General features: G+C 31.6%; 17 protein-coding genes and 1 long non-coding RNA gene across 22 annotated transcripts; 7 read left to right on the top strand and 11 right to left on the bottom strand.

Moving 5' to 3' along the window:
- The first annotated feature begins 1,406 nt into the window (after nt 1–1,406).
- LOC105642001 (uncharacterized) lies at nt 1,407–7,994 on the top strand. The gene is made up of 13 exons (XM_012226667.4): nt 1,407–1,512; nt 2,275–2,682; nt 3,292–3,538; nt 3,849–3,961; nt 4,162–4,241; nt 4,382–4,523; nt 4,614–4,694; nt 5,233–5,337; nt 5,880–6,062; nt 6,535–6,627; nt 7,168–7,307; nt 7,425–7,491; nt 7,649–7,994. The coding sequence occupies exons 2-13, from the start codon at nt 2,290–2,292 to the stop codon at nt 7,766–7,768; spliced, it is 1,764 nt and encodes a 587-aa protein (XP_012082057.1). The 5' UTR covers nt 1,407–1,512; nt 2,275–2,289; the 3' UTR covers nt 7,769–7,994.
- Nucleotides 7,995–9,520: 1,526 nt separating this feature from the next.
- Nucleotides 9,521–10,959, bottom strand: LOC105642000 (alpha/beta-Hydrolases superfamily protein). Its single transcript, XM_012226666.4, has one exon. The coding sequence runs from the start codon at nt 10,841–10,843 to the stop codon at nt 9,815–9,817; it is 1,029 nt and encodes a 342-aa protein (XP_012082056.1). The 5' UTR covers nt 10,844–10,959; the 3' UTR covers nt 9,521–9,814.
- A 3,596-nt stretch (nt 10,960–14,555) lies between these two features.
- On the bottom strand, nt 14,556–16,023 carry LOC105642075 (protein PLANT CADMIUM RESISTANCE 2). The gene is made up of 4 exons (XM_012226765.4): nt 15,503–16,023; nt 15,352–15,423; nt 15,040–15,252; nt 14,556–14,891 (listed from the first exon to the last, which is right to left on the bottom strand). The coding sequence occupies exons 1-4, from the start codon at nt 15,747–15,749 to the stop codon at nt 14,815–14,817; spliced, it is 609 nt and encodes a 202-aa protein (XP_012082155.3). The 5' UTR covers nt 15,750–16,023; the 3' UTR covers nt 14,556–14,814.
- Nucleotides 16,024–29,767: 13,744 nt separating this feature from the next.
- On the top strand, nt 29,768–31,655 carry LOC105642073 (uncharacterized). The gene is made up of 2 exons (XM_020682459.3): nt 29,768–30,903; nt 31,294–31,655. The coding sequence occupies exons 1-2, from the start codon at nt 30,513–30,515 to the stop codon at nt 31,344–31,346; spliced, it is 444 nt and encodes a 147-aa protein (XP_020538118.2). The 5' UTR covers nt 29,768–30,512; the 3' UTR covers nt 31,347–31,655.
- A 347-nt stretch (nt 31,656–32,002) lies between these two features.
- PAN (bZIP transcription factor family protein) lies at nt 32,003–36,642 on the bottom strand. Of its 4 annotated transcripts, none has more exons than XR_016318462.1 (12): nt 36,323–36,642; nt 36,050–36,153; nt 35,840–35,916; nt 35,535–35,732; nt 35,070–35,147; nt 34,923–34,982; nt 34,359–34,436; nt 34,204–34,252; nt 33,789–34,060; nt 33,437–33,682; nt 33,138–33,359; nt 32,003–32,493 (listed from the first exon to the last, which is right to left on the bottom strand). XR_016318462.1 is itself a non-coding variant. In XM_012226664.2 (11 exons), the coding sequence occupies exons 1-11, from the start codon at nt 36,406–36,408 to the stop codon at nt 33,213–33,215; spliced, it is 1,395 nt and encodes a 464-aa protein (XP_012082054.1). In that variant the 5' UTR covers nt 36,409–36,642; the 3' UTR covers nt 32,867–33,212. The 4 variants fall into 4 exon arrangements, 2 of the variants coding, with proteins under 2 accessions (XP_012082054.1, XP_012082055.1); XR_016318463.1 differs by having other exon boundaries at nt 32,003–32,468; XM_012226664.2 differs by lacking the exon at nt 32,003–32,493 and having other exon boundaries at nt 32,867–33,359.
- Nucleotides 32,269–32,802, top strand: LOC149493026 (uncharacterized). Its single transcript, XR_016318464.1, has 2 exons — nt 32,269–32,403; nt 32,563–32,802. It is a non-coding gene; the product is annotated as an uncharacterized LOC149493026 (long non-coding RNA).
- Nucleotides 36,643–41,208: 4,566 nt separating the features above from the next.
- LOC105641997 (Plasma-membrane choline transporter family protein) lies at nt 41,209–47,303 on the bottom strand. Its single transcript, XM_089715619.1, has 7 exons — nt 46,908–47,303; nt 46,032–46,492; nt 44,601–44,784; nt 44,258–44,482; nt 44,037–44,153; nt 41,838–42,071; nt 41,209–41,656 (listed from the first exon to the last, which is right to left on the bottom strand). Exons 1-7 carry the CDS (start codon nt 46,968–46,970, stop codon nt 41,441–41,443), a joined length of 1,500 nt encoding a protein of 499 aa, XP_089571745.1. The 5' UTR covers nt 46,971–47,303; the 3' UTR covers nt 41,209–41,440.
- Nucleotides 47,304–53,722: 6,419 nt separating this feature from the next.
- Nucleotides 53,723–55,619, bottom strand: LOC105641996 (Eukaryotic aspartyl protease family protein). The gene has a single exon (XM_012226661.4). It carries the CDS (start codon nt 55,463–55,465, stop codon nt 54,011–54,013), a length of 1,455 nt encoding a protein of 484 aa, XP_012082051.1. The 5' UTR covers nt 55,466–55,619; the 3' UTR covers nt 53,723–54,010.
- A 10,397-nt stretch (nt 55,620–66,016) lies between these two features.
- LOC105641995 (GDT1-like protein 4) lies at nt 66,017–70,805 on the top strand. Of its 2 annotated transcripts, XM_012226660.3 has the most exons (13): nt 66,019–66,258; nt 66,386–66,454; nt 68,340–68,399; nt 68,492–68,539; nt 69,194–69,282; nt 69,378–69,414; nt 69,489–69,536; nt 69,684–69,752; nt 69,825–69,869; nt 69,961–70,022; nt 70,102–70,174; nt 70,315–70,405; nt 70,629–70,805. In XM_012226660.3, exons 1-12 carry the CDS (start codon nt 66,241–66,243, stop codon nt 70,384–70,386), a joined length of 690 nt encoding a protein of 229 aa, XP_012082050.1. In that variant the 5' UTR covers nt 66,019–66,240; the 3' UTR covers nt 70,387–70,405; nt 70,629–70,805. The 2 variants fall into 2 exon arrangements, with proteins under 2 accessions (XP_037492888.1, XP_012082050.1); XM_037636960.2 differs by lacking the exon at nt 70,102–70,174 and having other exon boundaries at nt 66,017–66,258.
- A 952-nt stretch (nt 70,806–71,757) lies between these two features.
- LOC105641994 (Ribosomal protein L12/ ATP-dependent Clp protease adaptor protein ClpS family protein) lies at nt 71,758–73,979 on the bottom strand. Its single transcript, XM_012226659.4, has 3 exons — nt 73,822–73,979; nt 72,839–72,989; nt 71,758–72,211 (listed from the first exon to the last, which is right to left on the bottom strand). The coding sequence occupies exons 1-3, from the start codon at nt 73,883–73,885 to the stop codon at nt 71,950–71,952; spliced, it is 477 nt and encodes a 158-aa protein (XP_012082049.1). The 5' UTR covers nt 73,886–73,979; the 3' UTR covers nt 71,758–71,949.
- An 873-nt stretch (nt 73,980–74,852) lies between these two features.
- LOC105641993 (Transmembrane amino acid transporter family protein) lies at nt 74,853–78,326 on the bottom strand. The gene is made up of 8 exons (XM_012226656.3): nt 77,946–78,326; nt 77,574–77,713; nt 77,079–77,462; nt 76,091–76,484; nt 75,571–75,676; nt 75,320–75,411; nt 75,156–75,224; nt 74,853–75,051 (listed from the first exon to the last, which is right to left on the bottom strand). Exons 1-8 carry the CDS (start codon nt 77,973–77,975, stop codon nt 74,953–74,955), a joined length of 1,314 nt encoding a protein of 437 aa, XP_012082046.1. The 5' UTR covers nt 77,976–78,326; the 3' UTR covers nt 74,853–74,952.
- Nucleotides 78,327–80,424: 2,098 nt separating this feature from the next.
- LOC110008597 (mediator of RNA polymerase II transcription subunit 25) lies at nt 80,425–87,090 on the bottom strand. The gene is made up of 8 exons (XM_012226652.4): nt 86,851–87,090; nt 86,353–86,462; nt 85,484–85,537; nt 85,298–85,326; nt 83,694–83,762; nt 83,495–83,579; nt 80,899–80,985; nt 80,425–80,729 (listed from the first exon to the last, which is right to left on the bottom strand). The coding sequence occupies exons 2-8, from the start codon at nt 86,419–86,421 to the stop codon at nt 80,712–80,714; spliced, it is 411 nt and encodes a 136-aa protein (XP_012082042.1). The 5' UTR covers nt 86,422–86,462; nt 86,851–87,090; the 3' UTR covers nt 80,425–80,711.
- Nucleotides 87,091–89,519: 2,429 nt separating this feature from the next.
- On the bottom strand, nt 89,520–103,765 carry LOC105641990 (mediator of RNA polymerase II transcription subunit 25). Its single transcript, XM_089715762.1, has 15 exons — nt 103,436–103,765; nt 102,575–102,605; nt 100,502–100,565; nt 99,705–99,835; nt 97,917–98,126; nt 97,723–97,788; nt 97,105–97,315; nt 96,861–96,928; nt 95,910–96,755; nt 95,048–95,101; nt 94,869–94,897; nt 93,266–93,334; nt 93,067–93,151; nt 90,472–90,558; nt 89,520–90,300 (listed from the first exon to the last, which is right to left on the bottom strand). The coding sequence occupies exons 1-15, from the start codon at nt 103,531–103,533 to the stop codon at nt 89,821–89,823; spliced, it is 2,529 nt and encodes an 842-aa protein (XP_089571888.1). The 5' UTR covers nt 103,534–103,765; the 3' UTR covers nt 89,520–89,820.
- A 2,060-nt stretch (nt 103,766–105,825) lies between these two features.
- LOC105641989 (Endosomal targeting BRO1-like domain-containing protein) lies at nt 105,826–109,298 on the top strand. Its single transcript, XM_012226649.4, has 7 exons — nt 105,826–105,966; nt 106,111–106,176; nt 106,398–106,565; nt 107,023–107,284; nt 107,374–107,540; nt 107,683–107,835; nt 108,731–109,298. Exons 2-7 carry the CDS (start codon nt 106,132–106,134, stop codon nt 109,076–109,078), a joined length of 1,143 nt encoding a protein of 380 aa, XP_012082039.1. The 5' UTR covers nt 105,826–105,966; nt 106,111–106,131; the 3' UTR covers nt 109,079–109,298.
- A 512-nt stretch (nt 109,299–109,810) lies between these two features.
- LOC105641988 (Metallo-hydrolase/oxidoreductase superfamily protein) lies at nt 109,811–113,707 on the top strand. Its single transcript, XM_012226647.4, has 8 exons — nt 109,811–110,253; nt 110,341–110,434; nt 110,542–110,667; nt 110,916–111,074; nt 112,349–112,467; nt 112,736–112,927; nt 113,068–113,158; nt 113,408–113,707. The coding sequence occupies exons 1-8, from the start codon at nt 110,096–110,098 to the stop codon at nt 113,486–113,488; spliced, it is 1,020 nt and encodes a 339-aa protein (XP_012082037.1). The 5' UTR covers nt 109,811–110,095; the 3' UTR covers nt 113,489–113,707.
- A 5,041-nt stretch (nt 113,708–118,748) lies between these two features.
- LOC105641987 (hypothetical protein) lies at nt 118,749–121,189 on the bottom strand. The gene is made up of 5 exons (XM_012226646.4): nt 120,563–121,189; nt 120,103–120,461; nt 119,697–120,009; nt 119,542–119,618; nt 118,749–119,353 (listed from the first exon to the last, which is right to left on the bottom strand). Exons 1-5 carry the CDS (start codon nt 120,681–120,683, stop codon nt 118,991–118,993), a joined length of 1,233 nt encoding a protein of 410 aa, XP_012082036.1. The 5' UTR covers nt 120,684–121,189; the 3' UTR covers nt 118,749–118,990.
- Nucleotides 121,190–134,432: 13,243 nt separating this feature from the next.
- On the top strand, nt 134,433–135,791 carry DOT5 (C2H2-like zinc finger protein). The gene is made up of 2 exons (XM_012226645.4): nt 134,433–134,965; nt 135,117–135,791. Exons 1-2 carry the CDS (start codon nt 134,585–134,587, stop codon nt 135,582–135,584), a joined length of 849 nt encoding a protein of 282 aa, XP_012082035.1. The 5' UTR covers nt 134,433–134,584; the 3' UTR covers nt 135,585–135,791.
- Nucleotides 135,792–140,254: 4,463 nt separating this feature from the next.
- AOC4 (allene oxide cyclase 4) lies at nt 140,255–141,105 on the bottom strand. The gene is given in 2 exon segments (NM_001307961.1): nt 140,255–140,778; nt 140,853–141,105. Coding segments are annotated over 2 exon segments (777 nt in total).
- Between the last annotated feature and the right edge of the window lie 1,173 nt (nt 141,106–142,278).

The raw sequence follows: 142,278 nt of genomic DNA, 5'->3' as shown, positions 1-142,278 counted from the left end.
AATAGATGCCCAAAAAGAAAATAAAGTTATCACTCAATCTCCAAATTAATATCTATATACAACTATAATGAAAAATAATAATAAATCATTTTTTACGAAGAAGATGACCTGAATTGATAATGGAAATTACTTTGGTTACAACGATAGTATTACTCACCTAGTGTATCAAATAAAGGAAAATATGCACATGTACACAAATTCTTGAAACCCCAGAAAGTGACGCAAATAGAAATATATATTTCTATTTTTTTTCCAGTTTCCTAAATACTATTTCCTTTTAAATTAAACAGATTTATAATATAAGAGAAAAAAAAAACCATCTATTTTTTGTAAGGGAGATATAAATCTCTTACTAAAATAAATTAATAGTTACAAATTATTCAGTAATGAAAAAAAAAATTATCATTAAGAATAAAACTCTTTCAAAACCCACCTAATAAAAAAAAGTTTCAATGTATATAGATGTATAAATATATCAGTAAAATATTATATATATATTTATAAATTAAAATTTTCAACTCTTTATCCTCCCATGTTTAATTATGTAAATTAAATTTGAAAATTTACTTTTTAAAAAATATATCCAATCAAATCTTATAAATATAAAGAAAAAAATATTAATAAAAATAATATACTTTTTTCTTCTTTTTTTTATCTCTCTCCTAAATAAAATATTATATATATTATATTTAAAAATTTATTTTTTAAATATATATCCAATGAAATCATACAAACATAAAGGAAAAAGAATATTAATAAAAAGAATATACTTCTATATCCTAAAAGAATTAAATATTTAGTAAAAAAAATAAAAAAAATTCAAATGTCTCATTATCATATATATTTATTAAAAAATAAATTTAGTAAATATAAAAATTAAAATTTTGAAATGCTTAATTATCTATATGTATTTATTAAAAAAATAATTTTTTTTGGTTTGTTAGGAAGCCTGATGGGCCAAAATAACAATATGGACTATACAATAAAAAATAACCCTCCATTCACTAAATTGATGAAAATACTTATGGTTGAGGGGATTCGAACTCGAGACCTCTCACTCGTCACATAAATAAAAAGACAATCAGACCACATATGATTAATTTTAAAAATAATTTTTATAAATATATCCAATCAACTAATAAAATATAATTTTTTTAATTGATTATAATTATGGTCATTTTAGAATATCTTAAATTTTATCGAAGTGCTATTTAAAATCTCATTATTCTCCCTATTCTCATATTTATACACAGCATAGGTAAATAAATCATCATCGTGCAATATAAAAAAAGGTTACAAGACAGATTTGATGTACGAGAAACCCATGGGCTTCCAGGCCAGCTCTGATTGGGCCTGATTAAACTGGACCTCCTTCAAATCAATTTCAAATTTGAAGCTTTATTAGTTACCATCGCAACAATTACAACAAACCAAAATTAAAAAAAGAAAATTAAACAAGTTCTCTCTCCCAGAGCTTCGTCAGAGGAAGCCGGCGGGAACATATTCAGATCGGTAAAAGCACTTTAATACTTCTCAATGTTTTATCTAATGATTTCTACTTTTATTTCCTCATCCAAATTTCTTAAGCAATCGGATTTATGTTCGAATCCATTGTCTTCTTTTTGGTTGCCGAGAAAAAGAGAGAAAATAATAGGAAAATCAATTTCTTACAATTTATGATATCGCACATCTTTCATTTTCATTGCTTATACGAAGTTGAAAATGAAAGTGGCCTCATCAGTGGTTAGGAGCTGTATCTGGCGCACTCGATTGGCTTTTTTTTTTTTTTATTTGGTTAAATTTTATTTTGGATTAATTATGTATGCAATCTTTTAATGTCTTTCCTATTTTCCTACATTTTCTCAGTATCCAGACAGGGAGTTATGCTTTAGGATTTAAAATTTCGTTTATTGCCTTTTTTTTATAATGCTCTTCTCGTTGTGCCACTGGATATAAATTCTAGGGTTTGGTTTAGATCTCAGTTTTAATTTTAGTTGCTTTGGAATATGAATTATGGGTCCTTGAGATGAAATGGATGATAGCTTTGTTGAGGTTATTGTTGGATCCAACTTTTAAGCAGCAGTTACATTTACTGCTTTGCAATTCAAAAAGTTGCTTATTGTTGTTAATTATGTATATCAATTTAATCGTGTTAGAATGTTGTAATGAGATGCTTATATTATTTGCACATTGTTTGTGGTGTGTTTGATCATTACTGCATAGGATTTTCCACCCTGGTTTCTGAATTCTGTTGGTCATGGTGTTATATTGCAGTAATTTTGAGATAAAATGTCAATGGTTGACGAGCCTCTATATCCAATAGCTGTTCTAATAGATGAGCTAAAAAATGATGACATCCAACTCCGGCTGAACTCCATCCGTAGACTATCAACCATTGCACGTGCTCTTGGGGAGGACCGAACCCGGAAAGAATTAATTCCATTTCTTAGTGAGAACAATGATGACGATGATGAGGTTCTCCTTGCAATGGCAGAGGAGCTGGGAGTCTTCATTCCTTATGTTGGAGGAGTGGAGCATGCCCACGTGTTGCTCCCACCTTTGGAAACGCTTTGCACTGTTGAGGAAACATGTGTCAGAGACAAAGCTGTGGAATCCTTGTGTAGAATTGGATCCCAGATGAGGGAGAGTGACTTGGTTGACTGGTTCATTCCTCTGGTCAAGGTGAGGAAATTGTGTTTTGCTCAGTTAATTGATTACGCTTTTTCTTTGAATAGAGATTTACCAAGTGGTGAATTTTCATCCCTGGCTCCTCACTGGGACACTCCATGCTCTTGGATATCTAGAAAAGTTTCCTATATCACTAGATTGTTAAATTCTGTGGTCTGGTGAATTGATTACCCTGTGTTATTTATCACATATTGCTTGTCAACATCTTTATATCAATTTCTTATTCTGAGTTTTCTCTAAATTTATTTCATGAATATATTTATACCCTGTGTTATTTTATCAGTAATAGGTCTGTAATATTATTGGGCATTATTTTACTCTGTTGGACCATTATGGTCTCCTTTAGTATTATATATGAGTGTGGTTTGTAGTATCCAATATGCTATGCTAGTGTCACCTATTTATGCATCTTTATATGTATATGTAAGCGAGAGAGAGAGATTTTGCATATATTATTTATTTATAGGTCAGCACATTCCACCTTTTTGTGTATACTATTTGAGTTCTGATTATTAGGCTAACATTTGTTATTGTTCTGAGTTGCTTTTGCTACCATCTGGACCAATTCTTAGATTACTGCATGATTTAATTTCTTGTTGTCAGAGACTAGCTGCTGGAGAATGGTTTACTGCACGTGTTTCTGCATGTGGGCTGTTCCATATTGCTTATCCTAGTGCTCCTGATATGTTAAAGACAGAACTGCGTTCAATATACAGTCAGCTTTGTCAAGATGACATGCCCATGGTTAGGAGGTCTGCTGCTTCAAATCTGGGGAAATTTGCAGCAACTGTTGAACCTGCTCATTTAAAAACCGACATCATGTCTATATTTGAGGATCTTACTCAGGATGGTAATTGTGCTTTTAATATGTTCCTATTCTTCCATCACTTTAACACATGATAATGTTAAGCCGAGTACTATGACATGCCAGGTAATGGGAATAGGAATTGGTAATTGAGTTGTTAAGAACTTATAACAGAGTTCCTGCTTATATGATCAATTAACTAAGAATGCACAACAACTGAAATTGATTCCATAATTCATAAATTATAAGTTAAATTAGTACATTTGTCAGTTGATGCTTTACATTTTTTTTTAGTTTTATTGTGGTGGGTGTTATGAATTTAGCAATAAAGTTTTTGCAATTGTTTTCATCTCAGATCAGGATTCTGTACGTTTATTGGCTGTTGAGGGTTGTGCTGCTCTTGGAAAATTGTTGGAGCCCCAAGATTGTGTTGCACATATTCTTCCTGTTATTGTCAACTTTTCTCAGGTATCATTATAGATTTTAGATCTCAAGAAAGAGAGAAGAAAAACAAATTGGCTTAGTCTGTAGATTCTTGGCATTCTGCGTATCTTGGTACTAATGCTTTGCATTTGCATTGTTATTTGATATCTATATGGTTTAGACAAGTAATTTCTTGACCATGTACTTGTTGATAAGTTACTTTTATCTGTGTCGTCATTGCACAGGACAAGTCTTGGCGTGTACGCTACATGGTTGCAAATCAATTATATGAACTTTGTGAAGCTGTGGGGCCTGAGCCTACTAGGTACACATCCGATTTGAACCACTGTTTAAATGCATATATTCTATATGCTTTATTCTCCTTGAGACCCGCTTCTTTGATTGATTCTATACTGTTGGTTTAGGTGATACAAAATTATTGATTTGTTGTGATTCTTTTTTAAGGACGGACTTGGTTCCTGCTTATGTACGCTTGCTTCGTGATAATGAGGCTGAAGTACGTATAGCAGCTGCTGGAAAAGTAACCAAGTTCTGCCGCATTTTAAATCCAGAACTTGCCATTCAGCATATTCTCCCTTGTGTGAAGGTATATATCTGCACATAATATGATTTTGTTTGTTCAATCGAACATTGTGTTACCGATTAAAATCTCAATGCCTTGTATTTTCCTCCTTAGGAATTGTCATCAGATTCTTCCCAGCATGTGCGGTCCGCTTTGGCTTCAGTTATTATGGGAATGGCTCCTGTCCTGGGGAAGGTAAGAATGCTTCGTAAAAGTTACTAAGAACTTAGCCAATGTCATATCAAAGAAAAAACTACTATGAGTAGTGTTGTAATATTGTTATCAATTTTGACTCCATCGTACAAGAAATTATTAACAGAAGATAGAATTCTCTTAATATTTTTGGGAATATTGTTTTGTACTAGTTGGTGCTCTAACTATTACATTTATTGTTACTCGATGTGTTTAGGAACTAGCATCCTGTTGTGAAGAATTCTGCTTCTTGTGAGAATCGCAACTTAAGAAACCAGTAGATGGGCAATTGAGCATTAGAACCTATTACAAGTGGACTAAATTTGGATGTTTTATCTTGTTAATTTTCTTTTCATGGATGGCTTTTTTGGATAACACATCAGACCTATTCTAGTTGTTATGGCTCATTAGCTATCTAGCTTCTGTTTGTTTAAAAAACCATCTCACATGATATTGTCAAATCTTTTTCTTAGACCTGTTGATCGTTCTTCCAATTTCAGTCAGAACAGGACTTTTGAAATTCATTGGGTTGTTACTGCAGGATGCTACAATTGAGCAGCTTCTTCCAATATTTCTTTCACTGTTGAAGGATGAATTTCCTGATGTCCGCCTCAACATCATCAGCAAGCTTGATCAAGTGAATCAGGTTTGTGATTCCTTAGGACAGCTTAGGATTTTCTTTTGAATCTTATATAGAATTGAATAATTCAAATATTGCTAGAAACTATCCAATGACAATGTGATTAAATCTTTCAAGGTTCTCATGTCCTGAAAGGATAATGGGAAGTTGAGAAATCATATACTCAATGTAAGAAAACAAGACAAATTATTGCAATGAATGCTCCTTGCTTTTTGCTTCCCTCTGTTTTCTCACTCTAACTGGATGTGTTTTCTGGCTTAAATTTATTCTGGCTTTTTTCTGATCCATTTTTGCTCTTGATGACTTGTTGCCTTCTTTTTATGTCTATGAGGATTTAGTGATTGAAATTTCTTGGACACACTACTCTATATAAATAGCCTATGGTAGTAATTGCTGCTTCACCACATGCTACGTCTGCTTTTTCTTTGGATTCAATAGGTTCTTTCAAATGATAGTGCATATTCTGTTTGCACATTATATGCCTGTCAAAAAGTGTTTGTCTCCTTTTTTCCACTTAAGTGACGCTGGAATAAGAGCTTTACTTGCAGGTTATTGGAATTGATCTACTGTCTCAATCATTATTGCCAGCTATTGTTGAGCTTGCAGAGGATAGGCATTGGAGGGTTCGGCTTGCAATTATAGAGTATATACCTTTATTGGCAAGTCAGTTGGGTGTTGGGTTCTTTGACGATAAACTTGGGGCTCTGTGCATGCAGTGGTTACAGGATAAGGTTTGTTTTCTTCTAATCTCGTATAACTGCAGTTATAGAATATAAGTCTCTTCTTACTTCTACAATATGTCACACTGGACCTTATTGTTCAATGATTCTGTTTTTTAAGAGAGATTCTACAACTAGAAGTTTGCTTTTAAATGCTGAAGGCCTTTAGTTGTCCTTAGTAAGCATGATCTGCGGCTTCAGGGACCCCGTGTAGGGATCATGTCATGTATTAGATACAGCTGAAAGTTAGGCGCAAAAACTTGATTTTATTGAGATTGGATTCCTGCTCTCAGTGCATAAGTTTGTTACTATCTCAAGATTAATTTCATTTATGTATGTTGGATAGAGTATTTATTTTGATTAGTAAAATATGTTTGAATGATGCTCTTGTTACATATGTAAATTAATTATTTCTATCAACTTCGTTATGGGCAAGTGATTTATACACATTATTGATACTATCTTGCCTATGTATTTATTGTAGGTTTACTCAATTCGTGATGCTGCAGCAAATAATTTAAAGCGGCTTGCTGAAGAATTTGGTCCAGAGTGGGCAATGCAACACATAGTGCCACAGGTTTGTTTTTCTTAATCCTCTGGCTGGGAATTCTACTGCTCTTATAATGACTGACAACTCATTGCTTTTTGTTTCCCTATGCGTAAGTGCATGCTTGGCTAATATTAAAATCTGATTAAAAAGGTATGATATGCTTAGTGCTAACATTTGTTCCTATGTGTCCAATGCCTTTGCCAGTGGATAAGGCTTCAGGTGTAACACTATTTAAATATTTGTTGTAGTTAATTCTGCTAGGTCTCTGTGAATAACAGGCTAGGGATGTCTGAGAAATGTTAATGGGCTGTTTTTGTGGCAAATGTACTTTTCTGTTGTTTGTCCTCTCTCTGTTTGGATGTTTAGAAACTCAGTTCAGTTTATATCGTTTGAGACTGTTTTGGAGTGCTAGAAATAGAAAGGTTTCTTCAATATGCTTCAGGTTGACAAGCTTACAAAGTTCCATCTTGTCATTTATTGTATTTTTTTTTATTTTCCCATTTGTTTGGTATGTCTACCTACATGCTTTCTACCAAAGGAGTGAAAATTGGCGTTTAAACCTTGTAGGCTCTGGAGATGATTAATAATCCTCATTACTTGTATCGGATGACCATCTTACGTGCTATCTCACTACTAGCTCCTGTTATGGGATCAGAAATTACATGTTCTAAACTGCTTCCTGTGGTCATCAATGCATCAAAAGACAGGTATATGGGTTCATGGCACTTCCTGTGTGATAAAAATTTAAACTAATTGCAATTGGTAGTCTTTGAATTGGAATGCAATTTTTGTGGTCTTTGGATTGAACTCAATTCTTTCTGCAGGGTACCTAACATCAAGTTCAATGTGGCAAAGGTGCTGCAGTCCCTCATTCCCATAGTTGATCAGTCTGTAAGTCCTTCATGAATTTTTCTTCTTTTTTTATTCTTTGTTTTTTTTTTTAGTATGTTTATGGTGCTCAATTGGCTTAATTTCATTGGATACTGATCTATGCTTTTACCTTGATTATTCAACTCTCAATTTCCTTGTTTGCATATTAACCCAATAGGTTGTGGAGAAAACCATCCGTCCCGCCTTGGTAGAGCTAAGTGAGGATCCTGATGTTGATGTCCGCTTTTTTGCCAACCAAGCACTTCAGGCAATCGATAATGTGATGATGTCTAGCTAAACCCGACTCCTACAGACCTCATGGAACCTACAGTTCTATTGAACCTAAAGTTCTATTCATCTAATTAGTTCCCTCTTTCTTGATGTCGAGTGTTAGTGCAATTTTATGCCCCTTGTGAGTTGTTACTAACGTGGAACTGCTATTTTTGGCTTTTAATTTATGTAGTGTGTTTCATAAACTTGTTCTATATTCCTCTTATTATATATTATTTCTATTTTTCTTTTTATCCTTTTGCCATTTTGGAACTCCAAAATGGTTTTTCTTGTTGCATAATGCATATGCTCTAATAACTCTATTTAAATTTGATGATATGACGGTTGGTCAGAAGGGCAAATGAACAATTGAATTCAAAATTCCAAATATCTCGTTTAAATTTCATGCTATGCGAGGAGCAGTTACCAAGTAATAGAGGCATTTCTTTGTGATTCATTTTAAGAAAATCAATTTAAATATAAAAACTAAAGAGTAGTATTTATTAAATTATTTGTGCATAGCATAAACATATATCCACTGTTAAAATATATTTGTCTAAATCATTCATGGGGTCGGAGTGAATATTGGATTGAAAAATGTCAAACAAGAAACAGTCGACCCACTATTCTTTTCACATATTGAAACCCGCGTTCCGCCCCATAGGCTTGAAATTCGTAGGTTTTAGTTTCTTTGAATTGAAGATGCGTTTAAAATTCACACATCAAAGTCCATTGTCTAAAATTAGTTAGAGAAATATTTTATTTGTCTAAAATTAGCTTCCATCCCTAATGACGTGTTAAGCAAATATTGGACCTTGATCAATATAACAAGAAGCAAACTCACTAAGCAAGCAATAGTGTTCGAAATAATTTTGAGTTTTGATTTATTGTTTGCAGAATGATAATTTCAACTCAAAACATTGCAATCTACACTTTTAAAATGCAAAAACAATTTGTTACTCGTCAAGTAAGAATGGAGAGGTGAATTTCTTGGATCTCTCCTTTATCGAATATGGTTAAATTGAAAAAACAATTTGCTATTCATAACGAGTTATCTCCTCCTCCATCGGTTTTTAATTTACTAGAGATTAAATAAATCAAAATAATATTATTGATGACATAGTAGGAGTTGTCTAACATTATTATAATAGGAGTAATTTTTCTATTGTAAATAATAGTTACTGAATCAAGCTTGTTTTAAAAAAGCTGAAAAGAATTTTACCAAAAAAAGAAGGCTGAAAAGTTAATCCCATCAAATAAAAGATGTCCATCACCTGATAATTTTCAATAATATTATTGCCCTTAGAATTATAAATTTTAGTAATTTTACATATCTTTTTACACTAACAATAATAATTCTTAGAGTTTTTAGATTTTATACATAAAATATTGATTTGATGAGCGTTTAGCATAGCTTTTAGAGCAATAATTTCACATTTTTCAATCATCTACAAGTATTTAATTGATATTATTTTGTAAGTTGAAGTGTTCAATCAAATGATTTTGTAAATTGAAATATTTAAATTTTATAAGTTAAAGTGTTTAATAAGTCAAAGTAAATTTAAGAGGTCACAAAGTTAAAATACTAAAATTTAATGGTGAAATTATATATCATGCCGTATGAGTTATAACAACATGCATATATATACCTTGGATTTTGATGGATGTCAAGTTAGAAATTTTAATTGTCATTTCTCAACCAAATAGAAATGAAAGTAAAAATTCTATTCTTAATATCAACTTCCTAACCCATCCAACATAATAAATAGAATAATCAAGCTTTGGAATAAAATTTTTTTTATACATATATACAAAAATCATAAGCTACTTTAACATTTACAACCTCTAGACAAACACAATGGCCTGCAATGTGTACTTGAGGAATCTACAAGTCCTGTCTTTTAACCTATATAGCTAATTTCTTTCTAACAATAAGTAAAAATGAAACATAAAATAATTCTCTGGACATGCTTCATAGTCACCGCTGTTGATTGAGTTTTACCTGAATATATCATTCTAATTTGAATGTTGCAGATAATTTTTTTTTTTTTTTTTTTAAGAAAAGAGGTAATCTCTAGTTGATAAAGGACTTGATTTGGGAGATCATCTCAATTGCTCTAGTTTGTGATATTTGAGACTTACTTAAAACTTGAAAGGCATGTCCTACACCTTTATGCACCACATGCTCCACTTTCTTCCCTGCTTTACACAAACCATTTACAAACTCCAAATTCCTATCTTTCAATATATCCATTTCAGATATAAACACCATTATTTCCAAATCCATCAATTTCTCCATTTTCACTCCCACCTGAGGATTACACCATGGATGGTTGCGATTAGCGTCACGTGGCAATGCTAGTCTCCAATAGGTATCAGAGCTTGCCAAAGTCAACGCTGACCGAGTTGACTGTACTAAATATTTTTCTGAGTTAGTTCTTACCTCTCCTCCAAAAAATGGCTGGATTAGAATCAAACCCTTTATAGTTAATGGCTTCATATCCAACACTCCATTAGATGAGCTAAGCCTTGTAATAATATTATAAGCTATATTAGCACCAGCACTATCACCAGCTACAAATATTTTAGAAAAATTGCATTTTTTGGACCACCAGTAATACTCTTCACTTAAACCTTGTTTTCTTAACCACATTAAAGCTTTAATCCCATCTTCAAAAGCTGCAGGCAGAGGATTTTCTGGGGCTAATCGATAATTAACAGACATAATTAAGCAATTTGCTTTGGAAGCTAATCTTGCTAAAAATTCATGATAACAAATCCAAGAAGCAGAGCCAACACAAAACCCACCTCCATGAAAATATATCATCAAAGGGAGGTTATTAGGGTTATTATTACCATGACAGGAACTTGGAACGTAAAATCTTGCCCAAACGTTTGTGAACTTGTCAATGACTACATCCTGTGACATAACACCTAGCTCTGAAGCCAATTTTGGAGCGACAGAAGCAACAATGTGAGATCTTTCTACGTACCCATCTTTGTATACTTTAATTAGCCCTTCAATTTCTTCTGTAATTACCCGGTGACAAGTTCTGCCAATCTGTAGGCTTAAGCTTGAATCTACTGAAATGGCAGCGACCATTTTTTTCTTCTTCTAATATATATTATATGTGTAGATAACTTAATGGAAATGAAATATCAGAATTATTTCAAGTGTATGGTTTTGGATTTCTGTCGAAGGACTAATTAACTTGCGTGTGTATATCTAAATATATAGTAGCAGCAGAGTAAGAGATAAGACTCAGCTATCCTATGAATTGTTGCCAAGTGTCCAATTGGGAACCGGCCACATGTCTTCACGTGATGCAGGTGTGGAGATGGTGGTGTTGGTGGTGGTGGCGGCGGCTGGCTTTCTTTATGTTATAGTAGTTGATAAAATGCCTAATTGGAAATTAGGGTTGCATTACAATAATTTTTCCATTTTGTTTTATCCTGCGGCTACCGACGGAACTTTTCATATTGGTATCCAACAAATGTGAAAGAGCATTTCCCCATGCAATATAGTTTAACATTTATCTTATCTCTTTTAGTTAAATTAAAAAATTTTTAAAAGTCTAGAAACTTTATTTTTGTTGAATTTTTCATTAGATTTATCATTTTGTTGATATACCCCATGAGTTGTGATTGAGAATTTTTTTTTGTTCCCATACTAAGTGTGGTATTTAGGCAAATTGATGTCCTAACAGTTTTAACTCCAAGTAAGTTTAAATTCCTGACTTTATAAGTAAAATTCGCTTAAAAATGTAATTCACTAATGCAACCAGCTATTTAATGATTAATAAATTAATGAAGGCAAAAAAATACGCATTTATTGTTTTTGAACGTCAATGAAGAAATAATTATTTATAGTAACTCTTAGTCTAGATGGCTAAGGTGAGCAACTATGATAAAAGATCATGGGTTCAAACTCTCCCTCATTGGGTAATTTTACCCAAACTATTGCTTTTAGAGGTGCAAGTGGCAAACCAAGGTGGGCAATAAAATGATTATAGGCCAAAGTAAGCAAATTTAAGAGACGAAATTAGTGATTGATGCCCATTTTATTTAATTGCACACCACCGCATAATCACCTAATTGCCCGTCTCTGCCTCCTCCATCATTACTACACTCCCAAGTTAACCTATAAATCATAGTTGACCTTAATTATTAAAAAAAAATAAAATAAAAAACACTCTCAACCCATTATTTAGGTCAAACTCAATCCACTTATCAAGTAATTTAATTTTCATCATAGTTATCAAAATTTAAATTTAAAATTTAAATAAATCTAAATATATATCCCAACTCATATATATATATCTATGCCAAGGAATGTTTAATCTCCTCCAACTATAAAACATAAAAGATTTTAGCCCTCTCATCAAAATTTTATTCTTCTGACTCATAAAGAATTCAATAGGTCAGAATAACACTACGAATTATACAATAGATGTAACTCTCTGTTTACCTTATCAAATTAATGAAAATTATTGTGCACGAGAAAACTTATATCCAATCTTCCTCCTACTTACATAAGTAAAAAAATTAGTCAAACCACACATGATCAATTAATTTTAATATAAATATTTTTACTTTTAAATAAATTATTAAATTTAATGCAATACTAAAAAATTATTCAAAGTTGAAAAAAAAAAAAAAGAGTGCTTCGACTTAGTGATATTTTAATACTTTTTGAATATCAGGGAAGTCTAATGAATTAAAAAAAAAAAAAAAACTATATTGAGAGTCAAAAATGGTATGATAGAAGTTGTGGTGTGACATTGTTGACATTTGGAGGAACAAAGGCACTAGTAGTGGGGACAAACCGAGTGTGCACCACCTAACTTTAGGTTGCCCCCCAATACCATCTTTTCAAATCAACTATTTGGAGAACAATTTATCAAAGAAGTTGAAGTGGAGCATTCTCATTCTGCCTTTTCTTTTTTCACATTGCACGCACTAAAGGGAGGTTAAAGCTAGAACTAGAAGGGAAGGGATAAGTGATGTTCATCTCATGCATTGTGTGGAGTTGGATAGCTTCCATGTTTTGAGGACTGCCATTGAACTTGCTAGAGCTTCAATATTCCTTAATGCCATACGACAAAATCTCACATCAAACCCATAAAAAGTACTTCTATTAAACTTGTTGGTCAAAGGGTTTGGCATTTTCAAACTTTTTGATCATTTACATTCATGCATATGTACTATATAGTTTCAAACAAATAGAATAGCTAGCTAGGTTACAGGTATTGTTTCTCGAACCTAACAAATTATATATGCGTATATAATAAAGAAAGGCAGCTTTCTTTTTATCCCAGCACTCAAAAGAATTCAGAGATTAACTTATATAAACTCGGTGTATATATCTACTTATAGACTAAATTTATGAAAAATAATTTTTTATTGAAATGATAATATTTCTAAACATACACAGAAAAACATGATGAAATCGGATTAATTCTAAAAAAATTTTAATTTATTAATTTGGTCTTAGATGAATCCATAGGCCTGATCTAAACAAGTAAAATCCAAGAATTTAAAGAAATGCTAAAATTCAACATATATCTTTATAAAATTTTGATTTTATATTCAAATAGAGTGTGGAAGTATTCATTGATATTCTTTTGGAATGATGCTTTTTTTTTTTTTTTTTTTTGAAGTTAAAATGTGAAATATTTATTATGAAATCAAGAAATCTAATAGAACAGGGGTGGTACAGAATCCCAAACCCCCAAGCCTACTTCGGAATGTGTTTCAACTGCTAACGTATGTGCAGCCACATTCGCAGACCTAGAAACAAAATTACATTTAGCGATTAGTATCTCAGACAAAAGAGATCTGCAGTCCTGAATTATCAAACCAAAAGCAGATGAATCATTTGTAGAAACATTGTTGATGGCATTGGCAACTGACTGAGAGTCAGTTTCCAACAAAATATAATTCTATCCGTGATCCTTGATCCAGCTCAAAACTTCTCGTACGGCTATGACCTCCACCACCGTAGCACTGAAAAACCCCGAAAATCTCCACGTTTTGCTAGCAATAAATTCAGAGGCTGAATTCCTAACTATTTTGTCAATACCCACATAACCAGCAGCCACTCCAATTGAGGCATCTATGTTCACTTTTAACCAATTAAACGGAGGTGGACTCCATGTACGATCAAAGGTGACTGGAAAAGGAACTACCAAACACCCGTAGCTAGTAGAATTACCGCCCCTGGATTCCTGTTTCTTTTTTGGAATGATGCTAATTCATTAAAGAACATTCACATTATATAGGATTTAAGAAACACAATGAAAACAAGGGAAGAAAGGGTATGAACATTGTCAGGAATCTTGCTAGTACATGTAAATGGGAAAGTGGAAACTATGTCTTTCTTAATTTATTCTGTCAAATGTAATGTCCTTTTTTTTCCAAAATTCCAAATGATATCTAATAGCATTGTCCTTGAGAAAATTCAAATATTTTAAAGTCTTAAAATGTAGTTTATAAGTGTAGTGTTGAATAAATATAATTTTATTAAATCGAATTGCTGCTCTAGATGGTATAAGACCTGAAGATTAGAAAACTTGAAGCATTTGATTTATTTCTTATTTTTACTTATATGTTTCTAAATATATAATTAAATATTTCCTTTTAGTTTTTATCTCAGTTTTAGAAAATTGTAATGGGATGCAGTTATGCATATGAAGTAGTTATTGGCTTCATGTAAACTGATTTATTTATTTGAAAGGAGAGTATGAAATGATAAGGTATCGAAGGGTTCTCTCTAATGAGCATTTAAACCAACAATAATAGGTGAAAAAGGAAGAAACACTCAAAAATTCAGATTTGTATTGATACAAGTATTAATTTACCTGTTGATTAACGCCAAACCAAATCACTGAAGAAAAATACACATATATGTATATTTGCTATGGTAAAATAAAAATAAAAAATAAACTAATTAAGCTAAAAGAAATAGGAAGACAAATAAATAAAATTGATACCCTCATCTCCTAATAAGGCTAAAACAACTATTTTTTTTTTTTTTTTTCAAAAGTGACAAAATTAGGAAGGAAGGCAACAGCTCTATCTAGTCATGCCTCCCTCAACTATTGGGGCCATTGCAAGTAATCTTCTCTGCCTTTCCATGTTCCCATGCCACCCTATTCAATTAAAAAATAAAAACAAAAAAAAAAAAAAAAAAAAAACCCCAAATATAAAAACTTGCAAATTAGTTAACAAATATGTAAAAACCTAAAATTATCCATTAAAATACAAAAAGAAAAGAAAATGAGAAATCAAGAAACTAACCTATAGACATGTCAAAGCCACGGTTGGTGAGCTCTCTATACTCTTGACACAAAGCACATCCTTCACAACAATAATGAACACAACAATCTGGGCATGGCTTTTCTTCCAAGAAATATTGCCCCCTCAATTTTGCTCGATAGAAACATGAGTATATACATGAGCAACCCGTCAACCACATTATCAATATATACATTGCTCCACTTACTCCACACGCTGCACACGAACACAATTTATTTTTCTAATTAATTAATCTATAACCATATATATATTTTTTAAAGAATTTAATTTTTTTTTTTCAAAATTAGAACTTACAGGTTGATCCTCTATCAACTATTTCTGCAATTCTTCCAAATGTGATGCAAGGGCACCACCATGTCAAACAACCTACAAGATAAAAATTAACTACTGTTATTATGATAACGTAGATTAAATTTGCTAGAAAAATAATTAAGTATATACTTACAACTGTTAATATCGTTGAAACAATCCCAAAGACCGGTGGACCAAGCCACCGGAGTGCGGGGAACGTTAGGAGTAGCGGAGGTTGGAGGGAAATTGGAGGCGATGCCGGTGTCTATGATGGGTTCTCCCATATTTGAACATTGTGATGGTGGTGGTGGATATGGCGGTGCAGATGGTGCTGCAAATGATAACTCCCTTTGAACGTCTTTTCCAGAAACTGTTGGGGGATACATGGGTTTGTCGTACATGTTGGTTCTTGCTTGAGGAGAATAATGTAGATTTTTGAATAAAAAGATTGCAAAATGACGTGTCTCAATTATCAGATTAACCGTTTTGCAACTGTTGATGCAACTTTTTTTTTTCTTTCTTCTTTTTATCAAAATTACTTAATTATCTAAAATTCTTTTTTTTTTTTTAAAGGAATCTAAAATTCTTCTTTTCTTTTCAAGTTTCATGCAATTGCATTTTCATTATAAAACTCTATCAGAAAGAAAGAAGCTTTTGCTTGAAGAGTGGGTGGTGTCAGGGTGAAAGAAACAGAAAGAAAATTAGTGAGACGTAGCTAATGGTATAAGGGTATTGTAAGTTTGGAACACGTTTCTCTGTGTGTGTGTGGTATCCCTCGAGTTGAGAACAACCGATGGATTAATTGGTTATGGACTAACTATATTATTTTTGTGTTAGAATCTATAAAATCTCCAAACCCTGCGGATGGAGTGGATGAGATAGATTATCTACGATAATTATATATGTTAATTATAATCATTTTTAGTGTTTATATATAAGATCCTATATTAAGTTATATGCAACTTTTGAATGATGTTTTTGGTAGAATAATATTAGCAAATCGAATAAATTTCTGAGTTCATTTAAAATCGAAGAAATTTAATATATAATTTTTTTTTTCAAGAAAAAAATCATATTTTTTAGTCTCTACTTTTGAATCAATTCATAATTATTTAGGAAATGAAAACAACAAATTTAATTTGTTGGAAACGAAGTTTGAAAGGTCAAATCCATAAGTCTAAGTTCAAAATGAAATTAAGTGTACTAAACAAAATATTAACAAATCAAAAAGCTGTGACGACTACAATAAAAATCAAGCAAATGAATATTTTATAAACTGTCTTGAAAATACCCTAACAAAAAAAAAAAAAGAAATGTTACCAAAGAGCTGGATCTATCCTGCCGTTCTTGAGTCCGGATATTCTTTGAGAAAGAGGACAATGTTCAAACATTGAGTGAACAAATCAATCCGGAGCTGGTGCCTCTATCAAGCCGAACCGATGCCTCATCTTTCTCCGGTAAGGCCGTGACATCAAACAAGGCGCTGCATGCGGCGTACATGATTCCACTGGTGGCACAAGCTGCATATCAGCATTAATCATATTAATGGTTAAAGACAAAGCTAATTAATTGAATTTAGTTTAGCGATGGATGTTCGATATGCTTACTGGTGTAAGCGTTGTCCATAACATCTGCTATTTGTCCGAAGGAAAAAAACGCTGTCGTAAGAGCTGTAACAATAATTTTACAAGCAGACGTTATTGTTCGACCTAATTATTAAGCGAATTAAAAAGATATATAAGAGTTGGAGGAAGTAAGTTACCGTCTAGTTGCACGGACACCTTAAAAGACTAGCATACCACTGTATTACCCGTGTTGGATACCAACGCTCTTCGAACATTTTGAATATACATGTCAAACGCTTTAAAAAACGTGTTCAATTTTTTTTTTAATTTATTAATTTCGGACATTTCTTGAACACTTCAAAAACACTTCAAGGACACTTTAAAGTTAATTTAGTATAAGTTTACCATGAAAGTAAGGTGTTGATAGATAATTCATGGTGCGAATGCACCTCTACTTTAAAAACATAGCTTCCAAATTGCTTGGACAACCATCTTCTTCATCATACTGTGAAAAGAATTAGGATATATATTCATTTATTAATTCCGTGAGAATGAATAAATTAACTCCAAAACGTGCTGAAATTTAGTTTTTGTTCATGGTAATCAGCTACTTATATCAAGAAGAAGCCCACAATATTACATTGAACAAACAAAAATATGCAATGTTGCAGAGGATCGATATTAAATTTGTAGTATACATATTAGAGATGTTAGATGAGAATGTTAAGAATTAATCTCAAATAATTCCACAATAACCTAGATCGTGCAAATCACTAGATTCAACAAAATAGATTGAATAAGAAAAGGTTGCGTACCTGACATCGTTGTTCGTCGATCTTGATGTATAAAATTAGGTTTGCAGCCTTCCAGAGAATTGAAGAATCGATTTAGCGGAAGCAATACGAAAGGAACGTAAAACTGAATCGTATTCAACTCCTCTGGGGACCACGACCTTTATATACCTGTAGGGTTAGTACAATTCCTATTTCGGTCCTTTAACGAAATAGGAATTATATAATGGTCTCTACACTTAATATCTATAATTAGTTGATACCTCAATAGTCAATTATTCACAATCAAGACCACATTTGAAATTGACTTTACAATCGGACTGCTGTACATATTTAATTTTACATATTAAGCCCACAATAGAAAATTAAATCCAACAATCTCCCACTTGGGCAAACATATGTTAAATAAAATACATACACCAAAATGAGCTCAACAAACGCAGTCATACAAGGTATCCAAAAACAATCTCGTCCATTAGTTATATTGATAAAGAGCTGAAGAAACATTCGCCATAGATCTCATGACTAAGTTCATCATCAACTACATTACCAATACCCCTAAATGACATAGATTCATTATAGAAGTGTAGCATGAAAACTACATGTAATGTGATCATCATGTCTGTTTCCAACTGGTCACCAACAAAAGTGAGATCAAGCAAAACAATAATAATAATACAGAGTGTAACCATCAACCAAAATGAGTACTCAACAAAATTTCATAATAAAACATATCCAAAATAAAATAGAGCATTCAAAAACATAATGTATGCATAAAGAGCAAACTCCCACTAAAACTAGACAGTCTCAAACAAAACGATACCCATATGAGCGGTGTGCTCATGGAAAACTTTCGGTATCACTGCCTTTGTAAGCGGATCCGCAATCATAGAGTTTGTTCCAATATGCTCTAAGGATATCTGTCCACTCTGTACCCTCTCCTTCACAGCCAAGAACTTAATCTCAATGTGTTTTGATCGAGAAGAGCTCCTGTTGTTGTTGGAGAATAAAACGGCTGACTTGCTGTCACAATACAACTTCAGTGGTCTTTCTATTCCACCTACTACACGCAGCCCAGTGACAAGGTTTCTCAGCCAAATAGCTTGATTGGATGCCTCATAAGATGCTACAAATTCAGCTTCCATGGTGGAGGTTGCCACTAGAGTTTGTTTCACACTCTTCCAAGAAATAGCACCGCCAGCCAATAGAAAAACGTAGCCAGATGTGGATTTTCTACTATCTTGGCATCCAGCGAAATCAGAATCAGTATACCCAATGATCTCAAGCTGATCTGATCTCCTATATGTGAGCATATGTCCCTTAGTCCTCTGAAGATATCTCATGACTCTTTTGGCTGCTTTCCAATGATCCATTCCTGGATTGCTGAGATATCTACCTAACATGCCAACTATAAAAGAAATGTCTGGACGAGTACAAACTTGAACATACATAAGACTTCCTACAGCTGACGCATAAGGAACCTTTTGCATTTCCTGAATTTCAAGTTCACTCTTTGGACATTGTTGATTACTAAATTTATCACCTTTTGCAATAGGGGTATCCAATGGTCTAGAATTCTGCATACTAAATCTCTTGAGCACTTTATCAATATAGCTCTTTTGTGATAATCCAAGAATACCTCGAGAACGGTCTCGATGTATCTGAATCCCTAAAACAAAAGAAGCTTCACCTAAATCTTTCATCTCAAAATGCTTTGAAAGAAAAACTTTGGTTTCATGTAGCAAGACTTTACAATTAGTAGCAAGAAGTATGTCATCCACATATAAGACCAAAAAGATAAACCTACTCCCACTGAACTTATGGTACACACAATTTTCAACAGTATTTGCCTCAAAGCCAAACGAGACAATTACTTGGTTGAATTTAAAGTACCATTGATGAGAAGCTTGCTTGAGTCCATAAATGGATTTCTTTAATTTGCATACCAGATGTTTTGGATCTCCAATTATAAAACTTTCTGGTTGCACCATATATATTGTTTCATCAATGTCGCCATTGAGAAACGCAGTCTTAACATCCATTTGATGAAGCTCAAGATCAAGATTTGCAACTAAGGCCATGATTGTCCTAAAAGAATCCTTCGAAGAAACTGGAGAGAAGGTTTCTTTATAGTCAATCCCTTCCTTTTGAGTAAAGCCTTTTGCTACAAGACGTGCTTTATATCTCTCCACATTACCTTGAGAATCCCTTTTGGTTTTAAATATCCATTTGCAACCAATGGGTTTCTTTCCTTCAGGTAATTGAACAAGATCCCAAACTTGATTGTCTTGCATAGACTTATACTCTTTGTCATTCTTGACATAAGCCCTCTCCAGCTCGGCAAGATAGTTTTGAGCATTGTTCTTTTCAGCTGAGACAGAGTCTCTAACATGTTCTGGGACTCCTTTCTGCATGATCATCAGACCTAAGCGATTAGAACGCTCCCACTTCTCATACTGAACCCTTTGAACATCAGTGCTCGTATCAGTAAGAGGAGCAGGTTCGTCCATCCTGAATGCAAGATCCAAATCCATACAGCCCAGAAAGATCATAATGTCTGATTTCCAAGACTCAAAATTTGATCCCTCAAGTTTAGGGACACAATCAGGATTAAATGACATGTTAGCTGACATCGGAGAAAATAAACAAATAGATAAGTATAAGCTCACAATCCACAAATGAAACAATTCACATAAGTAGAGATCAAAAAATGGAAATAAGATACAGACACAACATTAATATTCTCATCTTTGGATGTAAAACATTAACTTGTAATTAGTATCTCAACGCAGCAATCAAATATTGATAACATAGTCCTGACAAATAATAAATCTTCCTTTGGGCCGATATATCATTGTCATGAAAATAATCAAACAATTATCACATACTTATTGCCAACATGTATTCAAAACTCAGCCAGATAGCAACCTTCCTTTGGGCCGATTAACTATCCGCAACGAATTCTAATACACCTGTCTAATATTCTAAAATAAATCAATTCAAGCAATAGAGGTCACTTTGGTGACTTATTGATCAAATCAATTTATTTTAATAAATATCAAACAGAATAGGGACTTAATCACTCCAAATTTTAATCTCAAGTCGACAAATTAATTCATTTAATTGTAATTAAAACAAAACAATTGCAATTAAATGAATTGATTGTCTAAATATTTAATAATCTAAAATTATTTAGCCTAAAAAAAAAATTATAATCTAGTCTTTAAGTCACTAAATTAGAGACTAAGCTATAAAATTGGACTAAATAAATTTGAATAAATAAAGTTCGGGGATCTAATTTAATTAAGTATATATCCATGGGTCTAGACGAAAGAAAACAGGAAATTAGGGGCCTAATCTGAAGTTACAGAAAATTAGGGGCCTAATCTGAAGTTACAGAAACTTAGGGGCCTAATCCGAAATTACAGAAACTTAAAGGCCTAAACCGAAAGTTTCCAGGGACCTAACTGTAATTTGCCATCCCTAACCCTAAAAACAAAAACGAACAGGTCCGCCGCCAACCAAAAACGATCTGAATTTTTTTTTTTTTTTTTTTAAACAAAATCCGGCCAAAAAATAAATAAATAAATAAATATATAAAATATCACACGAACGATTAATCGTCAATGGCGTTACACTCAAGCCAAAATTTCGATCAAAATTCACAAACCTATACTGTTTTTTTTTTTTTTTTTAATTTATTAAACAAAACCCTCAATCCGTAAACAGTAGGGTAAACAAAAAAAAACATACGAAAATCAATCTAAAATCTAGCAATTATGCACAAGGCTCTGATACCACTTGTTAAGAATTAATCTCAAATAATTCCACAATAACCTAGATCGTGCAAATCACTAGATTCAACAAAATAGATTGAATAAGAAAAGGTTGCGTACCTGACATCGTTGTTCGTCGATCTTGATGTATAAAATTAGGTTTGCAGCCTTCCAGAGAATTGAAGAATCGATTTAGCGGAAGCAATACGAAAGGAACGTAAAACTGAATCGTATTCAACTCCTCTGGGGACCACGACCTTTATATACCTGTAGGGTTAGTACAATTCCTATTTCGGTCCTTTAACGAAATAGGAATTATATAATGGTCTCTACACTTAATATCTATAATTAGTTGATACCTCAATAGTCAATTATTCACAATCAAGACCACATTTGAAATTGACTTTACAATTGGACTGCTGTACATATTTAATTTTACATATTAAGCCCACAATAGAAAATTAAATCCAACAGAGAAATGTATTTTAACTCATTAAGATAAAGTACAGATGTATTTTAACTCATTAAGATAAAGTCGGTGGTGAATCTTAATGAAATATAATTAAATGTGTGTCGTACACATTACACACATCATATTAGAAATGTTTTGAACCCATGAATATAAAGTCGTATGATATAGAATTACTTGAAATTGAGTCAATTAATGCTAAAAAATTAATATTAATTAATTAGCTAGCTATTTTTCTATGCTTGAATACCATTAATGGATATAGTATTTGTTCAATGTGAATTTTAATAATAGTATCTTAGTTAGGGATGAAAGTGGGGTAAATGCCAACAAAATTTGCGCCGCCAATATTTAAATTCACTTAAAATTTCAATATCGTACTCACTCAATCCGTTTAAAATTTTAACACTCACACCTATTCCACACTTGTGTAACTAATATCCAAATTCACTTTAAATGGTTTGGGGCGATTATCCATTAAAAATTCATTTTATTTATATGTACAATATCTCATCAAGTCCACTGTGTATACAATAAAATAGTCAAAATCATTAAAAAATTAAAATAATTTCAAATTTACAAATATGAAATTTATAAATAAATAAGTTATAGCATATAGGTTACCTGTAAAAACTCGCCATGCTTCCATCTCTAAACTTAACATGTACTTAAGTTTTTTATTTGAATATTTTATTTTATTTTATAAATATTTTAAATTATATAATAGATTTTGATGGATAGGAGATATTCACAGCTTCAAAACTCACACCTAACTCAAATCCGCTATAAATAATTAACTTAATATCTATTGGCTATTGCCATCCAACCATTTAATTAATACTCAAATATACTTTAAATGAGCTTTTACAAATTGATTACCCCACGAAAACTTCCTGTTGGGCATCAGCTTTGATACCAGTTTTTGGGCATCAGCTCTAATACCACTTGTTGGGCCTCGCAAAAAATCAAGAGAAAATTGACGCAGCGGAAAAATAGAAATGGAACACACAGAAATTTACGTGGTTCACCCTCAACTGTTTAGGGCTACGTCCACGGGACAAACTCCGAATAATTCTTCCACTATTAAAAATAGTAGGTACACAAAGAGAGTAATACAAAAATAGTGGCACACAAAGTGTTTCCCAAAAACACTCCAAAATAATTTCCTCACTATTTTTCTCTCCCCTAGTTTTACGAAATCCTTCCTAAAACTAAATAACTCTCGCTATATTTTCTTTTCTTCTTCTTCTGCTGTGTGTTGCTTGAGGCTTCACAACCTCTATTTATAGGAGAGGTTATGAGAGAGCCGTGTATAACTCATTCACGGCTCTCCATTTTGTCAAAAGAATTGCATGCCTTGTTAGACTTTTCCTTTTCTTTTTTTTTTTTTCTTTCTTCAAAGAACAAGTTTTCCTTCTTTTTTTTCTTTTTCAAAGCATGTGGGTCCCACATGTCGGAGGGACCCACAACAATTCTCCCCCTCCCGACGACATGGTGAGACTCTCCATTCCTGCTGCTTTGACACACAACTTGAACTTCTCCTTTTGCCTCAATTGTTGACAAAGCAACACACTTCTGTAATCTTTACTGCCACGACATGGCTCCCCCTGCAAATGTGATTGGATATCCTGAAAATCCATTTCACTGCAGTCCGATATTCCTTTCTTGGATTTGAAAGAAACCGACTCACTACTCCAACTGAGTGAGCAGTATCTGGCCGTGTACAAACCATGACATACATCAAGCTTCCAACTGCTTAAGCATATGGAATCTTTTCCATTTCTTCCTTCTCTCCATCCGTAGAAGGGCACTATAAAGTGATTAGTAAGAGGACAACTAACCGCTTTAGCATTTTCCATTCTAAACCTTTGAAGTACTTTCTCAATGTACTTCTCCTGTGACAACCATAATTTCTTGGATCTTCGATCTTCATGCCAAGAATTTGCTTTGCTGGTCCCAAGTCTTTCAAAGCAAAAGACTTACATAGCTGTTTCTTCAAGCTAGAATTTTGACCAACAATCAACATATCAACCACATGGAGCAAAAACAATGTAGTCATCATTAGAGAATAGAAACATGCATAGTGATCTAAAGTAGTCTTTTTGTAGCCATGCTCCCCCATAACAGACTCAAACTTCTTGTACCACTGTCTCAATGCTTGCTTTAAGCCATATAAGCTCTTCTTCAGTTTGCAAACACAATCCTCTTTTTCTACGAAACCCTCTGACTGCTCCATGTATATTTCTTCGTCCAAATCTCCATGTAGGAAGGTAGTCTTTCCATCCATTTGCTCGATTTCCATATCAAAACTGGCGACCATTCCGAGCACTGTCCGAATGGATGTCATTTTCACAACTGGTGAAAAGATCAAAATCAATACCCTTTCTTTGATTGAATCCTTTCACAACCAGTCTAGCTTTGAATCGTGGTTGGGAGCTGTGTTCTTCCTGCTTGAACCTGAACACCCATTTGTTCTTCAAAGCTTTCTTGCCTTTGGGCAACTTCACCAGCCCAAATGTTTCATCCTCATGCAAGGACTTCATTTCATCTTGCATGGCTTCAATCCAGTTCCCCTTGTGTTCATTTCCATAGCTTCTTCAAAGCTTTCAAGTTCTCCCCCGTCAATCGTTAGTACATACTCATTGATTGGATATCTAGTAGATGCTTGTCAGACTCTATTAGATCTTCTTAATGTTTGAAAACCTTCCGGTGTTGGTGGTTAACATGAACACCATAATCTTCATCTGGTTCATTCTGATTAGGAACTTCTGGATTTTCTAACTCTGGCACTTGTTCTTGTGGAACATTTTCTTCATCTCCAATTTGTCTGCGTTCTATTGGAGGGACTCTCTGTATATCTATTAAGTCTTCATCAGATCTATTGGCACTCTACTTCAATATCTTCAATAGTCTAATCTTCAACAAATACAGCATCACAATTTCTTATAATCATCTTCTGGATTGGGTCATAAAACCCATAGCCACATTGGTCTTGGCCATAGCCAATGAATACACACCGTCTAGTCTTGACATCAAGCTTCGACCGTGTAACATCCCTTCCCGGTCCACCCGTTAACCCGAATGAACCGAGCCGAGACGCTACAATCTGGTTAAACTTATATCATGTCATGCTGATATCATCCTGTATGCTAAATATGAATATAAAACACTCCCAATTAAACTTCAAACTTTCAATATCTCCAACTAATCATCATAACACAACAACACTTTATATATATAGTCATAACTGTATAAATCCTCAATAGCATTTAATATCCAGCAATTAAGTGCATTCATGATCTATATCAAGTCTTCATGACCTAATCATACCAACTATAGTAACATATTTCATATTCAATCATTTCCTCCAAATACTTACACCACAATAATTACATGCTTCCATTATATTTCCAATCACATAAGCTCTAACAAATGTAATAATTATACATGCCATAAATCTTAATACATGCCAAAATTCTTAATTATACAACTCTCAATCTACTATGACCAAATTAGTCACTTCTGCTTGAAAGTACTCCTCAAGTCTTCAAGTAGTAACCACGATCTTCAACCTACGCGTGATAAAAATCGACGCGCTGAGTATAAAACTCAGTGGTGCTCATAATTCACATACTTAATAAAGTGCGATGGCAACTAACTTAAAATACAAATTTCATAAAAGCATTGAAAATCTTAGAATCATTGAATTTCAACATAAATGTATCTTTATAGTGAAGAATAAACTTCTAATTCTAACATAATAATTGAGTTCTAATTATCTCATAACTCCTTTACATGAACCTTTGATCACACATATCATGATACTATCATGATCTTACCTGCTATTCATTATGCTGTATGAATGAAATCAATAAACATGTAAGAATACATAACAGTATATGTTCATTGTCTTACTTGCTATTCATTATGCTGTATGACTTATGCACTTTTAGTTACATCATATAAGTTATGATTAATAACATCTCATGACTGTATGGCTCCTTAAAGATTCAATAAATAAACTTGTAAGCATATATCGCATTATACTTTCATGATCTTACCTGATGTTCTTTATGCTGTATGAATTCTGCAACTTTGATTAAAACTCAGTGAATATCATAATGAATAAAGAAACATATAAGCACATACATATGTAGAAATAAACATGTACTCACAGATGGAATGTAAGCACACATATCATGATACTTCCAGTTTACCTTGATGATCTTTCTTGCTGTTTAGTATACTGTATGATTCATGCAATGTTATGTCAAGATATCTGTATGGCTCCATAAGGTTATAGTGAAACCGAAGTGATAAGAAAAACTGTATGAAACTGGATGAAACTGTATGCTTGGCTGCTATGGCCTATATAATCATATCCACTCAACGGCCTGTAGCCGGAGTACCAAACTGTATGGGGCGCAGATCTGCTATTCTATGTCGCGACATAGCCTTATCTACATGGTTTCTACTTAACCTCAATGGAGCATAATGTTGGTATGTCAATAGATAAAACAAATGCATAGTAACTGTGTCATAATTTGCATGCTTGTGTCATGTTATTTTCACTTGCTTGTGTCATAAAATTAACTGCTTCATCATTTCATAAAATTTACTGCTTACCTGTATGCTGATAGCCTCGCCAAGCGGGCAACTTGTGTCATGTTAGTTTCACACCATTTGCATGCTTGCATTTTGTGTTTATACATGTGTTCATGTTGTCTTTTTGCTTTAAAATGATTGAAGACATACAAGTTGAGAAAAGGAATACAATTGCATAGAATTCATAACTTCACACACCATTTCACATCATTTCACAATTTCATAGAATACAATTACAAGTTGTGTTTACCTCATTTCACATCATTTGCATGCTTGCATGTTGTTTTGATGCATGTTCTAATGTTGTCTTTTTGTTTTAAAATGATTGGAGGCATACAAGTTGAGCAAAGGAATACAATTGCATTGAAAATGAAGTCCAAAAGAGCATCAGAACACAATTCGCGAGCGCGTCATGCAAAGTCGCGAGCACGAGAAGTGCAAATGAGAGTCAGAGAGTTTCCAGACACAATTCGCGAGCGCGCAAATGAAATTCGCGAGCGCGCGACGTGTTTTCCAGCCTGCGCAGTCTGTACTCTTTTGGTCATATCTCTCAATATAAAACTCCGATTTGGGTGATTCAAAAACCCATGTAAAGCTAACACATAGAGGAACAAATAACTCTTCTATGACACTTCCTAATTCCATCGTTAAATAGGGTAAAAATCAAGGTGAAATTACTGGTAACTTTTCCAGCAAAACTTGTTTCAGCATGAACTCAATATCTACTTCATTTATTCATTTCATCTCATGCTTTTTCACCATTTTCAGTCTTCTTACTCAATATTAAGCAACATATCTCCTCATTTCAACACATCACACAAATTATCATGCAAGGAAATGAATTAAACTAAAGGAGATAGCACACCTTCACTCAACAAGCTTGGAATCTTCTTCTTAGCTTCCTTCTACCTTGAGATCACCTCTCCTATACATAAGAATTCTTATGAATACTCTAAAAATATCACCAAATGATTCAAGTATGAAATTCAAGAAGGTTTACTTACTTGGATAGAATAGGAGTTGAATTAATGCTTGAATCCCATTAAAATCTTCACTACCATTAAAAGTGATGGAGAAAGGAAAGCATGAGAGGAAAAGTAGAGGAAGAAGATGAAGATAAGGATGAAGAAATGAAAATGAAATGGAACTCACGAGTAGTCTCTAGAATATCATTGATTTTTATGTGAAAATTATCAAATGGTACCTCAAGTGTCAAAATGGTACAACTCAATACCTCAACTTTATCTTTTTGTGCAAGTAAGTCCTAATCCTTATACTTTGATCTTTTTGTTTCCTTCAAGTAAGTCCACTTCTTCTCCTTATTTCATTCTAGCCCACTCTAGACTCTAATGGCTCGAACCGGGTTTTAGATCAGCCCGACTCGACTCTAAGCATCAACTCGATTCAATAGAAAATGGGACGTTACAGACCGTTCATCCTTCGAGACATGTACGAAGGCTTTGCAACCAAACACCGCAAATGATCATAGGAAACATCATTTCCTAACCATACTCTCTCTGGAGTATCATATTGTAGAGGGAAATAGAGTGAACGACGAACTGCTGTGAGTAACGCTTCACCCCAAATCTTTTAGACAACTTTGCATGTGAGAGTGAACATCTGACTCTCTCCATCAAAGTTCTGTTCATCCTCTCAACCAAACTGTTCAGTTGCGGCGTCTTGGCAGGTGTCGTTTGATGTCGAATGCCATGCTCTTTGCAGAAAGCATCAAATGGCCCATTGTATTCTCCACCATTATCTCTCCTGATACACTTCAGCTTCTTGCATGTCTATCTCTCAACCAGGTTTGGAAGACTTCAATGTGTATACCCAGATCTTCCTAGAATGGTCATCGATAAATATCATAAAATATCGATTTCCACCATATGACATCGTTAATGGTCCACACAAATCTGAATGAATCAGATTTAATACATTCTTCATTCTAGAAGGAGGGATAATCTTGAAAGCTATTCTGTTTTGCTTTCCCGCCATACAATCAGGACACTTGTCTAGGTAAACTTCATCCAATCCAGGTAGTACGTTCTTTCTTGCTAGAGTTTTCTTACTCACGTGGCGTGTCGTTTATGCCACAATTCAACTGTACTATCATTCTCTGCTACACTCAAACTGCTACACTCAAAGTGTCTTGGGAGAGTTTCGCATGCATCACGTACAGCCTTCGGTCTTTAGCTACCACAAATGAACCTTTTGTGAGCTTCCACTGACCATTTCTGAAGGTGTTACAGAAACCTTCATCATCAAATCTACCAACCGAGATTTAGATGCATGCTGGAAAGCTCATGCTGGAAAGCTCATTCCTCATCAGTCTTGTCTTCCGGTTTAGTTCAACTAAACACAGGCAAATGCATTTTGATTACCATAACGAGATCTCTCATTTCTCCATATATGGTAATTCCCACCATTTAGACTGATCATTTTGCTTATCCATTTTGACTTGCGCAAAAAATCATCACCAACATAAACCATATACGTGAACAATAGTATATGTGAATAGTGACCATAAATAGTAACAATCTACTCGAATAGTAACTGTATGCGTGAATAGTAACAGTATGTGTGAATAGTACTATGCGTGAATAGTGCTGGGCTTATTTGAAACGGTAACGCCAATAGTACTGGTCACCATCAACTTTGAGTTACTATTTTACTATTCATACTAAGTCGATTCTGCAACGTCTTTTCGAGTAGACAGCACCAATGGACTCGTCGTAATTTTCTCTTCATCGTGATATATTTATTTTTAAAATATATCCACGGATCCAGTACCGCTATCTAACCGGCTGGACCTGCCGAAACTTTCGGCTCTGATACCAATTGTTGGGCATCAGCTCTGATACCAGTTTTTAAGCATCAGCTCTGATACCACTTGTTGGGTTTCAGGTACCACTTACCTCAACTCTGATACCACTTGTTTGGCCCTTTTAATCAATTAAGAGAAAATTAACACAGCGGAAAAATATAAATAGGACACGCAGAAATTTACGTGGTTCACCCTCAACTGTTTAAGGCTACATCCACGGGACAAACTTCGAATAATTCTTCCACTATTAAAAATAGTATGTACACAAAAAGAGTAATACAAAAATAGTGGCACACAAAGTGTTTCCCAAAAACACCCAAAATAATTTCTTAACTATTTTTCTCTCCCGTAGTTTTAGAAAACCTTTCCTAAAACTAGATAACTCTCTCTACATTTTTTTTTTCTTCTTCTACTGTGTGTTGCTTGAGGCTTCACTACCTCTATTTATAGGAGAGGTTACGAGAGAGCCATGTATAACTCATTCACGACTCTCCATTTTGTCAAAAGAATTGCATGCCTTGGTAAACTTTTCCTTTTCTTTTTTTTTTTTTTCTTTCTTCAAAGAACATGTTTTCCTTCTTTTTTTCTTTTTCAAAGCATGTGGGTCTCACATGTCGGAGAACCCACAACACTTCCATCCCTAACCTTAATCATCAAGCAAATAATGAACTTACTAATTAAAATTTGATCAGTTTCTATATATGTGTAAATGAAGAAATCCAAAATGAATATGAATTAGGTGTTGCTGGATGGTCTATAATTTTGACCAATCCAAATATTGGCATAATTTTATAATTTCAAGGTCCAACTACTAATTACAAGTTAGTCCATCAGCTATTGATTCTTTCACTTGGTGTTTACCAATTTTCACATCCGTTCGATCAACTGAAAGCAACATATGTGCATGTACTTATCATCAAAACTCATACTTCAGCTTCAAACTAAACTACTTAATTACATGAACTAACGTACAAAAATTTCAAAATATTCTATGGACTTGGACTCATAATCAAGAAACACTCACCAAATCAACATTTCTGTATCTAAAGTAGCTTTGACCCAAACAATGGAGCTTTCCCATTTTTGATAGTCCTCCTACATATATATATATAACTGTAAAATCCCATTTTTATCATGAAATTAAAACAAACAGATCAAGATTCTGTAATGGAATTCAAGAATCAAAATCAACAATTCCATGGTAAGAGTGATGGGGATGATAATGATCCGATTTACATGGAAATCGAAAGACAGATTTTGCTTTTAACAGCAGATGATAATGGAGATGATGAAGATTTTCTTTCCCAGAGAAAACTTTCATCCAACTCAAGAAGATTAACGAGTAGTTGTTGTTCTTGCACATTACAGCATGGAAGTAATCATTTCCCTTGGTGGGAAGGAGAGAAAAGTGATTATGATAATTCAACACCTACTTGGCTTTTGAATTTGTGGAGCAGAACTGGGAGCGGAACTGGAGTTTTCATCCCTCATATTGTCAAATCTAGACGAAGATACAGACCTGGAGGTACGTTTCATTTGCTCTTTTATTAGGTTTGGAATCCTTTTTCGTTTTTTTGGTATTTCTACTAATATCTTCATACTCTTTGGATATATAACTCCTCAGAACATTAGAATAATCTCTTTCCAGAATTCATAGCTACCCTCCATACTATTACAGCCATCTCCAAAATGGAAACATTATTTAGAGCCCCATTAATAAAAAAGTTTAGGCATTTAAGTGTTTTATTTTTCAATTATAAAGCAATAACACTTCAATTAGTCTCAAGGGATCCATTATGTCAGAGTTCGAACCCAACTTAAGAGATCCAATGTCTCATCCCACTAGACCAACTGATAATTGGTGACTACTGACTAATTTAAATTATTAGTTAATGTTAATATTGCTGATTTGCAGAGAGGATGAACAATGAGAAGGGTAGTATATACAGAGCAAAAAAGCAATTATGAAATTTGTGAACGGCTCAAGGGAAGAAATATAGGGTGGATAGCATAGAGCACAAAGCAAATTCTTCAATGTTTGTATTGTATGTTTCTAGCATACATAATTCCTGTTGTACAACAATATAAATTTCTATCTTGAATGATTAGCACAATTCTAATTCAGAAAAATATAAAAATCAAGATTCAAACCACTTATCTCCGACATTTTTTCTTAAAGTGGAAAAAAATAATTTCTAATCATATTATAAAAACAATGAATAATATTAAGAGCAGCTTATTTGCTGAATTGCATTAATAGTTTATATCTATTAATCTATAATCATTCTCTTTATTTATAAAATTCCAACCATAGCAGATTAATGATAAAGTGAAACAGAGAATGAGAATTCTTGTACATGACACGTGGAACAATTAAAAATCATCCCATAGGGGTGTTGTTGATCTCTAATTTTGTGCACCCAAACGATGACATGTGTCTAATTCTTAGTGCCTAAATAATCATATGATTGATTAGTTTTTTTAATCAGGGCATACGACTGAGACTAAATCTTCCTAGTGCCAGATCCATTAACTTACAAAAACAGAGACATTCCTCTAAATTCATATTCCATTTGGAGACATTTCACTTAACCAGAATTTATGGACCTTTAATTATCTTCTGCTTCAAACAAAGAAGTTTCCGTGCATATATTTAATCCTACAAATTTCTCAACTTGAAGCAAACCATAAGTTTTCATTTTCCACTCCTAATCTCTATAAGCCAACAATCAAATCATCAGAGACCATTTTCTGGATTTTGAAGGTGTTTTTTATGTAGAGCTTAAAAGACAGGTTTTGCTTCTGACTGCCGAGGTCGATGATTTCTTCAAAATCAAACCAGAACCTGGTCCTAACAGATTAACCGGATGTTTTCTTGCAAAGCTACAACCTGGAAGTTATTTCAACTGGAGAGAAACACGTAATACAGAAATAGTACCAGCTTGGCTTGTGAACTTGTGGAGCAGCAGCAATGGAACAGGAGTGTTCATCCCTCGAACTGTCAAATCTAGGAGATATGTGCATGGTACGTGCTTTAACATGCTAAAAGCGAAGGCCGATATCTCGTTGCGAAGAGTTTTAGCCTTAGTACTGGAATTGTATTCCGGATCGTGAGCTTGTGAATATATACACATAGCTAAATAAGTTTTGCACATTTGCTAAAATTTCTTTGTATAATTTGCAGGTAGTATGAATAACAGAAGCAGACGAGTATACGAGCGAGTGAAGCAGAATTAATCATCAAATAAACTGTAATCACATTGAAAATAAATTGTACTCTAGCTCAAAAACCTTTAGGTAGAACATTTGATGATGAATTGGACTTTAGACTTCTAAAGTCGAATAATTATGAGAAAAATGTAGTTTGAGTGTTTGACAGCATATATATATATATATATATATATATATATATATATATATATATGCACATTGGTAGAAATATTTTTAATAATAAGGCCTTTTACAATACATAGAATGATACCCCAGACTTTGAGAACAGCCAAAAAGATTGATTTAGGTGCCTTTTAGTAAACTGTAAAACGAACTCATTAGATTCAGCATATTTTGTCCATCTGTAACTAAGTGGACATGCCTTCATTACATATGTAAGACAACTATCCCCAGCAACCCTCGAGATACTAATCGATGTAAAATATACTATCTGTCATTTCTATAAAATGCAGAACTTCATCTTTGACAATAGGCAAACTAGAAGAAAATTTTGGCCGTCAAAAAACAATACTAATGATGCTTACTCACCTTCACTGTCTCAACAATGTTAAATAGCATAATCATTCATGGAAATCCACGTGAGGATTTGCTCGGAGGGAATTGTCAATCTCTAGGGCGTGCAAGCCATAAAGAGCTGAGTGCTCGGAGACGAGAAGTGTAATCACTGATAACAAGAAGAGCTCGAGCAGCTTGCCGTGTCGTCAAAATCCTATGCATTTGTTGCAGGGTTTGCTGCCTTAAAAGATCAGCCTAGCAAGAGAAACAATAAGTAGCTTAAAACTTTAGTAAATTCAGTGCAAATTAGATTAGACTAAAAGATATATTACTTGGTGAAGGAAGTTTTCTAATGTTGCAAGCTTGCCCATGGCAATTGCCATTTGACCCATGTAGTCAGCAACATTTCCAGAACCAGCAGGACCTAGAGATGTAGAGGAAAGCGTGTCGACAAGCGTTTGTTGTAAAGCCTCCATTCCTTGGGACAAGGCATCTTCAGCCTGTTGAGAGGATTGCTGCAGATTGCATATGCCCATTAACTGTTGATCGGTCAATGGTTCAAGGTGGTTCCCAAGTATCTAAAGTATAAAACCAAAAAAACTTCGAAGCTAAGTCAACCAGAATAGTTCAGACAGAAAAACCAAGAACTATAGACTGAAAAAAGAAATTTATGTGCTTAATTACCTTCAGAAGCTCAGAAGATCTAAAACCACCCAACCACATGAAACATCTCTCTGCAGGTGTCTTCCACATGCCTGAGAGCATATGAAACACATCAGCCTTTGTGCCAATGCTCTTTAGCTGGAATATCTCATCGTAATGTGCCATTACAGCATCAACAACAAGGCGTAATTCATTATCGGCCATATGAGAATTGACGGCCGATCTTAGGTCATTGATCAACCGGTGATGCTCATCAAGCCAACGCGCATATTCCATGTCAAATGCAACAGCTCCTGCAAGTATGATCAATCAGAAAAACCAAAATGATCAGGATATTATCTTTTGGATCATGAAGTTTTCTCAGGTACTCATCTAAAAATGTCCATAAAATAACTATCTCATTTCAAAAATTAACTTTTACACCAAAATTCCTTACCATTTCCGGCTCCATGATCCCCTGAAAATCCAGCTGGAATAAAAATTCCCTGCAGCAGATTGCCAAAGCAAAGGAAAAAGCAAATTTAGTGTTACAATTAAGGATTAAAAATAAAATAATAATAATTCAAATAAAAAAAATGTGACTTCTTACACCTGCTGCCGAGCTCGTTGAAGTTCTTGCTCTAGCTGTGCAAGCCTTAGTCGACTGTTCTCGAGCTGCTGGACATAAGCCTATCCAAAACCAAAACCTATAAATGATCCAAATATGCTTAATTCATTAACTTAAGACATCAAAATGGAATGGGGTAGAAAATGATGCCAATTAATTTAGGCGCAATAAATTTAATTAGCATCACATGAGACAATACATGAATCTGAAGTTTAAAATGTAACAATGGGAAAAGAAGAAAAACTGAACAAAAAACTTTCTTTTACTTCATGATTAAAAGAAAGCAACCACCCAAATATCAACTTCCCAAATGGCAAGAACAACCATTTGTGTAAGATACTAAGGCTAATCAAATGAATTTTTAGTTTTGTTACATACATTACCTCAAATAACAGAAAACCAACATAGGCTATATCATCTATTAGCCACCAAAAAAGAATTGCAAAACCAACTTTTTTTAAAAAAATTACCGGAAAAAGAGAATTCAATAACAAAAATAGTTAATTAACTTGAAAGTAACTAAGGCATAGCAGGCAGAAACACGTTACTTTCTTTCTCAGTCGACTTTTCCTAGCAGCCTCACGATTCTGAGCCAACCTTCGAAGAGTCTACAAAAAGTAAGCATAAATCACCTTAATTTAAGTTTCCAAAAAACCAATAACTACTTAAAACAGAGCATAGCATATCTCAATGACCTTTTGATCGCCAGTCCTTCTCTTGGATTGATCAATGGAATCCACTCCCACGATTGTACCATGCTGCAATCCATGGAACTACATCATCAATCAAAGAAGCCTCAATCACAATTTTTTATCCAAATAGCTTCAGAACTTTTGGTATTAGTGAGAAACCGAACTTTTGGAATTAGCTAAATGGAACAGTTATAATTTCAGTTAAAGTCAGAGCAGCCATTATCCAGCAGATTATTCTTTTAAAACAAGACAAGATATGATGCTAATAAAATGCAAATTAAAAATTACAGTGAGTTCTCAATTCCAAAGGCGACCCGCCATTAGACCAAAAAAAAATTTTTTTCTTAAAAGATTCCCATTAAACAGACAACTTATAACAGAGCATAGCATAGAATATGTAAAAAAATAATAAAAAACAGAGCATATCGCGGAGAAAGAAAGAGAAACCAAAAAAATAAATAGAGCAACCTGGTTTCTGTCATCAGTATCAACATCTGTAGAAGTGTCAGTCTGTTGGCTATTATCTGCCACAGCTGAATCCCCCCAGTTCTCAATACTATGTCCGTTTCCCAATGAGGAGCCGATCGTTGTCCCTTTTTGGTACATGTATTGCCCTGTGTCCAAACACCCTGTTCCTGTCGTCGCTATCTCTGCAGACCCAATACTCTAAACAAACAAGTAAACGATACCCATAAAGCAGAGTCTTATACGTGTAAAAAACAGAGGTTTTGTTTTAAAGAAAGAAAGAAAAAGAAAAATGGATAAACAGGTACCGTATTAAGAGCAGAATCGTAGTGCAAGTTGTTTGACAAAACAGCGACATTGCCCGATTTCAAACTAAACATGGAGCCTACAGAACCCATCAGTAGTTAGAGAAACTTAACTTTCCAATCGCTTAAAAAGAAATAAAATGCTTATACTTCATTTTAAAAAATTATTTTATATTTATATATATGTAGAGAGAGAGCAAGAAAGAAAGATACTTCGGCTTAAATCAACAGCATCGTCATGAGTAAAAGCAGGAGCGGATTGATCAAGCTCTCCAAGATCCGCAAAACGCGTCTGGTTACGGCTATTATCTTCTGCTCTGTTTTAAAGAAAGCAAGAAAGATAGAGCAAGAAAATGAATTAAGAAAATTTCCTTTGCATACACACTTTATAACCAGTAACAGCCACCATTACCAACTACAAAGATTTAAAAAATAAAATAAAATAAAAAAAGCTCAAAAACCAAAGAATAGAGAAATAGAGATTACCGGAGAAAGAAGGATGAGTGGCAGTACATTTCAGGGTTAGAAATGGTGTGAGAAGCGGCTGCTGCTGCTGCTTTGAAGCTTTGCATCTGTATGTTCAAAGTTTCTTCTTTCTTTCTTTCTTTCTTTCTTTCTTTAAGTTTCTCCCTGCAAGCAAGCAGAGGTATAAGGAGAGGGGACTAAAATGGTAGCTGCTACGTTCGAGAAGAAAAGAAAAAGGAAGGAGAGGAGAAAATATAGAGATTAGAGAGAGAAAATCTTGTTGTGATCTTAATGAAGAGGATAGCGTATCAGTACGGCTAGCTTTTAATTTCATTTTCATAGTTATAAAGAACAAAATGGCTATCAGACTTTTTATTATTGCGTTCTGACTTGGGATTTTAGTTTCCCAATATCCCCACACATTTCTATATTTGTCTTCAATTTCCTGTCTAAGTGCGTTTCTTGCACTCTCTATGTCTTATCCTCTCTCTTCTTAATCATGTCTTAACTTCAATAATTTCTTCTTTATAACGATTTGTAATGAGCTATATCCATAAATTTACCTGTATATTTACGTAAAAAATTTGATACTATGACCAGTGAGTGTGAAAAATTTTTTAACTCCTTAAATAAGAGTATCAAATTTTTTAAACCCTTAAATAAGAAGTCATAGCGTTTGATTTCAATAATTGTAGAAATTTTCTTTGAAAGCACTTTTCTTTAAGAATGTGATACAACGAAATAAAATTAAACTTTTCTCACTAGAAGCGCTTTTCCTTTTGAACTTGATGCAGCACGAGGTGATTAGATTTAATCCAATAAGCTAAAAACACCTTAGATCAATTAAATACTCGTAAATAGATTAGAATTAGGCTTTAACTCATCGAATTTAAAAAAACATATATATATATATATATATATATATATATATAATTTTAGGGTAGATCGGCTTACGTTAACAATGGAGAGGCGTGTGGGAGTATTTAAAGTGCGGTCCCCAAGACATGTATAGTATTTGGATTAGCCATTAGGGCCTCTCTCTCTCCTTGTTTCTGAATAGGGTATACCTCAGAGCTGTTTGATGAAATGATTCTTTGTTTGTTTCTTTCACACTATCACATCATACACAGCAGCGATAGATAATAGAGGTGCATTCTCTAATCTCTATGCCTATGGAATGGATATATAGTCTCTGTTCTAAAGCTAACCCAAAAGTCTTTCTTGATGCCTTGCTCTCTCTACAATTGTTGCCTTTCTCTCTCTAGAATTGTGTACTATGCACGTAGAATCATTAATATAAAACTATATATAAAGCTTGGGAAACTGCGTCCTGTGCCTTAGCTACATGATGTGATGGTGATGAGATATGATGAAATGAGATCTTTAAGAAAAAACAGATTAGAGGAATCCAACAAAAGAAATCTATTACTTTTATTCAATAAATAAATGAAAAGTTTCGTGCATTTTGTTTTTTCCTTTTGTTTTAATTAATGGAATTCCACATAAAATCATATTGTTTTGTTTTTTATTTATATATATTTTCACGCTTCGAAACAAAGTAAAATAATATATCGAGTAATAATATTAGTTATTATTAATTATTCTATTAGTTATCAATTTTTAATTTATGGTTATTTTTTATATAACAATTTAAATTAAAAGTGTTTGATAAAAATAGTTATTTAATTATTATTTAATTTAAAATGATATTAATTATTTAACAAGCTAAATTTAGAGAAAAAAAACAATTCGTATGATTATCAAAAAAATTCAATTAAACACTAAATGCGGAAAGTTAAAAACTAAACATAAGAGTATTTAACGTTTCATAAAAAGTTCCGTTAAGTTTTAAAAATTGATAACTAGAATGTTTGTTTTTCACAAAAATTAAGAAAATAATTAGAATAAATTAATTTTCTAAAACATACATGGTAGAATGTTTGTTTAATTGCCCTTTTTTAAAATTAAAAACTTCCAGTTAACTTTGTTATAAAACACCTAATAAATATGGGTAAAATTGAAAAGAAATAATTGATATACTCTCAAAATTCTAAATGAATACTTAAATGGAAGTGCTCCTTTCTTGCAATTAAAATGAAAATGGAACAAAAAGAACATTATAAAAAATATATTACCGAATACTAAAATTAGTAGAAACATAGTTTTAATTTAATAAAAAATATTAAGATTTAACTCACAAGGTATTACCGAACATTGCCATTATTTAATAATTTCACGAGGCATATTAAACAAAAACAATGCAATCCAAAAAATAATATAAACTCTCGTGTTCATGAGACCCAAAGCTTTATTTAAAAACAAAAATCTATGTAGTCTCAATGAAAGAATATAGGATATTTCGGAAAGAGTGCGAATTTGGTTTTGATACCGTAGACAAAATTAATACACACTTGTAAATTAGTATTCTCATGGAAAAAGACATATTTATACTATTTAATTTGTTAATATCCTAATCTATATTCTTGAATCCATTTACCAAATTAGTTATGAGTTGGAAAAAAGAAAGCATATCTGCCTGCTTTTTATAAATGAGCACTGAAAATTAAAAAAATAATTGAAATTTTGAGCTGAAAAAATAATTAATCGAAGGAATCAATTTGAAAGTTTTCAATATATAATTTTCTTATATAAAATCAATAATTAATTAAGTGATCATTAATTTATTTTTCATAAAAAAAAATTGGAATAAAAAATATAAATATATTATTTTGAATACAATAGTCTTATCTTTTAAATATTAACTTTGAAAAATCAAAAGAGATAACTTTATTTGGAAAAATGGAAACGTATTTTTCTTTTACTTTAATACGTATGTTTAGATTTAGGTATTAAGAATGACATTAAAGTAATTTCTTTTCAATAACATCGGTTTTGATTTTAAATTTGCCAACTAAGTGCGTTATTTTATACTTATTTAAGGAATGAGAGATTTTAAATTTAAGATATTTTGATTTGTAAAAATTTTCACCAATTTAATAAAAAAATAAAATAATTACTCTGTTTTATAGCCCACAATATTTTTTTTTCATTGAACTTCCTAATGCATAAAAAAATAGCAGTATTTAATTTTAAACTCTCAAATTTATAATGAAATTTATTTAGAAATACTATTTATTTTAGCTAGTTCAGCTGTAAATTGTTGGTGAAATAAAAAAAGATGTATCTTCAATTTTAACTACCTAGTTGTCGTTTTACACTTGCATAAGTGAAAAGAGTAAGTCTTTAAATAATTGTTTATTAAAATTTCCACTTTAGGGGCCTAAATGAAAAGTTGATAACAAATAAGGCATTGCTTGAAAGGAACAACTTGGGATTTTGTGAGAAGCTAAGCTGCCAAAGGAAATTTATTTGCTTTTCTATTTGGATTTTGGCCAGCGTGTAGAGCCAGGTCTATACTTATTTATTCATTATAAATTATTTGTTTGACACATCTTATACGGCAACCGTACCATACAGTTGATGACGTGTCACTTTCTATCTGGTCCCTGTCTGGGGTTTATGCTATGTGGGTTTTGGGTTTCGTTTGTTTCTTGGTTTTCTTTTTTTTTTTTTAAAAAAAAAAGGATTTTTATTTCTTCACCGTCTCTGCCTTGTTTCCATTCTTGTGATATATACAGAAAAGAATTTGAAAAGGAAAGGAGAGACAGTAAACCATTTCTTTTATTTTTAAATTTCATTATTTCCTTCCTTTATTGGCTGAGCACAGTGGGTAAGTATAGGTCCGGTTTGAATCAGAACTTTTAATAAACTGATGAAAAACCTCAAAACGAATCAGTTCAGCAATATCGGTCCCGAACTAAACCGATCCCTTGTCCAATTTTTTTGCCACCAGAATTCATCCTAAAATTACTTATTCATGCGGAAAAAAAAAAAAAAAAAAGACAGAAAGAAAAGCAATTGAGCCCAATGTTTTTCATTTTCTTTATAAAGGATCAAACCAAACTTGATCCTGAACCGAGACTAGAATTGAAATCAAAAAGTCTGTTTAATAAAATTAGTTGTTTTTTTGGTAGGATTTAATTAAAAGCTACTAATTATAGCATTTACCTTACCGAACAGTATAAAAAATATAGCTACTTACAAAGATGATGCCCAAAATCTCAAAATTCCATATTTCAGTCCTGAATTTTAATGAATCGGCCCCTCTTATGGCTTGTCTCTGTTTTTATTCAACGATTAATATTATTAAGCAGTTTTTAATTAAAACGCTAGACGTTATTTTTCATAGTATTTATTAACATAACATTTGAACGAGATTAAAATAATATTTTATAAAAGATATAAAAAATAATTTTACCGAACATGGCTTTAATTAGAGGTTAATCAATGAACTTCAAGAATTTCATACAATGGTGAAATTTATTGTTTAAGTTTAATTGATTATTGTATAACAAATAATTGTTTTTAATATATATTAATGAGATACATAATTCTCCATTAACATTCTACCGCAATTCTAGAATTTTACGTAATGATATCTTTCAAAACCATGAATCATGTTTCTCAACCAAACAATAGAAACATGAAATTCTATTGATTTAATAATTCATAGTTTCTATTTGAAATCTGTATACATTTCATTCAATTCTTATTCCATCCATCCAAGCAATCATTTAGAGACAGTTAATCATGAAATTAAAATTCCAACATGAGTCTTCTTAATGGAAATTTCAAATCTTGATAACTGTGATATTCCTTTTAAAAATACTTAAATATGACTTTTTAAATAAAAATAAAATTTACAACACTGAGGTAATCCGTCATCAACTGCAGAAACATCCACTACCATATAACAGCACCTGAAAGCTTGCAATAGCCTATAGGTTCGCCGTCTAGCGAAATTAGACAATAGTCACCGAGAAAGAACTACTGGACAACATCCAGAAAACCAAAAAATAACACGAATATCATATGGATCCTAAAGTTTGGTAATCAAGACAGCTCAACCAACAACACTATTGCAATCCTCCTTCTGTGATCTAACTTTTTTTCATTTATGTATAAGAGAGTCCCAACATTGTATCCAAAATAAACACAGCATTTAATGTACTTGGATTAATAAATTATGGTTCAGTAAATTGCAGTCATGTGTTTTTGTAAATCAAGATGAGTGTTTTTTCAGACAGGGATAGTTTCTTGAGTGTTAATATCAAAACGATTGTGGGTCAATACTTCCCTTGCTCGAGCACTTCTATGTTGTAGACGCTGGTGCAGCATTTCCGATAATTGGTTGAAGAATTCAGCATCCCATCTGTGAATCAACAAAGGGTCTTCTGCATAGCATATATATATAGATGTAACAGCACTCTCAACCACAACCATGGCTAGTCCAACCTGGGGTAAATATATGCTTTACGGTTAGAATGTCATTCACAACCATACACACAAGATATGGTTTTGGCAGCAGCGGTTGGGTTGTGATTCAGACTAATATCTATTCATTTGATTTCTGGTTATCTAATTCTATGAGTGATTAGTGAAAAGATGAACATTATGAGAAAGAGCAAAAACTTACCAACACCATTCCCATCAACATTGCAGTGGGTCCTACCATAGTTACTCTATCATTCCATTTGAGATGGGCCCAAACACCTGAACAAGTTCCTGTGATTAGCCCACATAAAAGTGTTCCCATCAACAGAACAGCACCTGAACAATCATAAGCCACAAGTGCTTCAACTCCAGTTGATTGGAATAATTCCCAAGCATCCCTTGCTGAATGGTTAAAACTTTTGCCGTAAACAGCTATCTGAAAGGAAAGAGCAAACCATAGTATTGTTAATAATCTGCAGTCAGTTATGGCAATTCAACTATGTCTCAGAAGACCAAAATACTGAACTCCTACAATACTAGCTGGGGAAATATACTCCACCTTGAATATTTCATCTTAAGAGGGTAACTTTATGAAAATCTTGATAAAATAGTTGAGATTCAGATAATTATATATGACTGTTGAGACAAGAAGCTTCCAATGGACAGCAGATCTCAAGAACAAGGTAAAAGGATGTAGACTTTTAATTAGTAAATCACCCTCCTCCAAGGAAATGGTGGAGGAAAAAAATTAGAATGTATCTGCAGCTCATCAAATGCTCCCAAAAGCTTACGGGTCCAAATGTAAAATGGAGAAATATATCATGAAATTAATGCATCAGAACCTCAGAAAAGTAGGAGGTAAGTCTTCTGAATGTTTTGTTACATCATATTGAAATCGCATTAAGCAAAATTCACAATTTCATGATGAATCTTGACAACTAACCAAGTTTTCTCAGTTTCATATTCATCTACATCCAAACATAATGCATTCCCACAAAGCATATTACCAATTCTGAAATTAAGGCAGCCATCGGTAGTGCTACTCAAACGTTTTAATTATATCCCATGAAGCTGTTTGGGATCACATTTTTTACATTAACAAATTTGGTTTGTCCTCTGGCCTTCCATATCAACTGAATAAACCTTTTTGTGCCATAAAATTCATCTTCTTTTCATCATAGCTAACCAAGAATAAATTGCACATCAGACATCAGATTTCTATATTTCAATTTCTTAGTCCACACATTCAAAGACTTTGAAAACCCCATTCCACTCGCTAGACCAATACCATTAAACCTGTTACAAAGTTGCTTAATATTCTGCTCCAAAATCCATTTATGTTCTCAATGTTTCTACAAATAATTTTCTTCCTGTTCTCAGTATTTCCATATAAAAATTCTTTCCCTTAATTGAGGTCAATAAGCTGATAAGGCAATGCCCTGGTACCAAAACATAAACCTAACTAGTCAAAATTAAATTAAACACAGTCCTAGATTATAATTGTCAAAGACATAATGTCAAAAATGTCATTGGGACAAAATATATCTATCAGGTATATTACCTTAACGGTCACCAAACTTTTCATTAAGGTCATATCACTTCAATTTGTTATTCCCTAGTCACTAAACTCTGATTTTTGTTTCAATACAGGGGTCATCCACAAAAATCCAATGACAAGAAGGACCAGCATAGTACAAAAAATAGAACATTTCATTTACAAAATCATAATAAACTAATTTGGGACCTCCTTATTAATCTAGTTAGCAAATGATGTCACCTAAATGAAAAAAGTTAAAAACAGAAAAAGAAAAAGAATTTTCCACTATACTATTTGTATTTTATAACCTTCCTTTTCCTCTCTCCTATATTCTTCTGCAATCAAGGTTTTTTTTTCTTTTTTTTGTGAAATATGTGATTTTTAGTGCATGTTACTATTTCGATTACCAGGATTTCGATGGATGATATTCTTTTGAAGCAAAAAACAAAGTTCAGTAATTAAAAACAACAATTGAAGATATATGATTTTAGTGAAACAATGTGAAAAGTTGGATGATCGTCAATATAATTTACTCGAAATCCATCCCTGAAGAGGAAAGGGGAAATCCTCAAATGGTGTATGTGATTTTTAGTTTGTGTTACCATTCCGATTACCATATTCTGATGGGTGACCTCCTTTTGAAACAAAAATCAAGTTTAGTAACTAAAAACAATGAATTGTAGTTATGGGACTTTAATAAAACTAAATGAAAAGTTGGGGGTGACTATCAGTACAATTTTTGTTCGAAATCTATCCCTGGAGAGTAATAGGGCATTTCTCAAGTCAAAAACCACCATGACATTTTAAGAACCTCTAAGATGCAAGCATTAGATTTAGAAGAAAAGGAATGTTGACAGAAATTACCAGAACATAGGCATACTTGTTAAAGAACCGGACAAGAGTCTCCACGAGATGAAACATAAAATCAACACAGCAAAGCAAGCACTCGTTCTTGCCTATCTTTGACCTCAATCCCCTGATCTAAAATATACTCACAAGTTAAACTAGATGGAGAAAACAGAGAAAAAAAATACAAAAAGAAGGTAGTGAACTGGTTCAGAGAAGAAAATTTTGAATAAGCCTACCTCCCACCGCAATGTCCTAATTGCAGCTGTGAAGAGTGATCCGTAGCAAATGCTGCCAAAAGATGTTGTAACAGCATACCTTATTGACTTCATCACTGGGTTAGGAGGCATTGATGTTGCTTCTCGACCACCATGAATAAGAACGAGGAACACCATCCCAGACACTATAACATGCACAGTGTTACAGAGGACTGCGCCCGTCCAAAACAAGCTTACTGAGAGAATCTGGGGTATGCAATTAACAGCATTAGAAGTGTTCTACAATTTAGACTAAGATAGAACTTTCTCGGTGTTCTCATCCCATAGATAGAAATGGAATAAAGAGCAAAACTTGCCAGCTCACCACAAGAAGCCACCAGCGTCCACCATCCTCCATGCTTGAAGCCACAACACCAGCTACTCCAAAGGACCATATCCCCATCCATAAAAGCATAACTAGCATGAATGCATATGCAACTCTTGTAACTTCAGGAAGACTCCATACCATCTTCACAGCTTTTTGCAGCACCAACATGGTAAATGGAAGTCTATGGAAGAACAGCAACTGTCAGACATAATCTTACTAATCCAAATTTCCAATTCGTCAATCTACAACAGTTGCATGTATGAGAATGAGTGAAAGAGTGGCAAGCAAGAGGCATAGAGAGAGAGAGAGAGAGAGAGAGAGAGAGATTTAGATACAATAGGTAAACTGTTGAACAAACAATCTGGACAAGAAAGTATAAAATTCATTCCAATTATGTTATTAAAAAAAAAAACACTTCACTCCCAAACATTTAAGAACAGCAACTGCCATTGGTTTGTTGCTGATGCATAAAAAATAATTTTTGAAACTACATTATGTTATGAAATGTCACCTTCTCTATCAGATTTAAGTATAAAATTGACGTTAGGCTTGCAGATTAGCATATTGCACAAACTCCATTAAGAGGAAAAAAATATATTAGCTTGTCCATTAAGAGGATAGAGTTCAATTATAATTATAACCTTCAAGCCTAGTTTATTTGAAAACAGGGGGTCACATCAGATGCTACAATTTCCTTTCAACATTTATGTTTAGAAATTTGATTGCAAATCAAAAAATACTAGAGCAGTAAAACTGATGCCATAGACATGTAACACAATTGGACTCATGATATTTATGGAATTATTTTGAAACATACAGGGAGGCATTTTGCCCATTAATTAGTTGCCCCAACTTCAAATTTTGGATAGCAAGACCAAGAGCATCATGTTAATAATCGATACGACTTATAAAAGTAATTATGCTAAATAGATTCCAATGAATTATTTTTGACATCAACGTTAACTCTTCAGATCCTTATAAACATTTTTTGAAGATAAAATAAAAACAGACAAAAAATATCAGAAGTATAAAAACTATTCAAAATATTAATTTTATATTAAGATCAATACCTTCTTAAGTCTTAATATTTAGCATAGACAATACAAAAGAAGTCAAGAACTTTTGGTTTGAGAAGACTTCTATATATGTCAATTCTTTGCTCTTTTTTATTCCCCCTTTTCCTTTAGAACCAATATAATGTTGGACTGAAGAATGAGTATACAGTCCCATGTAAAACTCATGTAATAAAGAAGCTAATCTAACAACACTTGCCCCCAATCATTAATGAGGAAAAAGCATGAAAGAGCTCAAAGGAACACCTAAACATTCTGTGACCTTGTGCATATATGAGTTGCATGTTAGACGACAACATCCATAGTGATGCCAAACCAGTTATATTTCAAAACCACAGTGTTGCAAAGTTCGTACCTGTCTATGACACATATGACATACAAAAACTGCAACGCAGCACCAATTGCAAATGCAACCCCCCAGAAAAACTGCTCACACCAGAAACACAGGACACTGATCACAGCAAGATAAGTAGTCAAAATATGAACCGCTATCTTCATCATCTGATTTGCTCGAGAACCAAGCAACAACAACCAAGTCCACCCAAGTACAGTTCCAACTCCACCAGCAAGAGCATACATTGGCCAATAATCCTCAGTCAATCCCTGGTTATTCCCCTTGGAGCCAGTTGTGAATCTATCAATATTAAACCTATCTGATTTCTTAAACCTATTAAGTCCAAGAACTGCAAGAGCAAGTCCTAATCCGATCAAATGAAATAAGAAGATTCCTAACCAGAAAACATCATGCCATAGCCGTGGTAAGTCAGGAACCAGGATTTGACCACCGCTTCCACTTCTTTGACTCCTCCTTACATTCTAAGACCAACAAGGAAGAACAAAATCAGATAAATAAAACTAATTCAGGAAATTTGACAATTTAAAATACTGTCAAAAACATATAGTCTCCAATACTGACAATTTAGCATTAATGAAGATCATGAAACGTATTTACATTAGACTACAATGAACAAAAAAAATCATAAATTCGATTAAAAGAGAAGTTTAATAGCCTTGTTTAATCATAGAACTCGACAGAATATTTAACTGTTAATTTCAGCATACATAGGCAGAAAGAAGGGAAAAAGAAAACGAAAACAGTAATTATGAAGTGTTTACACTTTATAAGCTATCAAAATTAACTAGCAGAACAGAAAAAAAAAAAAAAAAAAAAAAAAAAAAGGACCAGTGACTGCTTGAATTATTAGATAGAATAGAAAAGAGAAGGACGGACCTGATCGATGGCGCCGACAGAGGTGGAGTCGGAATCGGAGGAGGAGCTCTGAGAATCACTCATAACGGTGGACAGAGATAAAGATTGAAGGATTGGCGTATTGATTGATCAAAGCATTGTTGTTTAGAGTAAATTGAGTGAGAAATGAAGAAAAGCAGAAGAAGAAGGAGGAGGGAGATTTGTCAAAGTAAACAGAGAGAAAGCGTGCGGAAACGTGAACAGAGCGACCAAAAAGGAAATGGTCAATGGACGTTGTTAATAGAATAATGAGGAACGTTGTGAGAAATGGAGGGGAAAGGGAAACTGAAACTCAACGGCTAGAGCCAGAGACTAATACGGTTGTGCGTGTTGATTCGCTAATACGGTTGCTTCTTTGGGCTGTCAAAGGGAAAGGAAAGAAAGAGAATGGCGTACTATTGCATTGACACGCGCAATATTTCTTTTTTTTTTGTTTTCTTTTCGTTTTTCGTGTTTTTTTTTTAGCATAAAATTTGGCTTTTGGAACGTCGTAATGATTTTGTTTTAATGTATGTTTTCAAAAGTATACTGGATGTAATTATGTTTGAATTCAAAGTATACTGGATGTAATTATGTTTGAATTCTATAAGAAAGAGCCATTTGCCAAATACATGGAATCATCCTTCCATTTTTTCAAAAAAAAAAAATATTGCATTTCAAAATTTACTCGAAATTTATTATATCTTTAAAGTTAGTGTAATTTTAATAAATGTATATTTTATTTTTATTTTAATAATATCATAATGTGGTTACTAGTTAGGATAATTTTTTAAAACTATAATTTTTATATTTTTAATAATTTTACAAAATATTTAATTGAGCTGATTTTATGAATTAAAAGTGTTAATAGGATGGCTTGAGTTGAAATATTGAATAGTTGTATAATTTTATAAATTAATAATGTTTAATAAGTAAAAGAAAACTTTAAAATGATATACGTTTTTTTCTAAGTAGGACAGGCAATTATTTATTATCATAACATGCGGTTCAAGTATTAAAATATATTTCAGCTTAACAGATTTTTTTTTTATTTAAATAGAATAAATTATAAAGAGAAAGATAATAAGAATCCCAAAATGAAATTTATTGTGTATTAAACAGATTAAATCCAACAAGGTCCAACTTGTAACACGATGACCATATGAATTTACAAATTTTTGATAAAAAAAAACATTTTATTTTCAAATAAAGCCGGCTAATGAAAACCCCATAATAGATTTGGTTGTAGTTATTAACATTTTGTTAATAAAATTTTATCCTTATCCACAATGATTGTCTGTATCAACCCCACCAAGCAAAAAGGTCAATTGTTCAAAAGAGATGGTCACATTACAATATTTAATTTCATGGAACCACATGTAAAGCATTCAGAATTATTTCATTTTTCTTAGCTGAGCTGTCACTGAAAATCTAAAATCAATGGAGTTTATGCAATCTGCACAGTATTTCCTTGCCTTGAGTCATGAGATGGTTGATAATGGCTTCATTTTTCTTTTTTCATATCATATATTTTTTTTATTTTTTTGATAAAGATTTAATGTTTGGGCCAGCTATTTAGTACTTAGCTTCTAATAGGTAATTTAGTATATTTAATTAGGATGATAAATTATGCAGTTTTACAATTCAATGGTGGATAGTTTATAAAATTATATACAAGTGCATAAGTTAAGATTTATTTAATTTAATTTATAAAAAATATATACTCATTTCATCTATATAATATTAAAGGGCCAAAAATATAATTTGGACCATGTACGTTATCAAAAAAAATCTCATGGCCCCTTAGAGACCTATTAGGTTCTTTTATTCACCTTTTTTGTATTTAATAAATACCTCGTCACGCAAAAAGTGGTGCGTTAATATCCAAACAAGTGTGAAGAGAGTGAAAACATGCAATCCATCTGCACTATCCATGACATCAATATTTATAATTATATTTGATCTAGTATCTAGTTTTTCTTGCTCACAAGAAGGGAGCTCAAGATCTATATCCATGAAAAAATCCATCCAAAGGAGAAAATCATATTACTATATACCTAAAACTTGAAAGAAAGTTGGGATAGTAATTACTAAGTCTACAAATGCACTACATTGAAAAGCAAATTTAAGTAGCCACTCAACTATAATAAGGATGCTTGATATAGCCACATATATTGTGTGCTTAGATTAGTTTATAATTTCATGAAGGCTAAGCTCAAAGAGAGGCCCTTGTATGTGTGTCAAATCTATAACGGAGAATTTCTGATATGGACATTGAATTCTTTCTCAGTCATTTTTAAAGATGGCCTCTAAATGCATTTAGCCTTTCATAAAAATAATTCTTATTGACACAATGCTAAAAATGAATTTTGAAAAATAGAGTCCACCGTATAAAGGAAAGAAGATAACTCTAACCAACAAAAAGAAACAAAATTGAATTTGCTTGTAAAACAGAGTCCATGATATGAAGGGAACAAAATAACTCCAACAGACAAAAAGAAATAAAATTGAATTTGAAAGGCAGAAAGAAAAAAAAGGATGTACATAAACAGAGTCCACAGACAGTAACATATATGAAAATAAATCCTGATTTATGATAGGATTAAGGAAGGCGAAACTATCGCGAGTTGTGAGATAGTAAGAGGGAAGAGTAGAAGAGGGAACAGAAGATGTCGATGTGGCCTGTACTGCACTAGACACTTATGACATGTCATTAGCTTTTTTTCCAAGTCATTCTGTTTGCATTGCACGTGCTTAGTTTACCCCAGCGAGGTACTTATTAGATGCAAAAAAAGTAAATAGAGATACCTAATAGATATCCCGCAAAGTATAAGGGGCCACAATGTTTTTTTGAAAAAGTACAAGATTCAAAATATGCATTTGACCAATATTAAAGTATAAGTTTTATTTAGATTAAAATAAGGGATTAATTTGTATTACACTTTGTGTACAACCTACTTGCGATACTACTGCTTATGCACTAGTTCTATGTTTATATAATAAAGTGATATCAGAATAAAGTTCAACCCAATCCCTAGACATAATCATTTAATCCCTAATTTAAAAACGCAAATTTTTAAAATCCTAATAGGTGCCCAAAAAGAAAATCAAGCCATCACTTAATCTTTAATCCTTTGTTTTTAATCCAAATCAATATCTATATACAACTATAATGAAAAATAATAATAAATTATTTTCTATGCTAGGTAAAAGAAATTAAATAAGAAGATAATTTAAATTGATAATGTAAATCACTTTAGCTACAGTGGCAATATTACTACATACCCACAACTTCTTGAAGTCCAAAAGTGACCTAAACAGAAATATATAGTTCTAGTTTTTTCTAGTTTTCTAAACATTATTTTCTTTTAAATCAAACATATTTAGAATATAAGAGAAAAAAGTATCAAGAAAATTAAAAAATGCTTAATCATTAATAAGCCATCTATTTATTGCAAAGGAAATATAAATCTTTTACTAAAAATAACAATAGTTGCATAATAATCAGTAACGAAAAAAAAAATATTATTAAGAATAAAACTCTTTCAAAATTCATGTAATAAAAAAACGTTTCACTGATATAGATATATAAATATATCAATAAAATATTATATATATTTTTTTAAATTAAAATTTTCAAGTGTTTACCATCTCATATTTAATTATATAAATTTTATTTGAAATTTTATTTTTTAAAAAATATATCCAATCAAATCTTATGAACATAAAGAAAAAAAATATTAATAAAATAACAAACTTTTTTCTTCTTTTTTTATCTCTCTCCTAAATAAAATATTATATATATTCTATTTGAAAATTTATTTTTGAAAAAATATATCCAATCAAAGTATACAAATATAAAGAAAAAATAATATTAATAAAAATAATATATTTTATTTTTATCTATATCCTAAAAGAATTAAATATTTAATAAATAAAATATAAAAAAATTTTTAAATGTCTCATTATCGTATATATTTATTAAAAAATAATTTTAGTAAAAATAAAAATAAAAATTTTGAAAAGCTTAATAATATATATATATATATATATATAACAATATTTTTTTTATTCGTTAGGAGTCCTGATAAGCCAAAATAACACTGTGGCTAAATAACAAAGAATAATCATTCACTCACCAAATTGGTGAAAACACTTATGGTCAAGAAACCTTGAACTCGAGACCTCTCACTCCTCATATAAGTGAGAAAACAATCAGACCAAACATGATTAGCTTAAAAATAATTTTTATAAATATATTCAATCAACTAATAAAATGTAATTTTCCAAATGGCTATAACTAAGGTAATTTTAAGATATCTTAAATTTCATCAAAGACGCTATCGGAAATAGCATTATTCTCCTCCATATTCCTACATTTATATATATTATAGATAAGGGGTTGAATACATATTTTAATCCATAAATTTTGATAAAAAAATCTTGTGATATCCTGAATTCCATTTTCTGACACGAAAAACTAAGGCTGAGCAAACGGTCAGTTCAAACCGATCCGAACTGAGGTCATCAAATACAAATTGAATTTTTTAACAACAAACTGAATTGGCATCTGAATCAAACCGACACAAACTGAACCAATTAGTTCGATCTATTATGGTGATTTTTGCCATTTCAATTCGATTTTAAACCCAATCGATTCAAACCAAAATAATAAATTCGATTCGAACCAAATAAAATAATTAATCAAATCTCTCTTAAACACTTGATCGAACCAAATCGTAATAATCTGTTTGATTTTCATGTTAGTTCCATCGGTAGTTAGCTACAATAGATTTGGAAGTCTAACTAGCTGTTACTGAACTGAATATAACTCAATAATAACAAACAATAAACCCAGATGTCTTCATGTCTTTGAGTTTTTTAACATTTTTCTTTGCCAAATACATAAATTCATAAAAATTTCTGTGAAACCAAAATATATAAGGACCTATCGTACTTCTTAATTTAAGGATTTTAACCATATACTTATAATAAAAACTCGCAGATACAAATCTCTCCTTTTTTTGCCCTTTTCCTACAAACTCTCATAATAATAAAAGAAAAGGTGAAATTTTGGATTGCTGTAATTTTATATTTTTTAATAATACGCTAAAAGCTGACAGTCTTTTGAGTAATTAAGCTTACAATTTTAAAACATTCAACGGATTCGGCTATTAGCAAATTTTAATTATATCTAATGTTTATCGCAATTTGAATAGCTTGCTTTTTAGTTTTTGAACCGTTTATTTTATTAGGAATAAAATTAAATAATTGATTTTTTTATTTTATATTTAAAAAAAATAGAGATTTGCATATATACGTATTGTTAGACTGTATATTCATTTATTATCGTGCTATTCTGGTGGGCCAAAGTATAGACTGGTTCTGGTGGGCAAAAGTCAAAAGACGAGTGGCATTGAAGATTGGGTTTGGGTGAAAAGGGTAATGGACCACATGAACTACCTACAAATAGGCCTGGCCTAGCTTAGCCCAATTAACAAACCCCAGCATTGTGCACGCGACAGCACAAATGTATCGAGTCCATAAGAAATCAATGACCCAATAAGTTTGTTGAGTAAGGGAAAAGAATATACTTTTGGCTTAAACACGAGTCTTCAGGCTTGGATTAAAAGTGAAATTTAAATAAATTTTTTTCAATAATAACAATTTCAGATTTAAAACAAAAATTTAGTTATTTAAATTATTATGTAATCACAATTCCTTGTTCCTCTGTTCAATAGAAAACAAGTTATATAACAGTTGATGAGTTTTAGAATAAAGCATGCAATAGGGATTTTTAGACCTCCCCTCTGAATTTTTATTGCGGATAGTTAAAATACCATAAATACCTTTAGTTTATTATAAATTTGTAACGTACCATATTTACTTTTCTTTGAATATTGTTTATTTGACGAAATAAAATATCAAATGGACCCTTGAATTAAAGTAATAATTTTTTTTAATGTTTTTGTCATTATATTTTCACTCGCATGAATGTTACATTTAAAATATATATATATATATTATGATAAAAATTATAGATTGAGAAATTTTTTTTTTCTCATTATTCCCAAATATTAAAACTAATCATATGATTATCTTAAAAGAAGGGTCTTATATAATAAAATAATTGATTGAATAAATTAATTTATAGTAAATTGATTGATATGAGTATAATGGCCGTTTTACTAATTTAAGTATATTTCTTCCATTAGTATAATTTCAACTCATTCTATTCAATATTTCATTTCGTTTTTTTTTTTTTTTTTTTTTTTTTTTTATGAACTACCGGTATCCAAACCCTAGTGCTAGGGACCGACTAAATCTGGCTCGATACTTAATCACAGTACCCTTTCCTATAGATATGTTTAGTTAGGGTCGAATCTGAGAGTTTTTCTAAATATCCGGTCTGTGTTGTCAACTGAGATACAATATATAAATAATATTTCATTTCTTATTTTATATTAAACATACTCGTAATGGGATTTTAGAGGGAGGATAAGAATCCCTATTACTTAACTTATTACATTACTCATTACCATTTCACTGCATGATGACTGCTCAACAAGAGAATGGTGAATTGAAATCTCACCTACATTCGTATTCAGCCAACTAAACATGCCTGAGTATATATATATTTCTTTTCAAGAATTTTCATTTTAAATAATGTCAAGATGTCCAGAGCTACTTAGCCAATCTTTTCTCGCATATCAAGCTTCAAACCTGAATTTTCTGACATAAAAAGACAATACTTGTTAAATTGTTAAGGTCAAAACTTCTTCAGCCAATCCATGAATTGCACGTGACCTATTCCTCAATGCCACCAAAAAAGCTACTTAGTCACCCAATAAAAACTTAAAAAGAAAAATCTCTCCCAAAGTTCCTGCACGAGTGAAGGGTTCCTCACCCCAATTGCAATACCACTTGTGCAATGCAACAACAGAAACAGCGTAACGGTTACATTTCATTGTCGTTTATATATACATCATCACCTATGAAAGTTGCACCTTCTTCCACTCATAAATGGTAGTAAAATATTTTAATTGCTAAGGGTAAAACAGTCACTAAGAATTAAATAATAATAATAAATATTTTTCCATTAACCGTTAGCATTTATTAGGCTCGAATCCAATGCGTGAATTAGCCAGATCGAAACTGACACGTGTCCCTTGTTGCTGTACGTTCCCAATAATTGACAACGCCGAGGCCGTTGGGGCAAATGCAAAGCAAAACGTTCCGTCTGAATCAACCGGTATCAGGTAATTCTTTGCTGGTAACGGTAACACCTTCCCATCCGGGAAGTGAAACGACAACGCTGGGACCTCAACGCTATACTTTGACGACAGATCGTAACACGTGTCAAACAAAGCCACACTGTTCGTTGAAGGCAAACCCTCCGTGCCCTTGACAAATGCGTCGCGTAGAGAGTTGTACACATCTGTTTGTAGCCGAGTTATGGCTGTGCCTGAGTCAACTATTATCCCACCGTTTCCTGACTCGTCGATTTTAAATGCTGACTCAGGAATCGATAACAACTCACCACCTACGCTGAGTCCAGTCATCCCAATATAATAAAACGTATCCAGCTCGTGATTTCGAAGCAATGGAGCAGTAACGGCGCTAGGTAGGATAGGTGAGTTAAACTCGAGAGTCGAAGCCGAGTCAGAGTCACGATCCACTAAACAATAAGAGAAAGAAGTAGCATTAATCTGAGACGGAAAAGAAAGTGAGCCCCCGCCAAGTCCTAGCAAACCGGCGGCTCCAACAAATAAGCCTTCATTATTATGTCCACAGCCGATGGCTACATTTTCAACAGAAGCCGAGCCGAGAGTGATAGTCTCAGTAACATAATCGCCAACAGTGTACGAACCGTCTCCGTAGGACACTTCGTAAAGACAAGAACCGTTGCGACACTCAGACACGTCGAGAGACTTGCACTCTTTAGAATCGCAAGTAAGAGGCGAATACGAAGTCGACGAAGCCGGCTCGAAAATCGGGTCGGCTTGCTGGTAGCAATCGGCGCAGGGTGCACATTGAAGCCAATTGACATCGCTGCCGGTGTCAAGCACTAAATAAACAGAACTCGGCGGTTTTCCGATTCCAACTCGGGAGAAATACTCACCGCTTCCTTGACTGGTCCCAGACACAATAGGACCTTGTAAATCCTCAGCTTTGAACTCCAAATCACTACCAAGCGGTTTAAGATCTGAAGTGGAAAAGCCTTGAATGACAAGATCTAAACGAGTAGTGAGAGATCTGACTCGGGCGGAGTCACGCTGGAGTCGAGCTAAGGTAAGTGATTTGTAGTCAGTATGTGAAGTCTTTTGAATCGAATTTCTAGAATGTAGCTCCATTGTCACCCAAGACGAAGAAGATGAACCTTTCCCTTGTTGATTAAACGGCATAGTCGTTTTAGCATCAGTAGAGAAAATGTCTTTGGTCTTCTGAATCGAAGCTTTGACATCAAGAATTATAGTCGTAGAGCTGTGTGATAAGCTTCGAGAGTAAGCAAAAGGAAAAGTGAGAAGCAGAGAGAAGAGAGAGTAAGAGAGAAGGTCCATTGTAGAGAAATGGTAGGATAGTGTAGTGTCCCTTACGAGTGTTTCGGTTGGGCTTTATATGAAGTGAATCACACTCACGCCAGGCTTGCTGAGGGAAAAATAAAGGGAAGCAGACACGGACGCTTTAAATGAGCAGAAAATGAAACTTTGGTGGGCCTTAAAAGTAATATAAGGATAGATTATTGATTTATAGGTGTTAATTTTTGTAGGTGTTTGGGGACACTCTGCCTTTGCATGTTCGTTTATCTTTCGGCCATTAGTCAAATAAAATAAAAGGAGAGAGAATAGCATGTTGAGAAGAAGAAATTATGGAGTGTATATAGTGTGACAGCCTGTGACTCTCTCTCTATATATATATAGAAAAGAAGTGAGAGGTGTTTCTGGATTTTCAGCACTCTCCCTTATAACAGTTATATTCACTGTATTAAGAGTACCAAAAGTAAAATAGGTGTTTTAGCAGTTGGTAGCTAGTTTATCAGTATCGAGAAACTAGTAGTTGTTTGAGTAGTTTTTTATAAAATATTAAAAATTAAATATTACATACATTGACCTTTTATAAAATATTATTTTAATTTTTAAAAGTTAGTTCAAACGCTATATTATCGAACATTAACAAAATAATGTTTAACATTTGACTGATGGATTCAATTACAAAAGTAAATTAGATTTGTAATCGAATTTTTCAAATACTATGTTATCAAACGCTATGGATTCAAACGCTATATTATCAAATATTAAAAAAATAATGTTTAACATTTGACTGATGGATTCAATTATAAAAGTAAATTAGATTTGTAACCGAATTTTTTTTATAAAGTTTGAGATTTGAAGGCTTTATCACTTTGTAAATATTATTTAAGGTTTGAAATATGGAATTGAAGGCTCTACCATTTTTATAAATATTTTTTTAGGTCTTGAGAAAATTCTTTTTAATAAATTTAACGAGTTGAGTTGAGAATAAATATAATACACACTCTTATATCACTAAGGACAAGTCAATTTAAACTCGTGATTTTTGACTTTTCACAGACGGGAGAAGACCCGTTAAACCGCATCTTATTGGTAATTTTTTTATGTTTTGAATTTAAAATTCATTATCTTTCTATAATTTTATGCAGATTATAAGTTATTAGTAAGAGTTTAAATTAGATTATTAGAGTGTAAGTGCAATAGGTCACAAGTATGATTGCCTATTCTTTATTTCTTATATACTACTCTTTTGACTAATAATGGGCTTATTGATTTTGGTCTGTTGGACCCCTCTAAAGACTAAAGAGGAAAAGTGTAATAGCTGGAGTTTGCTGAAAGCAAGACTTATTGGGTCTACTTGTGGGTCAAAAAGCTCATATTCATTTCTTGAAGTTTGTAATAAAATAGTTAATAAATATTGCTACTATTATCATCATTGATAGCAATTGAGAATCCTTTCTAAAAGCAATACCACCACACGATGGTTGAGACTTGAGACAGTGATTCAATTATGTCACCTGCTGGTAATCATTTCTTCAGGCAATGGAGTTGTGATCTGTTTGTGAATGGGATTTTTGGAAATAGGATAAGGTGGGGATATAGTAAACCTATGGCACTGAGATAATTATTGAGTGAATCTAAGCTTCTTGCACTTTATATCTATTTTTCAATAGATTATATTTGTCCCATGTGAAATTAGAAAATACACACATTTCAGACCTCAGTTTGGATTTTTTTTTCTCCACTTTCCGACTAACTTTTTAAATAGTTTTTAGTATTTTAATAAGTTAAAACGGTATTTTTTTTATAGTGTTCAGTAATATAACTTTCGAGGTAACTTTTAAAGATTAAGGTAAATTTTATAAAAAGTTAATTCGTATAACATCTAGTTTTTAACGTTTTATGGAAAGCTACTAGAAAATAGCTACAAGCTACTAAAATAAATGCACACTACTAAAACAGCTAACAACTACCAAAACAATTAATTTATTAAACATATCTTTAGTTTTGCTCGTGCCGCGTAAAGTGCTAAGGGGAAGGGCTTAAGTAGAAATTTTATTTATCCATAAAAATTAAATACTCGATCTTTTATTATGAGTGTTCTTTTACCAAACAATCTCGTAAATGAAGTGATACCTATTTAATAACTTAATATATTTAGAGTTCAAATTGTGGCAATAGTCTTTCATCGACTAAATTTTAATATGTATTACAAAAAATGTGAAAATTATAGTATAATTCATATGACTTTGCGAAATACAATCAATTCGTCTTTGTGTTTTTTTTTTTTTAAATATACCAATTTTTTCCTAAATTTTGCTACATTATACTAGTAGCTTCTTCCATTTATTTTTTTTTTTATCTTTTTCTTTAAATCAACAAGAAAAACAAAAGTCAAATGAGAGCTATTAAAATTTGTATCCTAAAAAAATTATAATACGGTTCTTATGGTTTGAGAAATATAACTAGTTTGCTCATGTGTTTTTATAGATAAAAAGAGTATTTTTGTAATTTCATAAGTCACTTAACAAAAAATATACAAAAAATAGACAAAATAACATAATAATATAACAAAACAAAACACAGGAAAAAAATTAATCTATTTTAAAAAATACAAAAATGAAAGTTATATTTTTCAGAGCACAGGCACGCACCGTATTATAATTTTTCTAAGAAAAAAAAGAGGTTTATATTAGACCTTCCTTAGAAATGTACTAATGAATATATATTTATAAGATTATAATAAATTTATTAATATTTAAAAATATTTTTTTAATTAAAAAAATATTTTCTATTAGCAGATATTCCAGAGCATTCTAAACATTAAACATTGTTTTCTATAAGTAAATTCAGGCTGTATTTTCATTTTTTAGTTATAGATCCTTGTATGAGATTGGTTAGTGGCCTCAAACCCTAATTAATTCAAGGAAGAAAATTTTCCATTTTGATGGATTCAACAAATATCATATTATTTTTTTTTAGAAAAAAAAAAAAAAGACATTTGAGGATTTGGATTGTAGAGAATAAAGATAAGTTGGACTTTACACCTGTTCATTTTCCTATTGCCTTGCAGGCATTGTTGTTATTATTATAATTATTGAGCAAGGCTGGTAGAGTGTGAAAGTGACAAGATGACATTGCATCTAAAATATAAATCAAGTTATATAAAATACAAATCTTATGTTATAAATTAAATTATATTAACATCTTATCTTTGCATTTATGATAATGCAAGAAGAATAATCCAAAGCAAAGCTTTATGTTAATAATGATTTAGATTGTTCCTCCAGCATCTAAATATCTTAATAAATAAATACACACATTAACTGTTTTGGCATTTTTGTTTCTTTCTTGATAAATATGATTGTGACTGATTCTCAACTTCCATTTCACAACCTTTTTGTGATAATTTAACATAATTGTTTTTTTTTTTTTAACCCATGAAAATCGAACTATAAGAAAACTAATCACTGGAGACTCGGTTTGTGAGATAAAACTGTCCCATCACATCTAAAATGAATAAAATTAGTTGGATGCAAGATTGAAAGGATCTATTAATCCATTATTTAAACTGATCAATGAATATAATTAAAAACTAAGAACAGTCGAGCGCCGAGATTAAATGACAGAGATCTATTTTCTGTTAATCAGATATTTAAAGTTTTAATCTTGGGTTTGAAATCTCTTTAAACACTCGGGAGTGAGCATTTTGTCTCTCTTGCTAGACATGCCCAGCGCAGTGGAACGAAGAAGTAATTTAAAATTAAACATCCAATCATATATATCCATTAAAACACAAATTCTAAATTAATATATGAACCTATTTTTTTTACCGTAATTTTTTTGATTCAACAATTACAATCTTTAAAATATAATCTTCTTGACATGCATTCCGTTGACTTTTGATCTGTTGGTACCCTTTGATTCTCTCTTTGGCATGATAAAACAACACTTCTACTCATACTTCCACCGCGAACGCAAACAAAGAAAAAGGAAAGAAAGAGAAGGGGAACAAAGTAAGAAAGAAAGTGAGGGTTGGTGAGGCTTTTTTAACCTAATTCTTGCCCTTTAATTAAAAAGGACACATTATTTATTTTATCTTGCTATTGACCGCAGTGAATCACAATTTAAAGAATGGGTTAATTGACCCCTTTTCCCAAAGTTAAGATATAAATTCACAAACAAAATTGAGTTTTGAGCATTTAAAATATTTGATCTAAATTCAAAAATTGGAATGAACTTTTTTTCTTTTCATTAATGGCAAAAATTACAATAAAAAGGGAATTGCTATAACCCATAGATAACACTCCCTTGTCACTTTCACAGTGGCCAGGGTTCAAGTTCTTTCCATAAATAAGACTCTAAGAATTGTTTAAACAATAAATTTTATTACTTAAATCACCATAATTTCATAAATTTATATTAGTAATAAGTCTTTCATAAAATTTTGAGTGTCATAAATCTTGTTAGGAAATCTTTAGAATGGATTTATACATTTTAGGCTTAAATAAGATGCATGCTAGCTTTACAAAAAAAAAATTTGTTGGATAGTTTTGTCTTTTCAATATAGCCTTATCATCACTTGTAAGCCTATTCGATCAAGGAAACTTCTTGCTACGTAATGTCTAATTTGTTTCTTCGCTAAAAAATAAAATTATGTAGAGAAAATTTTTAAATATGAAAGATATCTAACCAGGAAATTATAAAAATAGCTAAATGAAATTTAAATTGAATTGAACTTGATAATAAAAAATAGATATTAAAATTTTTTTATTGTTAATTATAAATTTATGTTCTACATTGGTTTTACGGAAAACAAACAATGTAATAATGTAAAGGTTTTGCTAGAAATTATCTATTTAGCAAATTGTTTGTTATTTTCCATTAATTATGTAGTCTATAAATGAATTTTAAAAAATAAATTAATCAGTGAAATATATAGATAAATGAAAGAATAGTTTTTATTTTTATAAATGCAGGACATGTATATATAGATCTGTAGTTGGATATAAAAAGAGAACTAATAATTATCTAGTTATTTAATAATATGTTATTAATTTTTCATTAATATTAAATAAATTTTAAAAAATTATCCAATTAAAATATATAGATAAATGAAAGACTAATTAACAAACAAGTAACAATTATGTAGATATTTTATATTAATATTGAATAAATTTAAAAAAAAAGATTAAAAAATATATGAATAAATCGATGAATAAACTTTTAATTAAAATAGTTATAGATCATAAATAGATATGCAGTTAGACTTGTAGTTAAATACTAACACAAAAAAGAGAAAGTAATATTTACCTGATTATTTTCTGTTAATATTAAATAATTAAAAAAAATTAATAAACTAGAAAATATAGATTAATCAGGAGATAATATTTATTAGAAGTATATAGTATAAAGCATTAAATGTTGATGGTTCGATTTTTTTCTTTTTCTTTCCTTAAAAATTGCTTGAATGTAGATAGATGTGCAGAATTGTAGTTAGATACTAACATTAAAAAAAGAACTAATAATTATATAGTTATTTTCTATTGATATTAAATAAATTCCAGAAAATAAATTAATCAATTAAAAAATATAGATAAATGGAAAACTAGATTTTAATTTTAATATACAGATAGAGTTTTTATTTTTTTTTCTTCATTAGGATATTTTTATTTCTTAGACTGAATAAGGTTGTCTATAAAAAAATTATGATGGAAACCAATAAAAAATTTACATATAAGAAAAAAATGGGACTAAAACGGGAGTCTAAATAAACATATGAAACTCTTTATTAGAAATTTTTAATATGATTGCATACTTGAAATATTTGAATCTTAGACATTAAATTTGATAAATTCACCATCGTTTCTATTTTATTTTTTTTTTTTTAAAAAAAAAGTTGAGTTTGCACTTTCAAAGCTGACAACCCATTAGTCAACGTCAAGACAACCCATGAAATAGCACAACCGGAAATTATATATATAATTGGCTAAATGAAAAAGAAAAGTCAATTGTAAAAACTTCTACGGGTTGTTGATAGTAATATATACAACTTGGCAAAAAGAAATACCAGCGGCGGAAGGCTGAAGCATGAAGTGGAACAATGAGAAATCTTCGTAAGTTTCTTCCATTCTAGTTCTAGCTGTCATAAACATTCAACAACGACACCGAGATGGCAGCCGAACAATAAAGATACAACTACTAATTTTCTGTCTTAGTGTATGTTGGTTGTTTCAACACCGGAGGTTTCTATACTGCACAGAGGCCTCATCTTGAGCAGCTTTAATTGTCTCCTCCCTTATTGCCTTTCATATATGCATGATATATAAATTAACCAAAAATTGAAAGAGCAACAGATAATAAAATAAAAATATTAAATTATAAAGTAGAAGATAATAAAATAAAGAACTCATAAAAGTACGAAAATAAAAATATTGAATAGTAAAAGTAGAGATAATAAAAGAGAGTAAATACCTTATGAAAATATAGTTGTACGCTTGAATGAATATATATGTTTATATATATATGGATAAGAAAAAATTTTAAAATTTATAAAATTATAATTATCTACATATAAATTTAAAGTTTTAGTTGGATTCGCTTATAAGATTAGATAATTAGGTTAGATTCAAAAGTTATCATTATTAAAAAATAAATTAAATTGGCCAAATCAAAATAAAAAAAATTAAAAATTTTAATATATATATATATATATAATGCTGAACAAAGAGAAGGAATTTATCTCTTTCTTTCAGCTTTTACAAAGAGAAGGAATTGATCTCTTTCTTTCAACTTTTATATAGATATATAGATTTTGAGAGTCATGAATCTTCCAAGGAAATCTTTAGAATGAATTTATATATTTAGGCTTGAATAAGATGCATGGTAGCTTTACAAAAAAAATTTTGTTGGATCGTTTTGTCTTTTCATCATAGCTTTATCATCACTCAAAAGCCTACTCGATCAAGGAAACTTCTTACTACGTAATGTCTAATTTGTTTCTTCACTAGGAAATTTCTATTTCTGGTTTTTACTTTTTGCAGATACTATTGTTGCAATTTGTAATATTACTTAAGCCATTCTATTTATTTTTAATTTAAATTTTGAATTAAAAAAAGGAAATACATAATCCATAAAATAGATAGATTAAGGTGTAAAATAACTAAAACTAGTCTTATCAAAATAATTAAAACTAGTCTCTTTCTACATTTATATATCCTATATGTATTTTTAACTGAATATTTTAATATTTTGTCTCAAGTAGCAAATAAGATTCAATTTATAGTCTGATTGAACTTTTCACTAATACGAGGAGTGAGATTTCAGGGAGGAGTACTCACCATCATAAGAGTTTTTACTAATTAATTTGGTGAGTCAAACCGAGGATTAATCCCTATTATGTAACTTATAAAGTTATTTCAATCTATTGAACTTCTCGATAAATAAAAAAAAGAGAGTAAATGTCATCTTATCACTTCAAATAAACTCAGTATACTTATTTTTTAGAAGTTAATTCATTGATTTGGTATATGTTTTTAAAGTCATCAACATAATGAATGAATGATTGTCAAACTTTTTTAGGAGTTTAAAGTTTGAAGCCGTGAGATGACTTTTAATTTGAATATCACTCTTGCTCCAAATATGAAAACACATGTTCAAATAAAAAAAAAATAAAAGTCGAAATCACCATAGGTGTTATTTTATAAAGCTAAAAATTAAATATTCAAAATTTAAAATTTAAATGGTTAATAATATAAGTGGTATATAAACATAGAAATTGTAAAATTATTAATAAACTCCACGATTTAGTAAATTAAGTACAAATTTTAAGTTAAAACTTCACTTTATCATTTTAATAAATTTATGTAAATTGAAACTTTTAAATGATATATAGATAAACACCAATATAAAAAGAGTTAAAATTATTAAGTACTGAAACTTCTCATTTTTAAATAGTGAATTATGTCATAAATATATACATAAAGATTTTTACTATTTGTTTTTGAATAAACATAATTATTTATATAATTCATGTAATATGACATTGTTTTATTGTCACGGATAAATAATTAATTTGTTTGTTCTATTAAAAAATTTAATTAACTAATAATTATATTGAAGTCTGAAAAAAACATTTTACTATATTGTTTCATAATATTCATCACATTTATAATTTTAAGAATTAATAAATTTTTTTTCTATATTTACCCTTTATATAAATCAATAATTATTACTTTAATATAATAGTTATTTTAAAAAATTAATATTAAATTAAAAATAATATAACTAATTACCTTAATAATTTATTATAATTTAAATAAATTTAATGATTTTCCATCTCACAAGTATTAGTTTTTATATAATCGTTGAGGAATGGGAAAATTCATAACTGCAACCAACAATAATTCTCGTCAACCTTTCGTACACTCAAAAAGTTATTCCATCATCAAAAGTTTTCTGTTTACCAAAACACATAAGATGATGGTCCCCACCATTGGCTCAATTGTTTTTATTTTTTTATTTTTATTTATTTATTTTTTTTTTTTAAAAATTTTCACAAAAGTTTGATTCGATTGATAGCTAATTGGAATCTTACATTTTATACCGATATTTATAAGCTAAATGCTATTAGCCATAAATTATCATCAATGACTATCACTATCAACTAATACGAAGAACTAAACTAAAGAAACCTCTATTCTTCCTTATTCAGTGCTATTAATATTTTATTCAAAAAATTACTTAACTTTTGTTACATTATAATAAAATTATTACTCTATCAATGGTATTTTTCATATAATTAAAAATTAAAACAAATTTCATAAAATAAATGAATAAATTAATTAACAAATTGACACCTAACGTAATTATTATTACAAAATTTCATTTGAAAATTTTGTATTTTTTATTTTTAAAATTTGAAAATGCAATCAAGTCAATATTTACAACAATAGTACCATATTTTTCTATGTGTTTATTTACAAACAATTTTGACAATTAGAAAAAAGGCATATTATTAGATAGCAATTTAAATGTAGTCTGATTAGTTTTTTTATTACGAGGAGTGAGAATTGATCATGAGGATACACGAATTAAAATAATTATTAATAAATTAACTTTAAATCAACAAACCTAAAAAATTAATAGAATTAACAAGATGATTTCTATAAAAAGTACACGTATTTAAGAGATTCAGAATTTGAATTTTACAAATTTGTATAAATTACATAATTAAATAGCTAAATTTACCTAATAAATTAATGAAAGAGAAAATTATAATTGTATGCATATACATTGTTAAAAATAATTATTTTACTTTTGTATTTTTAAAAATACTTTCATACTCTTATATTTTCAGTCGGTCAAACACTGCCCCTTTCCTTCATTTTTACATTTTCAAAAATTAAATTATTATAAACTGACATCAATCCCTTAATTACAAAACAAAATTAACTTTGTCTTAAAACCGATGGTCCCTTTGCCAGCCTCGCTGCTGCCACTCGGAATGGCCGCAAAATCGAATTATCTTAGGATCTTATAACCTAACTATCAAAATTACCAGAACCGTATGAGAAACTCAATTTTTATATCCATTTTCCTTTTTATCACCAATTATAACTGAGATCAAAAAATTCTCAAAACCTCAAATCAATCTTTCGTAAAACTAAAATTTATTGAAGAAAATCGTTCGATTTTCACTCACCTCTTTAATGGATGCTCATGGGAAAAGCTCATTTGTCGGATTGAAATTATCGTTTAACCCAATAGATAGGTCATTTGGAAGGGCTAACAAAATGGGTCGTGCAGATGGATAAGAATCCTAACCGGAATTAGTTATTCCCTCTAACACGCTATCCATGATCGCTCCTCTTATCCATCGAACCTCCACCGCTTCTAGCACCCAATACTGTCATCGCCGGTCAAAGAGTAGAGAGCCACCAACTCTAATCGTCATTTGTGGCGTTTTTCTTGGGTTCTTGACTTGTTTCTCTATATTTTCTACCGTCTCAACCACGAAGAGGGAGAAAGTGACAAAATACCCAACGTCAAGCCAAATTACAGTATTTCTTGCGACTTATTCTTCTGGGCAAGTTTTCAATCCAATGGCCCAAGTGTTTTCCAGATCAAACCCTACCCATCCATTTCGACGACTTCTTCTTCTGGGCAAGGCACTCAGTTTCAAAAAACAACTTTAATCCAATAGCCCGTGTGCTTTCCAAATTAAATCCTAACCATCCATTCTTATCTAATGCTAAAGACTTAGACGGTGGTGGAGATTATAACCTCTTCAAAATATTTTTGACACATATTTAATTTATCTTCCTTTAGACCATTACAATCTACATTAACTTATTCTTTGAAAATGTAAAAAATACCAAATAATACAGCGTAAGACACTGAAGATATGAGAATATGAAAATTTATTTTAAAAAATATAAGAGTAAAATAGTCATAAATATGAGAATATGAAAATTTATTTTAAAAAATATAAGGGTAAAGTAGTTATTTTGGATAACTATCAGGATACGATTATAATTTTCCATAGTCACAGGTCCACTTTGTTCAATATTTAGCTTCTTGCCTCTCTAGTTTCAACGCATCCCAGCCAGGCGCAACTTCGCTCTATTTTGTCTGGTTCCCAATTCCTGTTGAAACTCCAACGACTCGGCCGTGCCGGAGAGACGCCGCAAGTCTCCTCTGTATACAGCGAGGGGTGAAATCTCTGACACCCCTCTCTGTACACAAAAGCCACTGAACTTCTCCTTTCTTTACCGTCAGCTCTAGTTTTTCTTCTCTCAGCAAACATGAACTCAGTTGTGCAGGTTGATTTGTTAATTAACTCACAGTCAATTGCTAATTAAGCCTGTGTTTATTTCATTCTAATCTCGATTTGCTTCTGCTAATTACAGTTTTTCTGTTCTTAATTCCTTTTTCTTTTGTTGATTTAAGGGGTTCTCAAAATCTCTCGCCATGACTGTTCTATCCGAGATCGGCGACAAGACCTTTTTCGCCGCAGCTGTTAGTATAAATTCATTTGTTTTCGTTTTCTTCTTTTGCCTAACTTAATTGATTTTAGTGGTGGATTTGAGTTGATTAAATGCTTGACCTGCCATTGTATTCATTTCTTCTTTTATTGTTAGCTGAGGAAGTAATTGTTGAAGTTGAGTTTTGAATTTGTTTATTTATGTATAATTGCTAGTTTGTATATATATGATTGTTTTTTCTTTTCTTCGTTTTTAAATTCAGATGAGACATTGTAAACTTTCTGAGGTTGTGTGTATTTTATATATATGAAAAGTGAATTTTACACGAAACATGATTTTGTTTTCCACTAGAATGGTAGGTTACGCTTTACAGGGTCCACTAGAATAGGTATCAATTCATGTTGCATAGTTTAATATATATTCCCATATCTTTCTTGCTCTAGTGTTGTGATTCTATTATTATGTTATCAATTATCAATAATCTATATATTAGATATTGCTTCCCAGTTACGTTCTGTCTTCTGTGTTCTGCTATGGTCATGTTGTGAGGTCTTGCATTTTTGGCAATCTTTTTTAATGTTTCTTTCAAATTCTGGTTTTCACCAACCTCTGGGGATTAGGGTCAAACATGCATTAAAATTTAATTAATTCTGTACTTGGTCTTCCGGCATCCACTTTCACTTCCTTCCTCACTCAAAATTTTCAACCTTTTAGTTTGTGACTGCTGTTACTGAATAATGGCGGCGGCGGCGGTGGAGGTGGTTGTTTTTTTATTTTTTATTTTTTGGAGTTGCAGTTATACAATTGAGGATGGAAAAAACCATTTTCTAGATTCAGTTAATATATATCCGTAAAAATGATTTAGCGGATCTATAATGGGGGCACTTGCCCCCACTGGTTTTTTACAGTTTAGTTTATAATTTTTTTTTTCCATTTTGGTATATATACTTATGTTAATTTATACTTATTCCACTGAATTTTTATATTTTGCCTCCACTAAATTACTACTTTTATGCATTACCCCCACTAATTTGATTTTCTGGATCCGCCCCTGGGAATGGCTGTTGTTCTGCATAATGAAAAATCTTTACGTGCAATGCAGCATGAACATTCAATTTCTTTCCATAACAGCCTTTGTAGCCGATATTTTGTAGCAGATATTACTGAGCGCTCCAAGGCTAATGCTTTAATTGATTTAGTCCAGCAGTATAAGAAATAGAAGGACTAGAGGCCAAAGATCTTATAGTCTTGATGTTGTTCCACAGCAGCAATGGGAATAAAAAATATGAACAGAGTTACCCAATAAAAAGGATTTTGAGATATTGTCTAAATTTTTCCAATGAAACACTTGATATGAGTGAGAGTAAGCAGATTCTTTTGGGTTTTATTGCTAAAATTCCTTACACAGTGTTAAGAATAACAAGCATAGAATTCTTTTGATTTTCAAATGAATTTCATAAAAAAAGTCATTTGTAAATGAATTCTCATTCTGGAATAAGTATTCTATGAGGACTTCATTTTAAATTTGTAGTTTTACTAGATTGTGTGGCTTTACCAGTGCTAAGTCTGGAATCATTTGCAAATTCTATCAATTTCAATAGAAATTGGGTCAAGCACACCAAATTTTATAGAATTAAAAATATGTTTTTGCAAGTGAAATCAATAAATTGTATGGAATTCATTTATACCAAACAAACTCGATAATTTCGTAGTTCTCTAGTTGTTTGGCGCTGGGCTTTTTAGTTACTCAATTTATATGTTCATATTAAAAGTTAGTGGTACCAGGTTAAAGGTTTCACTCAATTTCCATTTATGTCTTTTTCTTAATAATTGAAACTTGCGCTACATTTTTTTTTTCACTGGATAGTGTAAAAAAATAGTTTGATGTGCTTGTCTGACATAAGTTTCTTTGTTTCAAGATCTTGGCAATGCGTCACCCAAGAAGACTTGTTTTAGCAGGTTGCCTGTCAGCTTTGATTGTAAGTTTCTGATGCATTTACTTTTGGCGCTTGATTGAATCCCTCGTATCTGTGGCCAAATTATAAAAATGGAACCGCTTGCTGTTTTATAGGTGATGACTATCCTTTCTGCTGTTGTTGGCTGGGTGGCTCCAAATCTGGTAAGCTGTCCAATGAATAATGTATTTGTGCGGATAATTGTATGATTATACCCATTGCACGATATTGAAAATGGAGCCATCCAAAACCTATTCAAACCCTAGGCATCCAGCATGTGGAATGTCACTTCTTGCCCTTTCAACCATTGTCTCTCATGATTATTAATTTTATTAGTAATTGAGCCAATTTCATGTTCGTATATAATTTTATGATCCATTTAGTTTGGGCTCCTAGAAAATTGTTTGGCAGCGCATAATAGGTATGAAAAATTAATCAATAGCCGTTACCTATTTCTCATTATTGAATGCATTTTATTTTTTGCAAAATTAGTGCACCTTTATCTTTTTTGTTTTTGGTGAATTTGGAGCGGTATGAATCCTTTTAAGGGTCTATAGGTTTTATTCATTTCAGGTACGTGAAATTTATCAGAAGAACAAATAAATAAAATTGCAAGTACTTTTGATGAATGCCTTATCTGTGTACCTGCTAATTGTGCAGGCATTACATATTTTCTTTTAGGACATTTTTTCCTCTCTTAATCATCATTGGTGATTGAGAAGGTGAATTAGCCATGCATTATGGGCCCAAGACTGTTTATGCATATGCACTTGGTTATCCTATGTTAACTGAATCTTTGGTGATGTTAAATGATGCAGCTCTCTCGTACATGGACTCATCACATAACAACTATATTGTTTTTTGGATTTGGAATTTGGTCCTTGTGGGATGGATTTACTGATGGAGGGTACTTTTTTTTTTTTCTTTTTAAACTTCATTTTGCACTCATTTCAGGCTTTAGAATATGTTTTCACTAGAGGGTAATTCTATTTTATCCAACAGGGAGGCTGAGGAATTTGCTGAAGTTGAAGCAAAATTGGTATGTTTATCCCCTATACTGACACTAAAATTCAGGTGGAATCCTATTTTACATTGCCTTGGTTTTGTTGCTAGGATGCTGATTGGAAAGCTAATGGCGAAACAGCCAAAGGGGAAGCCAAGGTAGAGCACAATGCTAATGATGCCTACATGCTTATTTGATAGTTAATTGGAAGAATGTGAACTGTTTTGTTAATTAGTCTAATTTTGCGAACTTTTTTTTTCTTTTTCTATGCTATGTGTTTTTCAAATTTTAAACTTTTTTCCCAGGCTGATGATGAATTGAAGAAGCAGAGACGGCCATTTCTCTCTCAGTTCTTCTCACCTATATTCTTGAAGGTAAATATTGTTTGAAAACTATAAGATTAAACTTTTGTGATACTATTGAATTTCATCATTGCTGCTGTGCAGGCATTTTCTATTACGTTCTTTGGTGAATGGGGTGACAAGAGCCAGGTAAGAGTCAGCAAGACCTGCCTTTGAATATGTATAATAACATCCACTTCTATGTAACTCTTTTTTGCACAATGCATTCCTGTCATTTCAGATAGCTACCATTGGTTTGGCTGCAGATGAGAACCCATTTGGTGTTGTCCTAGGTGGAATTCTGTAAGTATAATGTTGATTTCTCTATTTAGCTTAGGAATTTTAGGTGCCTATAGTTATTGCATTTCCTTATTCTTTTCAGAGGACAAGCATTGTGTACTACCGCTGCTGTTGTTGGAGGAAAGAGTTTGGCATCTCAGATATCTGAGAAAATAGTAATAGAAATGCTTTCATTTTATTTTTTGCCATGTTAAAATCCTAAATATTTAGTTAATATTTGAGGAGAAAAAAAAATGATTTGCCATCTTGGTTTACATTTTATTTTGTCACGTTCAATATAAATTTTGTGGTGTAGGTTGCTCTGGCAGGTGGAGTTCTTTTTATTATTTTTGGGCTTCAGTCCTTCCTTTCAACGGTCGAGTCATGAGGCTCCTGATTTTCTAATGGTTAGTATTTCCACAACAATCAAAGACCATTCTTCAGAGTCACTGGCTAACTGATAGCGTTGAGGGGAAACCCTTTTCAGTTTTCACTAATTTATGTTTGAAAGTCAGAAATAACAACGCCGCCAAAACCCCAATTGAATATTCTGAGAATTGGTTTAGTAATATACTTTTGCTGTTGTGGTATAGCTCCTAATGATTGATATTTGTGTTTGCATTTGTTCAGGATTGATATCTCGTTTCATGAATTGACAAAAATTGAGCCATTGAGAATATTGCAAATAGAGTCTGCAGCTTTATTGAATATTTGAGAATTGAGTGCAATTGTACGATCAGGAACCAGCTGATTCGAAGTACTAATTTAAATGTTTGATTTATAAAGATGAAGCACTCTGTTATACTATTTTCATTTTGGTAATGGCTCTTCCTTTGTCGCTTTTCATCTAGTGTATGCTCTCCTTAAATAAGGATATTGTTAGATAATGAAATTTCATACAAGATGAATCAATTTGAGGCCTATGAACCATGGACATGAGCATTGGGCATGACGTTGATCTGACGTTCTATTATTCTTAGAGACTAATAACATCGTTATACCTGTCTAATTGAACGAGGCAAGTGTTTTTGATTGCCCCATTTCAAGTATTATATAATAATCGAGTAATTTTGGAGTCTAATTAATTATTTCAATTTTTTTCAACTTATTTATTTCACATTATATATAATTTTTAAATAAATAACAATTTACTAATTTGATATTAAATTTATGCTCGTTTGACTTTATTAATAATAATATGAATAAATAAATTTATTTACCATTTTAATGATGATTTAGCTCGATTTGAACTTGAGTCTAAAAGTATTCTGCTCGAGTTTTAAGTAGAGGCTCAAGTTCAACTTGAAAACTTTTAAACTCGGATTTGGTTTGAAACTCATAAGTCTAAAAAAAATATTATATATATATAAGCTAGATAAGGCTCGATGAATTTTTAAGCTAAATATTATTAGATTTGAACTTGATTGGAGCCCGAACTTTTTTTGAGCTCGGCTCAATTCATTCACACTCCTCGTAAGAAGCATTGACGCAAGACAGAGTTAACTAGGGCACCACATCCATAATCTATTCCACTACATTTAATGATCTGTTTAAGGATCTGTTTAGAGTTAGCCCTCCTTGTCATGGATGAACTAACAATGCATAAAACATATTCAAGAGAATTTCATCTTGACTCGTACCATTTGTTCATGGATGTAATTTTCATAGGCAAGATCGATCCGACTCAAACCGAGTAAAGGGGCAACTTGGAACCTTGCAGTTTCTAGATTCAATTGGAAGTCATTAACACCTTGCAATCTACGTAATAGCTGCGAGGCATGTCTCTTTTATTCAAAATTACCAACATCCCCTGTTTTCAATTGTGCATGGATGACTAAAGATTCATACATACACTGAAACTGCTAAACTTATATACACCATCTAATACTTTGACGAGATGATTAAGGTACTTTATCAAGAAACCATCGGGATCCTGTTTTTAGCTCCATCTTCAGCACCCACCACTCGAAGGCTCAATCGAACTCAAGAGCCCATTACCCCTCAGCTGCATGCAATGCTCTTCTGCATCAGCCTGAGTGCAAATAATAACCACTGACAAGCCGTTGTAATGTGCTTCTTGCATTATATTAACTGCATTATCAACTGTCATTCCCGGGATAACTTTCATAAGTACTTGAACAACATATTCCCTTTTATTGTAATTGTCATTGTGTAGTATCACACGATAAGGTGGTGCCATTTTCCTTTTTTTCCTGGGAAAGAAATGCAAAGAATAATAAAATTAGAAACTCACAAGTCATTTTATGCAGTGAACGGAGAAAATCAAAATACATTATAAAACAAGAAGCCAATTGCATTTGCATGGGTATCAGTTAGTTTACTAGGTGAACTCACTTTGTTAATTCAAGTGGCAGGTTGAATTTATTCCATTGGAGTTGCCAAGTCATTATATTAGCAGAAAAGGCTGAAACTAGAAATGTTGCATTCAAGAAGAAAAATATTTTTCAGAGAACAAGAAAAGTACTGATTTATTGTTTCACTTGAGATGATTTGTGGAGACGCAAATCACCTGAAAGGTAAAACCCTACAAGCTTTCTTTTTCTGTTTTTAATCCTAAATTTGGCTCTAAAAGCAAAATTTCATCCTCATTTCTTATTATCAGATGCCCAATTATCATCTCCTCATATTTACACAACACTGTCTCCTTAAAATAGATCTCAAAAACATAATATAGGATCAATAGATTTATGAAAATAATGTAGTCCCGTCCCCTCCTTAAAAAAAAAAAAAAAAAAGCAGACAGTTGGAGATATTCTAATACTTGGAAATGCACATTGAACATGAGGAAAGGTAAGATGCAAAAAGAGTTGTCTTCGTACCTCAGATCAAACTCAGATTCACGACCAGGAGTGGTTTTCTCTATAATTGGTCTCTCCAACAGCCCGCCTCCTTTACCTGATCCTGTTGCTGATAGAGCCATGAGAATCCCACGGTTGATCCATGTTCCTCTACAAAGAGAATGTTTGTCTCCTGAAGCAATAGTCAGCAAACTATAAGCACAACCAAAATCATCGAAGAGAATATGTAAGCCCCTGTTTGGATTATATTACACATAAGAATTCTATCATTAATTGAATTGGACTCTTTTAATATTTTTTCCCACAGACCCTACATGGAATTTATACTAGAACCTGCACAGAATTGACCACCCACCAAATGACTCTCTACAGGTTCTCAACACATAATTACGAACTAGAAGCCAGTCAAAGGTACCATAGTCCATATATATAACACATAAAACATAAAGCACAAAAAAGAATCAAAGCATTATTCATCAAAGTAGAAAAAGAAAGGAAAAGAAAGAAGAGATTCCATTTTATTATATTTATTTAACGTTCAAAGATAATTTGGATAAATATAAAAACTAACGCAAAAACAAACCAACAACAGAGAAAAAATACACAGAATTTAAGGAATTGGTTCCTAAAAAAATTTATTTGCCTTCAACTTAAAAACTGCAAATTAATAAACTTTTGCATAAACCCATAATTATTTCAGGATTTTAGGAGTGAGAGACAAAGGAGGAAAATTTGAAATGCCAGAGAATTAAAATTGCAACAAGTTCAACATGGTTAGTAAAACGAAATACCAAATTACAACAATCGGAGCTTAGAATCGGAAATATTTAGCTGATTAATTACTGTATACAAGTCCAAAAATGGAAGTTATTAAGGTTCGAAAGGAGGTTATAATCGAATTACAGTAGGGAGAAACGAATTAGAGGGAAAAAAAAAAATCAAATTCTGCAAATTAAATGAAGTAAGTAGTGAAATAAAGGGATAACTAAAGGGAAAAGGAGTACCCGATTTAGGGCTAAAGACTTGATTAGGTGAGAGAGCTATTCTCCCACAAATCGCAGTGTCCATGTCTCCCTCTGTTTCTCCCTTCTTTCTCTGTCTCAAATGAGAAAGAGAAATGGCTATTGTTATTATTTATTGATTAATTATTTTTTTTCCAAATATTTGGGTTAAATTATTTTATTTTTTCATTTTTTAAAGGGCAATAAAAAAATGGTGGTTTGAGTGGTGCTGGTGGAGTGGTGGAGAGACGGTGAAGCAAAAAGGACGTCGTTTTTCAACCTCGCAAATGAAAATATCTTAAAACGACACGTTTTACGAATTGGTGGCTGTTAACTTGTATGATTAGCAAGAGCTGAAAAGGCCAAATTTGGGTTTTATAGAAATTTATTTTCGTCTGCGTCTCTCTTTCTGCTACATTCTTCCATAATCATTAATCATGTTTTATTTTTTTTTTTTGGGAAAATTCATTAATCATGTTGTAGATAATGTACATAGCAATTTCATCGGATTTTCTTTTCTATTAAGGCTCTCATTTATGATTTCAACTACTTCCTCTAATCTTTTTATTTTCTCTCCATTCATTTTCTCTTTAAGCAAATTATATATTTTTCAATTATATCCAAAGAGTTAAATAGAAAATTTCATTCCATAATATTGTTATTGTTTCCATTATTAACCTTTCTAAAATTTGATATCAAAGTTTTTACTATATGTAAATCGATGTTAGAGAATATTTTAGTATTATAAATTGAAATTTAAACATGATAAGTTGAATTACGATGAATAAAATTAAGTCTTCATAGAGAAACTGAGAATATATTATTAATAGTAAAAAAATGTTAATTAAACTCATTTTCAAAGTTAAAAGGGTTCAATAGTATAAAAATTGTGGAATTATTTATTTATTTTCAATTAATTTTACACTCCTTTTACGTAAAATCCTCATTACATAGACTAATATATAGATTTTTTGTTATGAATATTATTCTCAACTATACAAAATACTCCAAGATCTTACCAAATGGCAAAGAAGAAAGAGGAAAGGATCAAATGCACTTCATTAAAATAAGCATAACATAAACATTTTTAAGAAAATAAAAGAGTCTTGCAACTCAATCACATTAACTAATTATTTATGTATAGAATTTATAAGTAGACGCATCAGTCACAATATTCCGTAACCCACCAATGGTAGATGCCATCATAATGAAAACTCCAATAAATATGGAACCCTGACCATATAAAAAATAAATAAATAAATAGATAAAAATTAAAATTGCCATTAATATTTTAAAAAATTTTAAAATAAACATAGATTTGCAATGTATATTGTTACCCAATTGATAAACCATTTGGTGCTGAATCTCTTAGGTTTCTTGATTATTAGCCACATGATGCTAGGAAGCTGCAATACATACAGAATATTAATATTAATATTAATTCCTTCAACACTTAATTATATTTTATATGAACTAAAGTTAGAAAGAAAGAGAGGATTACAAAATAAGAAGTGGGAGCAAAACCAAATCCGCCAAAGAAACCAAGAAGATCTCCAAAAAATGGGAAGGTGACTCCAATGAATAGTGTAAATGCTGCAATATTTCAATGGCATAGAAATCAAAATAAGTTTATATTTTCTTATTTCTTGTTTTGTTATTAAAATTTTGCATGACATCCATCTCGCAATAAAAGAGAAGATAACTATATTAAGCATAGCAGCAAAGCAAGTCAGCAACTAGCAGACGACTCACCTACATAAGCAGATCGAGTGATGAGTCTAAGTACTAGTCCTGGTGGGAAGTTTAATCTTTTAATCATCATATTCTCCAGCAATGCAAAAACAGGCATAGCAAATACCTGCAAATACTTCTTGTCATGTCTAGCAGCAAGTGTGGTTATTAAATATAGGGAAATTTAATTGAATATATATATATATATATATATATATATAATGACGTAATGCATAAATTTGACTCTAAACTTTAGCCAATTATCATTGTGGTCTTTTAAATTTTGCGAGCTAGAGTTCAATCATAATCCTATACTTTCACATTTCAATAATAATTACGTCTTTTGTCAAAATAAAATATCTTTGCAGTGGTTCAATTATAACTTACACTTCCGCGTTTTTTTATTTTAGCAAATAATATAATTATTATTGAAATGTGAAAATGCAGGGTCATGATAGATTCTCTGTAAAGTTTAGGGCGCTACAAAGATAACTGCAGAAATTATAAGGCCAAATTTATGCATCAGTCCATATATAAATACCTGGTAGCTACCAATGACATGAACAACCACCATTAAATTAGCAGAAGCAATGAGCCAAGCAGGTCTTTTAAGTGCCATAAGCACATTATCATCAACATCTTGTCCAAAAGCCCAGTAGCCAATAAGAGCAACAGGGAAATAGCAAATAGCATTTATAAAATAACCACCAATTGCACCTTTCCACATGGGTATTTTTGAAGGTTTTTCAGGAGTTGATGGCATTGTAGCCTGAATTTCTAGCACCACTGCATGCCCAGCAAATGCAAATGAAATCTGACCCAATGCGTTGAACACTCTGAACATGTAGTCTGCTTGGCTCGTGTGTTTATATGCATAGCTCACATTATCTATCTGACCATGAGCCAAGGATCCTGCCCATGCTATGGTTGAATAACTGCATATGACCATTTCAATTAACTGGTTATTAATTCGCAATTAACTAGTAAAAACGCTAAATGCTAACTTTTTATAATTTCGGTAACACGACGTTTGAACTAGTTTTTAGAGGCTATAGCATTTTATAACAAGTTAACTTCTGTAATGTTTAGTTTTATGCTATTGACTACTAAAACAGCTAATTTTGCTGAATAGATCCTACATAAATGAATTCTGAAACGCGTTCCTCGACACTCAGGTGAGTCACTTCAAAAAAAATCAAAATATAATCATACAGAATTAAAATTTTTTCCATACCAACACAATAGTAGAAAATATAAAAAAATAAAATACTATTTATATAATCAGACCAATTAGGAATTAAGAAATTCATAAGAAGAAATTTCTTTTTGATTTGAACTCGGAGAAATTGAATCTTGATTGATAAAATTAAGAAGAAACTCAAGTCAATTTTTCAAGTCAGAGTGACAGTAGCTTTTGTTCATACTCATAATAAATAACAACAATCTAGTACTTTTAATAAGATCAACTTGTATGTGAACTGTGAAGCATAATTCAAAATTGAAAATAACAATAAGAATAATTTAAGTACCTGAGTGACATGATTGCAGCTGCTAATGAAACACCAGCAACAGAATTGAAATTAGGAAGCTGAGACAAGAAGAAATGGATGCCACCAAACATCAAAATCCAATAAGATTGTCTAATAGGTGTGCAAGTAGTGCAGGCCATTTCCATGAACTTCTTTAGACATTTCCCTCCAGTGACCATGTAAACAATATCACACCCAACTTGAACAATCAATTGCTGAGGCAGAACAATCCATGGACCTAGTTTTGGTCCAAAAGCATGTCTTCCAAGGTCCAGATAGCGATCAAAACGAGTCCCAGGAACACATTCATGGAGCTGTGTCATTTCCCACATTGTGTTCAAGGTCATGGCCCATGATAACGCTAGAACAAATATCCCTGGACCCCTGTAAAAAATAAAACAAGGCATAGTTAGTTGCTATTGCTATATCAAACAAACATTTTTTCGTATATATGGCATTTGTCTAAAGTTGAGCTGCAGAGTAAGATTTACATACCAGCCCAAGTAAGCCATGGCATAGGGCAGGCTTAGAACACCTGCACCTATCATGGCTGTGACAATATGGAAAGTTGAATACCACCATTTGGCTCTGCGAGAGGGATCGTCCTCCCTCCATTTCTCAGTTGACTGATCTTCCTGTTTGAGTGTTAAAAAAAGAAAGATAGAAAAAGAACAATAGTTCAGACATTTTGTCAAAGAAAAAGAAAAATTACTGTACAATTGTCATTTGATTACTAGTCTCAGAAGTCCACGAAGTTAAACTGATAATTCTCTTTAAAAATTTTTACCTTGCATAAAAAAAAAAGAACCATTTTTGATGGGTATTAGTTAGGGGAACTAAACAGAGGATATATGATCATAGACTCACCTTGGAAGGGGGAGGAGAAGTTGAAACCATTTTTAGTAACCAAAGATGTAGTAGTTAATAGTACTCTTTGTCTCTTGCAGAGCTTCTCAATGTTGTAGCTGAGTGATGATCATGATATTAAGTAGTATACAAACTATAAAGTTATAAAGATAAGAAGAGGAGTTTACTTAGGTTTCAGTCTTGATGCTCCCTCTATATCTTTTTGGTCCTAGCTTAGAAAAGGGAGAGAGGCAATTTGAAACGGAGAATTTCTTTTGCATAATTAATGGGTTTCTGGCATTCAATATTAACAAACAGTTAATATTTTCTTTGTTTAAAATATCGATGATAAAAATCAGTAGTAAACAAACAGAATTACCCTAATTAGTCAAATGAGAATATTTTCTTTGTTTAAAACAATGATCTATTTATTGTGTTATTTAAATATTCTTGATTAATGGTTAATAGTACAATTGCTAAATGGATGGAAATTCATCCGAAGGCTTCTCTTGACATTCGTTAAGATTAAGATTTCTCGTTAGACGATTTTAAATTTTTTCATATTAGCATGAGACATTCAAAAATATTATTTCTAATAACTCTAAAATGTTTTCCGAACAAAACTAAACTCTGATCATCCAAAGCCAAGAATTTCTGTACTCATTAACAGAATAAACCTCATTAGATATTCATTTTTGACTTCTTAATTAAGCATTTATAGAGAATTGTGTTATGAATACAGGTTAATGGGTAAAAATGAAAGTTTTCCTTCCTCATCAATAACATTATAGCATCATTAAGCTGAGAATATATCCTTTAACTTTCCTAGAGAAAAAAATAATAATTAATCTCTATGCATTTAAGTTGACCAAAAAATAATAATTAATCATAATAATGATCAAGAAAGAGAGTTATGAATATAGACCAATTATAAGAATGTATTCATGGGAATTTCCTCTTTGAATAAAAAGAACCCATTCTTTCTTTTCTTTTCTTTTTTTTTTTCTTTGAACCGAAAAAAAGAACACATTCTTATTCGTAGGATTGCGGAAATTGTAGAATTGTAGCCAATGATGGGAAGTTTTTGTTGGTTGGTACCGATTTGAATCATTACACTGATAACATTAGCTTTATGAAGTGCCAGACCATGATTAAAGACAAATGGTTCGTATCATTCTAAAGTGAAGTGCAAGTCATATTCCTCTCCTGTGTGTTATGATCATCAAAGCGTCCCCATCAACTTTGGAGGCCGAAAGATGACTGATTAGCACTTTCTACCACTCCACTATACCATTTCCAAGGAAAAAGATACACCATTTCTGTTTTCTTTAAAATTTAATAATGTCAATGGCACCTAATTTACTTCCATGTATAAATTACTTCCATAATATCATTATATTTGATATCATTAGAAGTATCGTTTCAATCTAATGCATTGAGATGAGTTGTTCGATACTTTTTATCTTATATGAAATCGATGATTTAATCCTCATAGATAGAATAAATATTCGCTACAGACACTTTATGCTTTAATAGACCGATCTAGTGCGAATATAATTTAGTTTAAATCTAATTGACTGAACTCTTTTTTCTTTTGTTAGATGGAAAAATCTCATTCATTAATTGGATGAACAACCCTTAAGTAGTTCTTTATATTTAGATTTCAAACTCATTATATATAAAATTCACTTCGAAATATATATCACTAATCTAACCATCTTTATTTGAAAAATTTTTATTTATAATAAATCTTATATCTTACATTCATTTATATTCTATTGATCATCAATATGAAAATAGAGAGTTTGAATAAACGAATCTTTAATGAATTTAATCGGTTTGTGAGATTTATCTAATGTTTAACATTTCTTTTGTTAGTTTTGATTTTGAACGTTTAAAATTAATTTTGAAGGTCAAAGATGATTCCAATACAACTAAGCCAAATCTTAGTTGCGTAAGAATCATATTTTAACATTAGTTATTATCACTTAAGCATAATTAGTTAGGGGATTGAAAGTTTAAAACTGTAACCTGGTGGGCATTCATAGGAATCATGTGTAAACAGGGTCCACCTTTGTACTCCAACCTAGAAACTCCCATTTATTTATTTTTTTTCTTGCAGCAGCCTTAATTATGATGTCATGATGATGATTGTCTTTTACAGGAGCTTTGGAGTCACTATCCCAACAAATTCTTGCAACTTAGAATCATAGCTGATAGACTAGAGGTGTTACTTTGTTGGAGTAGAATGAAAATGATTTTTCATCTTCCAAACCTCTAAATGCAAATGCTTTTAGAAAACCATAAAGGATAAAAGTTCTCATATATCTGCTTCGCCCTGTTCTGCAATTTAATTGATATAATAACTATTACTGACTAATTATTTAAGTAGCGATTAAGAATAAAAATATTCGGTAAAAATAACTGTTTAATATAAAGCGACAAAAAATAACATGAATATATATTATAACAGTGAAAAACAAAGTAAAGACAAGTAATCTGCATAAACATCATCATACAAAATTTATAAAACACTATACGTTAGGAGGATAATATTTCGTAAACACTGCCTCAAATTTTAAACGTTATAATAAATGTTATATTACCGAATGTCATAATTAATTAAATCATCCACACAAAATGCCAAACGTTGTTGCCGAACATGACATTCACAAGGAAAAAACCTTTAATTTAAGTTAAACCCTATCTCTCGTCAGCTACAACATCTGCTGGTGATGCTGTTGTTGCATTTGTTGCTGTTGCTGCTGCTGACTGGGTATTTGAGGCTTAAAACACTACCATATCCTGGATTTATGCAAACATTCAGGTTAATTAAAATGGCTGATTCACTGACTGGATGTTTTACAGGCTCAAAAACTTGCTTATAATAAAGATGAAACGCATTGAAAAAGGTAAAACTGAGACAAAAAAATTCCTACGGTGCATAAATTGAGCGAAGTGAAGAAAATTTTACCCCAGGAAAAAGCATCCCTATCAAGCGGCAAGCGTTGTCCGAAACAGAAAGCAGCAATGTCTGTGATGGCAACTGGATGACTGCACACTAGGGAAATTACAAATGATGTTCAAAGTCAGATAAGTCCACCCAATAATATATATAAGTTTAGGATTTTGCAATCAATAGGAAATACTCTTGAAGTAACTAAAACTAGAAACAAAAGAAATTCATGAAACCGCTAGTAGAACTTATTTGAAACTTTACACAAAATTATCAAAGCCAATTATGGCTGCTTCCACAGCGAGTAAAACTCAAGTTGTAACATTGTAGGAACTATAGCAGAAGTTTAATGGTTAACCGTCTGATAGTCAAACTTTGGCTAAAACTGCAGAAACAACTAATTTTGATCACCATTTCCATACTTAGTTGCATCATTATCAAAATCAATAAGACACCCAGAGGGAATTGCCTGCACCTCATAATGGAACTTGTGGCTACAAATAGTTATTCTCAGAGGTTTTGACCAATTGCAATTGTGATGATTAACCTAGATTATTTCAATACTAAATTAATTGCGGAACTAATAGCATATTACAAGAACAAATTAGATCTTCTCATACAACTCTGTTGACTTGATAAGCATATTTACACCAGAGTGATAAAGGAACAGGATGTCTCTACCAGTGTTACCTGATTTGTGGTTCACCATGGTAAATGGTACGGGGCATGGCACTTAGTAAATTCGTTATATGGAGGGATAAACTTAGTCAATACACTATATGGGGCCGCAGTATGGTACAAGACTTAGTTGATTTTGCATTGCATTATATGCATGAGAAATAATATAATTCAAAACAGATATTTTATTAGGTTTAAAGTAACTCAAAATATATATGTAGATTCAAATAAAAAAATAAAAAGAAATAATAATTCTAATTATATGATCTAAATTTTCATAAAAGATTTAAATCCAGTTCACAATCCAAAATTCCAAATTAAAAGCCTACAAAATAAATGCAAGTCCAAGAAAAACATAGAAATTTAAATTGTACGATTCTAACAATTAATTAATCCACTATTTTCAGGTTTTTAAATTTTAATATATTCAGGTACTTTACTATTTACTAAATTTAAAATCCTATTATAGGCTGACCGCTAATAGCTAGAAGACCCTAAGTATCCTATTTGATCAAAACAACTTATTTTTCTCGTTTTGTTCACTTCTTGTCCTTCCCAATGCTGCCGTTCTTCTCCCTTTTCTGTGTTTTATTTGATTTGCAGCTTCTTTCTCCTTTATATAACCGATTGATTGGATTCGTTAACATTGGTGTTTGGAAATGCGTATGTATTGCATTTGGGTACGACATTTGGGAAACATAGAACAAAGGTGTACCCCATGTTTTAGGTAACACTGGTCTTTACACCCCAAAAAGACTTGGTTTGTTCCAAGCATTCTCGCTCAAGTAGAATTTAAAAATCTAATCTGGTTAGAATACCTAGTAAAAATAAGAACAAAATTGTGCAACTATCAGTGGGAGACATCAGACCATGCCTTTGCATAACTACTACTCTTGATCATCCCTAGACATGCACATTGGCTAGCTCAAACTTGGATCCAGGTTTACATAAATCACAGCCAAGCCCTCCAAATAGCCAAGCATAGCTGGGTTAGGCTTGGGCTCCATCTTATTATATACTATAATTTGTTCATGTTGGTATTAAATTGTGCAATTTTTATTTTTATTTTTTAAAAAGATATTTATATAAAAAGGCATTATATATATATTCGACTCCAGGCAAGGTCTAGTTGTGGGAAGTTCATGATACAAAGTCCATACCCAAAGAACAAAATGGTAGGCTTTGAGCAGATTGGCAATTGGAAAAAATTCTTGTCCAAGCCTCATTATTTTGTTAGTCACAGCAGACAAGTTCCTAGAACCATGACCACCACTCTTCATCTCCACATAAGACAATATAAGCCGAAGTACTTATGTGAGTGCTTTCAAAGAGAAATAACAAAGAGGAGAAAAAGAAGGCCGACGAAAGCAGTACAGGTCATTGGAACAGTTGCCTGGGACATGAAATTAAAAAATTTGGATCCCTTCATTGACTGAATATGTGAAATCTAGCAAAGCCTATTCCTCAATGCGATGCTCCACCAATCTACTTAATTGAAACACTTATGATGCACGAAAACTCCTGGCCATGAGTGTTTCTGTATTTTGGAAACATTTTGCATGTCCGTTTCCCGGTATAAAATATTGTTTCCATGTGAAAATTATATTTTAAATGTTGTTTCCCAATATCGTTTTCACATTTCTTCATTTCCGTTTCTGTGCAACATATGTAACACTAATATCACACAAAAAGTACTTATTGTTTGTGATGCTATCCTTCACTAAACTATAAGTGACTTTTGAAGAATTGTAAGAATGTTATATTTGCAAATCCATTCATAAAAATCAAATAGTTAATGATGACCATAGAATGCAAAATTGAATGATGGCATGAAACAATATTTTTTTTGAAAAAATGCGAATATCAGATTCAAAGAAATTAATTACTGCTTAGCTCCAGGAGAGTAACAAGCAATCTAAGCATTTGGGCAACTTACAAGCTTCTTTTCTTGCAGTTGGCCAAGAAATCCATGCTGATCCATTGCCCGAAATACTAGAAAATCTGCCTTCCCAACATACTGCCTATATCAAAATAAAAGCAAATTGGGAAGGATCAGAAATATGACAAACAATAGACATGCCACTGAATAAATAATGCAAGATAGACAAGAATAAATTTTTCCGAACAGTGCTTACTTGTTATTCATGTGGTCCTGAGAAATGAGCCGAACTATTTGCATTGTTGGTGGCCAGTTTGCTGCAAGCCTGAGAAGGGCACGAGAGAACTCATCAACCGTTTGATTTATTCTCGATGCACGGAAATAGTTTGCCTTTTGCATTCACTTGCCACAAAGAACCAAAACAGTTTAACCAGAATCCACGTCAAGGGGGACACAAACATAATACAGAAAGAACCTGGCAACTCTTTTTCATTATGGCACTTGGAAAGATGGGTGCATGGTGTACAAGATACATGATACACTTTATTCAGGTCACCGTGTCTAATCATTACAACAATAACAATAAAGGTGATTTTCACCATGTGATCCTTAATGTATCTCCCATCTTCTTCACACCATAGATTTGTGCATCTACCAATCCATATTGGATACAGACTATGTTAATTGTCTCTTGCAGAAGTCATCCTCAGTGGTTGGGTTTCCACCTCCCCACAAGTGCAATATTTTTCCACATACGCATCTTAGCACATTAAATTTCGCCATGCTCATTCCATGGACATGTTTCTTTACAACCCAACATTCATCGTGATGCAACATAACTAATCCAATCATAGTCTTATAGAACTTCCCTTTTCAACTTCAAGGTGAATTTAGTATCATGAAAAACACCCATTGCAGAATTGACAAATTATTAAGGGGGTCCATTAAGCAATGGAATGAAAGATTGTATAAGAATGACATACCAGCAATATACCATCCCAACTTAAGCTACAGAAAATGGATTACGAGAACTCCAATGTTTCTTAACCAGAGAAAATAGTACATCCATTATGTTCCTAGCTATCTGCATAGTTCTACATAATTGACAATAAACAACTAGGAATCATTAATAGGACTATAAAGTTTATACAAATAACTATTGGTAAACAGAAGCTTAATCTAAAAAAGAATTTGATTTTATTTTGTTTACCACATAATTTCATTCTAGCAACATTAATAGATAGAACCTGATCTATTACATTTTAAAAGTCTACATTACAGATGAACCTTGGATTCAGGGTATTTTCAAACCTAAAGCCAGCGAAGGTGCACTCATGCAAACATGATTGCTTGAGACAACACATTCATAAAACCTACATCATCAAGACTCTTCTTTTAATCTTGAATTACTAGTGTCTAAAACTTGCATATGGAAAAGGGAAAGGATGCTGGACACTTCTGAGTCCTAAATGTTACAAAATATTCCCCAAACAGAGTCTGATGCTTGGACAGCTAACCATATTCAGCACCTTGCCTAATGGTCCAAGAAATATAACATAAAACCCAAATTCCACATCAAATAATTTCCCTGCTAATTTCTTAATCCTACAGCTGCTTCAAGTATAGTCCTTTTCACAGTGATAAGACAAATAAGTAGTTCCTAACTCACAAGGGAGCAAATAAGACAAAACAGAATAAAAAACTTTGATATATGTGTTTTTGTAGTCAGTCAAAGATAACTTGTACATATAGATCTCAATTATTAACATTGAAAAATTTGGGCTGTAACAGAATCTTAAGCACAAAATTTCCGCAAAGGTTATTTTCTATAGATGTTATTCTATAATCCTAAAAACTTACGATTCAGAAGCTGAAGCATTCCTATAACCCTGCAACAAATAAATAAGGAGTAAGGTTCATGTGTAGAGAAAAAAAGAATGCCGACGTACATGGAACAGTAATTTTGAGAAGTAGACATGAAGCAGTATGCAATAAGTATAATCATGATGGCATATTTGCATGAATGTTTTCAGGAGTTTAACATACTTCCAATCTGGTGATAAAGACAGGTTGCCCTTGACGTTGCCCAGACCAATTTCCCTGCAGTCATTTTCAATGATCGAAAAGAATTATTTCACAATTACAACGCGTGCAGTAATGAAGAGGTTATTAGTTTTAAACTCTTGACCAACAACTGATGAAAACTTTTAAACAGGAAGTTACAATCGATAATTCCAATGACATCTCATGTAAAAAGGCTATTGACTATTAATCAATAGAAGACAAATCTACCAGATAGTGGATACAGTTTAGACATTCTCAAATTGGCCCACTGCATTTTAGGTCCTTACCTTTTCCTAGCCAAGGGGAATTGTTGAGGCACTACTATCAAGGAAACAGATATTCTGATTAGTTTCCTACTTGGCAAAAATTAATGAGTAACATAACCCATAACAAACTACCAAGTGCCTCTGCAATTAATTGGAGCACACTGGGGAAGGGAAAAGCTAAGGTTGTGTAAGCATGCTCTTAACTTGATGAAGTTATTTTAAGCAGTGCCCTGGCAAACATTTTTCTACTAGCTTTAGGGTATCAAGTTCAAGGGAATTATGCTCATCTTAAACGACACAATTTGTTCTTTTTGGCTGATATGGGACAAAGGAGGATTGAGGATTCTAAGTTTTTCTCTCCTTATATGGAAAATATATAATTCCTTAGCCATTTTATTAGGTGGTTTGGCGCGTGCACACGATTATATTGAACCTTTAGCTTCCATATTCTTCAAATCCCTCTATATTTCAAGAAGTTATTTCTTTCTAGCAGTAAGGACTTTTGACTTTGAGGATAGAAAGTTAAAACATTGCAATCAGAAGTTCGCAAATCTATCTTAAATCTTTAACAAAACTCTGACTTACTTCCCAGACTTTGACATATTTGGATTGTGCGGATTGCAAAGCCCTCGTTGTTTGCTGTGACAATGGCATATTAGCTGCTGAGTTGTTATTCACACCAAGCGATTGCAGTCCTGTTTCATAAATAAGAAGTGAATATAATAGCATCATTATTTGCAATGCTAGGGCACCGTTTGTCCCCTCCTCTCTTTTCTCCTTTTAACGAGCCCCATTGTTCAGAGGCAGATAAACAATTTAGTTGTTGCTTTCATCTGTATGAGCATCTGTTATCACAGTGCCCCAAAATTATAAAACCTGAATCCTCAAATTTGCAGTCACATTAAATGTTAATCGAGCCAGAAGATATGGATGAACAAAGATAAGTCCAATTGAGATGCTGACAACAGTACAAAGGCTTTGATGTATATTGCAGAGTAAAGATTAACTAAAGAGAAAGATCAAGTAAAATTAGATTCTTAAAGATTAACTAAAGAGAAAGATCAAGTAAAATTAGATTCTTACTGCACTGTAGATTGCTCTCAGTTTCAGAAGCTGTTCTGGACAAATGACAGATAGAGAAACAGAAGACTGCAATGCAAACTAGGGGTTAGCGACCAAATAACAAGCAACGTTCAAGAAAGAGAACAAGGAGATGTCAGTACTAGTAGATCAGCCAGGATTACAATATAAATAATAAAAAATAAAAAATGAAAAAAAATAAAAAAAATAAAAAGAGAAAAGAGGAAAGGGAGAGAGACAATTTGAAATGGAGAATCTTCTTTTGCATAATTAATGGGTTTCTGGCATTTAATATTAACAAACAGTTAATATTTTCTTTGTTTAAAATATCGATGATAAAAATCAGTAGTAACCTAACAGAATTACCCTAATTAGTCATTGTTTAGAACAATGATCTATTTATTGTGTTATTTAAATATTCTTTATTAATGGTTAATAGTTCAATTGCTAAATAGACGGAAATTCATCTGAAAGATTCTCTTGACATGCGTTAAGATTAAGATTTCTTATTGAACGATTTTAAATGTAAAATTTTTTCACATTAATTTGATACATTCAGAAAAATTATTTCTAATAACTCTAAAATATTTTCCAAACAGAACTAATCTCTGATCATCGAAAGCCAATAATTTCTGTCCTCATTAATAGAATAAATCTCCTTAGATGTTCATTTTTGACTTCTTAATTAAGCATGTATAGAGAATTGTGTTATGAATGCAGGTTAATAGGTAAAAATGAAAGTTTTCCTTCCTCATCAATAACATTAGAGCATCATTAAGCTGAGAATATATCCTTCAACTTTCCTAGAGAAAAAAATAATAATTAATCTCTATGCTTTTAAGTTGACCAAAAAATAATAATTAATCATAATAATGATCAAGAAAGAGAGTTATGAATATAGACCAATTATAAGAATGTATTCATGGGAATTTCCTCTTTGAATAAAAAGAACCCATTCTTTCTTTTCTTTTTTTTTTTTTTTTTCTTTGAACCGAAAAAAAAGAACACATTCTTATTCGTAGGATTGCGGAAATTGTAGAATTGAGCCAATGATGGGAAGTTTTTGTTGGTTGGTACTGATTTGAATCATTACACTGATAACATTAGCTTTATGAAGTGCCAGACCATGATTTAGCACTTTCTACTACCACTCCACTATACCATTTCCAAGGAAAAAGATACACCATTTCTATTTTCTCCAAAATTTAATAATGTCAATGGCACCTAATTTACTTCCGGTATGAATCACTTTCATGATATCATTATATTTGATATCGGTAGAAGTATCGTTTTAATCTATCGTATTAAGATGAGTTGTTGGATACTTTTTTTTTTTATATGAAATCGAGGATTTGATCCTCATAAATATAATAAATATTCGCTACAAACACTTTATGCTTTAATAGACCGATCCAGTGCGAATAATTTAGTTTAAATCTAATTGACTAAACTCTTTTTTCTTTTGTTAGACAAAAAAACCTCATTCATTAATTGGATGAACAACCCTTAAGCAGTTCTTTGTATTTAGATTTCAAACTCATTATATATATAAAATTCACTTCGAAATATATATCACTAATCTAACCATCATTATTTGAAAAATTTTTATTTATAATAAATTTTATATCTTAAATTCATTTATATTCTATGGAGCGTCAATATGAAGATAAAGAGTTTGAATAAACGAATCCTTTAATGAATTTAATCGTTTTGTGAGATTTATCTAATGTTCAACATTTCTTTTGTTAGTTTTGATTTTGAACGTTTAAAATTAATTTTGAAGGTCAAAGATGATTCCAATACAACTAAGCCAAATCTTAGTTGCGTAAGAATCATATTTTAACATTAGTTATTATCACTTAAGCATGATTAGTTATGGGATTAAAAGTTTAAAACTGTAACCTGGTGGGCATTCATAGGAATCACGTGTAAATAGGGTCCACCTTTGTACTCCAACCTAGAAACTCCCATTTTTTTTTTTTTCTTGCAGCAGCCTTAATTATGATGTCATGATGATGATTGTCTTTTACAGGAGCTTTGGAGTCACTATCCCAACAAATTCTTGCCACTTAGAATCGTAGCCGATAGACTAGAGGTGTTACTTTGTTGGAGTAGAATGAAAATGATTTTTTATCTTCCAAACCTCTAAATGCAAATGCTTTTAGAAAACCATAAAGGATAAGAGTTCTCGATATCTGCTTCGGCCCTGTTCTGCAATTTAATTGTTATAATTGCTATCTAACTGATGTAAATATTAGCTATTAATGATTAGTTGTTTACATTGCGATTAAGAATAAAAGTGTTCCGTAAAAATACTGTTTAATATAAAACGACAAAAAATAACATAAACATATATTATAACAGCGAAGAACAAGGCAAAGACAAATGATAGGCATAAACATCTACCATACAAAATTTATAAAACACTACACTTTAGGAGGATAATGTTTCATAAACACTGCCTCAAACTTTAAACGTTATAATAAATTTTATACTGCTGAATGTCATAATTAATTAAATCATCCAGACAAAATGTGAAACGTTGTTGCCGAACATGACCTTCACGAGGAAAAAAACTTTAATTTAAGAAAAATCCTATCTCTCGTCGGCTACAATTCGAGTGAAGAATGTAATCATGTTTATCAACTATACATGATGCATAAGAGAGCAACTCCAAATTAAGTTGTAGGTTTCAATAGTATTAGCAGCAAAATGTAAACCACATAACCAAATAATAGGCTCTGAATGACCATGTTCACAAGGCATGTACTGATATATGGTCAAAGGGCTGGCTTAATTCAATAAGATACATATTTTTACATGTAAGCATATTTTAAGCTGCGGATAAAGCTACTAGTCCAAGAGGCCAAAAGGCGATATAATTGCTAATCTAGAATTTCTTTTTTCATCATTGCTATTTGTTTTTTTATTACAGTTGATGCATTCTGGTTCCACTCTAATTTATTGTTCTTACTAACCCATAAAGCCACCTCCGGGCAAGTTTGTCGGACCTTGTGATGAAACATGTCCCTGAGAAACTAACTGTGACCGACCTGGACCTTGAACATAAGCTTGAGCCATCCCTGTCCCGACCATTTGTTGTTGCTGCGGAAGTTGTTGTTGCTGCTGCTGCTGTAGTGGTGGAAGCTGCTGCTGTTGCTGCTGCTGAAGTTGCTGCTGTTGTTGAAGCTGAGAGAGTTGTTGCTGTTGCTGCAACTGACTGGGATGCTGCTGCTGATGTTGCATTTGTGGAAGCTGCTGCTGCTGCTGCAGCTGCGGAAGTTGCTGCTGCTGTTGAAGCTGCGGGTGCTGTTGTTGTTGTAGCTGTTGATGCTGCTGCGATTGCATCTGCTGGTGATGCTGTTGTTGCATTTGTTGCTGTTGCTGCTGTTGTTGCATTTGTTGCTGTTGCTGCTGCTGACTGGGTATTTGAGGCTTAAACACAACCATATCCTGCATTTATGCAAACATTCAGGTTAATTAAAATGGCTGATTCACTGACTGGATGTTTTAAAGGCTCAAAAACTTGCTTATAATAAAGATGAAACGCATTGAAAAAGGTAAAACTGAGACAAAAATAAATTCCTACAGTGCATAAATTGAGCAAAGTGAAGAAAATTTTACCCCAGGAAAAAGCATCCCTATCAAGCGGCAAGCTTTGTCCGAAACAGAAAGCAGCAACGTCTGTGATGGCAACTGGATGACTGCACACTAGGGAAATTACAAATGATGTTCAAAGTCAGATAAGTCCACCCAATAATATATATAAGTTTAGGATTTTGCAATCAATAGGAAATACTCTTGAAATAACTAAAACTAGAAACAAAAGAAATTCATGAAACCGCTAGTAGAACTTATTTGAAACTTCACACAAAATTATCAAAGCCAATTATGGCTGCTTCCACAGCGAGTAAAACTTAAGTTGTAACACTGTAGGGACAATAGCAGAAGTTTAATGGTTAACCGTCTGATAGTCAAACTTTGGCTAAAACTGCAGAAACAACTAATTTTGATCACCATTTCCGTACTTAGTTGCATGATTATCAAAATCAATAAGACACCCAGAGGGAATTGCCTGCACCTCATAATGGAACTTGTGGCTACAAATAGTTATTCTCAGAGGTTTTGACCAAAATTGCAATTGTGATGATTAACCTAAATTATTTCAATAGTAAATTAACTGCGGAACTAATAGCATATTACAAGAACAAATTAGATCTTCTAATACAACTCTGTTGACTAGATAAGCATATTTACACCAGAGTGATAAAGGAACAGGATGTCTCTACCAGTGTTACCTGATTTGTGGTTCACCATGGTAAATGGTACAGGGTATGGCACTTAGTAAATTCGTTATATGGAGGGATAAACTTACTACACTATATGGGGCCGCAGTATGGTACAAGACTTAGTTGATTTTGCATTGCATTATATGCATGAGAAATAATATAATTCAAAGCAGATATTTTATTAGGTTTAAACTAACTCAAAATATATATGTAGATTCAAATAAAAAAATAAAAAGAAATAATAACTCTAATTATATGGTCTAAATTTTCATAAAAGATTTAAACCCAGTTCACAATCCATAATTCCAAATTAAAAGCCTACAAAATAAAAGCAAGTCCAAGAAAAACATAGAAATTTAAATTGTACAATTCTAACAATTAATTAATCCACTATTTTCAGGTTTTTAAATTTTAATATATTAAGGTATTTTACTATTTAGTAAATTTAAAATCCTATTAATAGGCTGACCGCTAATAGCTAGAAGACCCCAAGTATCCTATTTGATTAAAACAACTTATTTGTCTCGTTTTGTTTACTTCTTCTCCTTCCCAATGCTGCCGTTCTTCTCCCTTTTCTGTGTTTTATTTGATTTGCAGCTTCTTTCTCCTTTATATAACCGATTGATTGGATTCGTTAACCTTGGTGTTTGGAAATGCGTATGTATTGCATTTGGTTACGACATTTGGGAAACATAGAACAAAGGTGTACCCCATGTTTTAGGTAACACGGGTCTTCAAACCCCAAAAAGACTTGGTTTGTTCCAAGCATTCTCGCTCAAGTAGAATTTAAAAATCTAATCTGGTTAGAATACCTAGTAAAAATAAGAACAAAATTGTGCAACTATCAGTGGGAGACATCAGACCATGCCTTTGCATAACTACTACTCTTGATCATCCCTAGACATGCACATTGGCTAGCTCAAACTTGGACCCAGGTTTACATAAATCACAGCCAAGCCCTCCAAATAGCCAAGCATAGCTGGGTTAGGCTTGGGCTCCATCTTATTATATACTATAATTTGTTTATTTTGGTATTAAATTGTGCAATTTTTATTTTTATTTTTTAAAAAGATATTTATATAAAAAAGCATTATATATATATTCGACTCCAGGCAAGGTCTAGTTGTCGGAAGTTCATGATACAAAGTCCATACCCAAAGAACAAAATGGTAGGCTTTGAGCAGATTGGCAATTGGAAAAAATTCTTGTCCAAGCCTCATTATTTTGTTAGTCACAGCAGACAAGTTCCTAGAACCATGACCAGCACTCTTCATCTCCACATAAGAAAATATAAGCCAAAGTACTTATGTGAGTGCTTTCAAAGAGAAATAACAAAGAGGAGAAAAAGAAGGCGGACGAAAGCAGTACAGCTCATTGGAACAGTTGCCTGGGACATGAAATTAAAAAATTTGGATCCCTTCATTGACTGAATATGTGAAATCTAGCAAAGCCTATTCCTCAATGCGATGCTCCACCAATCTACTTATGTTTAACACTTATGATGCACGAAAACTCCTGGCCATGGGTGTTTCTGTATTTTGGAAACATTTTGCATGTCCGTTTCCCGGTATAAAATATTGTTTCCATGTGAAAATTATATTTTAAATGTTGTTTCCCAATATCGTTTTCACATTTCTTCATTTCCGTTTCTGTGCAACATATGTAACACTAATATCACACAAAAAGTACTTATTGTTTGTGATGCTATCCTTCACTAAACTATAAGTGACTTTTGAAGAATTGTAAGAATGTTATATTTGCAAATCCATTCATAAAAATCAAATAGTTAATGATGACCATAGAATGCAAAATTGAATGATGGCATGAAACAATATTTTTTTTGAAAAAATGCAAATATCAGATTCAAAGAAATTAATTACTGCTTAGCTCCAGGAGAGTAACAAGCAATCTAAGCATTTGGGCAACTTACAAGCTTCTTTTCTTGCAGTTGGCCAAGAAATCCATGCTGATTCATTGCCCGAAATACTAGAAAATCTGCCTTCCCAACATACTGCCTATATCAAAATAAAAGAAAATTGGGAAGGATCAGAAATATGACAAATAATAGACATGCCACTGAATAAATAATGCAAGATAGACAAGAATAAATTTTTCCAAACAGTGCTTACTTGTTATTCATGTGGTCCTGAGAAATGAGCCGAACTATCTGCATTGTTGGTGGCCAGTTTGCTGCAAGCCTGACAAGGGCACGAGAGAACTCATCAACCGTTTGATTTATTCTCGATGCACAGAAATAGTTTGCCTTTTGCATTCACTTGCCACAAAGAACCAAAACAGTTTAACCAGAATCCACGTCAAGGGGGACACAAACATAATATAGAAAGAACCTGGCAACTCTTTTTCATTATGGCACTTGGAAAGATGAGTGCATGGTGTACAAGGATACATGATACACTTTATTCAGGTCACCGTGTCTAACCATTACAACAATAATAATCAAGGTGATTTTCACCATGTGATCCTAATGTATCTCCCATCTTCTTCACACCGTAGATTTGTGCATCTAGCAATCCATATTGGATACAGACTATGTTAATTATCTCTTGTAGAAGTCATCCTCAATGGCTGGGTTTCCACCTCCCCACAACTGCAATATATTTCCACATACGCATCTTAGCACATTCAATTTCGCCATGCTTATTCCATGGACATGTTTCTTTACAACCCAACATTCATCGTGATACAACATAACTAGTCCAATCAGAGTCTTATAGAACTTCCCTTTTCAACTTCAAGGTGAATTTAGTATCATGAAAAATACCCATTGTAGAATTGACAAATTATTAGGGGGTCCATTAAGCAATGGAATGAAAGATGGTATAAGAATGACATACCAGCAATATACCATCCCAACTTAAGCTACAGAAAATGGATTACGAGAACTCCAATATTTCTGAACCAGAGAAAATAGTACATCCATTAGGTTCCTAGCTATCTGCATAGTTCTACATAATTGACAATAAACAACTGGGAATCATTAATAAGACTATAAAGTTTATACAAATAACTATTGGTAAACAGAAGGTTAATCTAAAAAAGAATTTGATTTTATTTTGTTTACCACATAATTTCATTCTAGCAATATTAATAGATAGAACCTGATCTATTACATTTTAAAAGTCTACATTACAGATGAACCTTGGATTCAGGGTATTTTCAAACCTAAAGCCAGCGAAGGTGCACTCACGCAAACATGATTGCTTGAGACAACACATTCATAAAACCTACATCACCAAGACTCTTCTTTTAATCTTGAATTACTAGTGTCTGAAACTTGCATATGGAAAAGGGAAAGGATGCTGGACACTTCTGAGTCCTAAATGTTACAAAATATTCCCCAAACAGAGTCTGATGCTTGGACAGCTAACCATATTCAGCACCTTGCCTAATGGTCCAAGAAATATAACATAAAACCCATATTCAACATCAAATAATTTCTCTACTAATTTCTTAATCTTACAGCTGCTTCAAGTATAGTTCTTTTCACAGTGATAAGACAAATAAGTAGTTCCTAACTCACAGGGGAGCAAATAAGACAAAACAGAATAAACAACTTTAATATACGTGTTTTTGTAGTCAATGAAAGATAACTTGCACATATTGATCTCAATTATTAACATTGAAAAATCTGAGCTGTAACAGAATCTTAAGAACAAAATTTCTACAAAGGTTATTTTCTATAGATGTTATTCTATAATCCTAAAAACTTACGATTCAGAAGCTGAAGCATTCCTATAACCCTGCAACAAAGAAATAAGGAGTAAGGTTCATGCATGGAGAAAAAAAGAATGCTGAAGTACATTAATTTTGAGAAGTAGACATGAAGCAGTATGCAATAAGTATAATCATGATGGCATATTTGCATGAATGTTTTCAGGAGTTTAACATACTTCCAATCTGGTGATAAAGACAGGTTGCCCTTGACGTTGTCCAGACAAATTTCCCTGCAGTCATTTTCAATGATCAAAAAGAATTATTTCACAATTACAACGGGTGCAGTAATGAAGAGGTTATTAGTTTTAAACTCTTGACCAACAACTGATGAAAACTTTTAAACAGGAAGTTACAATCGATAATTCCAATGACATCTCATGTAAAAAGGCTATTGACTATTAATCAATAGAAGACAAATCTACCAGATAGTGGATAGACATTCTCAAATTGGCCCACTGCATTTTAGGTCCTTACCTTTTCCTAGCCAAGGGGAATTGTTGAGGCACTACTATCAAGGAAACAGATATTCTGATTAGTTTCCTACTTGGCAAAAATTAATGAGTAATATAACCCATAACAAACTACCAAGTGCATCTGCAATTAATTGGAGCACACTGGGGAAGGGAAAAGCTAAGGTTGTGTAAGCATGGTCTTAACTCGATGAAGTTATTTTAAGCAGTGCCCTGGCAAACATTTTTCTACTAGCTTTAGGGTATCATGTTCAAGGGAATTATGCTCATCTTAAACGACACAATTTGTTCTTTTTGGCTGATATGGGACAAAGGAGGATTGAGGATTCTAAGTTTTTCTCTCCTTATATGGAAAATATATAATTCCTTAGCCATTTTATTAGGTGGTTTGGCGCATGCACACAATTATATTGAACTTTTAGCTTGCATATTCTTGAAATCCCTCTATATTTCAAGAAGTTATTTCTTTCTAGCAGTAAGGACTTTTGACTTTGAGGATAGAAAGTTAAAACATTGCAATCTGAAGTTCGCAAATCTATCTTAAATCTTTAACAAAACTCTGACTTACTTCCCAGACTTTGACATATTTGGATTGTGCTGATTGCAAAGCACTCGTTGTTTGCTGTGACAATGGCATATTAGCTGCTGAGTTGTTGTTCACACCAAGCGATTGCATTCCTGTTTGTGCTTGTTGCGGCATTCCGGGAGTTGGAATCATAGTGCTGGTTCCAGAGGAGACACCAGATGGACCAAGACCATTCATCACGTTCTGGTTCATGCCAATTACACTTTGTACCATTTGTCCTCCTGAGAGATTTCCTTGACTCATGCCTGACACAGATTGACCCATGCTAACACCTCCTTGAAGGTTAGCCATTGGCTGTGAAATCCCCAGATTTGAATTTCCAGATATGTTAGAAGTTGAAGAAGCAAATGAACCAAGACCAGAGTTTGGTGCAATTTGCGAAGTTCCTGTAAGAGTGCCTGATCCTGTCATTGAAGTAATACCAGGCTGTCCTGATGAGAAGACAGTTTGAGCAGCAGGCACAGAAGTTGCCATTCCACTGGATATCATATTAGACATGTGCATGGCCACAGGAGTTTGATTCATTGATGGGAGAGCAATCGAAGATCCTCCAGTTAAGGCAGCAGAGTTCATCACTTGGCGTGCTTGAGAGAGATTATTCAGTATGCTAACATTTGCCGCACCAGGAGGCACAGGACGTACAGACTGCGGCATCCCACTGACTGTAGGTTTCAGTTCTGGCACATTTTCACCATTCGTCATCATTTCTTGACTAGTCGTAGGCGGTGAAGAAGTCTGCAGACTTGGAACTGCTTGAGTAGCAGGGCGTGCAGATGGAATATGTGAAAAAACAGGTCCAGGTGCCATAGAAGTTACAGTAGTTGGTTCCTGGACATAAGATTATGAAATTATAACCAAGTCATAATCCATAATAGCAATAAAATTATAAAAGCAACCATTTTTCTCTTAGGACAAGAAAATTAAAAAACTTACAATTTTTACAGTTGCAGTGGGGACATTTCCAACAGAAATTGGTGGTCGGTTCATGATAGATCCATTCACTAAAATTTAAAATGAAAGTATTCAACAAGGCAGAAAATCAAAGCACGTATATAATGTTGGGAGTTATCTCATGAACCTACAACTAGCAATCAAATGTGTTTCATAGGATAGAAGAAATCATGCAGAAAGTCAATCACACTCATAATCAAGAAGAAATTACAACTGCATAAACAACCTGATGATATTGAGGGTGGAGGTGGCCCTGCAACAGAAGGAACTGAAGAAACATCCATTTTCACAGGACTCTGATTAGCAGAAAGATTTGAAACTCCAGGACGAGTTAAAGCAGTACGAGCCTCCATGAAGTTCTCAGAGATTAGAACAAGAAAATGAGGATTTTTAACATTGTCAACTGTCGGATCTGCTACTCTGGTATTGCGCTTTCCCTGCATTAACAAAGTAATGCATGATTAGAATGTCTAGTCACCAATGAGAATAATGCTTGTAAAATTTCATAAATAAGAAGTGAATATAATAGCATCATTATTTGCAATGCTAGGGCACTGTTTGTCCCCTCCTCTCTTTTCTCCTTTTAACGAGCCCCATTGTTCAAAGACAGATAAACAATTTAGTTGTTGCTTTCATCTGTATGAGCATCTGTTATCACAGTGCCCCAAAATTATAAAACCTGAATCCTCAAATTTGCAGTCACATTAAATGTTAATCGAGCCAGAAGATATGGATGAACAAAGATAAGTCCAATTGAGATGTTGACAACAGTACAAAAGCTTTGATGTATATTGCAGAGTAAAGATTAACTAAAGAGAAAGATCAAGTAAAATTAGATTCTTACTGCATTGTAGATTGCTCTGAGTTTCAGAAGCTGTTTTGGACAAATGACAGATAGAGAAACAGAGCACTGCAATGCAAACTTGGGGTTAGCGACCAAATAACAAGCAACATTCAAGAAAGAGAACAAGGAAGATGTCAGTAGTAGTAGATCAGCAAGGATTACAATATAAATAAATAAATAAAAAAGAAGAAAACCTGGGGAAATGATTTAGCAACTGTCTCAGCATCAGATAGACGACTTTCTGTTTGCAGATCAATATTTTCACTCTGCTCCAAATTTTGTATTTGCGGTCGGTAGACTGGTGTTGGCAACGAATGAGGGTTACTTGCAGCAACAAGAACACAATGCCTTTGTGCATCTGTATTCTGTTGAGCTTGGCTTGCATTTGGAGCAAAAGGGAACATCTGAAGGAATCAAAAAATAAAACTGAGAATATCCTCTGCACTTAAATAATCAAGTTATTATATCTAACTCATCGCCTGTAGGTAAATCCTTTGCACCAAGCCCAAAGCAACTTTACAGTCAATAAGTAAAAGCAGCAAGTGCAAAAACCAAATAACTTTAGAGCTCTTTCCTGAACCATGTATCAATTACATTTCATGCAAGAGGCAAGAAAATGACAACCAAGGAGCTCACAAGTTGTTCAAAATATCTTCTCAAATTAATAGATACATCATGTGCGATGCTTCGTGTAGTGGGTCACCCCTTTTTTTAGTAGATATACTGTGATAGATTTTTGTTATATTTGGCTGAAATCCAATAAATTTGTCATACAGACAGAATATAGAAACCTTCAGCAAAAGAATCCTCAATAAAGTTAACAACTGTTCAAATAAAGTTATAAACTTATATAAGTGTCAAGGGAAAACAATAAAGTCTGACACATTAATTAAGAGTGATTCCACTGCTAATCTAGCAGGCAACTTGCAACATCCTCCTTGCAATGTCCAAAACAATGTTTTTTCAAGCTTAAGAAGTGGAACAGAAAAATTGTACTGGAGGCTAATTGCCATTCTATATCACAGAAGAAGATAAAACTATATATTGAACCCAAAAGACAAAGAAGAAGATGTATTGTACGATTGTACTGCCTAAAAAAGAGGAAAGAAAGATGTTCTACACAACACTGCCACTCAAGAAGAAGAAGTCTTTAGAACTAAAGGAACTAAGATTTTTACCTTTTCAACAATTATCTAAGACAATCAAGGTAAAACAGGACCACAGTACAAGTGGGCATCAAAGTTTGAAAATGAGGAAAAGCTGCAAAGTGATGGTTTCAAGGCATATCCCCAACAAATATGTATATCTTGAATAATCTTTTTCTTGTATTCCTAAGAAAACAGAGGTAAATTTTGAAGAATAATCAGTGAAGAAAATTTATGTACAATGACAACGGTAGTAAGAGAAGAGATAGGTAAGAGGAGAGATAAGGTTCAATATGAAAGTTCTACATGGAACAAGTCTAAAACGGGGACTTAAATAATGTAATGGCAGTTTTAAGGGATTTTGGCATGGCATTACATTTCAGGCTGGTTAGATATGGTAAATTTATTGCAATAGTGGGATCAGTTAATACACTAGCACAAGCTGATATAGGTAATTGTCCAGGTCTGGTATAGATGAACAAATGCACGAAAGGAAAATTGAGGACATAACAGGAGTGAAGAAGACGAAGGTTAAATTTCAGGTTGATTTGTGGAAAAATGCTTAAGGAATTAATGGCATTAGACCTTTCTATAGATGCACTTATATACCAAGTGGAAAGAAATTAAACAATTGACATACTCTAGATTGAGATCATAGTTAGTTTAGTAGTAGACTTGACCTTTCAACCTTTAAAGCAAGAGAAAATCAAGCAAAGAAATTGCAAAAGCTTACTGCAATTATCATAGGAAGATAGTTTTTTTTTTTTTTTTTTTTTTTTTTTTTTGAAATAAAAGAGGTAAGAACTTAAAATTGAAAATTTAGAATACAAACACTACCATTAATGCTTCAGAAAGCCCTTCTGCAATTGCAGCATCATTGAAGCCACCACCAGCAAAAGGAATACAAGATAACCATTGTAGAAAGATATCAATGTCCCTTGTCCAGCCACTTCGTTGCACTAGGCAAGCTAGATAAAGAATGATGACAATGAGAATGGTATCTTTGTTAGTTAACCAAGTGTGGTATTGGTATTATAGAGAAGCATCAAGATTAAATTTCACACTAATCTGGAACATAAAGGTAAAATCACAGGTATCCAGCATATTGCAAGCCCAGCGCAATCCAAGTTTACAGTATTGTTAAAATAAGTTCAGGTATCTGTAGATTTTACTTTTGCTATCTAACTTTTCAAAAAACAGATTAAGAGTGTTCAAAATTGTAGTGATTATGTGGAGCATGTATGGGAAAAAATTAAACTAGGAACCAAGCAAGGACAGAACTTAAAGGAAGATGGATTTTACAAACATTAAGCATATGTTGTTATTCAGACATTAAGTTGTTAGAATTCTGATTTCAACTAAAAATCCAAAATCACAAAAAAGAAACCAGTTTCACAAAATCTTTTTAGTACTAAAATTCTAAATGAAGGAAAGGAAATCTTAGTTCAGCAAGCTCTACATAACCTTGAGAGGCCAAACAAATAATTTAAGTGAAGATTGAAAAGGAATGCCAGCAGACATGCATCTTCATATTTTATTCCTCAAAAAATAGTCGTTGATAACAAAAGCAATACAATCATCAACTGATCAATAAATTTGATATGGTGAATGAGAAGATCAAGCAAAAGACGTACCAGAATAAGATCCATGAGCATAAAATGTGACGAGTGAGAGCTCAACAGTAGAAGTTGCAGGCTTCTGTGTTTCATAAAAAGAAAATTATATACACAGACACAAACTATTAAACACATAGGAGCCAATAATAAGCAAGGTAAATGATACAAATTTTGAAAGAAGTTACATAAAAAAAGATGGTTATAAAGTCTCTAATTGACATAAAAGACCATAAAAACATCAACTGTAACAGAAGCTCAAAGGAACTGTTCCATCTAAGTAATTGCACACATCTCGTGATTAACATAAAAAAAACTCTCAAAGTAAATGTTATTTCAATCAAACATGCCTACTGAGAAAGACCAAAGGTTCAAACCAAGTCTTGCTTAAACTAGGAGGATGAAAAACTAGGAAAAGCCAACAAGTTCCCATCTATAATGCTAATTATTTAAGACTCACTGTAAGCCATGAGAAAGCTGGTTCTTATAAAATCTAATGGAAAAGAAATTACTAAATTAGAAAGAATTGCACGAGCTCAAGATTTATATTGCAAACACAACAAGAAAAATGTGCACAGGAATTTGAACAGGCAAAATATAAGCACCAAACTTTAAAATGCAACAAAAGCATCATAAAATATTTGCATTACCACATCATATTATGTAACAAAAGCAGAATACTCTATTTTCAATTCTTGGTACTTCCTTGAACAAAACCATTTGCATTATTGTTAAAGGAAGGCAATGTCGCCCTTAATTTTTAAAAGTTTCCTTAACTACAACTAGAAACGTAGAAACAATGTAGTTTACCAACACACACAAGGCTCTCTCCACAAAAGGTTGTGCTCTCATTTCAAAAGTGAATTTAATAATAGAGATTTCAGTAGGGGTAAGAAAAATTTCAAACCGAACTGACACTATTCAGTTTACTCGCAAAGAAAATCGGTTGTCATTTTAAATGGTTTGAACCAGAACTTCCTTTGGTTCTGGCTCAGTTTTGCAAAAATAATTGGTCAAGCTTAAAATCGAATCGACCCAAAAATACGTTAAAAACCGACTGAACCGACCAAGCCAAGCCGATTCAGTTCAGACATAAACTCCGGATCGAGTCAGTTTCATTTGTAAAACTTTGGTTTGGCTTTTTCCGCGTCAGTTCAGTTTGAAACCAAAACAACCATTTGCTCACTCCTAGATTTAAGAACAATATACTTGCAAAAGGAGATCAGCTTACTTAATCATAGGTACATTAGTTACAACATGAACATCATAGGCAAGTATCATTACAGAGGAGCATATAATAGGTACTTGACATGATGAACAAATTCTTGTGTGGGAAGCAACTGATGATTCAATATGCGTCAATATACAAGCTGCCACTTTAAACATACATCAAAATGCTAAGTGAATCATACTTCACTCCTAATGCTTCATCCTAAGGAATTGCATACAAATTATAATTGTAATTGTTAGTTGAATTCTTAAAGAAAATTAGAAGCAATCTATTGCCTCAAAGCCAATGATGTGAAAAACATAAAAGAAAATTCAAAAAGGAAGTAAAAAAAATTTACCCGTTTAAAGAACATAAATTCTATTCAACATGGTAAGGCCTGCTGAAATTAAAAGCTTGTACTAGTGACACAGATCACATATAACAAAGTGAAGAAAAGTGAAACAACAAGCAGGCAGAAATCATTCAAGGAGCTGGTTCCTCCATGCCTTATCCCTACACAATAGGCTTTTCGAATATAACAAGTGAGCCTAGCTCATGTAAGTTGTTCATTTAGGTTCGTTAGACCTTGTTGCTTTACCTCTCAAAGAAAGTACCTTTAGCATTGGGTCCAAAATCCATGACATAAATGTTTCTAGTACATAAGTAACTGGATATTCAGCAGATGCTACGGCAACAAAAGAAGTTTTAGGGACAAAAAGAAAGCCTGCTTTGAGATGCACAATATTATTAAATCTAATGAAGTATTCCATGGGAAGTGATTTACAATTTGCCATTCATGTCTCCTGTTTGATTCTTTATTAAATTATGATTTCAATCACAAGATTGAGATTGCAATAAATTCATCAAGTTGAAAACAAACTAACCTGCCCAGTCAAGTCACTACCAACAAAAGACCTGCACAAAGTGAGCAAGGATTATAATCTTGCGAGACCTTGGTACAAACCAAGATACAAGATTTCCCAAACACATCTCAAAAAACTTATAATCTTGCGATACAAGATCTTTTCATGTATTATAAATCCATGAATTCAGAATTTTTCAAAATTACGAAAAGAAGAGGAAACTGCATCATGCACTGCACCAATGTTATGCATTATAGATACACAATTTATCATCAATGCATTCGATCTGCTTGATGCCTATTCTAGGACACCTTCATTCCCTCCACTCTTGATCTTACCGTTTTAGAATCATAGAACTTAAATTTCAACTTACTTCTTCATATATATACTTTAAGATAGAGCAGAAGCTACATAATGGAAGCTTAAGCGGCATCAAAGATGTGGGATTTGGCTATTTGGCCAGTTTGTTTGATGCATATTTAAGCCTTTTTCCCCCCTCTCAGTGATTCTTTTCCTTTTTGGTGTTGATTGAAAATGGTAACCAAGAGGGGAGAGATTCAACAATGCACAATTCAAAATTTGACAATTTTAAATTATTTTTACTGCGCCAATAATTTAAAAAGAAATATTAATCCATTTAGTTTCAGCCTTTTAGTCATCTTAGGTAGTGGTTCAGGGATCAAATACCAGCCAAAAACGAGGCAACTAATAATTAACATATCCACAATGTTTGTTAACTACACAAGGAAACGCCAACGCTGAATTGAACAAAATTCAGTAGGTTATTTGAAAAAAACAAGCCCTAATGGCACAAAAAGTAAATAAGAAGTTTTTTTTTTTTTTTAAAACACTATAGCAAACAAGCAAGCAAACAAACAGTACCTGATGATCTTTTCAAGGTAATCAGAAAGGATGCTTTGCCAGAAGGGCCCCATGGCAGCGGAGCCTTCAACGGCAACGATCAGCTGTTTCTCCGTCATAGCGCGCTGAGAAATTTCCCCACCTGGATTTCAAATTAGAATCCACATCGACGAGGGATCTGGTTATTCATTTCCGATTCAACTTTTAGAGAAAAAGCAGGAGTTTTTGACGGAAAAGGAAAATGGTGCGTTTCATGCGCAATTCCTTGCATTGCAACTTGTAAGCTGATCCATCTGCCTCTAGGGGTGAGCAAAACCACCGACCAATTTCGGTTCGGTCAGGTGTCCAAGAGAGATTTGTTGGGTTTGAACTGAATTTGTTACTCGGTATGAGTCGATTATATAAAAATTCATCAATTAGGCTTCAAACTGAATCGAAATGATAAACATGGATAAAAAAAAAAAAAAACTAAACCAACTGGTTTAATTCAGTTGGTTCGATTCATATGTAAATTTTGGTCCGATTCATTGGAAACAAAATTTCAATTTGTTTTTTATGGCCTCCATTCGATTTGAAAAATATTATGTAAGGTATGTATTAGATGTAAAATTGTCCACTTCATTATAATATGATTCAACAGTTTTGAAACCGAAATTATATAATATATATTAAAATAAAATATATAATGTATATATTAAATATAGTAATACACACGTCTTATATGGTAAATAATATATTAATATAATATTGTAATACTATGAACTGGATATTAAATATGGTATATGAGTAAAAATATAATATATTTAAAAATTTTAATTTTATTGGTCGAAAAAAATAAAGATAATTTAATTTTGATTGGTTATATTATGCTATATAAAGTACATGTTAAATATGATATTACATGTTTAATTATTGTTTTAATAAATCTTTAATTTGTTTGGTTACAATTATTTTCTACAAGTAACTCATTATAAAAAAATAAATATGTTTTATTATTACTTATTAAGGAATATATTATAAGATTTATTATTTGCAATAAGTAAAAAACTCATTAGAAACATATGTAATTATATATAAAACATTATATTAATAAACCATGTTCTAAAAAAAGCAACCATGAAATTAACTATATACCAGTAGATTTTAGCAAAAAGTAAAATAAATACCAAATTTATAAATGATGCTTTAAAATAAAAATTAATATATTAATTATTATAATATATAAGGGGTATGTGATGAGAGAGATCTCTTCCTCGTTAACTAGAGGTTTCAAACCTGGGTATAGAGTTCTTTTGAACACTGGAGATAGGGCGCTTTACATTAGGTCTATTTGACATTTTAATTTTATGAACTGATAAAATAAAAATAATTTAATTTTGATTGGTTATATTATCCTACATAAGATACACATTAAATATGGTAAAAATATTATATGTTTAGTTATTATTTTTAATAAATCATTAATTTGATTGGTTATGATTATTTTCCACAAATAATATTCGCAAAAAATAGTTTATTATTATTTATTAGAAATATGTTATAAGATTTACCATTTGATATAAAATAGTAAACAAAACTCACTATAAATACATATAAAATATAAAAATGTGATTTAAAACACATTATGTGAAAACCACATGCTATCTATTATATAATACTTGTCATATTTGGAATTTTATATCCTTTAAAAAATCATTAAATTTATCTAAGTCACAATACATTATTGAGTAAATTGACTATGTCACTCTAAATTTAATACTAATTATCTAAGAAAACCCTTAAATTAAAGTAATAATTATTGATCATGAATAAAAAAATCTTTATTACTATTTGAAATCACAAATGCAATGAGTATTGTATAACAGAAATATTTTGTCAAATGTGACAAGTATTATGGAATGGAGATAATAATAAACTGAAAGAATTTATTTCTCGAAAAAAAAAACAACCTTAAACTTTAACAAAAAGAAAAAAAAATATAAATGATGATAAAAAAATTATATTAATCACTATAATAGCTAATACTAATTTTTCATATTTTTGTAATATATATATATATATATATATATATATATTATGGTATTATATTATGTATGAAAAAATTAAATTACTTAAATTTAAATTGTTATAAGAAAAATTTAAATTAATTGATAAGTAAATTTACTTTCTTAAAAATTGATTGTCAAATTATAATAAATATACTATTTCCCTAACAAGTTATTTAATTATTAAATTATTTATTTATTTTTTATAAAATATTATTTTTCTATTTTATGAATACTCTTAAATTTGATTCATAATATTATAATTTATATGTGAATTAATAATGATAAATCGAGGTAATTCTGACCTGACCCGACCCGTATAAGAAGCTGACTTGAAGAATTCGCGGGAGCCAAGCTCGAGAGGGCCCACACCAGCTATAGTTTTGTTTTCTCCTTAGTTCTTAGCCGCTCCCTGAATGTTGGCTGAGAAGGAAACGAAACCACCAAGAAGTCTGTTTGAAAGCGACAATTTACATTGTGACAGAGTTCAATGAGAATTGAATCTTAGTTGAGTTTTTCTTTAATTTCACGATTCGAGGAAGCCTTTGACTCACAATTGCATAATTGCTCTGTTTCTTGTAGTTTTTTCTTTCCGTGTGAAAGCTAATTTAGTTTTTGGTCCCTGTCTCGGTTCGGATACTTGCTCATTAGTACACTCGAGTGTGGACAAAGATGATGCTCCAGTATCGAGACCTAGCTAAGCTTAAAACGAAGAAGGTAGGCTTTGCTTTACTATTGATTGATTCTTTTATTTGGGTTTTTACTGGATTCGATTTGTTGTGCTGGGGTTTTAGTGGGTTTGGTCGATTTTGATTGTAAGGATCTTGTTTATCGTTTCTATAATAAAGTCGGCCAGACTTAGATAACTATAATGACAAAATGAGACATTGGAAAACTTCAATTCTGTATGGTTTGACACATGTGATCAATGTGAACAGATTGTTTTTGAGGATGTATTTGCTGCTCGTGATTCTGTAACTCTGGAGAATTTGAAAGAGTTGAGTTCCAAACGTAGGGTAATTGAGAACTCCATTAATCAAACAAGCTTTATCACTGAAGCTATTGCGAGAGAAATGTCTGGTGGTTCCACTTCTCGTTGTGAGCAGGTCATCTTTTAATAGCTGAATTCCTTAAGTTTTATTTGTTTTCCCCTTTCTCAAGTATTTGGACAATTTTCTTTTCATGTTGCTTAAAGCTAGTATCTTCTTTTGTGAGTTTGTTGACTACTGGCTGTTAAATTCTCTAGAATCTAATTGTTGTTGATTTCCCTCTGTCTTTGTATCATGCTCTCATCTATACAAGTAACCTTATTGTCATCTAAATCAATCCTAAACGCTGGAATTTGTATGGTAATGTAGAATTCCTTGTTGTCTTTTCCATAGTCTTTTTGAACAATTCAATATAGTTCTAATGCCATATCCAATTAATGAAATTATGGTCGTGACTAAAATTGCTTGATCCAACCTAAGTGATTTAGTTTGCATGTAATTACCAATTTGCTTATTTGCTGCCAGCTTTAAAGAGTGGTTGTTCTGATTTGATATTTTGTTTGAAGTGGCTCAGGAACGTCTTCGACTGGAAAATTATTTGCCATTATTGGAAAATTTCATTTCTCATGCTGATGTGGTCGGCAGAGACAGTCAGATGGTCCGCTGGATTTCACAACTCAAGATACAATGGAGCAGTGTTCTTAGCTCGTCAACTTTCTTTAACCTTACAGGTCCAAAGTTTTTTCAAATTGATAATTTGCAGTTTGAGCTTGGTATGGCCCTCTTCCTTTATGGAGCAATACTTAGGGAGAGGGCTTTGGAGTTTCTGCCATCAGGTGGGTTTTAATGCCAATTTTATGTCACATTGGCATGATTTTGTTGATTGAGCTATTTAATTTCTATTTCTGTCTTTATATTGATGTAGACTTGAAGCAATCAGCTTTCATCTTCAGAGAAGCTGCTGGAGTCTTTCATTATCTGGCTCATGATGTTCTTCCCTCTTTACATCCTACAATTGCTGCAGAAAGGCCATCAGAAGCTAGTTCATCTGTGACTGCTGCTACAAGTCTCATTTGTTTGGCTGAGGCCCAGGTTAGCCCCTTGGCTTTCAACCTTTCAATTCTAATCTTGTGCCACTTGGAAACTAACACCAATCTAATGGTTGAAATTTTGTTACTGATAGAACTTTTGCTGATTTTTCTATATGATAATTGATGATATTATAATGTGTTAGGCTGTATACATAAGAAAGGCTGAAGAAGCAGGAAATATAGGTTTTGGTGTTTTGGCAAAGCTACACTGTGGCGTTGCAGAATTGCTCAGTGAAGCCATTGGAGCTTTAAATTCTGGGATTGGAGAGTACAAGGCCATTTCATCACGCTTTTTGGTATGTGTGGTGGTTCATGGTAGTTGTAAAACTGTATTTGTTCTTATTGCTGGCTGAGAAACTCAAATTTAGAATTTATGTTGCAATCTAGTAACTATTTGTTGGTGGATTGTGTTCTGCACTTTTTAAATACAAGTAGATTTCTGACAAGATAATGAAAATGGCTTAAAGAGGAGGAAGAAACATATCAAAGTCTAAGTAGGACTGGAACCTACGACCAGTTAGTGCCAAAACTGAAAAATTGATATAGTGGCTCCTACACAAAACTGGTATTTGACTGTGTTTGTTGCCTGGTATGCCAGCTAAGATGCATGTATCTGTATAATGAATATGATACTTGTAAGATGGTTAAGTGGCATTTAAGACTACCACAAACTAGGTTCTTTTGAATTGTGGATTTTAAAGTACTTGCTATATATGGCTAAAAGCATAAGATGATTTATTTTCCTTTTCTGGGAACTGGCGTAACTTTTGTTCCACATTTCAAGGCACAATTGAATACAGAAGCTTGTGCTGACTTTTGCTAATATATGATGAAGTTTTTGGTCTTAGACTGAATGAGTAAGAAGATAAATGAATTCAGAATTCTGGAAATTTAGCTCTTTTATTGATTTGTCAAACCGATGTACATTCATATGTATGTATATCTTTATGCATGCGCATGAGCGTGAGAAATGAACTTCAAATATACATAGAGTGGTGCAGAGTGAACATGCATAGCTTTTAGGGGTGAGACTTTCTCCAAAATCATTTTGTGCTTTACCAATTGCATTTTGTTTTGTCTAGTAATCAGAATTGAATGCAACTATTGTATTTATTGTTGGTTGCTTGTATGGCATGTCTACATCTCATGTAGTTGCTACATATTAATTTATTCTTTTCATGTTCTGTGCAGGAATTTATATCCTCTTGCAAAGCTCTACATGAGTTACAAAGTCAGAAATACTTTGCAGCAAGTTTAAAGAATGATGGCCAAGTTGGAGTTGCCATTGGACTTCTTCGTGATGCTTTAACCAATGTGAAGAGGAAAATGCCAGGGGAGGATTCTTGGAAATCTGTCTTTAGGAAAGAAATTGAAAATGCTGCAGATACCCTCAGAAAGTTGGAACATGAGAACGAATTTGTTTGGCAAGAGAAGATTCCTTCTGCAGATGAGTTGCCATTACTTGAGGGTAACAAAATTGTGAAGATAGAACCTTATCGGCCCAAGAAATGGGAGAGAGAACTTGCTTTTAAGATATAGGTAAATATATAGAAAACTCTTGTATAGAATTCCTATCTCCATTTTAAGGAAGCAAGGGCAAACGAGCTTCTAGTTTTCCTTGCCTTTTTATTTAATGTCCAGAAAGTGAGAAGAATACTACTTTTTCTTTCCAGTAGTCTGGCAAAGCCTGGAGGATTTTTTGGTATGTTGATTGGGCTGTATGGACAAAGGTGTTTATATAGCTGTTGATTGATTATAACCTCTTTTTTTTTTTTTTTTTTTTTTTTTTTTTTTTTTTTTTTTTTTTTTTGTGAGAGGTACTATCATATTATAAAGTAATCAGCGTTAGTAATCCTTATTTTATTATCTAATTCTGAAAGAAGGAAAAAAGGTGGCTAATTGGCTATTTCCTTGGCTTAACTCGGTATAATTACAAACGCAAACTTAACATATAAAATGTTTATACCTTCAATTTCTGCATCTCTGTATTAGTTAATTCCATTTTTTTTTTTTTTAAATTCAACTTCTGTAATTTTAATTTATTAGCAACCAAGCAGGAGTTTTCATTTTTATGATACCAAGTATTTTATATGAAAACTAATAAAACCAATTAATTTTTTGTTGAAGTTAGAATTATAATCATTTTCCAAAGCTACAACATTTCAAATAAACCTAAAAAAAGAAAAAAAAAAAATGAAAAGAAGGCTACTAACAGGTGTTAGATGAGACCCTGTCAATCTGCCATAGAGTGTCTACTAGGATTGCTGGCCATGGATGGCAGCAAATTTTCAGGCATTCAAAACTTTCCCTTGCTTGGTAGATCAAACTCGGTTCGACTCACCAGCATCAGCCTCCGAGTTCATCAACTCATAGAGCTAAGCAATGGTACTGGGCTACTGGCCACTGGGTCATGATTTTCCACGTGGCAGAATCATAACCATCTGAGCAAATGAGCGGTTGAGCACACTGACTCGCGGGAAGGAAAATTGTTACACCCGAAAAAATCGAAACTTTAACTGTCAAAGAGGCATTTCCTTCTCTTCTTGTTTCTGTCTCATGGCTCTTCACTGCAATTCTCTTCTCCATAATCCTTTTAGAACCAGACCCCTGTCTCCATTCAAGCTATTCTCAACCAGCCGTCTTTCCACAGATTGTAATGGCCGAATCTGCATCAATTCCAGTACATTGAACCTATCAAGGAACGGAAGGAACAGGTCTCTCTCTTTCACTTTTTATTTCTCGTAAAATATAGTATTTCTTTTGTTATTACTTGAAATTTATGTTTGAAGTCTTAATTTCAGGTTAAATAAGGTTGTTTCTGCAGTAATATCTGAAGAAAGCGCAGTCGGGTCAAGTTCTGCTGGAACTGATGTGTTCAAACTGACCTACTTAGAGGTTCTCTTATAGTTTTCTTGATCTGAGTCTTGGATTAGTTTGATTAATTTACAGTTTTTGTTAAACATTTCATTAATTTGTTTATTAATTAATTTAATTCGTTTTAGGGGAATAGTTGGTTATGGGAAGTGGGTGGAGTCAAGATTTTGGTTGATCCAATCTTAGTGGGTAACTTGGATTTTGGAATTCCTTGGCTATATGATGCTGCCAAGAAGTTCTTAAAGAATTTCCAGGTACTTTCTAATGCTTCAATTGCTATGTTAATCGATGTTGGTAACAGTGATAGCCACATTTTGAAAAGTTTAGGGTCAATTTTCTAATGTAGGTGTCATTAATTATGAAGGGAAAAGTGATTCATAATATCTGGATTGATCAATTAATTTTCTATTAGTTTAATCTTCTTTTACAATTTGTTTTTTCATTTGTTTTTAGTGTATGTTGTGGATGAACAGTTTAATTTAGTACTGCAATTACAATGCAGCTTAGCAATCTTCCCGAAGTGGATTGCTTATTGATTACTCAAAGTCTTGATGATCATTGTCATTTGAAGACCTTAAAGCCTCTATCGGAAATCTTGCCAAACCTTAGAGTTATTGCTACTCCTAATGCTAAGCCATTGCTGGATCCCCGTTTTAGCAATGTGAGTACTTTTCAATTTTGGCTTTTGTCTGCTCTTTTTTGGGATTCAGCTACTCTATGGTTATTGTGCATGCCTATGTTATAAGGACTTGGACACTTTATAATTGCAAGTAGGAATTGAAAGTTTATACAATACTGATTTTACCATATACCTAATTTGTAATGCTATTAGAAGTGCGGCAATCTAGAAGCTGTTTTTGGATAGGATTAGTCATTAGAGTGGTAGAAGAAAAGTAGCCACTGTTTCTAGTAATGGTGTCCAAATGCTTGTGATGTAGGGAACTCTCCTTGAATCTCTCTCCTATTTTTTCCTGCAATTTCTTATGATGGGGAGCAATACACATGCTTGTGCACCTATTCTAGCACTTCTCTTATCACGCTGGCTTTGTTAAACTATTTTTGAACTTATTGAGCTTGTAGTGTGACTTTTATTTGTGGACACGTGGCATCAGAGGTCAGACCTCAAAGCATATGAGACCATCTTAACTATAACATTGCAAGAGTGCCGTTCATGTGCAAGTGAGGACCTGAAGTACATTGTTAAGACCATTCTCCAATAACTTAAATGTTTTAACACAACCCTTGGCAAATAATTAGAAGTGGTTCCAGCATATCTAAAAAACTAAAGATACAAAGGCTATTTCCGGACTTTACATGAGAAATCAGCACCATCTTACCCACGTTATAAGGTCAGTTTCGTCGCCTTTAAATGTAATAACAGTAAGGAGAAAACTATTGACTGCACAGATTAGTGAAAACTATTCGACTAGCAAGAAGGAAAAAGGTCTGGAATTCAAAAGGATACTGTGGTCATTATTCTCATTGAAGAAGTACCTTTGATTTACTATTTTTGAGTTTGTGTTTTTGTGCCTGCTTATATACATCTACCTATTTGTTTGCACATGTGTCGGTGTGCAGCTGCTTATACCTGTGCACTCATTTTTGTTCATCCATGCCTATATGTTGGATAATTTAACCTAATGCACAACCTGTTTTTTTCTTGATGGCCTTTAATCTATTTTTATTCTATTCACACATGTATCATGAGAAACTAGAATTAAATTGCACATAGAGCATCTCTGGGGTTGAGGAGGCCAAAAGTGTGGGCCCCCAAACCAGTAATGAAGCTCACCATGTTGGCTGTACTGCATGCTTAGTTTTGAGGTTTACTGTGACTACAGTCCTACAGCTATAAACTTTCTTTTGTGCACTTAATGTCTTGATGATTTAAGCATTTCCACATTCAAACACAAACATAGATTCAGATTCTTTCAGGTCACTTATTTAGAGCCTGGTCAGAGCTCTGAAATTGAAGCTAGAGATGGTTCCAAAGTCAAAGTTCAAGCAACTGCAGGGCCAGTTCTGGGTCCTCCTTGGCAGCGCCCTGAGAATGGGTAAAACCTTTTGTACTTGGAACTGACAGACCCAGAATTCAAATTTTGGTGGGGGGCAAGAAGAATTTGTTTAAGAATTGGGGTGGGGATCAAAAACATAAATTTTTTCACAATTTTGTAAATTTAAAACAATTTGGACTTAAGGGGGCGATGGCTCCCACCCATACCCAACCCCCCCCCCCCCCCCATGTCTGTCAGTTTGGAAGTAGGGTCACCTATTTACATATTTCAGTATAGCGAGTTACAAATGTCTTTCTATTTGCTTCAGGTACCTTGTGAATTCTCCACAAGGACAACTGACACTTTACTATGAACCACACTGTGTATATAACAAGAGTTTTCTGGAGAAGGAACATGCTGACATTGTCATCACACCAGTCATAAAGCAGCTTCTGCCTAAATTTACTTTGGTGTCTGGACAAGAAGATGCCGTTGAACTTGCAAAGTTGCTGCGTGCTAAGTATGCAGCCATCGCAATTTTTTCAATATTTATGTGAACATAATGTTGTTATAGTATTAACAATTTTTTTTTTTTTTTGATTTCTTACACTATTTCCTAATTTCTTTGTTTTTATCTTATTTTCATACATTATTTCCTAGGTTCATTGTCCCAATGAAAAACGGAGACCTTGATGCCAAAGGGTTTCTTGCCAGTATCATCAAGGCAGAGGGAACCATAGAATCATTCAAGGTTTGTATTTTTCATAGAAGTCCTTCACAAGAATAAAATCATGTGAGCAATAGATTCGGATAAAGAAAAAAAAAATAACGTGACATGAGTAATGCATCAAAGACTAGGCCATACTGACTGCCTCAAGGTTCTTAGTAAACCATTACATTAGATGTCTTGAAATGAGTTTGCTGATGCAACATGCTAGTTTGAGGTTACTGTACTACATATTTAAGTGATGGCGATGCATTCGAACTTCTATTCATGTAGGAGCTTTTGGCAAAGGAACTACCAGATGCCCAGGTACTAGAGCCTAAACCTGGTGTACCATTAGAAGTTTATGCACCTTGAAATTTTCCAGTCACGGATTGTATCCTTATACTACTGTTTCAATCAGAATACAGTTTCATTAAATATGTAAATATGCTTAGTTTTTGTTTCTTTAGCTAGTTGAGAACATTGAAATAACTCGTATGCTGGGGAAGATCAAAAAGAAAAAACTAGTGTAAAGGGCAATATGACCATAACTTTGCTCTCTTTTTTTAGCAAAAGATGGCTCTTTTTGGGATTCTTGTTGGGCTACACTGTCCATAAACTTGAATCTAGCAGATGACAGGCTACATTTAGTTTTAGGCCTAACAGGGCCATCTATATCAAACTTTGTGTCTTTTTTTAATTTTATAATTCAGTTTAAAAATGGAATTAAAACGATTAAACATTTATTTTAAACTTTGAGAGCAATTATACACATGTATACTAAATTTGGGAGAGACTTTCACCTCTCTCCTATCTGGCACACACATAAACTTAAAGTGGGCCTCATGTCTTTCCTACCAAGTGTATAAAGACATGTTACATAAATAAGGGTTTTGATGTCTTTTTGCAATAAAAACAATAAGAACAAATGTAATAATAATGCATGATAGTTTTTTTAAATGTCAATTAATAAAAAATGGATGTACAATAACAATGTGTGGAAGGGAGAGGAAGGAAAACACCGGAGGAAGTAAAATAAGAGGGCAAAATAATGAAGTATCATTTTTTTTTTTTCTTTAGTTATTTCTCACTATTGTTCATAGATAGAGTGAAAAAAAAAAAAAAAAGAATTTATATTTCACCTTAAACAATATGTTTTTCTCAATTCAATCATCAATTTTTTTTTTTTTTTTTTGAATTAGGAGAAATTCTAATTTTGTGAGCATGAGAGGAAAATAGTGCATATTTTTCATTATTTTCATATTTTTATAACCATTTATAAACAAGTTAAAATTCGTTACCTTGATATTTTCCTCACGTTTAATTTCCTAAACAAATATCACGTTTTATTTTTATAGCGTACTGTTACACTAGAAATGTCTTTAATTACATTAGCGTAATGTTACGTTATGGCTCATCAAATATTATTTTTATTATTTTTAGAGTATTAATTAAATTAGATAATGGGTAATTAGTATCCAAGTCTTTTGAATCCAATCTCATAAGTATAAAACTCTTACTAACTTAAAATCAAATTTCTTGCTTGGATTGTTAAAAAAAAAAAAAAGAATTCTTTATTTCTTATGATATTTTTTTTTATTTGAATAGCTGAAATGTAGAAAAAAATTATACTTAAAAATTAATTAATACAAAATTTCAAGATGACCATAACTTTTTTTGATTATTTTAAAAATAAAATTAAGGATGCTTAAAATCTAAACGTTCATTTTCATTTCCATTCTATTCTCAAAATTAACAATTCAGTAAAAGTCATTTTCAGTAGGATGCTTTCAAATGCATATCTATTTGGAATTCTATTGTGTAAATAAAAGGCATCTCCTTTTTTTTTTTTTTTTTTTTTAAAAAAAAAAAATTCTAATGAACATGATGACTTTTAACCAACCAATGTCTCTCAAAAATCTCATGAACAAAGCATCAATTTTTAAATTTCATGGTAGAGAGGAAGTGTTTATGTCAAATCGAATAAGCAGTTGACCAAAGTGATAAGCATATGACATTTATATCAGAAATCAATTTGAAGAATGACCTTATTCTGATTTTTGGTTGGGTTGATTGGAATATTCCTATTTCCAATTGTAGTTGAAGTGCTATATTCACCATATCAACCAATAAATCACTTTGTTATCAATTTTATATAACGCAAGAGTCATTTGGCCCTATCTACTCTCAAGAGACACATTTATGTTCTAACTTCTAACCCTTTTTCTCTCCTACTTTTCCAAGTCTGTCTCCATGTTCCATGGATCTATGCCTTTGTACAATCTTCAAATTGAATAATATAACAATGACATTTCTCAAATTAAAATTAAAAGTCATCCATTAAACATTTTACCATCGAAATTTTTATATATTCAGGTTCATATAAATGCCTGACTTTTCTCAATAATAATAAAAATTTTCTTTTTTTAAAACACGATGGTCATTTAATGTTAAACAGCTGTATTTATATTACAAATTGAATACGGAATATCAAAATTCGCATGAAAAGTTTGACTTTTTCTGATTATATTTTAGTTTTTTCTTTTCTGAATTGGAATATAATCATGTAATGTTAAGCTATTAAATATATTACTTATTATCAACAGATAACTTATTTAATATCTACTTGATTGTCACAGCTATCAGTGATTTAAAAATATAATATTTTTTTAAAAGTTAATAATTCGAGTGGAATACATTTATGTTAATGATGATAATGCGTTGCTTCATGTTTTATAAACTTCTATCCTAGCACAAACTATGAGAGTTCCTCTAAATGGTATAATGTACTAGGAGTTGTAAAAAGAAAAGCTCTATGAACAAATCTTACACAATGAGTGTTTGATTACTTGATTTAGAGAAATCAATCTTTTAAATTTACTACTTAAAAAACTTATAATGTATGTGCATGAAATTGATTAAATAAATAAGAGGGAGTTAAAAAAATGCAAAATAATTTTTTTTTTAAAAAAAAGGCTCTCTATGTAATTTCCTCCAATTAATGCCAATATGAAATTTGAAACTTCAAATAACAATATTAAGGGCAGTCCTTATCTAGGACAAAAAATGATGTGGACTTGTGGTCCTATCACTATACCTAATACACAGACACTCTTTATCTTAATTTGATTAAATTAAATATTTTAAAATCTGTTAATTAGTTATTGACATGGAATCTCGGACAAGGTAAGATTCTGAAGGTATCAGAATATCTCTCTCCTGAGTGCACCTTAACAAGAAGATAAGTTAAAGAAACAAAGAATATACTTTGGACAACAAGAAGATAACCTAAAATTGCTATACATTGGCCATTAATTAATATTTGATAATCGATAATATTAACCAATGGACATGAGCAGAATTAAAATATTCCCTAATATTCTGGTATATTCGAAGGTGGACCATGTGTAGAACAGTACATTCACGAGCATATTATTTTGTTTTGTTTATTATCAAGAAATGTGGAATTGTCGTTGTCGTATTGTGCATTTCGTTCCCATGAAATGATAATGTTGTTAAGTTAGTCTCGTCTTACTTAGATTCTCAAGCAATCACGTTTAATTAATGAAAATTATTTATTATTTTTAGATGAATAGATCACCGTCAAGAATCATGATAGTATGATGAAATTGAAAAATCTACCATTTTCTTGTTTTATTATATATTGATTGGCCAAAATTTATTTATTTACTTATTATGGTTCTAATCATTCAATATCCAAAGTCTAATTGCCCGGTTAATCCAGGTTTGAGCAGAGAAGACTCTCAAAAGAGACAGATTTTTTCTCCTAACTATTAAGGGAGAAGAGATTCATAGTATCTCATCTCACTTCTAAAGAGTTATTGATCAGAGTTTATTTCTTTAATTACAGACATCTTTTTATATTTTGGGTTTTTTACAAGTTTTGCTATTATGAAATAAAGATTATATTTTTAAAAAATTCATATTCTCATTTTTGTTTTTTCCTCAATGTTTTTCTTTAATTTGTGTATATATATATATAATTCTTTAAGACCATATTTACAATATGAAACAAAAAGAGTAAAGGAATGCCAATTTCTTCCCCATTCCATTGTTCACCACTTAGTAAGGTGGGAGAATAAAAATAGGAAGAAAATACAGGAAGGTGGAAATAGATGAAGAATAATTATTTAAAAAAAAAAAAATTCAAATATGCACTTATATTAGTCTTTTTCATCCTCCATTCTATTGTCATCATCTCTATAACCAAACACAAGAATAGAATTAGAATTTTTATTCCATTTTGTGTTTTAATTATAGAAATAAAAATTCATATTCTCATTCTTGTTCCATTTCAACTTCAACATATCGAATGTAGTCTAGCAATATTATTCATTGAATTTAATAAAATGTTTTATTATTAAAAAATTACATAAATAAATAATATCATTATCTCTTCTTTTTATATAGTATTAGAAATTACTTGCCTATTCCTATGTATATATATGAGATATTTATATCCAAGCCAATTGATAATAATTATTTCACAAAAAAAAAAATTATTGGACTAAAATTAAATCCTACTCGGCCTACTAAAGGGTAAGTGGTCCCAAATATTTATTACATATATCAATATTGAACCCTCAATTTCACTTAAGGAAAAAAAATATCGAACTACTCATTCTAATACTTGTTGATATACATTTACTCTTTTTATCCATTTTTTTTATCTCAATAAAAGGTTAATAACGTATTCACGTTATATTGATTTGATATATGAGTTAATTATTTGATTAGATCGAGAATGAATTATTTTGAGAGCAGGTGAATTCATTGACTAATTGCATTAAAGAAAATTGACGCTAAGAATTTTTTTGTCATCATATGGTGTACAAAGTAATTAGGCACCATCCATCTCCCTAGCTACATGTGATTCCATCTGAAAATTGCACAGTTTCCAGGTCATAATTGGGGTATGAGCTACCTTTAAGCAACCACACATATATCTATCTAGGCCTAACAATAGAAGATAGTATTTTATTGGATCTTCGGCAACTTGTGATTTACTTATTTTTCTTTTACGGTAAGATTCTTCTTCTTATTGTTATGAATTAAATAAGACACGTATATGAATAATTTAAACAACTCAATAAAGAAATTAAAAATAACATTTTAATTCCATGAAAGGAAGAAAAGGTGTTCGAGTTTCCATTATAATATAGTATTATAAAATTACTGATCACTGCCTACAAAAGGTCTTTCACCAATTCATATTGTCTCAAATGTGTTTGCGTTATATGTATATGGAATGAATATTGCGAGAGTAGTCTTCATTTAAAAAAAAAAAAAAAAAGTAATTGTTAGCTATATTTTCTAAATGCTTTACAAATGTTTCTACATAAATAAAAAGTAACAACCTTTTTCCTATAGCCAGTTGTCGGTCAATATTTTGATATTTTGCTCTTCTAAGACTGTAGACATTACATTTCATTCATCCCTTGGAAATCAAGAAATTTCTGAGAAATTTTGATGTCATTGCTTGCAAACATGACATATATATTTGCTTCTCCATTTCTTTGTTCTTTCATTACCAAACCAGCTGATGCAATTACTTATGCAAAGGCAAGGTATTTTCCTACGATCTTCGAATTAAATTTAAAAAAAGAAAAGAAAAGAAAAGAAATTCGTGATTCTCATTTCCAGAATTAGGCAGCATTTTTTATGAAATACAATACAAGGAGGACCCGATCCATTTTTATTCAAAGCTCACAGTTACTATCTAGTTCTTCTCACGATACAAAATTCTTTAAAAAAAAAAAAAAAAAATTACATACATAAATAGCTAATGTGATATGCTTTTTCTATTATTTGGTAACAAAATTTTACACTATGTTGATCTCATCTTACGAAAAATGATCAAAACAAAGGAGAATTTGTGGTAGTATGTGTGGAGGATGACGTGGCAGGGGAATTAGACCGACCACCACGGCTGTGGACGGGGCTGCCTTCACTACGACTGTCCCTTCCTTCTGATTGTGTATGTTCCAGCTTTTGTACCAAATGTGAAGACGCTGGTGGCCGTGAAGCCACTGGTGCATATAAGCCGTTGGCTGCGGCTATGGTGGCCGTTTCCCCTGATGTTGTTGTTGTTCCGGCTGCCACCGTGGCGTAATCAGCTGGTGGCACCCATATCCCACCGACAACTACAAATTGAGGTGCTTGTGGATTGTTATTATTGTGAATTGTAGGGCTTGGTCTTCTTGTATGCAAACGATATTTCTGAAATAAATCATAGGTAATCGACTTAGGATCAACATTATTTTTGTTTTTGGAGTTAATTAATTGAAATCTGTTATACAATTTTGCTAAAAGTGGATAATCTTATCCATGAAACCAAAATCGGAAATAACTTCTGTAATTAAAGAGATATTTTTGCAAATTAAAGTATTGTATTAATTAAAACTCACCTGTAAATGACTCTTGACTTCATCGTTAGTTAATCCATCCACCTTCATTAGCTCTCTGATTTGTTTTGGAGTTGCAGCTGCAATTCATCAATTAAATTTTTTTTTAAAAAAATTCAATTTTATAAATTAATTTGCTTATTTAAAAAGTCAATTACCATGTGAACCACCAAGTTGTTGAAGAGCATGCAAGAACCGTCTATGCAACTCCGGTGACCAACACCGTCGTTGTTTTCTTTGACTACTTTCTTTCTCATCTTTTTTGCCACTTCCACCACCACCATTTCCACTACCATTACCAGTTCCTCCAGTTTTAGTCTCCTCCGTTGAACTGGTTGCCGAAGCCGGTACTGGAGATGGAGTTTTAGTTATGGTCTGATTATTCTTCCCTACACTTTTCTCTTTCTGAAATGGCTGAAATGCACCTCCATTTCTCTTCACCTCTGACACGGCTATCTTTCTAGGCAAATCCTGAACCAAACACAAAATAATATAACTCTTCGATTTTCTCTCTCCATAAATCTGGAGCCAAGCAGAAAAATATTTAAATGTGTTGGTGTTTACCTCTTTGAGAGGTGGATCTGCTGATTGATTCCATAACTGGACAGATCTAAGCCAATCAGATTTCTTCTTATGATCAGCACTGCTGTTCTTATCCTTGTCCTTGATATTCTTATCGTTTCGCTTATTATGCGAATGGTGTTCTTTATCATCATTTTCATTATCATCATCATCATCTTCTTCTTCTTCTTCTTCATAATCATTATCAGAAGAAGAATGAGTTCTCTTGATCGGAATAAACTCCTCCAACACCGGCGGCCGAGTGGCTATTCCGTCACTAGAAGTTTGTACAGAGCACTCTGATTGACCATGCATATACTCCGTCGTAGTACCGGATAACTCCCTCTTACATGCCTCAATCGCTGCACCCACCACCGTCAAAATTTAATTTAATATTTACCGTTCCCTCAAACGGTAAAAGATTAAAAAAAAAAAAAAAAATCAAATATCACAATTCACAAACCTTGCGTGACAAGCTCTAAACACAACGGAAGCTCGCGCTGAAAGACTTGAATCTTACGCCTTTCTTCCTCCAATGCTTCTACATATTCATGGCATCTCTGTAACTTCTCTGTATAATCCATTTTTTCTTTAAGAAAAAAAAAAGGAGACGGTTAACGCTAATTAATCAGTGATTACGACTAATTAATGACGATGATGGAGATCGAAGAGGGATCAGATTATAAGAAGAAATGAGTTTTGGACTGAGCATAGATAGATCCGGACCAACAAGAAGGAAAGGGAAAGGAGGAAAGAATATGAGATGAGAATAAGGGATCTAAGTAGAATCAGGAAACGGAATAATCCTACTAAAGACGGTCCAAACAAAACAAAAAGAAAACAAAAATCTAGAGAGAGAGAGAGTGAGTGATAATGGTATTTGTTTAATTACAGTGGGAGGGATTAGAGGAAGGAGAAGAGAAATCAACTGATCAAAGAAAGAAAAGAGGGAAAGTATCGAAGTCGGGGCGTCGCGTACAAAAACGAATCTTTGATGCGAGGGTATATATTTTGTTTAGCGACTAGTGAGAGAAAGAAGAGAGAGGAAGATGTTGAATATTCGAGGGTGCGATTCGCTTTTCGTCTCTTCTCTATGGGCTGGCAATGACGTCAGTATTTTTTCTCTTCCATTATAAACCTTCAGATAAGATCAAAGGAAGTTGTCCCCTTCATATCTTTTTTATTTGTTTTTGTTCTTAGAAGTCTGAAGATAAAATTTGTAAAATGAGTGTAGACAAACAGCACCTAAAAATATAAGAACCTATGACCAATAACAAAATTTCCATACATGGATATCAATCTTTAAAATGATTTAATTTTAATAATACAATATAGTTAAATAATTATAAATTTAATGGTTTTTTTTATATACAATTAAAATTTTATTTGTAAAGTAAAATTTTAACAACCGAATTAATATAAATTATAATACTCAGTGTTTATAATTCAAAATTGGCTATTGAATTAATAGAATAGCTAACGATTACATATTAACTTTTAGTCAAAATACTATTTTTATTATTTATGATGTTTGAGTTTATATTAATGTTTAGAGTTTGAGGGAATAGACCTTAAATGTTCAATGAAACACTAGTTAAATAATTAATAATTATTAAAATAACTAATTTTACCGATTCACCCCAAATATAAGTATTTGTGCGGCCACAGCTCCTTCTGTCAAAAACCTTATTTATGTGTAATGAATAAAATTCAAATTGTATTATTGTTTCAATTTAAAAGAGATTGAGGTTGTTTCTTAATTTAAAATCAATCATAAGTTTTTTTTTATTTTTTTATTTCAAGGTCTTATTGTTATAAGAACCAATTTACATGTGAATGGTTTTTTCAATCGTTAGATATTTTGATTGAAATTAATGTTTTAATTCCAGGTAAAATATTTTTGTTATTTCTAACTATTTTATCCAATAAAAATAGCTTTAAATATTTAAATAGAATTTTTAAGAATGTTAGACTAGTTTATATTTTATATTTCTGTGTTTTACTTTGTTCAACGTGAGAAAAGAAAAAAAAAAAAACAATTGATATGAAAAATCAAAAGTTATATTAAATCTATGCTAGCATAATATTTAAAGGTTAATGCTGTGACTATTCTCAAAGATTTTCAGTGACAATTTTCTTTATTCATAAAAAAAAAAATTTATTCTGACTTCTTATTTAAGAAACTTAAATCTTTTTCACTTAAATAAACTTTATGGATAATCTTCCTTTTTCTTTAATAAAAGGAAAATAAGATACGGAAATCTCATCAAGTTTCATATTAATAAGTTCTAATCAAGTTATGATATAATAATTTTTTAAATACATAAAATTTTGTGATTAAAATTCAATAAAAAATCTAATTAATTAAAAAAATTTTCAATTATAGATATTTTGAAGATCTAGATTGGAAGACAATTGATCTTTCAACTTCACGAGTACCATCAATTAATTATATAGATTTAATATGTATGTCAAATAAGATAAGTTACAAAAATCATTGAACAAAAAAGAAAACTCCGAAAAAAATTTTTATTTTTAAAATTATAATTTATAAAATTTGAATATAAACATATTATTGAAAATTTAATACTTGCTAATAATAGGCCGAAATAACGTGATGACTTATATAACAGTAAATAATTCTTTTTTTAATTTATGGAATTGATAAAAATTTACTCTGAGACCTAACTAACATTAGATAAATAAATACAATCATTCTGATTTAAGAAATAATCAATTTTATTATTAATTAATTTGATAATCACGATATAATTAACAAACTTTCTCAATTCTTACACAGCAAAATAAAGCGATTTATAATGTTGTACCATGTGCGGATCTTGACAGGATATTATGTTTTTATTTTATTTTATTTTATTTGTACGTTTAATATTCTATCTGAATGGAATATACCTGTAAGGTAAAACAGAAGAGGAATCTTGTGAGCGTGCATATAGAGCGGCCACGCGGCGTATGATTAGGTCCGGATATCAATACGCGATAAGTATCATTATTATGTGGCTTTTCATGCCTTGTAAGAGCCAACTACCCCTTCTTTGCTTAGCTTAACTACCTTTTTCCCTTGCTGTTTCTGTTTCCTCGATTTACGGTCCTGTAAATCATTGTTCTTACCACTCGCTTAATTGGCGCGTACTACTAGTTTCCTACTTAAAGATAACTACGAGGACGAGCCGACCACGACTGTTTGAACAAAAATTTATAATCAAATAATAAATACTGAACATCGTTACATAATATTTGTTATAAATTTATTTTTTTCATATTTATTTTTTTATATAATTAATAATCATTATTTTAATTTAATGATTTTTTAGAAAATTAGTATTAAATTAATAGTAATATAATCAATTTACTGAATAATTTATTATAACTTAAACAAATTTAATGATTTTTTTAAGAGATGTAAAATTTCAAATGTGATAAAGATTATGAAATAAAAATAATAATATTTTAAAATTTTTTCAAAGTTAAATTGAAATAAATTCGGTTCTTAAAATGATTTATAACAAATAAATTAATTAATTTCAATATAACATCATCGAACTGAATTAGACCGGATGGTATAATTTGCTTTGAAAATGAGTTGAAATAAATAAATAGTCCATATTTTATTTTTTGTTTGTTCCAAAATATAGTTCACTTTCCTTTTTTTACATTATCGTTAATCTTTGAATTGTCTACCATACCCTTATTAAATTTTATCTTATTCTCAATAACCCTCGTTAAGTTTTACTTATTATTTTAATATAATAATTGCTCATGTGTTATTTAAGATGGATATAATAGAAAAATTATATGAATAAAATTATCCTTTAACCATAATAAATCTGTGTGAAAATAAAAAATGAATTATCATTTTAGGAATGAGGGAGTAGCTCGTAACTTTGCATAAGAACTAAAAAAAAAAAAAAATTGAAACCTTAAGTATACCAAAAATAAAAATAATTAATTAAATTACCCTTTAATTAACACTCATTTAATCATGATAAATTTAATGAAAATATTTAACTAAAAGTAAACTTCAAATAAAGTAATTAATATTATATTAATTTTTTAAAGTATCCTTTAAATTATAAAAAGTAAGTTAAGAACTCCCAAATTCAAAAGGATGGAGTAAAATTTAATTTGATTCGATTTATGTATGCTACTTAGATTTTATTCAAACACGTTAGTAAAAATTTTAGTTTTCAAAATTACACTATTTAGTCTTTATTTTATTCAAACACATTCAACTATTAATTTTTTCGTTTTTTCATTAAATGGTAGTGAAATGTAAAAAATAACCCTAAAATAATTACTGTGTAATCTTTATAGTTTGATCATTGATGAAATGCACCAATAAGGATCTCAAATTTTATAATTTACACTATTTGGTCGTTATATAATAATTATTCTTAAGGGTATTTTTTTAATATTTTATAACTACTAAGGTCTATTTGATAATATTAATTATTTTAGTAGCTGTTAGCTGTTGCAATAGCTATTAACCGTTATCTATTAGCTATTAAGTATTGAGTCTATTAAGCAAATTAGCTATCTTGGTAGCATTTAACTATTTAAGTAACTAGTAGCTATTTGAATAGCTTTTTAAGTATACATTAAATGCTATTTTTATAGTGTTCAGTAACATAATATTTGAATGACTTTTAGTTAAGGTAGCTTTTTATAAAAAGTTAACTCGGGTAACAATTAACTTTTAGCATTTTGTAAAAAGTTATTCAAATAACTAAACACTATCAAAATAATTAATTTTGTCATACAGATCCTAAATATTACATCGTTTAGCATTTTTTATAAAATATTAAAAGTTAGCTTAAACATTGATGCCGAACAGGACTTAATAGAAAAACTAATCGTTGGACTTGAGCCAAGAGTATAATAAAATTATACTACAATGACAAAAATAATGTAATTTTGAAAATTGAGATTCTTATTGATGTATTTGATAAAAATTTAGGGACTATATATTAATTATCCCTTTATCTATTTGCCTTGGAAAGTGAATAATGGCACGTGATTATTTAAGTGGGCTTCATATCTTTTGGGGTTGGGCTCAGGTGGGGCCTCGGGGATTTTCCGTACAATATCAATATGAGATCCGATCCAATTGGGTGCACTTGGTCTTGGGTTTATCAATGAATCAACTCGGTTAGCATTGCCATTTAGGGGTATTAAATAACTACATGTTTTTGATAATGTTTGCAAACTTAAATTAAACAGAAAATTTGGTGGTTTAAAATTTAATTGATAAAGGGCAATGTAAACTACTATAAATAAATATATTTCTAGTGAATATTATTAGTATTTTTTATTTACATACGTATTTTCGTGCTCTAAGTGAATTTATTAGTAATGTATTTGATCACATTATAATACAAGGTATATTTGGCAAGATTAGCTCTTTTAATAGCGTTTAACTATTAGCTGTTTGAGTATTTATTTATAAAAAGTTAAAAGCTAAATATTATATGAGTTACCTTTTTTATAAAACATTACATTAACATCTAAAAATTAATTTAAAAACTATATTACCGAATATTATAGAAAATATCATTTAATTAAAATGCTAAAAGTTATTTAAAAGGTTATTATCGAACATAGCCCTAGTCTATTATGACTAACTAAATCAAAACTTGCATCGATTCATGACTCTATGGTTGTGTTCAACAAAATTAGTTGTTTAGTAGCTATTAATTGTTTTAATAGCTTTCAACTATTTATTAGAGTTTCATTAAATATTAAATGGAGTAATGTTTAATAATTAGCTTCCTCAAACTCTAAATATTAATATAAATCTTATACCGCCAAATACTAAACTAGAAATAATGTTTTTTATTTAGTTTAAATATTAAACTCTACATAAAAAAATTATTATTCAACGTGGCTTATATTTTTATTTGTTTTAGACACTAACATATAAATTATTCGAAGAAAATAATTTTGGAAACTATTCTGGAGCATAGATTTTAGAAAGTTCGTTTGTCTACATTTAGGATTAAGAAAAAAAAAATCCAACAATTTAATTAATCCAGCAAAGGGTTAATTAAAATACTTTTTTTATAGTATTTGATTAACTGCTAGTTATTTTAAAATATTACTGGTATTTGAGACCAGCTAGCTAGCTTGCTTTTGCTTAGCCGATTCCGATCCAAAAGTTGTGGGATATGGCAATCTAGCATTGGTTATAGCCTTAGGGTCGTTTATCTGCCATTTAGGACCCATGTTGTTGGGTAACCTTTTTCTGTTGAAAGCAGGTAGGACATATTTGGAGGTATGAAAAGGTACCCTTTATGGGATTGTTGGGCCACTCTTTTGAAGCCAACCACCTTTTTTATTGGCACTCCCAGCCTAGTGCCCTTCGACACGAGATGGGGGCAGGATGGTCTTTTGCCCTCTCACTCTTGTTTTTTATTTGTTGAAATTTTAATAAATTAAAAATAATATTGTGAACTATATAATAAATTAATTCTCTTTTTAATTTATTAAATTAATAAAAATTATTATAATAAGACGACTTAGAACTCAATTTTTAAATTAAGTTCACGCACACATTAAAATATTATAAATATCGTGAAATTAAATTAACTAATATGAAATTAAAATATGTAGATTCAACTTATAAACTTATAAATTGTTGGTTCAATGTTCAAGCACACATTTTTAATAAATGGACGGTATAATTTAATAATTAAATAACATATAATAAATTATTTACTTCTTTACATGTATAATATATTTGTTTTATAAGCCAAAAGAATATATCATTAGATTATTTTTATTTTAATAATTTAAAATTGAATGTTTTAAATTCCATCACTAATGAAAAAATATGAAATTGAAAAAAAATCATATACCCACGAGGTGAGATTTCTCCCTTTTCCAAATTGGTGGAATTGAGGTCATGAAAAAATTGAGAACTTATTGAAAAGCTCTCCAGCTTTTTGTAGCCATCGGTCACAGCAATATCGAAAGTGGTTCAGTGTAGGTTAGATTTTATACGTCTGCTGCACTGGATCTCAAAAATGATGTACCTAGATGCTATAGTTTTGACTATTGAGTAGTGCATACCTCCCTTCTTGTTTGGCCCATTCTTTACTAGTCTTGGGAAAAAGCCCACCAATCTTTTCCTGCAGAAAGGTTGAAAAGCCCACCTATAGCTTCAAAGGATGTGATAAGACAGTTGACATGGAATAGTGTCCTCAAACACACCTTTTTTTCTTTCTTTTTTAATTTTTTATTTCAATTCCTTGGCGTTAAATGTTGGGTTGAACAAACAGTTAGTTCAGTTAAAAAAAAAAAAAAATTTAAATTAGGAGTGGAAAATATAAATGGAGGGTTTAATTCGAACCAAATCAACTTGAATCGAATTAGTCAATTCGGGTTGTATTTGTCGATTTTTGCCTTATCGATCGGTTTTAAGCCTAATCGACTAATTCCTGTAAAATCGCGTCGATCCAAATAATAATTTTGATCTAAACTAAGTAAACCAACCAACTGAACTCCTCTTGGAGCGGTTGATTGAACCGAACTAAAATTAATTGGTCCAATTTAATCGGATAATTTGCATAATTAGTTAAATAGACTAGAATAAGGTTATATAGTATAGGTAACACTCTTCTTCTAATAATACTCAACAACTTCAAAAAATTAGAACTTAAAAAAAATTAAAAAAGACTAAAAAATAAAGGGAAAAAGGAAGAGAATAAGAATGCAGTTAACAATTGTATTAGTAATTTGGCCTTATAACTCAATTTATATTTATTAAATGTCGGACTACCCACAAATAACAACCTTTTATTATCTTTTTTTTTTAGTCTTCTAATCTTAATTTTAATTTGGGGTTATTATTGTTTATCAGCGTTAGCCCCAACCTTCTAGTTTATATTCTCTCTTTCGCTTCAGTTTATTTTGTTTTTAATCTTCTTTTGCTTTACTAAACTCAGATCATTCATATAACAAGTCTATCTTTTTTGTTTTTGTTATTGTTGGTTTATCTCTATATTTGTAGTTTTTTTATACCTTCTTTGTGAGAATTTATTTAAATAAAATTATGATATTTGACTTTATTTAGTTTGAGACTTTTAGATTTTGATTTACAGGTGTAGATCTTCAATCAATAGAACTTAATAGTGCTATGTTCCTTCTTTAATGCTATTGATACATAGTGGCAGAAACTCCTATGTGCTCGTCATATATTACAAATTATTAGAAAATTAGTTCAGTTATAGAAGATCCAAAGTAATTATTAGTTTAACGTTCAAATTAATTAACAAACCAGTTACTGTTATAAAGATTTATATCTTTTGTTAATATCAACTCTGAAGTTAATCCAATAAGTAATAATTTCGGCAATGATCGGCCTTTGTCACGAAAGAAATCCAAGCTTAATCTACACACTCACCCACTCATGCCCCCATTCATATATATATATATATATATATATATCTTGTTCATCTTCGAACAATATTGATCAGAATTAATCAATTACCTCATTCAAAATTTTGACTCATAAAAAACTTTTAAACTAGTAAGCTCAGCAAAGAAAATTCAAAAAGAATATCATACCTAAAAAATAAAAAAGAAAATTCAGAAAGAATTGGGTAAAACAGGAAAAATAATATATACATAAATGGTTGAAGTGGCAGTGGCACAATATGCGAGGAGGATGACACATCAGGGGGGGACCTAAAGGGTGACAAGGACTCTGTAACCTCTCCACATTTTCCTTTCTCATACAAGACGAAGAAATGGTAATATTTAATTTCACCTTTCCCTCATTCATTTCGCATTTCTACTCTAAATTACAAAGCACACCCATGCGTTTTCAACAGTTCTATTTTTTGTCCTCTCCTCTTCTTCTTCTTCTTCTTCCATATGTCATTCACTGCATCTATCTATTGCTCTTCATTACGATTTATTATGATTCATATTTTCATTCTGATTTCTATTCACATGGTCAATGTTAACTTTTACACTATGATTTTATTTTTAAAATAATTAAAATTTGTCAGGTTCTTCTCCAAAAAAAGAAAATTTGTCTGGTTTAATACATAATATGTAAATTATCCATTGTTAGGGTTGTTCAAAAGAAACGATATAATGTTCAGACAAATTATTTTTGAGAGTAAATGAAATCTTAATCTAATTAAGAAAACTTCAATAAACAATTTGTTAGGCTAGGGCTAAGCCTATTACAATTGAAAATTGTTCTTTTGGTGGACTACGACGGGATCTTCATATTTCATATTATAATTAAACGCCTGTATCGGTGGTTCTACTCGAACGTGGTTCGACTTAATAAAAAAATTCAATGGGCTTCACCTCTCTTCCGATAAATTGTTAACCTAAACTTTTAGGTGTTAAAGAAAAAAAAAAAAAAAAACCAAATACTATATTTTGAAGCTGAAAAAGTTAAAAATTACTACATAAAAGAAAATATAAAAGAAAATGCCAAATCTAAATCAAGAAAACTCTTAGAATTATGTTAAATTTAGACTCTAGAAAAAATTAGTCAAATGAAATTCAAAATTTATTTAATAATTAGACTGTTATTACCTTTAATACAAAACGGCTTAATCGTTTTTATCGATTCGCCTTTCTCATTATATGTCATACATTTTTAAACATTGAATTCTACATATATATTCTAACAGTTTAAAGCATAGGATACTAAAAAAATAAATGAAGATTTAAATATATTGCAGGGTGTTGTGCAAAATCAATGTATAGTTATAATAAAGGAAAAAGATAGGTTTTCTCTTTAGAGTATAACAGAATTGTTTTAGAAAGAGAAAAAATGAGATTTTTTTTTTTTTCCCTTTTTCTTTGGTACAGAGAGAGATAGAGAGATTTTACAGGGAGCAAGAATTTGATCCAAGCTAGTGGTGGTTTTATAGAGCTTTTTGCAGAGACAGAGATAGAGGAGTTTTCGTTTTTTTTTTTTTTTTCCAAGGAAGGGAGAGAGGTGAAAAAAAAAATCACATAAAATTATTAGATTAATAAATTATTGGAATTACTTATTTAATTTCTTATAGGTTTGAGTAGAACCAATTATTTTTTACAGAGAATGATTTATCTAAACCTACTATATGATTATATGAGCTCATACGGTTAACAAGCCATCTAATAAAGTTATTTGGTATAAATGAGAATATTATCGTGTTTTCAATGGAAAAAAATAAAATAAAATAGTAAACTAGGTATTAATTTTTCAACCTATACACTGAAATATTTTTCTTTTTCCATAATTAAATTGTTGAATATATGAAATTAGTCTTAGTGCATTTCTCATTGGACTGATAAATAATGTTATGGACTACACGATAGGATATATGTTCCCTTGGTTTTACAAACTAGTTTGAATTTTCTTTTTTTAAAATGTTGTGTATAATATATAGTTGACCTAAAAAATGCAACTTCAATTTGTAGTTGTAGTATAATATATTAGTTATTTTTACCAAATAAGGAAAAAATAATCTATCTATACCATATATAAAAGTGGAAATAAGAGGGGAATAACAATATTTTTTATATTGTCCTGGTAAAAATTTAAGATACTCTAAAATAACTTTAGTCATATTCAATTAAAAAATTTTAACATAAATATATCTATATATATAATATATCTATAATTTGATTGCATGTTTTTTTTAATTTTTTAATAGATAAATACATATATATAATTAAACATTTGAAAATTTAAAATTTTACTATTATTATCGTATTATGTCTAATTATGTTTTATTTCAATGTATTATTATATAAATTATTAATAATAATTTTAATAATTTACTATTATTATTTTGTTATTTTATTTTTATTTACTCTTATTGTAATTTATCTTCAACATTATTATTTTAAATGAATATGTGTAAATATGAGTCATTTAAAATTTTTTATTTTTTTGAATTTATTTTAAATAAATATATCTAGATAAATAAGATTTTGATTTAACAAGGGTATGGTTAAATTTCTTTGATTACAAATTGTACTCTAATTTGATTGGCCAAAAAATAAGATAAAAAATTATCATTTTTAAATATCTCAAATTTGATTAATTATATTGATATCTTATTTAATTTAAATTCTATTCTTTCTATTAAGGAATATAATTTTATTAATAAATTTTTTAAATAAATTTTATGATTTTGCTTGGCTAAAAAAATAAAAATAAAGATTACCATTATTTATAAATATTTAATTTGATTTATTAGATTAATTTTTTTATTCTATTGTTAAAGTATCTTTATTTACCAAAAGAGATTATAGTGGAAGTTATTAACAAAACATATAAGTTGCTTATAAAACGTAAAATAAAATATATATGATGATTTTTATAAATCAATTTAGTACTTAGACAAAAAATAAAAGCAACTAGCGTATAATAAAAACTATATGAATCAGTATGTTGAAGAGAATATAAATGACATATTTCATATTTAAATTGCTATTTTAAAGTAAGAAACAAATATATCAATTTTTTTTCAATGAGATATTATAGTACAAGATATATAATTAAAAAGAATATTTTACTATATATATAAAGATCATTATATTTATTTTATACTTTAATTATATAAATAAAAAACTAAACGAGTGTAAAAAATGTGAATATAATGAGTATAATTAACGTATATCCATCGCACGTCATAAAAAAAACTAGTATACACTAAAAGCACTAAAAATAAATAAATAATTCCAAAAAAAGGAAATTGCACTTTCTTTTTATTGATTTTTTAATACATACAAATTACACTATTCCAACATTGTAGAAACTGCAAATTAGGGAAACATTCCTCAATTGATAAACAGATCTGGTTCCTAACACTGTTTAGTGTTGTTTCTTGCTGACCACGATGATGATTGTACCATCATTTGCCATATTTTTAAATTTATTTCTCAACAATTAATGGATATAATATTTTCGGGTATCCTATCTTAATCAAAGATACTTGTAGCAGGTTATAAGCTGATTAGGAGATTTTGAAGGTTTTGTTTTCAAAGTTATACATCCTTGCATCATTTTATATTTTCAATCTGCCGTTCATTTCCAAAAGCATTAGAATTTTCAGAAAATTTATATAATCAAATAACTAAATCAATATATAATTCGCATAAAAAAAAAATGCCACGCAATGTCAAAAAAAAAAAAAAAAAAAAAAACTGCCACGCTCAATTTCATACTCGTGAATTATTAAAAATATTTCCGTTTGATTCAAAAATTTCTTTTTAATCGGTTTGCTGTATATACATTAGAAGTAAGTAAGTATTTTTCTAGTATTAAAATCCTCAAATTGCATATGTGAATATGAATTATAGGGTAACGAGTTGCTTTATGCATATATGACTTATTAGTTGTTGCAGTAACTCTTCGCAATTAGTTTTTAGTTTGTGTTTGGTAATAGTTTTTTTTAAGTAGTTTTTAGCCTTTATACGCTATTTTTTACGGTATTTATTAACATAGTATTTGAATTAGTTTTTAGAGACTAAGGTAACATTTTATAAAAAGTTAACTCACGTAACATTTAAATTTTAGCATTTTATGAAAAACTACTTAAACAGCTAACGGCTAAAAACTATTAAAACAGCTAACACATATAAAAACAACTAATTTTATCAAACAGACTCTTAGTTGACAAAAAATGACATTAGGTGTTTAATTAACTAAATTCAAGAGAAAAAATAATAGGTATGATTTTAAAAAAAACTTAATTAATCTAAGTGAAACGCTAAACGTTAAATTATATTACCGAACAGTATAATTAACAAAGGTAAAATTTGAATTTAACGAAAACGCTAAAAATTAGTTCAAAAATTACCTTTTAGGGTCAATGTTACCCCGCTGTCTCTATCAATACATCTTTAAATAACAAAAGTGAAGAGAAAAATCAGTGTCACGCCTTCAGTTCTACAGTTAACATTGCTCCATGTCTACATACTCAAACACTCTCTATCTATCAGTCTCATTCTTACTTTTCTACCAAAAGAGAGAGACAGAGAGAGAGAGAGTGCCTTAATAATATGTGCAGTGCAGAAGTGAGGCTTAAAAGACAAGCAGAGAGAGAGAGAGAGAAGGAAGGAAGAGATTAAGAGCTCGAGAATCGAGCATTTCAGTGAAAGATTAGAGGAGGAGTGGTAGTTTTAGTGTTAGTGTTGGCAATGGTACGCTATTCTATGCATCTTTTTTCTCCTCCACCTCTCCTCCTTTGCCGGTTTTTTGTCTCCTCTGTTCTCAAACACGCCAAAATTAACTTATCAACTTCCTTCTTCCACTCCACGTGGTCCTTTTCCCTTCTCCACATCTTCCATTCCAAACAAGTAAACCCTATATAAATCATTTTCTTGTTTCCTAAATTTAATGTCAACTTGAACTCTTTGAAAGTGGTAGTTGAATTGATGGGATGTGAAAACTATAGAATATAAAATCAATGGAATTTTACATTCTATGGTTTTCTTAGTTAAAAGCAGAATCTATGCACTTTTAAGGATATTTTTAATAAAGTTATATAGTTTGAATTCAATTATTATGTGATGTGAAATTTTTCTCTTTTAAATTTAAAATAGAATTTATAATATATATATATATTTTTAATTTCACAGATCGTGACTTATTCTTTCTCAATCAAATTATGGAAATTAATTATTTTGCTCAAAATTCCATCAATTGAGACCACCATCTATTAACGTTTTTTTTTTTTTTTTTTTTTTTTTGAGAATGCCATTAAAACCACATTTTATATGTATGGTTAATTAAGAGAAAAATGGTTTATAAATTAATAAAATTTTAACTTGGTGATATTGTATTTGTCTCAATAATTATGATGTCTTGAATTCAATTCCTTTAGGCAACACTAGATTAAAAAAGAATGAAAAATCATATAATGATGCATACCAAGGTATAACTCAGTGGTAAGATGTATACGATCTGTCAATAGATCTAGATTCGAATCCTAAATCTCATACTTGATACTAAAAAAAAAAAATTCATGTGATGATTGTGCATATGACTCCATATCTAGTTTAATAATGCAGAATTTTAGGTCCTCAAAAGGAACTTTAGTAGTGATTTAGGACTTAAAAATTTCATAAAAATTCATTAATTAATTTCCTCTTTTATTTTCTCATATGGTGATCCCTCGAGCTAGGTCGAGTCCTAACATTTGTCAATGAAGTTTAATTTGAAAGTAGTGAAATTGTTTTCCTTCTTCAAGATTATAAAATTCATATACACCCCAAGGGAATCAAGATGAGTAAAAAATTCATTCTGGTAAGAATTTACTCGTTCCCTTATGCAAAATTAACCTACAACACGAAACCCAAATACCCGCATATATATTAGCCCTTTCTCTCCCCACTTGATCATCTTCTCCACCAAAACCCATAAACCCTATCTCTCGAGCTCAGTCTGTCTGTCTCTCTCTCTCTCTCTCTCTCTCTGTGTTTCATATAATCGTTCACCACCACCATGCAAAATCCCTCTTTCAACTACATATCCTCAAGTGGAAGTGTTTGTATAGAAGCTGATGACCAAGAAGATGAAGATTCCCTCTTTCTTTCCCTTGGACCTCCTGGCCAACACATCTCTAAACATCCCAATTCCTTAAACAAGCCACGAAATACTATTGATAAGCAAAACCCTAATTCTCATGAAAATGCTGTAACTGTCGCTCTCCATATTGGTCCTCCATCAGCTACTACCCAAACTACCTCTTCAAACCCTAATCACGTTTCTTCTCTCGTTGAAGGCCAGTACTGGATTCCTTCTCCTGCTCAAATCCTCGTCGGTCCTACACAGTTCTCTTGCTCTGTCTGTAATAAAACATTCAATAGGTACAATAACATGCAGGTAATTAATTCACTGCAACATATTAATTATTTTAATTACCGTTAAATTAAGTTAAAGCAGTAGTCGAGTATCTGTTTCATAGTATCAAAACACATTTTCCATTTAATTACTGTGTTTTTTCTTATGTTTGTGTCCATGTTTAATTAATTAGATGCATATGTGGGGACATGGATCGCAATATCGAAAAGGGCCTGAGTCTTTAAGAGGAACAAAGGCAGCTTCTTCAATGTTAAGACTTCCTTGTTATTGCTGTGCTGAAGGATGCAAGAACAACATTGACCATCCAAGATCAAGGCCATTGAAGGATTTTAGAACTCTGCAAACACATTACAAGCGAAAACACGGTGCAAAGCCTTTTGGATGCAGAAAATGTGGAAAAACTTTTGCAGTTAGAGGAGATTGGAGAACACACGAGAAGAACTGTGGTAAGCTTTGGTTTTGTATTTGTGGGTCTGACTTTAAACATAAAAGGTCACTTAAAGACCACGTACGTGCTTTTGGAGATGGACATACTCCACATACTGTAAAAATATGCGAGGTAGATGATGAAGAAGAAGATGAAGATGATGATTATGATGATATTGATGATGATAATGGAGATGGTCCATTTATGTTTTAACAAAAAGATGTTCACACCTGGATGTTTAAGTAGTGAATGGGACTATGAAATGGCAGTAACTACTCCTATGTTATGTGTATGTGAGAGAGAGAAAGGGAGAGAGAGGTTGAAGACAAACAAACAGTATAGTGAAAGCCAGGGCTCTATGCATTCAATCTTGGAAGTGCTTGTCTCGATTATTATCTATTAAAGATATTCTTTTTTTTTTGAGGATAGTTTTTTCACCCTTTTCATTTGTAGTAAATGCTTCTTTATTTAAATCAAAAAGACAAATTTAATATAATTAATTACATGCAAAATCGATTAATAATGTCATTTTATTGTTAAACAAATTTTTTAAAAATCAATCTTAAAATTTTATTATTCAGATTACAACCAATACAAATAGCCAATAAAAGATGAAACTCCCCTGAAAATTAAAAGTGTAACAAAGTTAAATATGTGTCCAATCTTCTAAAAAAAATCTAAATCATCATTTACCCCTCAATCCAAGTGAAAAGATTTTTTAAAATTATTTTATCAATAAGTGTTGACTAGGTGACCAATATTGGAATTCTTTGCAAAATTCTAAGATTTCAGCCAGATTAGTGGAAAAAGATTTTTTTTTAATTTTTTTTTCTTTTAGAAATGTAATAAATATAGGAAAGAAAAAGAGAGGGATAATAATTATAGAAGGTGGTCAAGTAAGTCAGCAGTGAGTGCAGATAAGAGCAGACATGAAGACATGAACAGTTGAGTCACAGATTGAACTGTTCACAGCCATAGATAAAACAGAGAGAGAAAGAGAGAGAGAGAGAGAGAGAGAGAGAGAGAGAGAGAGAGGTAATGTATACATGGACTAAGCTAAGGTCTGAGTGTTTCTGAGTTTCGACTAACACTACTAACACTTTGATCGAGTCTCTTTTGTCAGATGAAGAGGGACCACTGATCATTTTTACTGTTTTTGGGGTTTCACCCAAAGAGCTTCCTTTTTCCTTTTCAGAACAACTACAAACAGATACTACGACATAATTTTTTCAGTCTCTCTGTTACTGCAACTTTTTAACCCTAATAATAATAATAATAATAACAACAACAACAATAATAATAACAATAATAATAATAATTTGGAAATTCATGCTCAGGCTCAGCTAGATCATAGCTATATTCATTTACTTTCTCTCTATATACTGTTATTATTATCCAGCATCGTCATCATCATCAGCCTTTCTTTGTATGGCTTTTGTTATCATCTTTTTCTTTTTATGTCTCAATTATGCCTTTTTCCGTATCTCTTTAAAATCTGTGCTTCCATCTCCATGCATGCATGGATCGATTGTCCAAACCCATTTTCTTTTTTACTTAGCGAAAGAGCTTTACCAGCTGGTAGTACCTGCAATTTATTCTCATGATATTATGTACTTATGGATTATTAGATTTACCAAAGTAATAAAAATGAATTTGATTGTTAGATATTTTTGGTCTAAAATATTTATTTTGTTTAAATTTTGCAAAATTTAAAAGGATAGCAAATTAAGTATAAATTGAATATTTCATTCATCCCATTTATTTATTTCTTGAGCTAGACCAATTCTAAAAATAAGGTTTTTGCTGTATAAATGTCAAATGTAGCTTCAGCTAGCTCCACCTATACACACACACACACACACACACACACAATGGATTATCTTGTATGTGCATACAGTATACACATACATAAACACAAACATTCAAAGGATAGAATACAAGGGATTTATTCTCTTCTAAAAACAATAAATTAGAAATGCTTCTTTCTTCCATTAAATTAAGGATTTTTAAATGGAATTTATGAGGCTAAAGTGAGTCAAAATCCCACTTATTAACGAATCCAACCTACTAGTAACTTTCACAATATATATATATATATATATATATATATATATATAGACATATACATATGCTAGGTTTGCTAAAAATGCACTAACACAGCCACACTGATTGACAAAGCGCAGAGATTTCATGTGTACGTCCAATTGAAGGACCGAAAGATAGGAGCCTGTGAACCCAATGGACCAACACATGTTTTGTTTCTTTCTATTCATCTCCTAGCTGAAAAGCAAAACCCTAATGTTCCCAGAATTTGAACTTGAAGCTTCTCCTGATTATTTATCAACTAAAATGTATTTTCTAGAGTTTTACTGAAAGCCAAATGAATTAGAATAATATCATAAATTATAGCAGAGTAGTAACACTTCCATTTGAATAACACTTACTAATTATTCAATATTTGAAGTAAATAAACATTTTACCCTTGTTGGCGGTATAAAAAAAAAAGAAAAAGTATTCAACAAGGAGCAAGGCGGGTAAAAAGAAAATTACTTCCATGATTGTTCTTGTAACTTGTAACCAATAAAACAGTAAAGAAAAATTATATATATATATATATATATATATATATATATATATATATATATATATATATATATATTATAGATGTTTCTTATAAATACCAACATTAATCTAATTAAGTTTTATATACAATATGAGTAACCTTCTTTTCATTCACTAAATTGATAAAAATATAAAAATTTCTATGATCGAGAGGTCTCAAACTGCACTATTTGCATAAATGATAATATTAATGAAGCCACACTTAGTTGACATTAAATTACTAGATACTAATTTAATTGTTTACTGCTTCGATTTTTTATTGAGTTTTGGTTTGTTAAGAAGGCTTGTGGAGATGTTTTTGTTAAGAAGGATTGTGTTAGATGGTTTTGTAATCTTATACCAAAGTTTATGTTTCTTAACTCAAAAATTTTTCTTCTTATCAATTCCTTTAGATTTAATGTACTTCAGTCCAGGTTTTTTTAGTTTAACATTATTTGGCTAGATTGGATGTATGGGTCTATTGGTCTGGTTTTAGCTGTTAATGTTTATTAAATTTTTTTCTCGAATTATTATAAAATAAAATAAAAATTTACTGATAACAAAAAAAAAAAAAAAAGAAATAGATATTAATACCAACAAGGTGTTAGGTGTAAGGATATCGAGTGACTTCAATCCCTACAAAAATGAGAATATAAATTTAATTTCCGAAAAGCGTACTTTACTGGAAGGATAAAAAATATTACGTTGTATGGCCCGAGGGGATTAAACTCCTGACTATAAAAAAAAAAGAAAAAATTAGATATTAATAAAGGCATCAAAGAGTGTACTTATAAAGTGAAGACATAAGATAAAAGAGAAGCAGGGAAATGCAAGTACATGGAAACGTGATCCTGCCAATCAAGTCCGCCATAAAGAGAGAGAGAGAAAAAAATAATAATTTGGTCCTCTGCTTTGGGAGCTGGTTTGCAAATTGCTATTTACTTTTTTATAAATTGGCTTGTGCTCCCTTTGTTTTTCATTGCCTGAAAAGATACAATTTTTTCCAATCTATAACTAAGAAGGGATTTTCAAAATAAAATTTCAATGTTTCATTAGTGAGCTTCAAACCATAATATTCAATCATAAATGAATACTTATGTTATATTTGCAATTAAAATTTTCTCTTTTAGACATTTTAAATATAAAAAACATTAAAACATGGATGGTAAAGGGCACAACAAATGGTCAATTCAATCAATTCGGTTTGAATTTTTGTAAACTTAATTGAAATCATCAATGCAAAAAAATTCAAAATTGTCTATATATATATATATATATAGACAATTTTTACCAAAACTAAATTGAACTGTAATATTAAAAAAAATTATTTGAATAAAATTGGTTCAATTTGGATTAAATTTCGAGAAACCAAAACATTTGCTCCTAGGTATCTAAAGAGGCTATATGAAGTAGCTGATTTATTTTTATGAATAATTATAAAAATAAGAAATGAGAAAACCCGATTAAATTAAGTTGATTGGACGGAACCGTGATAAAGTTTTGAAACCAATTTAATTAATAAAGGGTCCAGTTTTAAAAATATTGCTTTGTGTAAGAAGTAACAAGATAAAAGATAACGGCTGTGGAAGAGATGAGTGATGATAGAGAATTGACAGGGGAAGAAATGAAGAGAAGGACAAAAAAAGGGCTTGTCATATGAGAATTTCCCACTCAGTGCACTTTAACACTGTGTCTGAATATGAAAACGCTACCAGAATTTATGATTAGTACATGAGGAAAACAGAGACAACCCTAAACTTAAAGAGTTGAGAATAATGATTTGCGGTTTGGTGCCATAAGAAAGTGCTTTCGCATCGGTCAATAAACATACTCACAACTTTCATTAATTAAAGACGAAAAAGAAATGTGAATTTGGATTACTGTAAGAAGCTTTTTGTTGATGCTAATGTGAATAGGCAAGATGCCTTAGCTAAAATAGCTTGTTTTAGGGTTGGTCTAATAGTTTGGAATAGTCTTTCAACTGATATTTGTTCTAATGGAGCTGTGTGATTTTTCCACCATTAGTGGTGAAAGTTTTTGAATGTGAATAGCTCGTAGAACTTATATGATATATTATTGTAGATAATAAATTTCTCCAACACGACCAAAAAGATATGATCAAGTCAAAGTAATTGTTCGTGTCAAATTTTTCATGAACATTAATCAGTACTGCTAAATGTACTTTGGGAATTTTTGAGAAAATTCAAAATAAATGAGAAAAACACAATACTAACAACTCAAAACAAGTTGAAACCCCAATCAAATTAGTAAACCAAACAACATCATTGGGTGAAGTTAAGGATAGTGGCATTAGGTTGAGCAGCCTTGGCAGCCGGGCTCGGTTCAACCTCCGGCGAAGGAGTGACCGGCTTTCCCAGAAGCTCAGCCGGTAAATCAGGAATCCCCTTCAAATAAAAAGTGTAAAAAAGCTTGTAAGGAAAAACAATTTGTTGCAACTTCACTTGACCGTACACTCCTTCAAAAATTCCAGATCCACCGGTCACAGCCAAAAAGGTATCTTGATAGGTTAAATAAGCTCCTTGTACGGATATATGGCCATAATCACCGAAATAGAAGCTGTAGTTTGCTTCATATCTGTCGCCATTCTTTTCCGGTACGTGTTGGATAAGAACACAGAGACCAGCAGTTATACCGAACCGTTTCTGTAAGTCTCCAGAGTAAAGCTTGTTGGTGAAGGGCACTAAATCTCCAAGTGCTAATTCTGGTTTTTTACTTAGTTTTAGGATTGCTGGGCTGTCTCTGTCTCGCTCGTTTATTTCATATACATTAAGTTGTTGAACTTTCCCTGTAGCAAGAAAAAGGGGTAGATTAGTGAATAAAAAAGAAAGGAAATTTAATGGTATATAGTAAATTAATTACCTGCTGGCTTTCTCTTTGGAGATTCTGAGCAGAGCTTGGAGAAGAAAGCTGTGGTGACAATGCTTTTGGGGCTGCATCTTCTTGTCGAGAAATGTTGTGGAATGGAGAATTTGAAGTTTTGAGTTGACAGAGATTGATTTTGTTGGTGGAAAAGACCCTGTTGTTTCAGGGACCGATCAGAAGGCAAGAAGTGGGATGTCGGGTTAGTGAGTTTGAAAGAAGAAATTGCCGTAAGAGAGCTTGTAAATGCCATTGCTATATCTTGGCAGACTGGATCAAATATTGTAAAACGCTTGAATATTCACAACTATCCAGTTGGTGCGCATATTTATATCTATAATTTAACATGTGATTGTTGAAGCAGTTTCTTGAAGAATGAATTGTGTTTTAAAGATTAAGTTGACTTGAAAGTTCAAAGTTGTTCACAGAGAATTGTTTGCATATGTAAAATTTCCAAGGACTCTCGTACTCTTCTAGAAATGCAAATTTGGTGGTATTATCCAATAATTTTTTAAGTAGCTTTTACGATTTTAACTAATTAAAATGTTAAATGTTATTTTTTTTGTGTTCAGTAACCTAACTTTTGAACTAATTTTAGATGTTAAGACAATGGTTTATAATTAAAAGTCATTCAAACAGTTAAGATAGTGGTTTATAATTTAAAAGTCACTCAAACAGTTAACAGCTAAACACTATTAATGGTTTGTTTGGCAAAATTATCTATTTTAGTAGATGCTAATTATTTGAGCAGTATTTAACTATTTGAGTAGTTTTTCATAAAATGCGAAAAACTAAATGTTATATGGATTACTTTTTTTTATAAAAAGTCACTCAAACAATTAACAGCTAAACGCTACTAAAAGTCTGTTTGGTAAAATTATTTGTTTTAATAAATGTTAGTTATTATCTATTTTAATAAATGTTAGATGTTTGAGAAGAATTTAGCTGCTTTAGTAGTTTTTCAAAATCGCTAAAAGCTAAATTATATGATTACTTTTTTTTACAAAATGCTACATTGCTGAACTAATTAAGAGAATCCTATGAATTTCTGATGTAATTTATATATTTTTGGCTTTTTACATTTTGCATCTTAAACTTCTTATTATTGTTACTAGAATATTACATTGCATTATATGATAGGACTACGTTTTCTTATTTATAATCAAATATGTTCAAATATAAAACCGTACTTACAAAATTAGTGTATATTTGTTTTTATTAATACGTACGATATAGAAGAGAGAAATTCATTTGTAAATAATTATATGTTTAAATTGTTATATAATAATATGTTTTTATGTGTACATGTATCATATTTTGTATAATTGATTTTAAAAGTTAAAAAGAAACTTAAATGCCGTGAGAAACACTCATCTGATTTTTATTTTATAAAAATGGTCTGCAAATTCAAACATATTTTATCACT

This window comes from Jatropha curcas, chromosome 10 (assembly GCF_041381405.1).
Source record: "Jatropha curcas cultivar XTBG-Jc1 chromosome 10, XTBG_Jcur_1.0, whole genome shotgun sequence".
Taxonomy (NCBI): Eukaryota; Viridiplantae; Streptophyta; class Magnoliopsida; order Malpighiales; family Euphorbiaceae; genus Jatropha; species Jatropha curcas.
Note: the sequence above shows the minus strand (reverse complement) of the source record. Positions and strands in the feature narration are given on the sequence as shown.

Coding starts and splice junctions, on each gene's coding strand:
- LOC105642001 (XM_012226667.4), top strand. CDS start 2,290: ATGTCAATGGTTGACGAGCCTCTATATCCAATAGCTGTTCTAATAGAT. Junction 3,962..4,161: donor TTATTGTCAACTTTTCTCAG/GTATCATTATAG, acceptor GTCATTGCACAG/GACAAGTCTTGGCGTGTACG. Junction 5,338..5,879: donor AGCTTGATCAAGTGAATCAG/GTTTGTGATTCC, acceptor CTTTACTTGCAG/GTTATTGGAATTGATCTACT.
- LOC105642000 (XM_012226666.4), bottom strand. CDS start 10,843: ATGGTCGCTGCCATTTCAGTAGATTCAAGCTTAAGCCTACAGATTGGC.
- LOC105642075 (XM_012226765.4), bottom strand. CDS start 15,749: ATGTACGACAAACCCATGTATCCCCCAACAGTTTCTGGAAAAGACGTT. Junction 15,424..15,502: donor TTTCAACGATATTAACAGTT/GTAAGTATATAC, acceptor TTTATCTTGTAG/GTTGTTTGACATGGTGGTGC. Junction 14,892..15,039: donor TGGCTTTGACATGTCTATAG/GTTAGTTTCTTG, acceptor TTAATTGAATAG/GGTGGCATGGGAACATGGAA.
- LOC105642073 (XM_020682459.3), top strand. CDS start 30,513: ATGAAATTAAAACAAACAGATCAAGATTCTGTAATGGAATTCAAGAAT. Junction 30,904..31,293: donor ACGAAGATACAGACCTGGAG/GTACGTTTCATT, acceptor GCTGATTTGCAG/AGAGGATGAACAATGAGAAG.
- PAN (XM_012226664.2), bottom strand. CDS start 36,408: ATGCAAAGCTTCAAAGCAGCAGCAGCAGCCGCTTCTCACACCATTTCT. Junction 34,061..34,203: donor GGATCATGGAGCCGGAAATG/GTAAGGAATTTT, acceptor TCATACTTGCAG/GAGCTGTTGCATTTGACATG. Junction 33,683..33,788: donor GATCTTCTGAGCTTCTGAAG/GTAATTAAGCAC, acceptor TTTATACTTTAG/ATACTTGGGAACCACCTTGA.
- LOC105641997 (XM_089715619.1), bottom strand. CDS start 46,970: ATGAGTGATTCTCAGAGCTCCTCCTCCGATTCCGACTCCACCTCTGTC. Junction 44,154..44,257: donor TTAGGACATTGCGGTGGGAG/GTAGGCTTATTC, acceptor AGTATATTTTAG/ATCAGGGGATTGAGGTCAAA. Junction 42,072..44,036: donor ACAAGTATGCCTATGTTCTG/GTAATTTCTGTC, acceptor CTTTCCTTTCAG/ATAGCTGTTTACGGCAAAAG.
- LOC105641996 (XM_012226661.4), bottom strand. CDS start 55,465: ATGGACCTTCTCTCTTACTCTCTCTTCTCTCTGCTTCTCACTTTTCCT.
- LOC105641995 (XM_012226660.3), top strand. Junction 68,540..69,193: donor GCTGGGTGGCTCCAAATCTG/GTAAGCTGTCCA, acceptor TAAATGATGCAG/CTCTCTCGTACATGGACTCA. Junction 69,283..69,377: donor GATGGATTTACTGATGGAGG/GTACTTTTTTTT, acceptor TTTATCCAACAG/GGAGGCTGAGGAATTTGCTG.
- LOC105641994 (XM_012226659.4), bottom strand. CDS start 73,885: ATGGACACTGCGATTTGTGGGAGAATAGCTCTCTCACCTAATCAAGTC. Junction 72,990..73,821: donor AGTCTTTAGCCCTAAATCGG/GTACTCCTTTTC, acceptor CTATTGCTTCAG/GAGACAAACATTCTCTTTGT. Junction 72,212..72,838: donor GAATCTGAGTTTGATCTGAG/GTACGAAGACAA, acceptor TTTCTTTCCCAG/GAAAAAAAGGAAAATGGCAC.
- LOC105641993 (XM_012226656.3), bottom strand. CDS start 77,975: ATGGTTTCAACTTCTCCTCCCCCTTCCAAG. Junction 75,677..76,090: donor ATGTCATTGGTAGCTACCAG/GTATTTATATAT, acceptor AAGTATTTGCAG/GTATTTGCTATGCCTGTTTT. Junction 75,412..75,570: donor CACTCGATCTGCTTATGTAG/GTGAGTCGTCTG, acceptor GAAATATTGCAG/CATTTACACTATTCATTGGA.
- LOC110008597 (XM_012226652.4), bottom strand. CDS start 86,421: ATGCCATTGTCACAGCAAACAACGAGGGCTTTGCAATCCGCACAATCC. Junction 83,763..85,297: donor AATGCTTCAGCTTCTGAATC/GTAAGTTTTTAG, acceptor TGCCCTTCTCAG/GCTTGCAGCAAACTGGCCAC. Junction 80,986..83,494: donor AACTGCAAGAAAAGAAGCTT/GTAAGTTGCCCA, acceptor TAATTTCCCTAG/TGTGCAGTCATCCAGTTGCC.
- LOC105641990 (XM_089715762.1), bottom strand. CDS start 103,533: ATGACGGAGAAACAGCTGATCGTTGCCGTTGAAGGCTCCGCTGCCATG. Junction 98,127..99,704: donor GGCTTTCTGAAGCATTAATG/GTAGTGTTTGTA, acceptor TGATTCCTTCAG/ATGTTCCCTTTTGCTCCAAA. Junction 96,756..96,860: donor CCACTGCAACTGTAAAAATT/GTAAGTTTTTTA, acceptor TCTTATGTCCAG/GAACCAACTACTGTAACTTC.
- LOC105641989 (XM_012226649.4), top strand. CDS start 106,132: ATGATGCTCCAGTATCGAGACCTAGCTAAGCTTAAAACGAAGAAG. Junction 106,177..106,397: donor CTAAGCTTAAAACGAAGAAG/GTAGGCTTTGCT, acceptor CAATGTGAACAG/ATTGTTTTTGAGGATGTATT. Junction 107,836..108,730: donor CCATTTCATCACGCTTTTTG/GTATGTGTGGTG, acceptor TGTTCTGTGCAG/GAATTTATATCCTCTTGCAA.
- LOC105641988 (XM_012226647.4), top strand. CDS start 110,096: ATGGCTCTTCACTGCAATTCTCTTCTCCATAATCCTTTTAGAACCAGA. Junction 110,668..110,915: donor AGTTCTTAAAGAATTTCCAG/GTACTTTCTAAT, acceptor ATTACAATGCAG/CTTAGCAATCTTCCCGAAGT. Junction 113,159..113,407: donor GAACCATAGAATCATTCAAG/GTTTGTATTTTT, acceptor CTATTCATGTAG/GAGCTTTTGGCAAAGGAACT.
- LOC105641987 (XM_012226646.4), bottom strand. CDS start 120,683: ATGGATTATACAGAGAAGTTACAGAGATGCCATGAATATGTAGAAGCA. Junction 120,462..120,562: donor TTTAGAGCTTGTCACGCAAG/GTTTGTGAATTG, acceptor TGGTGGGTGCAG/CGATTGAGGCATGTAAGAGG. Junction 119,619..119,696: donor ACAACTTGGTGGTTCACATG/GTAATTGACTTT, acceptor GATGAATTGCAG/CTGCAACTCCAAAACAAATC.
- DOT5 (XM_012226645.4), top strand. CDS start 134,585: ATGCAAAATCCCTCTTTCAACTACATATCCTCAAGTGGAAGTGTTTGT. Junction 134,966..135,116: donor ATAGGTACAATAACATGCAG/GTAATTAATTCA, acceptor TTAATTAATTAG/ATGCATATGTGGGGACATGG.